The 144,179-nt window shown below is 40.2% G+C and overlaps 1 protein-coding gene across 1 annotated transcript; it reads right to left on the bottom strand.

The window, feature by feature from the left end:
• Positions 1-48,727: 48,727 nt before the first annotated feature.
• On the bottom strand, positions 48,728-102,086 carry PXDC1 (PX domain containing 1). Its single transcript, XM_020973807.2, has 5 exons — positions 100,791-102,086; positions 70,957-71,048; positions 69,649-69,766; positions 55,366-55,477; positions 48,728-50,146 (listed from the first exon to the last, which is right to left on the bottom strand). The coding sequence occupies exons 1-5, from the start codon at positions 101,044-101,046 to the stop codon at positions 50,029-50,031; spliced, it is 696 nt and encodes a 231-aa protein (XP_020829466.1). The 5' UTR covers positions 101,047-102,086; the 3' UTR covers positions 48,728-50,028.
• Between the last annotated feature and the right edge of the window lie 42,093 nt (positions 102,087-144,179).

Genomic DNA, 144,179 nt, shown 5'->3' with positions numbered 1-144,179 from the left:
AATGAGTAAAATCCATTTTTAAATATTTTATTGATTTTTTTCACTTTGTTGTCATTTCCCTATGCCACTACTCCCCCAAATAGAACATTCCTTCAGAATGAAGAGGGGACGCAGTGGACAAAGTACTAGGCTTTGAGGCAGGAAGACTCATCTTCCCAAGTTCAAATCCAGCCTTAGACACTTAGTAGCTGTGTGACCCTGGGCAAACCACTTAACTGTTTCCCTCAGTTTCCTCATTTGTAAAATGAGCTGAAGAAGGAAGTGTCAAACCACTCCAATATCTTTTCTGAGAAAACCTCAAATAGGGTCACAAAGAGTCAAGCACACTGAACAACTGCTCTTAATGGAGTACAGATAAGTAAAACAAAATGATACTTTGCCATAAAATGCATATCACATTCCACAGCTGTAGTCCACAACCTATCTATGAAAGAAGAAAGGCATGTTTTGACAATTGTCCACTGAAGTCTGGATAAGTCTTTGCATTGATCTGAGTTCTGGTACCTTTTCACAATGATCAAAATCTTATTAGCAAAATACTTAAAGAACTGTTTCCTTCACTGGGGAAGTCAGGATATAGTTCTCCTAAAATCATCAAATCCTGTGGACATAGTCATCTGTAAGAACATTGGGACTGTTTCCCTTGCAGGAGGCTACTTCCGAATAGCCTCTGCTTTCATTTTGAGAAGACCTTACATCTTTTATATTCAGTGATAGATAACCACTGACATTTCTAATGCCTAAATATTTTACAGAAGCAATAGGGACAAGAACTGAGATCTAGTGGAAAGAGTATTGGATCAGAAGTCAGAGGAACTGTTTTGGAATCCTGCCTTTGCCACTTATCAGATCTATAACTTTCAGCAATTCACTTAAACCCTCTTGACCTCAGTTTCCTCATTTGTAAAATGAAGAAATTGGATTTGATGATCTTTGCATTCCTTTCCAATACTCAATCTGCAATCCAACTGGTATCTGGGCAGAGGATAAGAATGATCAAGGACAAGAAATGAAAGAAATGTAGTTGGTGATTAATCGTGATGCACAGAGAGCCAAGTCTTAAATTTCAAATGAGGAACTCAAAGACAATAGAGAGGTGCTCACTAGCTGGAATGGCTCTGAGAGCCTATCAAGCTGACAGTAATACACAGAAATCGGGGGTAAGAAATTATTTTTTAAGAAAGTCACATAAAACAATTAAATCCTAGAATGCTTAAAATTGAAAGGGACTATTTAGCATGATCTAACCCACTTTCTTGCTTTTCAGGAAAGGAAACTGAGACCCAGGGAGATCTTTTGGACAAGCAGTAACTTGCCCAAGGTCACAAAAATCGTAAGTAGCAGGTAGAGTGCTTGAATACCAGTCTTCTCAGTCAGAGGTCTCTGTCAGTGATAGGACAAGGACACAAAAGTACTAGATACTAAGTCCATGCCCTTGTTCTGAGGAAGAGCTGAGGTCCTGGGTCCAGAGTTTCTGATGTTTCACCTAAAGATTGGGTCTACTGGATGTGTGAGTTTAACGTCAATTGCAAACTATTTTTATCTTCTTTATTGCTTTGCCTGTTCACTGGAGGAGTGACTCTATATGCTAATCAAACTGAAGTGTGCATTTCTTAGAACTCCTGGAGTTGGAGTGGCCTGTGTCCTATGGAGTGCATTATGTACTTCCTGGAAACTGATTAGATCTGGGAGAGGCTATGGGTAAACAAACATATGGTGTTTTATTGTCTATTTTACTGGTTTTGTTGACCCTATGCCAAGAGTAAAGCACTATATACAACTAAACATGTTTTGTTTCTTCCTGTGGGGATATGATTTCTATACGCCAAGGCCATGTAACTGGGGGCTCAGGGAATTACAAATTCTGGGAAGAAATGGAGATTTGTAATAGGAAAGTGGCCTTAAGGTGATTATTATTGGGATGCACGCTAATACCCATATGCTAGGGATATAAAGTTGTCTGCTCTCTGCTTACAGTGTCTACATGGCACTGCCTAGCACTTCTGGTAACTGGTGAAGCTTTATAACTTCCAGAGTGAGCATGGGATTTGCCCAACTATGATTCTTCCTATTGAATAGGATCAGGTTAGTGGCTAGTAGCACCACCTAGTGGTTAAATGAATCATCAAACGCAATTTGTCTTTGTATCCCCATCACCTGACACAATGCTTTTTGTACATAGTTGACACTTAACGAATGGTTACTGAATTGAATTGAACCTCAACTTTGAACTAGAAGAGTGGATGAAAGAGAACGAACTGAAATTTCTCTGGAATCAAAACAATTTCTTAAGTGTCTTTTTTTCCCCTTTAGTGTGATTTTTACATATTTTTCACTCTGCATTTATGGCAGATGAACAAGTTGATTTTGGGGACTTTTAAAAAAAATTATTGAGGCACTACCAAAAGAGCGCTTTTACATCTGCTTTGATATAATAAAGTCTCATTCTGCCTAAATTACTGCAGCTGCCAGGAATGACCATTATCTTCAGGTGCTTCAAAGCAGAGCAACTATACCTCTCTAGGACTTATCTCTGCCTCATTACAGAGAAATGCTTCAGGAACATTAACACTAAATGATCCCTTGAGCTAGTCATGCACTATTTAAGAAAGAATATAAATTCCACCTTATGGGAGATTGAGTCCCTGTAGGGAAGAGAAGAGAGGACAGATGTAGGAAAACTCCCTCACCCATCTCTTTGGCCACTGCAGGAATGACTAGAATATCTGCAATTCTATGGAGAATGATTATAGGCATCAGAACTAGTCAAATGCTTGTGTCTGTGCCATTGGGGTAGTTGAAAGCCACTCACAGGATCTTGTGAGTGTATCAGTGCAGAAGGCTAATCAGTGGTTGTATTGCGTGCAGATTTATGCTATGTGTTTTACCATGAGAACAAAGTATCAGTAGGACACTTTGGGGTTGAGGTAAGTGTATGTTTTTGTGTGAGAACAAAGAACGCAGAAGCTGAGAGCCCTCATTGCTGAGAGGGATGATTGAGGGATGAAAGTGATTTCAGAGTCTGGGGGCCCCAAGCTGCTGGTCTTGACATAAGTTCTTTCCGCTGAATGGTCATCATGGTAGGGGATGCAGGGGCCAGAATGTGCATAACAGAGGCATGTGTGGCATGCTTGCTATTATCCTCCATACAAAAATATGACCAACTGAGGAAGTGGGAAGATAGGCTTTTTGTCTCATGTAACTTATGAGCATACTTGAGCTATTTCCAAAGGAGAGGGCAAAGGGTAGAAAAGGAGACTGGATGACCTAACAATGCTCAGTCTCCTCTACCTTTCCCATTCATGTGGTGACAGTGAATATTTAGCATGATGATCCCAGGGCATGGAAAATTGCTGGCGTGATATTAATCATCAAGGGAAGATGAAGTATATGCCTAGTATTAAGAATGTATTAAGTGTGTGTATATATAATATATCTATGCATATATATATACATATATATAATATATCTATGCATATATATATATATATACATGTATAATTATATTTTAATTCTTTATAGGTTAGTAATCATAAATAGTATAAATATTTTTTTTAATCTAAGTCATCCAATTAATCAGCACACACTCATTCTCTGGTCATTCCTGATAAGTGAAAAGTTACTGTATTTCAAATTTGACAGTAAGAATATATCATGCTGTTTTAGAAACAGCGTGATGTGGGGGCCAAGGAAACCTGGAATGAAGTCCCACAACTGACACATACTGGCTGTGCTACTTTGGACAAATCACTTAACCTCTAAGTGCCCTAGACAGCTCTCTCAAGAGTATTAGTTACCAAAGAAATTCCAATAAACATTAGTGCAGAAAGTTTTCTCATCTAAGAGTTCACTATGCCAAAGAAATCACAAATACTTTATCCTTACACTATTAAAAATATCACTATGGTCTTAAAATATTATGGCTTACTACTAAGCAATATTATACATGCAGTGGCCATATATTTCTTACACCCCAATTTGTTTATGTATTTGGAATGGATCGGTTTGACCACTCGGCCAGTTCCTGGTTACCATGGCAACTGCTCAGTGGTAAATTTCATGCAAGTACAAGTGCCACAAAAGGAAACAACATTTAAGGAGACTTAGAACAAGGAATATAAAGACCATCTTCACTTCACAAAAAAATGGACTCGTCATTGTTTCATAATTATGCTAAGGAGGCAAATGGCTTCAAATAGCAGCTTAAAAGTAAAATATATAAGTCAAACCAATACTGAGAAAATCATGTTTCATTTTATGCCTAGGTGAAAGTGCTCTCATTTATCTGGTCTTGTTAGCTGCAGAATTTTCTTACTCTGTCCAAATTATAAAGAATCCTGAATTTTATGAGAAGCAGATTAGGTGGCTCAGGTATAGAGAATCAGTCAGTGAGAAGGTAACTTGAGTTTGGTCCCATGCTTCCTTATTGATTTGTGGCTTTGGGCAGGTCAGTTGACCTCTCTGTCACATCTAAGGGGAGATAAAACTTCACAGCAAGTCTTTTACGAGCAAGACGTTGGGCTTTAATGGACTGGAAGTTTTCAATAGGAATCAAGAAAGCGACACAGCAGCCAAAGAAACTAATGTACTCAACCTTCATCAATAGTTCAAAGCAAAAGTGTACTCTGCCCTGGTCAGCCCACACCTGACTATTGCTTTCATGTTGCTGCCTGGGATCAGTTCCTGAAGGGATGCAGATAAACAGGAACATGTTCAGAGTAGAGTGATCAGGATAGTGAAGGCACTTGGAACTATATTCTATAATGATCATTTGAAAAAAACTGCAGGTCTCTATTTGACAAATGGTGAAAAGATATGAAGGGAGAATTATTAGAGGAAAAAAAGAAAAAGGATGAGGAGTGCTTCGCTTGGAGAATATAATAATAACAATAGACAGTAACAGCTAACATTTACATAAAACTATCCAAAAAACCAGAAAAGGCTGCTTCTGTTGGTATTTAATTTCTTGTCACTGGAAGTGTTCAAGCATAGACTGTGCCACCACCTGTCAGGGATGTTATAGATGGAATTTAATCATTCATTAGACAGAGAACCTGCCTCTTAGGTTCCTTCCAGTTCTAAGGTTCTGCTAGGCCTGGTGTAAAACATTCTTATAATCCTAGCTACCAGAGAGGCTGAAGTTGGTGGATCACTTGAGTTTAGGAGTTTTTAGCTATAGTGGGGCCATAGTTTATTACGTGTCCAAAATAAGTCCAGCATCAATATTTTGAGCTCCCAGAAGGAGAAATTACTCCAGTTGCCTAAGGATGGGGTGAAAAGGCCCAGGATGGAAATAGAAGAGGTTAAAACTTCTATCAGGAGTTGGGTCCACCAGTAAGTGTCTGCTACACTTCCAATCCAGGTGAGATAGGGAGACCTAAACAAACAAAACAAAATAAAAAACAAACAAAAATGCTAAGATTTCCTGAGTCAAAAAAATTATTATCGGAATATCGTAGAAAGGGTCTTTGCCTCTTCCTTGTTATAACAATGTTACCTATAGTAGAAACTGCCACAGGTAACATATATAGGACTCTCTTATTGGGAAGGAAGGCGGGATAAGAGAAGACGGAAGAGATGGGAAGAAGAGAGGAAGGGGATGGATCTTTGTTCCATTTTTCTTCCACATAGTCAAGACATGGTCTAAGGACCAGAAACACACACACACACACACACACACACACACACACACACACACACACACACACAGAATACCTCAGGGACACAGACACCACAACTCCCTTGATGCCATTCCCAAAGGGAGAACAACTAGAGAGAATAAACAGGAGATATACACAGAAGGTTGAACTCCCAAGATTTCTGACTGCTGGGTCTACGCTCCCAACTCATACCTGAAAATTCTGTCTGCATCCTCTCATGTTCATCTTCACACACAAACAAACTCCTAGAAAAGGGCATGGCCAATTCTCCAGCCCTGTTTTCATGTCCATTTCCCTTAAATATCCTGATGATGGCAGTCCTATGAAGAAGCAGACAGGCAGTCAGCCAAACTAACAGCTTTTATCAGTAGCCAAGACTCAGTGAAAGCCTTTTCTAGCAGCCTCCTGTTAAGGATGCCTCATCTGGTCTCTCTACAGCATGCTGGTAAGTGTTTAACAACTACCTCTCCAGGAAAAAGAATCATATAATTTTATGTACACACACATGCACACACACACACACACACACACACACACACATATACACACATACATACACATATATATGCATATACCTATACCCATAACACACTTTTAAGTTTTATTTGCATTGTTAGCATTTTCTCCATCACTTTCTTAAGTCTTGACAATTAACAAAACAGTAACTCGAACCTTGGTTTGTAGTATTTGATGATTTCCAAGGTGTACACACTTACACTGAAAATTTAACAATTGAGCTCTCCCATTCATATTGACTGTGGCACACCCCTGTCTCTCTTCCATCTCTGAGCCCCATTATACTTCTCATTTGCCACTAAACAGACATTCCAGAAGTCTATGAATATTTTTGCTTACTCTCTCCTCTCCTTGGAGCTGCTCTGAATATTAAATAAATCTTTTCAGATCCTCAAGTGAAACATGTTATGCCAGTAGAGGACATTATTATATCAAAACAGAGCTGAAAATGGTCTTTCTGTGTCCATCCATTTCATATTAGAAAGAACAGAATGAATCAATACGCTCCATGTAAAACCAATTCATTTGGAAACATTCTCATCATGTATGAAAGATCTAAGAACACAGAAGAAGGTTCCTCAAATTCTTGAATTTAGGAAATTTTCTCTAAAGTCTCCCAAAAGGACCTTCTGCAGCTATTTAAAACCATTCCTCACTCTTTGGAAATTATTTTCCTGGACTTAGCCAGGGTCACCTCTCAAGGTTCTCTTCAGTTCTGGGATTCCACAAACTAACGTGCTCCTTCTAGATTCCACATCAGTGTGAAGGTATAATTCCAAGCCAAAAATACAAAAATCCAAGATTACACCAAAAGATGTTTAGAATGACAATTGGCTTCAGACATTTTGAAACACAAATTGCCTCTTCTCTGCCTTTTTTATGCCTCATTACAAATCTACAATTTAGAAATAGTAGTACTAAGGTGAAGACTTTCTCCAGATATGTGCTATTGAAGACAGAAAATGTCCAGGCCCATCTGGTGTTGCCAAAGTGTCTTTTATTCCAATTGGCCTGATAATCTGATTTATCTAAAGCCAGGCCTAAGATGTGCTATATACTCTTTCAACTCTAGGGCTTCTTGCACAAGTTTAATTGTATTCCATTGCTTCTGTAGGGGTAAAAGCTATTCTGAAGCCCGTAGGGTTTGTTTCTCCTTTTCTTATTGGGAAGGAAGGTGGGATAAGAAAAGACAGAAGAGATGAGAAGAGAGGAAGGGATGGATATTTGTTCCATTTTTCTTTCATGTAGTCAAGACATGCTCTAAAACCATGATTCTCTAACAAGCCTATGGAGAGACCATTTCATACCTGTTTTCAAAATCTTGTTGTGACTTTAAAAACATATTTTAAAGATTAAATTCTGATACAGCTTAGTTTTGTAACTCCAAACTGGTAAAGAAAGCAGGTGTATATGAGTGCAGAGGTAGCCTTCTGATCTTGCTGGTGACAGTTGCTATGGAAACAATTGAATGCAAAATTAATTTGTACATTGCTCACCTAAGTTATCGATTGGGAGGAAGAGAGAAGCTTAGGGCAATCTACCACCAAAAAAAAAATCTTTAAAGGAAAGTTGGAAAGGTGTTCGTCTCGATAAAAACTTTTTGGTTCAACTCAGTCAAGAAGCATTCATTCAGCACCTAGGGTATGCAAGGTATCATGTCCTAGGACAAATCTCCCTGGGGACTGGAAAACAAAGCAGCAAGGTCAGTCTCTGTCCTTAAGAATAGGTGAAGAGATCAGCCAAAAATACTAGATAATCAGAGAAGGGAGAAAACGCTAATTTTGAGGATCTGGAAACTTCAAGAGCAAGTGGCCTCTGAAGCTGGGGAGAACTGTGATATAAGATAACACGGGAGGTTTGGGTGAATAACTGTTTTTCTTTAGGGTCCCACAGGAATGAGAAAGACAGTTTCTACCTCAAATTAGGGAAAGCAAGTGTTGCCCGCATACCACTGGCTAGGGGGAAAGTCTGAAAATTCTATGTTTCTGTTACTCTCTCTCTTGATAAAAAATCTATTGCAAATAAAAGCTATTGGGACTGTGGCATTCACTGAAGTTGCTGAAAGTCGGGAATCTGGGAAATGTAATTATGGAAAACCAATGTTAGGGTAGGAAGGATTGATTGCATTTAAGACGAGTCAGTAAGGTACTTAATTGTGGCTAAATGGTTTTTTAAAATTTCTTTAGCTCTTACTTTTAATTACATATCATCTTTTGAAATCATAGTTTCATACTATTATTAATCAATAAGTAATTATTAAACACTTACTAGGTTCCAGGCCCTGTGATAAATGTAGGCCATATGAAGACAAGAGTGAAACAATTCTTCATCCAGTCCCTTGATCCCTCAATTCTCTCCCAGGCTGTCCCATTTGCATTAACCATTCTTTACTCTTTTCCCCATCTTAATCACTTGATGAATCAATTCAACTCTAAGCTAGTTTCCTCTTTTGAATCCCTAGCTCATTTATCATATCACCAATTACACACAGTCAAGCCTTAGTTTTGGATCACTCCCACTATTTGCCACCTTCACCCCTACACATATGCTCCAGAACAAAGATGGAGAAAATCATGTAACCGTTCTGAATAGATCCACTAGAAGTTTATGTTTACAACCTCAACTGAGTCCTTGCTGTTGCTAAGCAATCTTACTATCCTTTATCAACTAAATCAATTCATCAGTTTATCAACTAATCCCTTATCAACTCACTATTGTACTCTCCATGGAGGTTCTTCCAAACCTTTCCATTCCTACTCAAACCTCCCATGGCTCCTCCTCTTCCCACTCTCTGAGATGGGAACTTTGCCTAATACTGTACAAAAATTGAAGTCATTTATCATGAGCTCCCTCTTTCTCCCCTCTTCCTTATCTCTTATCACTCAGATAACGTCTGCCACTATCTCCTTCTTTTTCTCTGTCTCATATGATGAAATGGCTTTACTCCTTACCAAGGCTAACCCCATTTGTTTAAGTGATCTCATTCCATCCTGTCTCCTCCAACAGATTGTCTCCTGTGTTATTCCCACTCTATCACTTATTTTCTATCTTTTCCTATCTATCTATACCTTCCCTTCTGCCTACAAATATGCCCATGTCCCCATTCTCAAAAAACCCTCATTTGATCCTTCTACCCTGTCATAGTCCCATGTCTCTTTTGCCCTTTGTAGCTAAACTCAAGAAAGCCATCTACAATAGCAGCTTCTACATTCTCTCCTCTCACTCTTTTCTTTACCTCTTACAATCTGGCTCCCAACCTTATTATTCCACTCACACTGCTCTCTCCTAAGTTACCAATGATCTCCTAACTGACCAGTCCAATGTCCTTTTCTCAACTCTCATCATTCTTAAACTCTGCAATCTTTTAGGCTGCTGATCACCCTCTTCTCCTTGATACTCTATGTTTTTGGGATAGCATTTTCTCCTGGTTCTCCTTCCACCTATCTGACCAATCTCCTTTCCTGGATCTTCATCCAGATTTTTAACCATTGGTGTTCCACAGGGTTTGTCCTGTTTTCTCTTCTCTTCTTTCTCTATACTACTTCACTTGATGATTTCATCAGCTCCCATGGATTTAATTACCATCTCTATGCTGATGATTCTCAAATTTACTTATCTTGCCCTAAACTCTCTTCTGACTTCCAGTCTCACACATCCAACTGTCTTTCAGGCATATCAAACTGAATGTCCAGTAGATATCTTAAATACAACCTGTCCAAAACATAACTCTTTATCTTTCTCCCTAAACCCTCTCATTCCTACCTTGCCTATTACTATAGAGGGCCTCCTCTTTACCACCCTCCCAGTCCCTTAGGTTCACAACCTTGGTATCATCCTCCACTCCTCCCTCTCACTACCTTTTCCAATCAATTGCCAAGGCCTGTCAATTTCACCTTTGCAACATCTTCCAAAGGTACCTCCTTCTCTCCTCTGAGATTGCCACTACTCTGCTAGGGGGCTCTCAGCACCTCACACCTGGACTGCTGCAAGCCTGCTGGTGGATCTGCCTGCCTCAAGTTTCTTTCCATTCCAATCCATCCTCCATTCAGCCACCAAAGTGATCTTCCTAAAGCTCAAGTCCAACCATGTCACCACCCTTCTCAATAAACTCTAGTGGCTTTCTATTGCCTCCAAGATCAAATACAAAATCCAAACCCCTTCATAACTTAGCCCCCTCTTATCTTTCCAGTTTTCTTATACCTTATACCTTACTTGCCACCAGGTTCTTTTGGATCCCATGACACTGGCTCTCTTGATGTTCCATAAACAAGACATTCCATCTCTTGGCTCTGGGCATTTTCTTTGGCTATCCTCCATGCCTAGGATTCTCTCCCTCCTCATCTCCACCTATTGCTCTCCCTGGCTTCTTTTAAGTCCCAACTAAAATCCATCTTCTACTGTGGGAGGCTTAAGGACGTGTCAAAACTCCAGCAGAAAGAAATCCAAATACAATACAACATAGATAAGGTTATTTGTGGTGTTCTAAGTCAATATGCAGCCTCCTCAGATCCTTTTCAATTTGAGTTCAACATCATTCTTCTACAAGAAGCCTTTCCCATCCTCTCTTAATTCTAGTGCCTTCCCTCTCCTAATTATTTCCTATTTATCCTGTATTTAGTTTATTTGTACTTATTTGTTCAATTGTTGTCTCCCTCAGTAGATTGTGGACTTTTTAAGGGAAGGGACTGTCTCTTGCCTCTTTTTGTATCCCCAGTGCTTAGCACAGTGCCTAGCAAATAGTAGGTGCTCAATAAATGCTTACTGGTTACTGACATGTATAGATATATACAAAAGATGTTTATACATTGACATGCATAGATATAGTCAATATATACAAAATTGAAACAACATAACCTTAGAGGAGAAGTCACAAACAGTTGGGGGTAGAGGACAAGGAAAGGTCTCCTGCAGAAGATAGTTCTTGGGCTCAGTCTGGAAGGAAACCAAGGATACCAAAAGCAGAGAGTGAAGAACAAAAACATTATGGACATGATGGATGGGAGAAGCAAGTATGAGAATCAGCAAGTAAGCCAGTAAGACTAGATCCTAGAGGGGGTGAAGGTAATAGCATGCAAAAAGACTAGAAAGGTAGGAAGTAGTCAGGTGGTAAATGTCAAATAGAGGTAATAGAGAACCACTGGACTTTATTGAATCAAAGAATGATATAGTCAGACCCACCTTTTAGGAAAATCAATTTGGGAGATGCTGGAATGGTATTGCAATGATCTAGGCAAGAGGTGATAAGAACCTGAACTAGGATAATGACTGTGTGAGTAGAGAAGATGGCAGATATGAGAGATATTATGGAGGTAGAGAGGATTTGGCTACTGATTGAAAGTGAGCGTTTGAGGATGACAGTAACATGGTAAACCTTAGTAACTGGAAGGATGGTGGTGTCCTCTTTAATATTAGGAAAGTCTAGAAGAGGGGTTGGTTTGGGGGAAAGATAATGAGTTTTGTTTTGGATGTGCTGAGTTTTGAGATGCATTTGCTGTATCCAATTTGAAATGTTTAGTAAGTAGTTCATCACGTTATAGGGAAGCTCAGGAGAGAGATTAGGGCTGAATATATGGCATAGAAGTTATCTTCACAGAGACAATCATTGAACTTACGGGAGCTGATGAGATCTGCTGGAAATGTGGAAAGAAAAGAAAGGGGGTCCAGGATAAAGTCTTTGGGCACAACCATGGTGGGCATAATATGGATGAGGATCCAGCAAAGGAGAGTGAGAAAGAACTGTCAGAGAGGTGAGAGGAGAACCAGGAGAGAACTGGATCACAGAAACCCAAAGGGGAGAGAGAGTATCCAGAAACAAAGGGAAATCAAAAATGTCAAATGCTGTGGTGAGGTCAAGAAGGATGGCAGTTGAGGACAAGACCATTAGATTGGATGGTTAAGAGATTATTGAATGATGTGACTGGAAACCAGAATGCTGAGGGTTATAAGGGAGTGAGAGGAGTAGGTAACATTCTCAAGGAGTTTGTCTGAGAAAATCAAGTATCATAGAAACTTAGAGGTCATCAAGTCCAACCCCCTAATTTTACAGATGAAGAAATTAAGGCACAAAGAGGCTAAGTAACTTGCCTATGGTCACATAGCTAGTAAGCATCAAAGGTAAGACTTGAGATCAAGTCTTCCTGACTCTAAGCTCAGCACTCTATCCATTGCGCCATGGGCTGTCTAGATAGTTTGCTTTTATGAGGATTATTTTAAGGAGGTTGGGGGAGAGACCTGGGCATGTTCATAGCCAGGAAGGAATGAACTTATATATTGAGAAAGATTAAAGATTAGTGGGGTGAAATTGGGAAAAGATAGTAGGACTAATCTACTAGAGAAGATAAAATGGTATGAGATCAAGGGTACAAGTAGAGGGTTTGGCTGCTGTTGAAAGAGCCAACTCTTCATCAGATATTGGAGTAAAGGAAGGAATAGAGAGGTAGGGGATGAAATCAAATGGTTTTGAGATGAGAGAGATAGTAGAAGAAGAAACTCAGAGCAAAAGGCCTCTATTTTTAAAAATGAAGTATGAGACCAGGTCCTTAGCTGAGAGGGTGAGGGAAGGATAATGTGGGAGGCTTAAGGAAAAAGAGAGTGCTTAGCTAATTTTAAGAGTTCTATTTTTATTTGGGGGAGCCATAACTGAGTGATGAAGTATGCCACTCTCTCTCAGCTAGCCATACGGAGGGGAAGCCTAGAACTTAGAAGTATGAGGCCATAAGCAAAGTAAAATTATATACCAGCTAATATCCTAAGAGGGGTCAAAATTAGTAGCTTTCTAGATGGTTGGTCTTACAAAGTCAAAACTATAAAATGACAGTAGAAGACAGATCAAAACACAACAGTTAGAGTCAGTAAGTACTTAGCCAAAGTATGAAAAATGCCCCATTTTTATAATCAACTTTTGTTTAATTACATTTATTGTTGGAGGTGATGACGGTAATATAGATAATACAAAATAGTTCAAAATTCATTAGTGTGAATATGTCAGATATGGGGGAGCATCACCTAGAGCTTTCTGAGCAGAGGACACCTTTTCTTTATCCAAAGGCTCCTGGAAATTAACTCTCCAGCCTCCCTGATTTCCTGTTTTTCCTGTACAAAAGAATGTATGCCTAGGAAAACCTCCTGCCTATCCCTTGTGGGCAAGTTATTTCAACTCTCTGTACCACAGGCAAACTCTTCAAAACTATAAGTTTCATATCAGTTGCCCATCTGCCCTTGCAAGGGTATTGGAGGATATTTTCACATAAGAATCCTTGACCCAATGAAGACATAGAATCACAGATTCCAGAGTTAGAAGGGACCTTAGAGGTCATCTAGTTCAAATCCTTTATTTTTACAGATGAGGAACTGAGTCCCAGACAGGTAAAATAACTTGCCAACAGCAAATGGCAGAGCTGGGATTTTGAATGGGGGTCCTCTTATTCTAAAAGTCAGCATTCTTCCCCTGCAACATAATTCTTCTCTAAATCACAGGTCTTACCCCAATCCTTCCCTGCCTCCTTCCCCAGAAAAATCCCTCAGAAACTACACAAAGATCTTTGTAATCTCTTAACATGCTATATAAATGTAAATTGTTATTCTGACAAATATCCATCTTCCCAGGAGATTTGGGAAGAATGAGAGGCATTCGGTCAGTTATTCAAGCAACCAATGTTTATGCAATGCCTGCTGGGTTCGAGGTACTGCTGGGGGTACCCAGACAGATTAGATGGCTTCATAGCTAGGTCCCCTCCAGCTCTAATATTTTGTGAGTCTTTGACTCTATGATGCCTAGAGTGATATCTACACAACCAAAGCCAAGAGGATATTTGAGAAGATTACCTGAATAATTTCATCCCACCTTCTTCCCTTCAGGGGGGACTTGAATCCCAGTTATAAAAGAAAAAATATATTTTTGAAGTCCTGAATTATCTAGAGCTGAAGTTGTTAAACTGAGATCTGTGAATAAATTCCAGGGGGTCCATGAATTTGAATGGGGAAAAAAAGTCAAATCTTTATTTTTCACAAACCTCTAACTGAAATGAATATTCCCTTCAATTATGAATATAGGCAACAAACATCATTTCGAGAAGAGGTCCACAGGCTTCAACAGACTGCCAAAAGGGCCCCTTACAAACATATAAAAAGGTTAAAAACCTTTGGTTTAGATGTTCTATCTATCCAGTGTGAATTTTCTTGCTAAATGTTTGCCACCTCCTGGGTAGACATCATAAAGAGGGAAAGGGGCTGTAGATACCACTAAGATGCCTGAGTCACTCAGCTGCCATAACATTTACCCTACTGCAGGCCTTTGGAAAACAACCTCATTGTATATCTGTGTGCTCTTTTCCTTCCAAGTTTCCTGCTTATAGCTTAACCTGGTGGCTTGGATTCGCTAAATCCTGTCTGGGGTGACAGAAAAGTAAAATGATTTTCTGGGTTAGGTCAACCAGCCCAAGCAAACCTCAGTCTTCCGTATGTACTCCTGGAGTACCCATTCTCCAGCATTTATGTTGCTTTATTCTTCTTACATCTGTTTACATTTATTAGAGTCCAATCCTTTTCTTTTTCACTAAATATCTAATAGCCCACAGCTCTCATCTTTATCATTTCCCAGACTGTTAAACATGAGGGAGCCAAATCTTATTACACATTCTATTTCTGTACCCTTTCCCCTTCAAAGGAAAGATGAGTTCACACTCTTTAAATGTAATTGTTGAGTCATCACCCAGCCCCTCAAACCCTCACCCTCTCTGACTGGATTGGGTTGAAGTTGCAATGGTGCATTTATTGAGGCAATGAACTGACCCTCAGGGGATTTCAGCAATCTTTCCATAAACCATTTGAAGGGTTATTGAGATAATATCCATAAAGTCCTTTAAAAAGATTTTTAATGAGTATTTACAACCTCCACAATCTGATCCCAACTTACTTTTCCAGACTTTTTTCCCAAAACCCCCTTTCAGGGGCAGCTAGATGGCACAGTGGATAGAGCACCGGCCCTGAAGTCAGGAGGACCTGAGTTCAAATCCGTTCTCAGAGCAAAACACTTGACAGTTACTAGCTGTGTGACCCTGGGCAAGTCACTTAACCCCAATTGCCTAAAAACAAAACAAAAACAAAACAGAACCCCCTTTCAAACATGCATCCCTATGCTCTGGGCAAATAGGTCTCTTTATTTAGTGACAATAATAGCTAGCATTTATATAGCACAGCAGGTGCTATATAGTACCTAGCACATAGTAGATGTGCCATCCAGACACTCTGCCTAAATAAATCCACTCATTTAATAGTAATAATAGCTAACATTTATATAGCACTTTCTATATGCCAGGCACCATGCTAAGTGCTTTACAAATTTCTCATTTGATCCTCACAACAACCCTAAGAGGTAGGTGCTATTATTATCCCCATTTTACTTTTTAGGAAATGGAGGCTGAGTGACTGTCCAGGGTCACACAGCTAGTAAGTGTCTGAAGCCAGATTTAAACTCAAGTTTTCCTTGCCCCAGAGCCAGAGCTCTACCCACTGAGCCACCTAGTTGCCATTCATCCCTGAAGATTTCTTTGCTCAGGCTATTCTCCATGGGAATGCTGCCTTACCTCCCAGTTCAAATTCCATCAGTCTACAAAGCCTCCCAACCATCTCAGGCTACAGAGTTCTCCACCTCTCTCTCTCTCTCTCTCTCTCTCTCACACACACACACACACACACACACACTTTCTCTCTCTCTCTTTTCAGTTCCTATTGTACTAATCATTTGCCTCTTAGCATAGACCAACTTGTTTTGATAACTAGCCTTTCAAGGCTCTAAATCTTGTTTCTAACTGTATTGCTGCTTTTGAGGGGATAAGGGTATGTCTTATATTTCATTATATCCACTGTAATGCTTTGCACATGGAAACACCAGAGTCATAACTAGGATGAGAACTATTGAGGATGGAGAAGGAATTTGCTCAAGGTAGTAAGTAGCAAAGCTGGGATTTTAATCCAAACCCTCTGAGTAGAAATCTAGCACTTTTCCCACATTGCCTTATTTTATAGATGCAGAGTAATAACTGGCAGAGCTCAAGAAGTCCCCAAGCCTTTGAAGGAGTCTCTTACATGGAAGAGGGATTAGATTTGCTATGACAGGTCCCAAAGAGCAATGGAAGGACAGTTCAGAGAAGCAGTTTCTCCATTTGTGGTAAAGAAAATCTTCCTAATAATGAGTGCTATCCCAAAGTGGGTGGTCTGGGGAGGTAGTAGACCCCTCTCACTAAGTGTCTTCAAGAAAAAGATGGATGATTAATTGGGGAATGGTTGGACTAATTGTGATGGAATACTATTGTGCTATAAGAAATGATGAGCAGGATGATTTCGGAAAAACCTGTAAAGACTTACATGAACTGATGCAGAGTGAAATGAGCAGAACCAGGAGAACATTGTACATAGTAACAGCAATATGGTACAATGATCAACTGTGAATGACAGCTATTCTCAGCAATACAGTGATCCAAGACAATTCCAAAGAACTTAAAATAAAATACGCTATCTACCTCCAGAGAAAAAACTGATAGAGGGCAGCTAGGTGGCGCAGTGGATAGAGCACCAGCCCTGGATTCAGGAGGACCTGAGTTCAAATCTGGACTCAGAGACATAACACTAACTAGCTGTGTGACCCTGAGCAAGTCACTTAATCCCATTGCCTAGCCAAAAAAAAAAAGAAAAAAAAGAAAAAACTCATAGAGTCTGAATGTAGATCAAAGCCGATTTCTAAAAAAAAACCACTTCCTTTATTTTTCTTTTTTTTCCCTTTGGTCTGTGTTTTCTTTTGCAATGTGACCAATATGGAAATATGTTTTGCAAGATTACACATGAACAATCTATATCTAATTACTTGCCATCTTGGGGGGAGGGAGAGGTGGGAGAGAGAGAGAATTTGGAAATGAAAATTTTAAAACACAAAGATTTAAAATTATTTTTACATGTAATTTGAAATATATATATGCATATATATATATATTTTATATATACATATACTTATACATACATATTTCACACAAAAAAGAAATGACTACTGTTGTAGAAGCTCCAATGAGATATTTATAGAGTTTAGCAAAGAGCCTGGCATATAGTAGGTGTTAGGTAAATGCTTCCCTTTCCTTCCCTTATCAATAGATATAACCCACATTTTAAAAAAGCTCTTAGTGGAGGGATCCTCTATAATTTTTTTAGAGTTTGAGAACCACTGATGTAGAGGAATTCTTGTTCAGGTATGGATTGAACTAGATAGTCTCTGAGGTCCCTTCTAAGTCTGATATTCTTTGTGAACATCAACACCACAATGAGGAATCAGAGTATGATTTTAGTTTAAGAAAGCAGAACAGGGACTTCTAAAGGCAGAGAAATAGACCAAACCAGTGGTGGTGGTGGGAAAGCTGGGGGTGGGGGCTTGGGGTGGGGAGGCTGCCTTTAGGTGTCTCTGGTTGTGAAGAATAAAAAAGGAATTAACCCTCTCTACTCCTCCTTTCTGCAGAAGGAATATCACTGTGCAAATTTCCCAGTCTCTTCTGATAACGCTGACATGGAATGAAGTAAGTCCCTTTTGTAAAGGGACTTTTGTGAAGTAAGCCCCTCTGTAATTTGCACAAAGATGCAGAGCTTTCAGTCCAAGGATGCTATACCAAGGGACGTGAGGTTGAGCCTCTGAGCAAAAGGCAGCAGACAGGAAAAGCCTACACCATTTAAGTATCTGTATCCTGCACCCCTGAAATAGCAAACCAGACCCTCAAATCACCAATTCGTTTTCCTGTCTTTTGTTTTTGTTTTGTTTGCTTTTTTATTTTTTAAGATTCTGGGAGAAATTCAACATGGTATCTCTTTTAAGTCATGTTGGTGAGAAGAGACAGACAGACAGACAAACAGAGAGAAACAGAGAAACAGAGACAGAGAGACAGAAAGAGAGACAGAGAAGATGGCGGGGAGGTGGAGCCAAGATGGTGGAGTGAAAGCAGTGACTTACTTGAGCTCTCCCCCAAACCCCTCCAAATACTCATAAAAAATGGCTCTACACAAATTCTGAAGCAGCAGAACCCACAAAAAGACAGAGTGAAATATATTTCCAGCCCGAGACAACCTGGACAGTTGATCAGAAAGGTATATCGCGCCGGGTTGGGAGTGCAGCGCAGCGCCACGTGGGCACACAGGCCACAGCGAACCTGGAGCAGGCCTCAGAGGACTGCTATGGAGGTTTCCAGACTCCTCAATCTACAAATGCCAAAGACAACTTAGAAGGTCAATGTGAAAAGTCTGTTTCTGCAGTGCTGAGGCAGGAAGGTGGGGTCTCAGCTCCATTCCCCAAGAGGGTGGCTTTTGTGGGGGGGCAGCTGCTTCCCAAGCTTCCGCCCATAGACTGAGGGGGAATCCAGTGGCTGATCAGAGAGGGATTGCAGGGATCTCTTCACCAGTGCTGAGGCAGGAATCTCTTGCTTTGCCCGTGTGTGAATCTGGGTCACAGTTCTGGGTGGCAGTGCTGGGGTGAGGAGGAACACTGGCGTGGTGGAGCTTGTAGTGCCTGTGGAGAGGAACCCCTCCTCACAGTTACAGGACAGAAAGGAATACTTGTGGTCACAGGCCAGGAAAGGAGTAAACACCTCGCCCCTTATCATACCACCTTGCAAGAACTGAAAATTTACAGGTCCCTACAAGTATCTCTGAAAACAGCTATACAAACCCCTGAAGCTTGGGACAGTACACTCTCCACATTGGAAGCAGACTCTTACCTTAACAAAGAGTTTAAAACTCAAGTAATTGGCTGGGATCATGAGCAAGCAGTGCAAAAAGAGTCAGACTATATTATCTTACTTTGGTGAAAAGAAGATCAAAATATACAACCAGAAGAAGACAACACAGTCAAAGCTCCTACATCCAAAGCCTCCAAGAAAAATATGAATCAGTCCCAGGCCTTGGAAGAGCTCAAAAGGGATTTGAGAAGCAAGTAAGGGAAGTAGAGGAAAAACTGGGAAGAGAAATGAGAGTGATGCAAGAAAATCATCAAAAACAAGTCAACAGCTTGCTAAAGGAGACCCAAAAAAATACTGAAGAAAATAACACCTTAAAAAATAGCCTAACCCAAATGGCAAAAGAGGTCCAAAAAGCCAATGAGGAGAAAAATGCCCTAAAAAGAAAAATTGGCCAAATGGAAAAGGAAGTCCAAAAGCTTACTGAAGAAAATACTTCCTTAAAAATTAGAATAGAGCAATTGGAAGACAGTGACTTTATGAGAAATCAAGACACTGTAAAACAAATCCAAAAGAATGAAAATTAGAAAACAATGTGAAATATCTCATTGGAAAAACAACTGACCTGGAAAATAGATCCAGGAGAGAGAATTTAAAATTATTGGACTATCTGAAAGCCATGATCAAAAAAAGAGCCTAGACATCATCTTTCAAGAAATTATCAAGGAAAACTGCCCTGATATAGAAACCAGAGGGCAAAATGGAAATTGAAAGAATCCACAGATCTCCTCCTGAAAGAGATCCCCAAAGGAAAACTCCTAGGAATATTGTAGCCAAATTCCAGAGTTCCCAGGTCAAGGAGAAAATATTACAAGCTGCCAGAAGCAGCCAGAAGGAAACAATTCAAGTATTATGGAAACAAATCAGGATAACACAAGATTTAGCAGCTTCTACATTAAAGGACTGCAGGGCATGGAATATAATATTCTGGAGGGCAAAGGAGATAGGATTACAACCAAGAATCACCTACCCAGCAAAACTGAGTATAATCCTTCAGGGGAAAAAATGGTCATTCAGTGAAATAGAGGACTTTCAAGCATTCTTGATGAAAAGACCAGAGCTGAATAGAAAATTTAACTTTCAAATACAGGACTCAAGTGGAACATGAAGAGGTAAACAGGAAAGAGAAATCATAAGAGACTTATTAAGATTGAACTGTTTACATTCCTGCATGGAAAGATGATATTTATAACTCATGAGACCTTTGTCAGTATTAGGGTAGTTGGAGGAAAAAATTATATGTATGTATAATAGATAGATAGATAGATAGAGGGCACAGGGTTAGTTGAAGATTAAGGGGTCATATCTGGAGAATAAAATTAAGGGATGAGAGATTATACTCGGAGAAGAAGAAAGGGACAGGTAGAATGGGGTAAATTATCTCACAAAAAAAACAGAAAGAAAAGTCTCTTACAGTGGAGGGGAAATGGGGAAGGTGAGAGGGAATGAGTGAATCTTATTCTCATAGGATTTGGCTTAAGGAGGGAATAACATCACATTCAATTGGGTATGGAAATCTGTCTTACCCTAGGAAAATAGGGGGAGAAGGGGACAAGAGAGCAGGGGAGATAGAGAGGAGGGCAGATTGGGAAAGGGGTAATCAGAAGTAAATACTTCTGAGGAGGGACAGGGTCAAAAGAAAGAATAGAATAAATGGGAGGGCAGGATAGGATTAAGGGAAATAGAGTTAGTTTTTCACAACATGTCTACTATGGAAGTGTTTTGCATAACTGCACATGTACAACCTATATTGAGTTGCTTGCCTTTTCAATGAGGGTGGGTGGGGAGGGAGGAAGAGAGAAAATTTGAAAGTTTTAAAAACATATGTTTAAAAAAAATGTTTTCACATGCTACTGGGAAATAAGAAATACAGGAAATGGGGTACAGAAGTCTATCCTGCCCTACAGGAAAATAGAAGGGGAAGGGATAAGAGAAGGGGGAGAGATAGAAGAGAAGAGTAGGGGAAGGGATATTCAGAATGCATGCCATCTTGGGGTGGGGGTAAGGGTGAGATGGGGTGAAAAATTTGGAACTCAAAAATTTGTGGAAGTGAATGTTGAAAACTAAAAATAAATAAATTTATATTTAAAAAAATCTCCAAAAAAAAAAAGAGAGACAGAGACAGAGACAGAGACAGAGAGACAGAAACAGAGACAGAAAGATAGAATCACAGAGAGAGGAATAGATAGAGACAAAGAAAGAAAGGCAGAGAGACAGAGACAGCAACAGAGAAGCAGAGAGACAGAGACAGAGAAAGACAGAAAAACAGTTAAGATGGAAATGAAGTGAGAGCTATTTCTTTAAACCAGCATATTTTCCTACAACTCTTCAGAGTTAAGATTTCTAGTGCTGACAGCTTACAAGAATAAATGGTATGATAACAACCAGCTCTGTGTGGAAAGAAGGTAAGTTTAGATGGAAATAAATGACTTAATGAAAGATAGTTAAATACCAGGGCCATATTACTTTCACCAAAGCTTTCAGGTTTTGGATCTTTTCCATTTCCAGTGTTTTTCAGTCTCCTTTTAACCCAACTTCATTGTTATGTAGACTGAAACCATATGGCCATTCCTCATTAAGTGTCACTGATTCGGGCCACAAGGAGAAACAAGAATGAAAATGATATGGATTGGTTAAATGCCTCCACTTCTCCGGAAATGGAAATGTGGAGTCTAAACATCCTGTAGAAGCTGATTATCCCGTCTTGCTGTTTTGATTTCCATTTACAGCTATCTCTTCCACATTGCAACTTTCCCCATCTTGGTTTTAATATATCTCAGGTCAGCATACTAAATTAAATAGGAATTTTGGGGGAGTTTTGTGGAAGCCACAGATGACATACAAAGGTCAACAGATGACATAGAACCTATGACCAAATACTTAACCCAAATTTTACAATAGGTACTGTAAACATCCCATAAAAGAAAAAGGAAAAATTCAGAGTTCTCTGTAGGAAGATGGATTTTCCAGATCACAGGTACGCCACATCCTTGACCCCCAAATGTAAAAGGGATAACTAATGCATTTTAGTGCTTCGAGGATCCATGACTTCATTGGCATACTAATAATAATAGTTAACATTTATATAGCACTTACTATATGTGTATGTCAAGCACTCTACAATTATTACTTCCTTTGATCCTCACAACTCTGGGAGGTAGGTGATATTAATCCCATTTTACAGATGAGGAAACTGAGGCAGGTAGCAGTTAAGTGACTTTTCCAGGGTTCTACAGTTAGTGTCTGAGGCTGAGTTTGAACTCAAGTCTTCCTGACTGAAAGCTTGGTATGCCCTGTGTCACTTAGCTGGATGGGTACTTCTTCATGTGCAGACCATAACCCCTCTCTTAACTTGGGGTTCACAGACACCTGAAGGATCCACGTATGGATTTCAAAGGGTCCACGAATTGGCTTTTTTTTTAAAAAATAGCTCTTAACATACTGACCTGAAGCCTAACACATCTTCTCTCTTTATGGCATTTCCCAGATCCACACAGGAATATGCCCAATGATCCATGACACTTTTGGGCCAAAGAGAATAGGAGCAATATTTTAAGCTAGACTTCACTGTTCTGCTTAGTTTGGTGGCTGAATGAAAAAAGTAAATGCAAACAGCCTTTTTGGTAGTGTTCACATTGAGCTGTAACTGTGCCAGAGACTTTCATATTTTTTAATTAAGTTTTCTTTTCTTTTCACAAAGATCCGCCTTCTCTCCCTCCTACCTCCTCATTGAAAAAGCTGTTTCATATTTGTTAATGAACTCCATTAACCACAAACAATTCACATGGATGAAGCAAACATAAAATCTTGGCAGAACAACAACGGATTGGAGGCCAAAATAAGGTGGCCCCAGAAAGCCAAACCAAGGGTGGTGGAAAATAGCAAGATGTCCGTTCTCCATTGTGTATTTTCAGAGCTGACAAGCAAACACACTAGCACGAAGCCTCAGGACACTGGAGACAAGTGCAGATCATTACCAAATGAACAACCTGTGCCAATGTACAAACTAAATCATTAAGGGAACAGCGGCTCTGAGGCAGAGGACCAAGCCTTGTTCACATAAGTCTACATTCCGCACCCTTTCTCCCATGCCACTTTATCATCTTAAATAATTAATTCAATTCACATAAATAATTAAGTCCCAATTATAGTCTAGTAATCCTACAGTTGGCTAACACTTTTGCCTTCATCTGATGGAAGAAAAAATTATTTTACACAGTACAACAGGATAACCAGAAGGGTAATATTGGGGCATTTCAAAATCACCAGAAGCAAGATGTAGCAACAGGCTACCTGTTAACTTCTCCATTAAGGAAATAAAAAGAATTTCAAATTCTAACCATCTCACAAACCAGTGCTTCTGAAACTGTTTGTTCTTGGGGAGATGTAAAAGATCACAGAGATTTATTCTCATTTTTCATATGCTTCCCAGACCATAGCTGCCTACATGGCCTGCCTATGAATACAGTTATGGGGTGTGTGAGTCACTGGGCAAATGGGAGTTTCAGAATCAAATGTTTTAAAAACAACTCTATAGAACTTCACTTTTATCTGAAATGATCAAAAATGAGTTGGATACACACACACACACACACACACACAGGCTGGTGTAGAAATTCAAACAGAGAAACAATTGGGAATGGTAGTGATGGAATGAGGGAGAAGATACTGAGAAGGGAATGGTCTCAAGAAAATCAGACTTTCTGATCATAAAGGGGGAATTAAAAGAAAATAAAAAAGCAAAGCAACCCCCCCCAAAAAAAACCCTTAGACTCTAATTGGGTGCTTATGAGTTGAGAAACGGTTATGGTATATGAATATGTAATTGTGGTTTTGACCCCATCCTTACAAATGTAATGGAATAATATTGGCCTGTAAGAAATGGCTAAAGAGATGATTTCAGTGAATCCTAGGTAGTATGAAATAATAGAGGATGAATTGAACAGAACCAGGGGAACAATTTATACAAGAACCACGTTTTAAAGAAAAACAACTGTGAAAGACAAGAATTCTGATTGATGCAGTGACCAACTAGAATGAAATATGTCACGCACCTCTTGACAGGTGATAGACTCAAGATGCAGAAAAAGACATACATTTTTGGACATGGACACTGCATGGATTTTATGTTTCTTGCCTCTGTTTATTTGTTACAATGAGATTTTTTTTGTTTGTGTCAGTTTTATTTTTTATTAATGGGGAGAGAAGGGGAGATAAAAATAGTGTTGCCAGAAAGGGGACTTTGAATCATTTTTAAACATTCACAAAAAAGAAGGAAATTCAAAAGGAAGCCCAGGCAAGTTTATAGTTTCAGAGTAGCCCAGATATTTATTATATGATTTTTTGTTTAAAGCAAGTAGCATGAAATGGAGAGTCACAGTTCCACGTACAATCCTCTGTGTTCTGCTGTAAATATGGAAATGTTCTTTTCTTGGTATTTAATTTTAGAATAAAAATACAGTTAATCTAAAAAAAAATAATGTTGACGGTGGTAGAGGTTTGCATTTCTGTAGTACTTTATGGGTTTTAACATGTTTTTGTTATAACATCCCTTTGAGGTATAAGCATTAGGAGATGAGAGAACAGAGGTTTGGAGAACTGATTTGTTGTTGTTCAGTCATTTGTCAGTTGTGGCCGACTCTTCGTGAGGCCATTTGGGATTTTCTTGGCCAAGATACTAGAGTGGTTTGCCATTTACTTCTCCAGATCATTTTACACACATTTTACATGAGGAAACTGAGGCAATCAGGGTTAAGTAACTTGCCCACAGTCACACACCTAGTAAGTATCTGAGGCCAGATTTGAACTCAGGAAGATGAGTTTTGCTGACTCCAGATCTGGCACTCCATCCACTGCACCACCTACCTGCCCTGAACCAATAAGCTATATAGTCACTTTGCTTCTAAGTGAGAGAGGAGAGCTTAGACACAATCAGTTACAGTTATCCCTTTCACATCCTGAGGGTTAGGGGCATGGCACTCCCTGCGATCTGGAAAATTTGTGTAAATTTTTTTGGCCCTCCCCTCATACCACAGAAAAAATCTAAATTTTTTACTTTTTCTTTTATGGGGTGTATATGGTACCTCGTAAAATTTGTTCTTTAATTTAAATTTATTGTAAAATTTTGGAACTGTTTCTATGTTGTCTGCTGGCCTTTGTGTGGCTTCTGTGGCTTCTGCAAAATTCTACCCACATTCTCATTTACAGTAATTTCTTATGCCGACCCAAGATATATCAAAACTGTGATGGGGGAAGTCTCAAAGGTGGTGGAACCTTCCAACCTTTTGGACAGAAGGCATAACTGGACTTTCTTCTGAATATTCTCTCTGCTCCAGATTTTCCTGGCTGCTCTTTCCTGGTTCTCTGCCTACCTATCTGATTATTCTTTCTCAGTCTCCTTTGCTGGATCTTCCTCCAGGTCACACTTACTAATTGTGGGTATCCTTCAAAAATCCTTCCTGGGCCCTCTTTTGTTTCCCTATACTTGGTGATCTTGTTAGCTCCCAGCTATCATCTCTATGTAGATGATTCTCAGATCTATTTAACCAGCCCTAACCTTTCTCCTGACCTTCATTCTCACATAACCAAATGCCTATTGGACATTTCAAACCGGATATGCCTTTGACATCTCAAACTCAACATGACCAAAACAGAAATGTTTCCCTCTAAACTTTCCCTTTTTCTAAACTTCTCAGACCGATACGTTTAGCCCTAGTCTCTCTCTAGAGCTCCAGTCCCATATCACCCAATTGCCTTTTATACATCTTGAACTGGGTCTAGTGTAGGGTTTCAAATTCAACATGTCCAAAATAGAGCTCCTTGTCTTTCTCACCAAACATACCCTCTTTCTAACTTTCCTGTTATTGTTGAGGGCACCAGTATCTATGCCCCCAGGCTCACAACATTGATTGACTTTTCACTCTTAACCCACATAGGCAATCAGTTGTAAATGTCTGTCATTTCTACCTTCACAACATCAGTCTTATACATATACCCTCTCCTCATTACCTGCCACCTGCACTATTACATTAGCTTCTTAGTTAGTTGCAAGTATCATCCCACTCTGATCCAACCTCTTACCAAAACAGAGGAAGCTAGGCAGCAAAGTAAATAGAGCTCTGGGCCTGGAGTCAGGAATACTTGAGTTCAAATCTAACCTCACACTATCTATTATGACCCTTGGCAAATCATTTAACAGATACCCACCTCAGTTTCCTCAAGTATAAAATAAGGATAACAAGAACATCTACCTCCTATAGTTTGTTGCGAGGATCAAATGATAAAATATTTTTAAATTGTTTGACACATAGTAGGTGCTCTCTAAATGATCATTCCCTTCTGTTCCCATAGTGATCTTCCTAAAATACAAGTCTGACCATGTCACATCTCTAGGTGATAAATGCCAGTAGATTCTATTACCTCCAGAATCAAATACAAAATCCTCTCTTTGGCTTTTAAAGCCATTCTTAACTTAGTCCCTTCCTACCTTTTCAGTCTTCTTGTACCCTACTCCCCTCTACTTATTCCACTATCCAGTGACATTGTCTTTCTGGTTATTCCTCACCCCATCTCTCTAGAAGTCTGAGCTGTTTCATGGATTATCTCAAGCATCTAGAATATTCTCTCTCCTCAGCTTTGCCTCCTAGCTTCCCTGGCTTCCTGCAAGACAGATCAAATCTCTCCTTCTGCGATAGACCTTTCCCATACCCTTCCACTGCTAACATCTTCCCTTTGAGGGACTTCCCATTTGCACTGTATATATCTTGGTTGTTCCTAGCTGTGTAGATAATGTCTCCCCTTTTAGACTGTAAGGGAAAATAAGGACAGCCCTTACAAGGCCACGATGTTTTTGACTGCATATTCCCAGTACTTAGCATAGTGCCTGGCATGCAGTAAGCGCTTAATAAGTGCTTGTTGATTAACTTTCCTTATTGGAAAGAACAGGGATGATAATAGCATCTACTTCACAGGGATGTTGTAAGAATCAAATGAGATGATGTACATAAAGCATTTTACAAACCTTAAAAATGTCATATAAGTGTAAGGTATCATCATATTTTCTAAACAAATTAGTTGTCTTTAATAATGTTTTATGACTCTCTCAGTCATTAAGTTATCTCAATCCCTCTTGAAATCATTTAATTTCTAGCTTCCGCCACCTCAAGGTAACAGGTTCTTTAGGTTTATTACTCAATATGAGAAGTCCTAAAATTACCTTGTTTCAGTGACTGACACTCTGGAATGTGGAGAACAAATCTATGCTCATGCTATCCAGATTCTACATGGCTTTGTAGGATTTCATCCTATACTTCCATAGTGTATTGGAAAGAATAAGAGCTTACCTTTTAAGGTATTTAAAGGCCTGTGTGAAGTATATATTATAAATATTGTTATCACTGGGCAGCTAGGTAGCATAGTGGTTGGACCACTGGGCCTGGAGGTCAGGAAGCCCTGAGTTCAAATAAAGCCTCGGATACTTGCTGTGAGACCCTGAATAAGTCACTTAATCTCCACCTCAGTTTCCTCAACTGTAAAATGGGGATAATAATAATACCTACCTCCCAGGGCTGTTTATAAGGATCAAATGAGATACTTATAAAGCCCTTAGCACAAGGCCTAGAACATAGTAGGCATTAATAGACACTAATTCCTTCTCTCCTCTTTTATAGATGAGGTCAGAAGATCATGGATCCAGACCTGGAAGTGACCCCAGAAGCCATCTAGTCCAACACCTTTATTTTATGTATGAGGAAACCGAGGCAACTGTTCAAGATCACATGGGTCCCATGGATTGTAAGTATGAGCTTACATGTTCTTACTCCAGAGAATGCTATGCTCTTTCCACTGCACCACAGTAGTTGCCTCAACTCTCCCCCTTAACCTTTATAGTGTGTGTACCCTGGCAGGCTCAGAATTGATTCCTAGCTTTGGAGCTGCTCTTGTGAATTTGATTCACAAGATTCCCCTATACCCTACGCAGCTAGGTGGTACAGTGGATAGAATGCCCAGCCTGGATTCAGGAAGACTTATCTTCCTGAGTTCAAATCCAGCCTCAGCTGCTTACTAGTTATATGACCCTGGGCAAGTCTCTTAACCCTGTAGGCCACAGTTTCCTCAACTTTAAAATGAGCTGGAGAAGGAAATGACAAACCACTCCAGTATCTCAGTCATGAAAACCCCAAATAGGGTCATGAAGAGTTGGACACATCTGAAAAACAACTGAATAACCACAAAAGGCAGAAAAGGGATAGCATAGCTGGGAGGAAAGTGAGTTTACATTTGAAAATGTGTACTACTGTACTGTCCTAGAGGAAATGTTATAGAAGCTATTATGAGCAATTACTATTTTCAGGTTGAAGATGTCTGCTCTCATTTATCCTATTCCCCCTTCAGAAGTCAATAAATTCTTCAATGTTCTGCTCAACTCTTCCCACAAAAGCTCAGCCTGGAGGCTTCCCCTCCTTCAGAAAATGGCACTTGTGGTTGGTTTTGTTCTTTTTTTAAAAGTCCACTCCTCTGACCCCCAGCCCACAGCATTTTGTTCTACTTGGGCAACTTGGGTAAATATGGGTGTCTTTCTTAAAGAGACACCATTCTATCTCATCATCAGCTCATATCCTGCCTATTCCACCCTTTCCTGCAGCCAATGTCTGTCAGTACTTCAGTTCTCAAAATGTGGCTTGGGGTCGTTGTTGGGTGGGTTGCAAGTGGTCTGCAGCAGAGCTCTTGTAACATCCATTCATCACATGTCCAAGACTATGCCCTTGTTTCTGACATAAATGAATCATTTATATTTTGATTTTTTCCCTCACTGTTCCAGCCATAGTCTTCCTGTTAACTGTGATAGGCTTTGACAGAGACATGCTGGAAGGGAGGGATAAGTAGCCTGGGGGGTTCATAGCATGGGATCTGCCACCCTAGCATATGTTGAGAGCCACTTGGAGGAACTTTGGATGGGCTGAGAAATTTTCCCTGAATGAACTTCCGTTTTCAGGACCAAAACAGTATGAGAGTTGGCAAAGCGTAGCGGAAAGAACGGTGGACCTGGATGGAATCCAAGGAGTTGGGTTATCATGAGCAAGTAACGTAATCTTTCAATGTCTTAGTTTCTTTTTATTCTATAAAATAAGGAGAATAACACTTACCTATCTAACAAAGTGGCTGTGGAAAAAAATGCTTTGTAAACCTGAAAGCACTACATAAAATGTATGTTATTATTAAGAGCTCCAAAAAGGAACTCCCAGGACACTGATCAACACTCTAATTCATGGCCCATTGATCTAACATAGAGAACCATGGCTTTAGTTCTGGAAGGAACCCGAGGGTTCATAGTAAGGGCTGGCATTTATAAAGAGCTTTAAAATTTACAAAGCACTTTACAAGCATTATTTCATTTGATCCTCACAACAACCCTGGGCAGGAAGTGCTATTATTATCCCCATTTTATAGATGAGAAAACTGAGGAAGACAGATATGAAATGACTTGCTCAGGTCACATAGCTAGTAAAGGTCCAAGGCTGGTTCTGAATTCAGATTTTCCTGACCCTAAGTCCAGCACTCTATTCCCTGCCTCATCTAAGTTACCTCATTCTAGTCCAATGAATTTTTTGGATCTTTCCTTGGATTTAGCAGTCCATGAATAGATTTCTATGGTCTGTGAACTTAGAAGGGGAAAAAAATTACATCTTTATTTCAATATAGTTTGCTTTGTGAGCCAATGAATTTTATTTTAAATGCATTGTTCATAGGCTTCACCACACTGCCAGAGGGACCAAAGGCACAAAAACAGTTAAGAACCATTGAGTTAGTCTAACCCCCTTATTCTACCAATGGGGAATTGGCGTGGAACTTGCCCAACCAGGGTCACTCAGGTAGTCAAAGATAGATCTATGATTCAAAACAAGATCTAACTCACGTGGAGCATTCTTTCAATATACCATGCTATGCTTCTCCTAGGACAGACCAGTTAGAACCATGGGAAAATGACAAAAACAATGCACATACTACAATTCCTTTTTCTTGTTTTCTTTCTGGTGAATTTGGATGGATTAACCTCAGTACCGTTCCTCATCTAGGGAGCATTCAAAGGCATGATAGACCAGTTCAAAACCTGGATAGTGCTCTGAGAGAGGAGGGGTAAGTGGAGGGAGAACTGAGTGCTTTGGAAAGGTGCATTGACCCTTCCATGCCACAATTATTGTGCTACAGTAGTAAGTGAATATTGTACCTGTTACCTTAAAACAAAAGTTCTCAAATCTTTTTTTTTTTGTGGTAAAGCCCCCTTAGCAGTCTGGTGAAACCTCTGTCCCCTTCTCAAAATGTCTTCAAATGCATAAAATACATTTTTAAAAAGAAAACCAATTATATTGAAATATAGTTATTAAAATATTTTTAAATTAAGTTCATGGACCCCAGATTAAGAACTGTTGCAGAGCTTAAGGAGTTAATATTTTACAGAATGACCAGTTTATTCCCTGGATATAAATTTAATTGGGAGAGGATTCTGGATTGGAAGAAAGTGGTCTGTCAGTATCTCGACCCTGTCAAAGAACAGCCAGCAAGATACCTTCAGAATAGATATGAACAGTAACAAATGTTTTGTTGCCCATTTCTAGCTAAAATCTGATTTGTACTTAAAGTCTAAAGTTGCAAAATGTTGATGGCAAAGTCCCCCATAGAAATAATGGAGAATACAGCAAAGTTAGCAACCTGCCTGAGACTAAGGGTTAAAATCCAAAGGCTGCCTCTCTCCTTAGGAAAGTACAGCATATTAAAGGCATTTTTATTTCTCCCCTCTTCCTGTCTTACTCCATGGTGACTCTTCCCCCAGGAGGAACTGAGTACCAGGAGGCAGAGGCAGCCTGAGGAGAATTAGACTATTCTAGACTAGATTTTGAACCATAAGAAGAAACTGGAGAGTGAATTAGAGATGACAGGAACCTTGGGAGCCAGTGACCATGCTGAACTGAATTAGAGTTAATGATGGCTAAGGAGGGGGATTCTGATATTATCTGACATGTACCCTAGCCTTGAGAAGAGCTGCTTTCAAAGAGCTGAAAGAAAGGATAATGAGGTTCCCTTGGTGTAAGATTCTAAAAGAAAAATTGGCACAAAAGGGATGAGGACAAAATTCTGAAGGCACAGCGGTAAATGATTTCAGTAAGAATGAAATGAGGGAGTGTCTGAAGAGCCTAAGACGGCAAATCTGGAATCTCATTGATAACCTCATTGATGTTGGGACATTTAGTGCCACCAGCCCCACTCCGGGGTGTTCTCCCCCAAAAGCAGGAGCCAGGGGATGGGCTCAGCTGCCCAGAATCCAAATAACTGATCTTAGAGTTTTCATCATTGCTTGTATGATGTTATGCAAGAGACTGACAACCAGACCATAAATCCTCCCCACCACCATGCTCACAGCCCCATGTGCCATGATAAACAACATACAAAGGGAGGAGTCCTATGACAAGCACCATGATGGTAAGCACTGTTGGTTGCACGGTCTAGTGAATTCATTCTCTTCTCTCACAATGAAAGGCATTTTTGTTGCTCAATCGTTTCAGTCATGCCCAGCTCTTTGTGACCCCTTTTGGGGTTTTCTTAGCAAAGATACTGGAGTGGTTTGCCATTTCCTTCTCCAGCTCATTTTACAGATGAGGAAGCTGAGGCAAACAGGGTTAAGCGACTTGCCCAAGGTCATATAACTAGTGAGTGTCTGAGGCTAGATTTGACCTCGGGAACATGAGTCTTCCTGACTGTCCACTGCACCACCTAAGGTATGATAGCTGCTTCCTAACTGAAGGGTTACCATAAGGGATGTCTGAACGTGTGAGACACACATACTATGGACATCATGAAGCCCACTCCTCCTTCTCTGGTCTCACTGAGTGCTAAGCACAGAGGGTTCACAGACTGTGGGAACAGAGCTGTATGAGCTGTCGAAGACAGGTCGCAGCCATGACAGTCTTGTAGCAAAATCAGCCCATGTTAATCAACATCTCCATCCCTGCAACTCTACCTTTGCTGGTGCCTGGTAATGCCAGACATTTTCAAAAGATACTGAGATTAAGCAACAATGTGAAGCAGCATTTAAGACACAGTCTCCCACTTTGATGGCAGAAGCAACATTGGATTTGTCAATGCTCTGCCCCAGTCAGGAGACATGGGATTAAAGACTGTCTCTGCCACCAACTAACTAGGTGACTTTGGGCATTTCATTTAACTTCCCAAGGCCCCAGTTTCCTTTTCTGTCAAATGAGGAGACTGGGTTAGATGATCACTCAGGCACTTCCAGCTCTACCTCTATGAACCTTTCATAACTGTTTCCCCCATTAGAATGAAACCCCCTTGGGGTCAGGGATCATTTTATTTTTTTCTTTGTAAACTCAGCACCTAACAAGTGTCTAGCACCTAATAAGCCATCTAATAGATGCTTGCTGATTAATTAGTTGATGGTGGTTCAGGTAGTGGAAGCTTTTGCAATAAGAAAATTAGGTGGAGCTTCTATTGAACAAATAGTTCCTTCAGAGAGCAGAGAAGCTGCTCCTGAGAAGTATTTTAAAGACAGGCTCTCAGCAGCGTTTGGGTCCCCAAACAGAAAAGTGATTTAGGGACCACAGTGGTAGTTCTAAAATAAAATGCCAGTCACTAGTTTCCTAACTTCATGAATTTTAACAGTGACAAGCAATAGTAGGTTGAAGAGAAGCAATGTTCAAGGAAACATTTAGTTAAGGATTGAATGGGGAGTTAAAAAATTGATTAGAGGGCCATTTGGTTTCTTAAGATCTGGCAGGAGTAATCCATTTTATCATTGAGTCCCGTGATAGGCTTGGGTGAGAGGAGGGAGTAGCCTTTGGTTTAAGAGGTGGGCCAGCTCAAAATGGCCAGTTAGTGCAGAGAAAAGGTAACTGGGGCAGGAAAGTGCTAAGGAAGTGGAGGAGAGGGAGGGATCACCAGAGCAATGATTAGTCTTTGTTTACACTGTGGTGCCTCCAAGCCTCTGGTCTGAACAGTGTAGACCTCCCAGCTCAGACTTTCCCAGCATAGCTTTAGGTAATTAAGCTAACTCCTAGTGAGGCAGATATCGTTTGTGGGGAGAGTCATGGATTTAAGAAACAGGGCACACATAAATTCCAATATTTTGATGGCAGAGTTTTCCAAGAACAGCAAGTTCTAGGCTTAGAAGTTCACCTTTTCCTGGAGTCTATAGTTTCTCTCCAGCTGTGTCTTGAAGGCATAGCAGATTCTCAGCAAATACTAACCTTGGTAAAGTGAGAGTAAAAATAAGCATAGAACAGGGAAACTTAGCAGACAATAGAGTGTTTGGCCTCCGTAAGTATTCACTTTATTTGACTATGCTTATTTTATTTCCTTCCTTTATCTCAGTTAATTGTGTGTGTTGGGCAGGGGAAGGACAGCCAGCAATACTGATGCCCTCTAAAAAAAAAAAAGAGCCTTTGGAACATTTTTACATAGAATGTTTACATAGAACAAAGAACATTTTTACATAGAATGTTTACATAGAACAAAGAACATTTTTACATAGAATGTTTACATAGAAGCACAGACAAGCAGGACAGTTTTTTTTAGCATATTGTGAAGAATTTATTGTATGCTTTTTTAAAAAAAGCTATTTAGTCATTTGCAGTCATGTCCAACTCTTTGTGACCTCATTTGGGGTTTTCTTGGCAAAGATACTGGAGTTACTTGCCATTTCCTTCTATACCTCATTTTACAGATAAGGAAACTAAGGCAAACAAGGTTAAGAGACTTGCCCAGCAAGTCAGAACCCAACTCCCCGCTCCTGAAAAAAAACCAACTGTCTCCCATTAGCAGGAATAAAGTCAATCATGCAAAGTATGTAATATGTCAGCATGGAGACTGTTGATTGCTCTGTGTATGCAATGGTGTATGGGGCAGTATGCGGTTGTAAGCAGTAAAATGACTTTTAACCTTTTTTGAAGCCTTCTCCAGAACCTACCAGTGAATGAGACTCCTTCAAAACAATATGTATCAGAAGGCCATGTGTAATGCAGAACATTATTTTGCCATTTAGGTAGTAGGGCCCTTTAAGCCATGGAAAACAAAAGTTGGTGCTTAATCTTGCCCCAGACCTCTTTCCTCCTAAATCTAAACAATAGTGAAATATACTCTTGCATAGCTCAGCATAGCCTGTACCTCCAACGCAAATTGTAATATAATTGCTTTAGATAATTACGTTTATACCAGAGACCAGGACACCTGGTCTGGTTTGTGTGATCTCTGACCTGTAATGATGGGGTGCTTGGGTGCTTGTGCTTATAGTGGTGCCCCAATTTCTCCCTAATCTCAGAAACACTGTCTCTGATAACCACTCCTCAGCCCAAGGACACTGTGCCTAGCAGTTATTCATGCATAGGCCTCAGCATGACCCTTATCTCTCTCCCTGGTACAGCTACACAGAGCTGGGCTGCTCAGGCCCCAGCCCTCAGATCATGTCTCTGGAAGCCTCCCAATTCCTTAGTAAGTTCCTGTGTTGTGAGAAAGCTTTCCCTTGTTGCAGAGCATTCTTTCATCAAGACAGAGGAAGAGAGGTGTCCTTGGCCAGCCCAAGGACTCTTCCTCCTGCCAGACTCCAAAGATCCATCCCCCTCCCTGTCCGGTATACTCCCTGTACTTTCCCATCCATAGCCTCCAAAGACACCTGCACCTTTGGATTACCTCATCAGCGTTCCTGGCATTTCTTTCCCATGCTCTTTTCCATATAAACCCTAGCTGGAACCCTGATCGGGGCTGCTTGATTTGGATGTGTATATTTGCCATTTCCTTCTACACCTCATTTTACAGATAAGGAAACTAAGGCAAACAAGGTTAAGAGACTTGCCCAGCAAGTCAGAACCCAACTCCCAGCTCCTGAAAAAAAAATTGTCTCCCATTAGCAGGAATAAAGTCAATCATGCATCCGGGTGCTAATAAATCCACATTTTAAATTATGTCTGGGTCTCGCTAGCTAATTTCTTGGTACAACACATGCATGCTGAAAAGTTCTTTCATAAAATATCTCATTCTTTTTGGGCCAGATGGCACATGGCATCACACAGCTAATAAGTGTCTGAGGCTGGATTTGAGCTGAGGTCTTTCTGACTCCAGGCCTGGCACTCTCTCCACTGCACCACCTAGCTGCCCTTTAAGCAAGTGATACAAAATAGAGGTTCACCATTTCATAGATAATTCTGTTTTTGTGTTTTGTTATATGTATGGAATTTTTTTTAATTATGAGTTTGTATAGAATTTTAATTTTCTTTTTTTTTCTTCTTTTTTTTTTTAAAGTAACAGACCAACAGAACACAAAGGTTATATGGTAGCAATCAGCAGATCAGATTAGGCTAGACCATGCATACCTCTTGGTGTGTTGGTTTTTCTGGCTTTTAAATGACATATGTTCAAAACTGTTACCATCTGTCAGTAGCTGAACCTGATTTCTAAGCTAGGCCTACCACAGACCCCCAAGGTTTATTCAGTCTTTCATGTTTTGTGCCTTAATTCCCCTGAATTCTCATGCAACAATGGAACTAACTTGACCCCCTTGCAGGCAGAGTGGAGTGCTAAGAATGAAGAATAGGAGGTTTGGCAGCTCTGAGGTACCACATCACACCTATCAGATTGGCCAACATGACAAAACAGGAAAATGATAAATGTTGGAGATGTGGGAAAATTGGAACACTAATGCATTGTTGGTGGAATTGTGAAATGATTCAACCATTTTGGAGAACAATTTGGAAGTATGCCCAAAGGGCTATAAAAATGTGCATACTCTTTGACCCAGCAATAGCACTTCTAGGGCTATATCCCAAAGAGATCATACAAAGGGGAAAAGGACCAACATGTACAAAAATATTCATAGCAGCTTTTTGTGATGGCAAAGAATTGGAAATTGAGAGGGTGCCCATCAACTGGGGGATGGCTGAGCAAGTTGTGGTATATGAATGTAATAGAATACTATTGTGCTATAAGAAATGATAAACAGGCTGACTTCAGAAAAACTTGGAAAGACTTGTATGGTCTGATGCTGAGTGAAGTGAGCAGAACCAAGAGAACATTATATACAATAACAGCCACATTGTGTGATGACTAATATTGATAAACTCAACCCTTCCCTGCAATACAAGGATCTAAGACATCTCCAGAGGCCTTGTGATGGAAAATGTTATCCACATCCAAAGAAAGAACTATGGAAGTTGAATTGCTATTTTTTTCTCTTCTGTGAAGTTTTGTTTCCTCTTTCTGATGGTTCCTCCTATTGGTTTTAATTTTTACTTACATCACTAATGTGAAAATATGTTTAATAAGAATGCAAATGTATAGTTTATATCAGATTGTGCACCATCTTGGGGTGGGTGGTGGGGAAGAAGGGGGAGAAAAATTTTAAACTCAAAAACGTATGGAAGTGATTATTGATAAATCAAAATAAATTAATAAAATTTAAAAAAAAAGTAGGAGGTTTGGGATTGCCAGCAAAAAGAGCAATGGGAAAAGCTAAGACTCAGAAACCCCCACACAGAAGGACTTCAATTGATGGACTCTGTGGCCCTTTCCCTGGTTAGGGAATTTCATCAAAGACACCCAGAGAGGTATCCAATGTTTTCTCCTGGAGCAAGGCAAGAAAATGACCATAGGAAGGAGACACTGTTAGCACTATGGCTTGGAATAACAACAAAATTTGGAGCATCAGGCTAGGTCAACCACAAGCAAGAAAGAATATGAATTCTGAGCTCTATTATGCCACCAGTGAATGCTCCTGGTCTTAATGAACCACAAGTTCACTTTCTGGAGGCACTCATCTTCCCCCAAATATCCCAACTGGTGGTGCACGCAGCTCAGACTTTGTGCTCTGTTCTTGCCACATGGACAAACGTGTAGTGTGGTGACTTAAGAGAAAGAATGGAGTATGCTGGCAGAGTCTACTAAAGAGAGAGCAGACCGGAAACATGAAAGCTGTGCTGGTAGCCATAAAACACTGAAAAAGCAAGGGAAAAGTTCATGTCTAGGAACGTACTGGATGCTATCATGGAGTCTTGTGACAGATTCACTTCCTTGCAGAGATCAGCTCAGACTCAAGTAAGACTCTAGGGTTTGGAAAGGTATGGCTATAGTGCTAAAATCCTTGACAAAGGGATTTCTCTGTTTCTCCCATCCCACTAATCCTTAGGAAGATTTCCAGGCACTGACAGTGAGATTTGCCTCTTACCATTTGACAGAAAGATGGTGCAAAATGAACATGCATTAGCAGACATGAGGCCTTCCATGTTTTAGTCAACTAGAAGCGATATCTCTTACCTTGAATCTCTTAGGTCATGCCCACTCCTAGAGGATCTCCTAGAGCCGTAGAGGCCTAGTCTTTATGGGGATGATATGGATGCAAAGGTTTGATCAGGACATGAAGGGGTAGTTGACTGGTTTTATGAATGATGGAGACCATCTGGAAAGGTCAACTTTTGTTTCCAGAGAGATGATGACTTGCATGACATGAATGGCATAAAAGAACATCAAGGTCACATATGACTGGGAGAAGTGGGCCAGTTACATTGCAAGAGTGAGAGAGAGCAGATGGACAACTCGAGGGCTGTATGGGTAGCCATGAAATATTGAAAGAACCACAGAAAAAGCCTTCAGTTCAATGGACAGCTATGATTTTGAGAAACACATGTACAAAAGTATATAAAATGAGAAACCATGGATAGGATACAACCTGCACCCACAGAGGGAATGCTCAGTTTAAGAAGATCATGGCTCCATAAAATTTTTCAGTAGCTCACCTGACTTATAAGCTAAAATATCAAAAACCCCATCTTGGCACAGGTCAATGGAAAAGTGAGTGCCAGAGTTTGAGGAACAAAATAGCCCAAGCCAAGAAGGCATTCATATGCCCTCCAAAAATTTCAGGGTATTCAAAAGTCAGTTGACAAACCTTGAGTGATGTGCTTCCTTTTTTTTTTTTTTAATCTTAAAAGTTGTTCCCAGTTCCACGAAGTTGCATTCTCAAGTTGGAATTAGCCATCTGTACTTACAAGAGTGTGTCTCTCAGAGTTTGGTTGGTTCACCTTGGAGGACTACTTTGATCCCAAAGAGATCAAAGAAAGAAGGCAAGGATGCATGTGTGCAAAAATATTTGTAGCAGCTCATTTTGTGGTGACAAGGTACTGGCAACTAAAGGGGTGTCCATCAACTGGGGGATGGCCGAACAAGTTATGATATATGAATGTGATGGAATACTATTGTTTTGTAAGAAATGATGAAGGGGGTGGTTTTAGAGAAGCCTAGGAAGACATTCAAAAATTGATCCATAGAGGGTAGCTAGGTGGCACAGTGGATAGAGCTCTGGCCTCAGAGTCAGGAGGACTTGAGTTCACATCTGGCCTCAGACACTTGACACTTACTAGCTGTGTGACCTTGGGCAAGTCACTTAACCCCATTGTCTCACCAAAAAGCAAAAAAAAGAAAAAATTAATGCAAAGTGAAGTGAGAAGAACTGAGAACAATTTATCACAACATCGTTAAAGATAACTCTGAAAGGCTTAGGAACTCTAATGAACAACATGACCAGCCCTAATTCCAGAGGACTCGTGATGAAAGATATTACCCACCTCCTGATGGAGAGGTGGCTCAGAATTCAGACTGAGACATTTGTGGGGAAAGGGAAGACATGGACAATTTTGGCATTTGTTTTTCTTAACGATAAATGTTTGTAAAAAGAGTTTTATTTCTCTTGCTTTCTCTATGAGGGGAGGTCAGAGGGAGAGTGGAATCTTCATGAAAAGAGAAGAAAATATAATTTTTCAAAAGTGCTGAATTAAATTAAATTGAATTGAATTATTGAATTAAATGATACTGACAAAGGCAATGCTACGGGGTATACTTGTAGTAAGTGAAAACATACTTTGCTCTTCAAATTTTCTTCGCTTGAATTCAAAACTCAATACCACTGACAAATTTAATACTTACGTTGTCACCTCCTCTTTCCCCAATGACATTCAAACAAAAGCCAACATTCAAACAAGGCCTTTGTTTTCTTAATTGGAAAAACTGCCTTAGGATTTAGGGAAAAAAAGGCAAGACTAGCCTAAGCAAAAACTGTGAAAATAGCCAAGGTTTGTCTTTGCCACTCTCTTATTTCCCCTTTCTTCTCCTGCCCATTTACCCCAGAGTCAGGTAACAGTCCCCTAACTTCAGTCAATTTACACTTTGCACAAAGGGGATCTGGAAAAAATCCATTCAGGAGGAAGGTGTTTATGCCTTCATGTGTCATTTGCATTTTGAAATGAATCTCTAAAGGTAGAATTTCAGGCATAGGACACCTGGGTGGAGAAAATATTTTCAGACTAGCAGCCTCCTGAATCAGCTTTAGGCCACAGAAATGGACAACAGAAGTAATTTATTCCATGAAAAAGTGGCCCTGATGGGGAAGTATGGGAAAATAACCGCAGGATTTGGAATTAGAGGACTAATCTACTTCCAAATTCCCAGCTCTGCTGCAGAATCTTTGTGATTCTACTTATTTTTAAAGTAGAATCTTTGTGACCATAGGCAAGTCACTGGGCCTCAGTTTCCTCATTTGTAAAATGCAACAAGGGAGTGAACTAAATAGCCTCTGAGAACTGTTTTGGCTCTACGTCTATGGCCAATTCTGAAATTGTTTCTATGGCATATATTCTCAAGATAATCATGTCATTTAATTCATACAAATCCTTACTCCAGATTTAAATCTTGGATTACAGAATTATTAAAACTGGAAGAGACTTATGGACTTTTCTATTCCAACCCTTCACTTTAAGGATGAGGAAACCGAAGTTCAGAGAGAGGAAATATATTATCCAATGTCACACAGCTATTAAGTGGCAGACCTGGGACCTAATCCAGGAGTCTGATTCTCGCCTTTCATCTGAGGAGGATATAATAAATAATAACTAGCATTTATGTAGCACTTTAAGATTTACAAAAAAAAAACACATTCATGTTGTTCCATTTAGTCTTCACAGACTCCTTTGATATTATTTTCCCCATTTTACACATGGAGAAACTGAAACCAAGAAAGATTAAGTGATTTGCCCAGGATCACATAATTAAAGTGTCTGGCTCAGGATTTGAACTTGGGCTTTCTTGACTCTAACTCCAACATTCTACCCACTGCACTCTCTAGCTGCCTCTCTGGTATAGGGCAAAGTAGAAAACTGTATTGTCAAGTCCTTCCCTGGACTTTCTACAATGTCCAGAAAAGCAGTTTTGCAACAAAGAAGCTCTAAGCTACTCCATCAACAATGCTGTCCCTACATTGCCCCCTGCTGTTCTGCTCTAGGGCTCCTTTTCTGAGTGAGGGTGAGTGTCAGAAAGAAATAGGGCTAGGTACAGGCAAGCTAGACATCATCTAGATTAAGACGCTCAGCAGGGTAGAGAGAGACATTTCTTGATACAGTTTATAAATGTACATAATTCTGGAAAATTTACCCCTCCACTTCTATAGGCATTTATTTTGTGATGTCACGTTGCTTGTATTTCAGTGAGGATTCAAAGTCTCTGCTGAACTATATATATACACAAGGGACAAAATTTTTAAGCTAGCCTGAGGTAAAAATGCTCACCATACCTTGTACCAGCTTCAGTAGTGATACAGGGCCAGTATATGTCAGACCAACCCTCATCCCACCTGGATGGGGAAGAAATGGGAAGAACTGGTTCTCAAGGTCTGTTCACCCCAGAGAGCTGAGACTTGGGATAAGCACCAAAGGTCAAAGCACACCCATCATAGCTGTTATTCGAGAAACCTAAATTTAAAGAGACATGTGTACAGACATGAGATTTAAAATGAACCAGGAGACAATACTCCTGAGTATAATCACTGGTGTGTGGTTTTAAAGATGATTAAATCATCTAGCTTTTCATTTAAGCATGTTTCAGGAAGCGTTGATTTCAAAGTCCACGATTTCCATTTTAATTTAAACTCAGCTGAGTTATTGAAGAAAATAAAACTCATCCTGCTAAAAGGAGAGTTATCTCGAGTAGGCTATGAGGTTGCCTAGTCAGACAGTTCTCCTTCAACTAAGAGAACACAATATGTGCAAGATGTTTGATAGTAAAATAATAATAATAATAATAAAATAAAAATAAAAACAAAAAACAAGAAATTCTCCCAAAACAGAGCAAAAAAAAATTCATTTCTTTGAGAGCGAAAAAGACTGGGAATCTTGCTCCACGAAGAACAAATCTACATCTTGTACATACACAGCTCTCCTATCATCAATTCTATGTCTTCTCAGCAAACAGATGCTCCCTGGGAAGGAAGTGAATGCTACAAGTCACATAACAACACCAAGTCTAGGGCCTGGTTAAAACTAGCTGTGCCTTATTAAAGCAGCTAGAAAATGTTGAGAACCCATCAATAGACATAAGTGTTGGAAGGGTCCTTAGAGGTCCATTTTATAGATAGGGAAGTGAGTCTCAGAGAACTTACCTAAGGTCACACAGCTAATAAGTAGCAAAGACAGGACCTTCCAAATCCAGTCCTCTTCCCACAGCTCCACACCATTTCTCTTATGATCCTCAGTCCTCCTTCTAAAACCGTTCTTTCACTTGAAGAACTAAACACTTCATGTGCATAGTAAAAGGCTAACTTGAAGCTGTCACACTTATGCTGTAGTTGGGGAAACAAAGTTAACTACTTTTCATTTACTCTCTGAGTTGGAGATGAGTCATGGGTGAGGTTGACCTTATAGAAAAATCGGATAGACCCAGTGATTTGGCTTCATCTCATTCAGCTGTACATATAATGAAATGTTCCTGATGTTGTAGACAGGGGTATCTTGGTACAATTTTGGGGCATAGGAGATACTGTTATCCCTTCCATCTCATGATTTTTCCCATTGTGGTTTCAATATATTGTAGATTGGTGTAAGAAAGTAAATGGGAACTTGGGGGAGTTTTGCAGAAGCTGCAGACAATAGACAAAGGCCAACAGATGACAGAAAAAGTTTAGAAACTTAGAAATGCATAAAATATATGTATAGTATTGTATAATATCAACATATTTTATTTTTAATACCATAAATATACCCAAATTTGACAAAAAGGTATTGTAAACACCCCATAAAAGAAAAAGAAAAAAATTCAGACTTCTCTAATACAAAGGAAAGGCCAAAAAATTTTAGGTGGATTTTCCAAATTGCAGGGGAATCGTTCCCTTGACCCCCTTCATGTGGAAGGGACAACTGTAATGTTCAACCCGAGCAACCCTAGAGTATACCAAGAAGGGGTCAGGAATAGGGCTCAGCAAAGGAGAGAGACAAGAGACCACTGGGTAAGAGAACCCAGAGTGTGATGTCTCTAAAAGTCACAAGAGGTATGAATAACCAAAGAGAAGGAGTGGTCAGTTGGGTCAAATGTTGAAGAAAGTCAAAGAGGACGTGGAATGAAAAAAGAAAGTCATTGTTTTCAGTGATTAGGAAGTCACTGGTGACTTTAGAAAGAGCACTTTCAATAGAGTAGTAGGCATGAAAACCAGATGATAAGGGGCAGAGAGAGTGGATGATGCAGTATTTCATTTAAATAGCTATCATTTCTGTGCTGATTATTCCCAAATGCAATATTTTCTCAACTACCCTGGCTTCCAAGGTAGATTCCTTTATTTGTTATCATTTCATTTTCTAAATTATCTTTCACCACTCCCCCATGAAGTTTCTAGGACTCTCTCCTTTGTCGCTGTTTAGTCATTTCAGTTGTGTCCAACACTTCGTGACCCTATTTGAAGTTCTCTTGGCAAAGATTTTGGGGTGATTTGCCATTTCCTTCTCCAGCTCATTTTATAGATGAAGAAACTGAGGCAAATAGGTTTAAGTGACTTGCTCAGGGTCACACAGCTAGTAAGTGTCTGAGGCCAGATTTGAACTCAGGAAGATGTTTTCCTGACTCCAGGCCCAGTGCTTCATGCATTATAGCACCACCCAGCTGCCCCTTACTGTCTCCTTACTGTCCCTGAAACCTTTGTCCACTCTTACCTCCAACATGTCTTTGTACATGTCCTTCTCCAGGTTTGGAACGCTCTTCCTCTTCCTCTTCCCCATCAAACTCTTTAGGCCCAGACCCAGGGCAATCTCCTACTTTTCATACTACTTATGGCAATCATTACTTCACTTCATTATTAAGCATCAACTACATGCAATGCATTGTGCTAGGCATTAGGAGTGATAGAAAGATAAATAAGAAAGTATCTCTACCTCAAAGAGCTTAAAAGCCACTAAAGGACTACCCTGCATATACATGTAAGTATGCATGTATACATAATATAAACACAATCACATATATATGCATGCATGCATGCGTATACATATATGTGTATTTATAGCAGCTAGGCAGCACAATAGACAGAGTGCTGAGTCTGGAGTTAGGAAGACTCATCTTCCTGAGTTCAAATATGGCCTCAGAAACTTGCTAGCTGTGTGACTCTGGACAAGTCACTTAACCTTGTTTGCCTCAGTTTCCTCATCTGTAAAATGAGCTGGAGAAGGAAATGGCAAACCACTCCAGTGTCTTTGCCAAGAAAAGCCCAAATGGAGTCACAAAAAAATTGGATACAACTGAAACGAATGAACAACAACAAAGATGTATATGTGTGTTTATGTACAAACAAATATACACACATATATAAATACACACATGTGGGAATGATTTAAATGTCTAATGCAGAAGTATAAAGTACTACAAGGTCAGAATAACAGAAATCACTTTCTCCCCAGGAGATCAGGAAATCTTCACACAGGAAGTATCCCTTGGGAATTCAGAATGATGCATACTACAAAACCTAGTGCTTATTTATCTAAGTTCTTCCATGATTTTTTAGTTTATAGGCTCAGATATAGGGCTAGATGCCACCTCGTCTGATCCCTTCATTTTACAGCTGAAGCAACCAAAGCCCAGAGAGGTTAAGAGATTTGCCTAGGGTCATGCAGTCAATAAGGTGTCTGACAGAGGGTTCAAATCAAGCTCTTTCTGCTACCAAGTCAAAGTGCTGTAGCTACATCCACAGTATTATTGCATCTTACTACTGCAAGAGGCAGTAAGGTGGTAAAGCCTCCAAATTCAAACTAGCCTCAGATACTTACTAGTTGTATGACCTCGGGCTAGTCACTTAACCTCTGCCTCAGTTTCCTCAACCATAAAATGAGGATAATTACAAAACTTATATCCTAGGGTTGTTGTGAAGATCAAACAAAATAACATTTGTAAAGTGCTTAACACAGTGCCAGGCAGATAGTTTTAACAAGTACTTATTCCCTAACACAACTACTATTTGTAAAATCCTGGATTACAGTAGCACTGTCTTGTACCTCTCTTATATCCCTCACAGCACCTGGCACACGAGTGAGCACAGTACAAGTCTTCTTGCCTTCATATTTGTTAGGTAATCAATAAATGGCAGCAAAGGTCCTTCAGGGACAGCACTGTACCAGGCATCATTGACATTTGGGGCACCCCCAAACAGAGGTCCCTATGCACCCTTGGCTCAGCCCTTCCTAGGAGAGGAGAGCATTTGATCATCATTAATTCATCTGACGATTTCGCTCATAACATTCTACTAATTGAAAAAACCAAACATATCCAAAGAGGAGAGCTTCTAAAAAAGATTATCAGGCTGACCTTGTTAAGTAAGTGTTATTCATCCATACTTAAGGATGCTCAAGCAATACAGACCAGATGGAGGCTGGTAGCCTTATCACACTGTTTATTGGACAATGCAAGATGCTAAGACAGTATCTTTTTTGAGAAGTTTATTGTCCTTATCTAGGTGCAAGCTTTAGTCATTGGGAGAGCTTGGGACTGGAGAAATGGTACTTGATTTCCTTTTTAATGCCCACAGGAGATAAAAGTCTTACATATTGAATGACCTACTAAACCAGCCACAATAGATTAAAGGAATCCAATCAATATGGATGGAATAGAATTCTGAGGAACAGGTTGGCATAGCGAAGTAACCCAACCTAGGACAGAAAAAGCAGCCAAGATTTATAGTCATTGGCAGATGTATCAGTTTGTTTTGCTTAACTGGTTTTTGTTGTTGTTGTTGTTACAAGGGACAAGTCATGGGTGTGGGGAGTATCACTGGAGAGTGATGATGATGTAAAAAACCACAAAGCATCAATAAAAACATTTTAAAAAAAGATTTATAGTCAAAATTTGCTACCAAAAATAGGCTTAAGGTACCCTCTAAAACAAAGACATAATAAATAAGGTTCTACATTATGGATCTGGAATGAGAAAATGGAGATCACATCACAGCTTAGTAGATAATGTTCAGTCGTTTTTCAGTCATGTCCAACTCTTAGTGAACTCTTTTGTGCTTTTGATCATAGTTTTCCCTTCTATGTCACAGGGGCTAGGATTGCACTGGCCCCACAATCTGGAAAATCCATGGAAAATTTTTTGGCCCTCCCTTTGTACCAGAGAAGAAATCTAAATTTTTTTCTTTTTCTTTTATGAGATGTTAACGGTACCATGTTGTAAAATTTGGGTTAGTATTTGGTCGTAGGTTCTGTGCCATCTGCTGTCCTTTGCATGTCATCTGCAGCTTCCACAAAATTCCCCAAAAATTTCCATGTAATTTCTCATGCTGACTGACGATATATTGAAACAGCTATGGGGAAAGTCGCAATGTGGAAGGGATAACAGAGCTCTATGCTATTCAACACAGTTGCTGAAAAAGTAGGTGCTTAATAAATGCTTGTTTTTTGAAAACTACATGAGTGTACACAAATTGAACACATTTTCAAAGTTGTGTGCTTAACAGTGTCTATCACCCCAATAAAATTTAAATATATTTATAAATTATATATATTATGTGTTAAAATATATAATTTATATCATAAAATAATTATGTAATTAATTGAAATGTAATTCTATAAATAAATTATAACTAATATGAATTATAAATTTATGTTTATAAATATGATTTGAAATATAAATCATAAAAGCAGCTTTCACCTCACTGATTAACCTCAAAGAGAATAGTGGGACCAGAAGGGGGACATTTAGCTAAGGGACTAGTGGTTATCACTGTGATATGTAGGAATCAGAGAAGCTGCCCTAGTTTATAACTCACATATGTAATCTATTATAGGAAACTAAAAAAAAGATAAATAAGCAACAATTACTTAATTCACAAAAGGATTCTTTGTCTAACAAAAGTAAAGGTTCTTTTGAATCAGAGGTGTCAAGCACTGCCCCAACCAGATTAAAAATGTAATTGAGAAATATTTAACAAAATAAATAAAAAATACAATAAAGCATATGTAATGTTAATATGTGGTTTTCTAAGTCAATATATGGCAAAGCAGGGAACCTTATGTATGATTTAGGGGCCCTATTTGTATTAGAGTTTGACACTACTGCTTTAAACAGTGAGTTCCTCTAAGTGCATTTAAAATCATGTAGCTTGCCAAAATCCCATTTATGAATAACTTTTCAGAGATACATCTACTGTGTAAAGTGTATCTACTGAGGTACAACTGTCTATTCATCATCTAGTCTTCAGGACATGGCTGTCCTCTTCTAGACTACAAGATCATGTCAAACCTAGAACTCATACCATTTACATCTCTGCCCCTGGGTGAAAAACAGAATCTCCATTTCAGGTGGGCTCCCAGATCAGCCATCTCTTCGTTTCCCACCAGTTCCATGCCCCTGATTCTGCACCAGGTACCCTTGCCAAGACTTCTTCCCCTTTCCCTCCCCCTTTTATAGTTTGTATTTATGTGAGTACCAATGAGAGCAGGACTGCCTTTTGCCTTTCTTTTTATATCCCCAGGGCTTAGCACAGTACCTAGAACATAGAGGGGCCTAAAAATATTTGCTGATTGATTAATCACAACTCTGGTCAATCTAAGACCATCCTTGCCCTCAGAGAATGTCAGCGGAGAGGTGGTTGACTACAGGTAGGGAACAGAAGCATTGTTGTCAAGCCTGGCTAATTTGTTCATTTGTTTGCTTACCTATAGTTCTTTTGGTATAAAAGAAGTTTCTAGAGAGAAGGGGGAAAAGGTCAATGGGAAAGGAGTGAAATTTCAAAAAGGGGTCCTGAAATTATTTGTCTCTGATGAAAGGTACAACTTCAGAGAAACCCAGGAAAACTTGTAAGAATTGATAGAGTAAAGAAAACAAAACTAGAACAATTTATACAATGATGTAAAATCAAACAATTTTGAAAGACTTAAGAACTCTGATCAACTCCACAAGCCAACATGACTCTAGAGGGACCAATGATGAAGCCTGCTACCCACCTTTTAACAGATAGGTCAAGTCAGGTAATGGACTCAGGATGAAGAATGAGACATATGTTTTAGGAATTTGTTTTTGCTTATTATGCATATTTGTTACAAGGGTTTGGTTTTGTCCTTTTTTTCCCCTAATGCAGTGGGGTGAAAAGTGGGAGGGGGAAAAGTTTTTGTTTGAAAAGAAAATTTTCAAATATCTTAAAAAACAAAAACAGCAAAAAAAAACCTACTTGGCAAGCAAAGAAGAAAATCCTAAGATTGCCTAAAGAGTTGAAAAATGTTCCCTTTGGACACTTGATAATGAGAATAGGGCATGAAAATTGATTGTGATTCCTTATGTTTCATAAAGGATCCTTTTTTTTTTAAAGCAGTATTCCTTTATTGCCAACAATTGCTGTTTCCTTCAGGGCAAGGGATATGTGTTGCATGTGGGAGGGAAATAAAATTTGGTGGCATCACATTGGCAGTGCCAGGTGAGGGAGGATACAGGTTTCTTTGAGGTACTATGTGAGCATGCATTTGTAGATGATACTGAGGGGTAGGGGGTGGGATGAGGGGGAGGTAGTTCTTTCCCTACCTTGGGCTTGGACTGAATCATCCCCTATCTAGGGAAGTAGCAGCCAGGCTTGTACCTGGAATCTCAGAAGCTCTTGCCTCCTGGCTTCACCAAGAAGTTGGTGGGAATCTCAGCACAGAAGGAGTGGGGAGAGAGGTGACAATCACTTAGAGGGTTGTTAGGGTGAACCAATGCTTCGCCAATGAGATGGGCTCTCTCATCCTAGTCTTTAATGAGGAAGGGCCTTGCTAAGATGGAGAGGACCCCAGTATGGAAGAGAAATCCAGGACAGAAGGGTATAGGGAGGAAGTCCTACCACAAGAGGGCAGGGTCATGGGATGACACGGGCAAAGGCTATTGGCAATTTTTTCCAGGGGTTCTCCACTACTAGCTAATCAAATAACCTCAATGAGATCCTTTTCATAGGGAAACCCCCCTCCTTTCTCTGTCTTAGAAAACATCAGCTGACCATTGATCTTGATCCAGAAGGTTCCAGGGCTCTTGAGATAGAATGCCAGGGTATTTTTTCTTTCAGAATTCTGGCCAACTCCAAGTAGGTGGTCAACAGGCTGGTCATCTCTGGACTGAAATGGTAAGCCAAAAACTTTTCCATACACGTAGCCTGAGTTCTCTTCTCTCAGAGAACAATAGGGACCAACCATCTCTCTCCAGAATCTGAAATAGGGAAGGGGGGAAGAGGGAGGGGAAGCCAAACTCCAAATTCCATTATGTTTATTGGTTTTGTAAGGTCTACACATCACACCTGAGGGGCATGAAGGTCTGAGAACATGTACATTTCCTACAACACAGAGAAAGAAGGATGCCCAACTGGGATCCGAAGGTGTAGACCCCTCTTCACTTTGGCCACTGATTCTCTCATGAATAAACACATAAAGGGGGAGAAAAAAGAAGCATCTTGAAACACAGCCATCTTAAATAGACTTAAGGAGAGTAATATATTTTATTTCATTAAAATAGATTTTAAAACAGACTATGTAAAAGAATTAGGATTCTCAATAATTTACTATTATTTACATTAGCAAATGTTTGTGGTTAGTAGACACTTAGCAATGGAAAGTTTGTTGGGAGAATGTAAGGCAAAGCACCAAGGGGTGCTCCCAGGCTAAGGAAACCACCACTGGAGAGGTAACCAACTCACAAATAGCTTTCTTCCTGTTTCCCATCCTTTCAGATTAAGCATGGTAATTATTTCATTAAATACTTGACGAACAGCAAGTGAGGTCAAACCTCTGACTGCTGGGTGGTAATAAAGACACTCATTACTCCTACATTGAAGAGCTGTTAGCCCAGAACAGATTCTTTTCCTTTTGGCCTGATCTCCCAAAGCCTATCATTAAATCAGTCTGAGCTTATCAAGGGAGAAGCCTGATCCTCAAAGGTCTCCCCTTGTGCTGCAGATGATATTACCCATTGGTGATTATCCTCTAGTTAAAACAATGAGAGCAAGTTTTAGTAGAGCCCACTTGTCCAGATGTGAGCCGAAAACAACAACCACAATACGCATCCTGGTTCCCAGGGAAATCCTGTAGCTACTCATGGCCTGGCTGGCTGACTCACTTTCCCTTCCTGTCTTCAGAACTTGGCAATGGTTCACAATCTCATTCCAAGTATTTTCTAAAGTTGACATGTGAGTCACAGGTATGTGTTGGGGTAGAGGAGAGCAGGGTCAGGAAGGGGATGCCCAGGGCACTTTAAAGAAAGAGGAGAAAGTGGGACACTCCTCTTCAGGAAACAATAGAGTATAGACCTGTCAGAGCTAAATGGAGTTGCTGCCCCTATAGAATGTCTCCCCTGTAGGCACTGGGTGGTTATCCATTGCACCAGGTGTGATGTGTGGGCTTCCCAGGAAATGAAAAAACAGGCTGGTTTTACTGAAAGGAAAAGGAATTTCCATAAGGATGCTTTGACTACAGTCAGTCATATAGGTGGTCCTGAGGCTTCCATGGCTGCTGCAAACTTTGCCATATACCCTTCCCTGATACCAGAATCCACCTGGATGTGAGTTCTCTTCCCCTGTTTCCACTGTATTCCAAAAACTTGTACCTTAGGAAGCGCCTGGAGACCCACTGACAATCTGAGTCATAGAACTGATTTCATTGCAGGCATCATCTCATATCTGGGGTTAGATGACCACCTTTTGGTTTAAGTGGTTGAGGGCTATGGAACAGCAGCATAAGTCAGTAATAAAAGGCCAGAAGGTGGATGAACGGTCTACTGGAAGGTCAGTCCAAAATGTCCGTCTCAAAAGGGACCAGGTGATAGTAAGACAGGTTGGTGACATAGGCTGCTGGGTCTTCACTGTCTTCCAGCTCTGAGGTAAACTCACTACCATTCTCAAACCTGAAACAAAAAACAAAACAAAAAACAACATGAGGGTGAGAACCTATTCATAGGTACCCATGTAACAAGAAGGAAAGGGAGAGGTACAAAGTCAAATGGACAAAATTCAAGGAACTCTATGGAAAGGCACTCATAAGTGATACCTGTTACTTCATTTAGGATCCCTGGACAATAGCCCTTTCAAGAAAATGTGTTCCAGGAAAACAGTTCTAGTCAGTGCCCACATTTATAAAAAGCAACAAGAGCTACTCAAATGTACACCTTGGTGAAATATATCCTTCTAGCCTTAGTAACAGCTCTTAATGCCTCATGACACCAATTCCCCTTCCAACCTAAAAATTGCCTTCTAAAGCCAGAAATAACTAGGAGTATAGTTTTAGATCTGGAAGAGTCTTTGGAGGTCATCCATTTTAACTATCTCATTTTTCATACTTGTAAATAAACTTTGGCCCAGATAGGATATATGGCTTACCCAAAGTCACAGAGGTGGTAAATGCTGAGACCAGGATTTGAACTTAAATTTTCTGCCTCCACATAAAGTATTGTTTCCACCATACTACACTGATCTACAAGCAATCCAGATCTAAAATCTACAACTAATTCCAAGCCTTTTTTTTTTTTAAAAGCTGGCCTGGAGAATAAGTGAAGGTAACAGGTATCAGATATAAGAAGTAGTCCCCATTTCAGACACACTGAAAGAGAGAATTAGGGATCTGATGCTTTACTCCTCCACAAAAATTGCAGTGTCCAAATCTCTTCTTTTGAGTAGACCCTTGATCAAAATTCGAGTAGGTGGGACAAAAGCAATTTATTAGAAGAAGAACGGTGACTATAGCTTTTAAAATGTTTTGAAAGGAAGAAGCAAGACTAAAGAAAATACACTACGGAAGAGAGGAATAACTGGAAATGCCTGGTGAGCTTCATTAGACTTATTGGCAGATGAGATTTGAAAACAGGGCTCACGGATCATGTTGCACAGCAGTAGAAAAGACCCAGCTTCCAACTGATCCGATTGCCACCATAACTCTACAGAAACTCTAGTTTAGGTGGAAAAGATGTATGCCACCATTTCTTGCGCAAACCAGCCTCATAGAGCAGTGGCTCCCAACCTGTGGTCAGAGAGGCCCTAGGAGGGGCAGAGAATTATTGCAAAGGGCCCACAAATCCATATGCAGCCCCAGTGGTCACCTCATATTTTATACAGCTCCAACAAGACAAGAAGCATGGCTCAGTACGGTAACTAAGCAAGCATACCTTCTGTGGACTGAATAGACAATGCCTTATGCATGTATGTTACTATTTTACATGTATACATTTGTTATGATTAATAAAATACTAATTCATTCAAAAGCATGATTGAATTTATAGGTACTTTTTGTCATAAGAAGACTCAGACACTTACCTTAGGCAAGTCACTTAATCTCTGTCCACCTCAGTTTCCTTATTTGTAAAATGGGATACTAAGAATAGCCCCTACCTCCAGAGGTTGTAGTCAGAATAAAATGAGATAATATTTGCAAAGCATTTTCCAAACCTCAAAAGCACTTTCTAAGTGCTAGGGTATTATCATTTGGTGAGGAAAAATTAAATAAACAAAAACCCAGCTTGCTTTTGCCTTTACGAAAACATGCTATGTTCACAGTGGCTTGGAACAAACCTATGAACTTGAAAATGACACGGAGAAAGCATCTGCCAAGGTGCAAAATCTCCTGCTGAATATTTTCCTATTCATGTGCTGCACCTCCCTCATTCCACAGGATGAATTAATCCTGTCTAGGAGTGATAGAGAAGGAAGGAAGGAAGGAAACCCTGGGAAAGTAAGTCAGCATGCTGAGGTCATGGCTTTTACTGCTGAATTCACATGACCTCTGACAGTCATGTCAAATACCTCTGCTCTTGAAACCTGTTTGAGGAGGCGAGAATGACCTACTCAGTTTTTGTCCTGAGGTTCAGGGTTTGGAGTCTCTTTCAGCCAACTGTGGCAAAGAGAAGGACAATCGGTGCTGCTTTTCTGTTTTTTCACAGGCTCATATGCAGACACAGCAGATACAGTACCTTTCCAACAGAACACAATCATTTCATGTTGGGTTATTGTTAGTTAAAGTCTCAGGCACCCACTGTCTTTATGCTGTGACACCACAGAAACAACACCATCAGAAATAAGCTCGATCTCATGTCCTCGCAATGTGCCTACTATCATCTGATTCATGGGCACAAGGCCGGGTGGTTAAACCTTAGTGGAGTTGAGGACAAACTTTAATGTAGAGAGACAGCCTGAGGGGCAAAACCTCCAATAAATCAAAACATCATCTCTCTCCATCCCCACTCTTCACCTCTGACTGGCAACTTGTCTGAAATTAATAAACAGACTCGTTCCCCAAGGTCAGAAAAGCAGTTCTTCCCTGGATTCCATATATCAGAGAAATGCTTCTGCTGAAAGGGCAGGCAGGAGTTTATGGACAATATTCCTTTTAAATGCTCACTTGAATTACTAATACTCAGACTCGGGGGGGGGGGGGGACCATTCAGAAAAGAGTCATAAAGGCTGGCTTTCTACTTCACTCTCCCCAAGAGGTCTTCTGTACTTTTTTAAATAAAAATTTTATTGGTATATTTTGTTTTTCACATAGCTTAAATTTCCCTCTGAATCTCTCATGCTCTCCTCCCTTCCCAAAGAACCATCCCAGATATCAAAGACTTTTTAAAATTAAAAATAAAGAGAAAAAATTAGCAAAATTATCAATATATTGAAAAATTCTGACAACATATGCAGCATTTGACACCTATTCCCATCCCCAAACACACACATACCTCTGCAAAACAGTGGGGCAAAGTATCTCCTAATCTTTGGGGTCAGACTTATTCTTTATAATTTTGCAACATTCAGTTTCAATTGCTTTGTGCTCAGTGTTCTTTGTCATCATCATTGTGCATATTGTTTAATTGGCTCAGCATACTTGCTTTGTATCGGTTCATGTAAGTCTTTTCATGCTTTTTCAAAATCGTCATTTCTTGTGACAATCATATTCCATCATGTTCATATACCACAATCGAGTTGACCATTCCCTTATCAATAGGCATCTACTTTTGTCTACATAATTCTTTGCCATGATAAAAAAAAATGCTGCTATAAATATCTGGCACATATGGGGTGGCTGTATTTTTAACATCCAGTGTTTCCCTCAAACAAAACAAAGACCAGATCTATCATGTAAAGCCTTTGCCTTCTCTTTCTGTTTCTGCAAGGTTCCTAAGTCCCTGAATTCACACAATCTCTGACAGTCATGTCAAATATCTCTGCTTTCAACTTGTTGAGAAAGAAGCCTAGTAAGTTTAAGGTTTGGGTGGACAGAGTAATTTTGGTGCTCAAATCATTGATGAGAAAGAACCTGTCTGATAACAGTAAGGACCCTCAAGTGTACAGAGAACACTGCAGGGTCAGTGTTCAAATACTATTACAGTTTCTAGGAACCCTTAGTAATTAAGGATAGAAGCAGGTCACCAAGATGGTGAAAGGACTCCAAAACATGCCAGTGGATCAACTGTAGGCTTCCTAGCTTGGAGAAGAGAAGAATTGGTTGGGGTTTAGGAGTGGGAGAAGTGGGAAAAATGCTAGGATATGATCTCTGTCTTCATATGTTGGAAGGGCTTATACTACTTTTTGGTCCCAAAGGAAAGACGAGGACTAATGAGCAGGAGCTTAAGGAAGGCAGATTTTGGCTTAATAGAAGGAAAATTTTCCTAATGATAAGAGCTCTATGCACAAGTGCAAAGGGTTGTCTCAGAGGGTGATGAGTTCCCTGTCCTGAGGGTTTATAAAAGCAAAAACCAAATTACTACTTATTAAGGTTTCATGCTCTAGATAGGAATTGGACCACACAGGCTCTGAGATCCCTCCCAGTGTTAATACTCTGTAAAGTGTCTAAAGAGTTTTGGTCTTCCTCATCCTCCAGTGTAGTGCATGAACTCAAATTTCCTTGTGGACAATGAAAAAGCCATCCTTCAATATTACTGTGCTGTAAGACACAACAAGCAAAGAAACACAGAGAATCAAGAAAAGACTTACCCAAACTGATGCAAAATGAAGCAAGCAGGGCCAGGAAAAAGATAAATGTATTGACTAAAAACAAAATAAAGAACCACCCCCAAAAAAATGAATGATGCAAAATTATAAAGAACAAGCTTATTCCCAAAGAAGAAATATGAGGTATCTCTCAGTTTACACCTTTCCTTTGCAGAGGTGGAATCTATAGACATGAAACATTGTATGTAACACAGATTTTTTTTCAATGTGCTGATTGGTTTTAGTGGCTTTTTTCTTTTACTTTTCTTTAAGATAGAAATCAGGGACAAATCTAGATGATGTAAAAACAAAAGATATCAATAAAAACATATTCCAAAAAAAGAAAAATCCATCCTTATAAGCTTCTTTAGAGCATGAACTATGTATTTTTTTAATTCACCCATTAATTCAACAAACAAAATGAATATTAAACACCTACTATGATCAAACCATGTTTCTAGATGTTGGAGGAGGCACAGAGCTTAGTTAGGAAATAGTTCTTATTTATTATTATTATTACAATCTTGAGATTATAATTTAGTAGGATAAGAAGATGTAAACACAAATAGCTTCATATATATTATTACATGACAACATGAATTAAAGAAGTATGTCACAAAAGGGATATTGTTTGACAACAGGGGATCTTGGAGAAGGGCATAATGATGATAACGACAACGACGATGATAACTAGCATTTTTATGACACTTTAAAGTTTGCAAAGTACTTTATAAATATTATCTCATTTGATCCTCAAAACAACCCTGAAAGGTAAATAATAGTATCCCTCTTTTGCAGATGAGGAAATTAGGGCAGGCAGAGGTTAAGTGACTTGGCCAGGGTCACACAACTTATGAGTATGAGTCTAGATTTGAACTCAGGTCTCCCTGACTCTAGGCTCAGCACTCTAACCATTGCACCACTGTGGGTAGGGTTTTAAATGATGGGTAGGGATTTAGCAGAAGGGAGAGAGCATTCCAGGCCCATGGAAGAGCACACACTGCTCTGCTGTTACTTATTTTTTTTTATCTATCCCTAGCACTATGATGCCCATGTCTGAGACCTCATAAATATTTGTTGAACTGAATCACCGTAAAGTTAATCAAGGATTACACTGCTTTTTCTATACAACCAAAATTCAAAACAAAATACTTACAAATGTTCCGTTGAATCCACATCCAAGTGATTGTCTTTTCCGTTTGGTATACTGTGGTCAATAACTATTGTCTCAGTATTTGCTAAACAAAATCCATTGGACCTCATGATTTCTGAAAAGAACGACAACAGGGTTAATGACACAGAATTCAATGCAGGATTTTTGCCTCATGGCTGAAATCAAAGCCAAGGAGATGAATTCAATAAGGAAAAGAGTTGGGGGTGCTGAATTGGTTTACAGCTTGATTCTATTAACTATTAGATTCAGTTTTCTCCTTGAAGCCCAAGAAGGCATTAGCAAGATGTAGATGCCCCTCAACCTGCCAGCTTCCCCTTTCACCTAATCCAAAGGTTTTTAACTTTTGTGTGTGTGTCACAGACCTTGCTTTAAGTCTGGTAAAGCCTATGAATCCCTTCTCAGATAAATGAACAAAACAAAATACATAGGATCACAAAGAAAACCAACTATACTGAAATATAGGCAGTTAGGTGGTACAATATCAGGGCCAGACCTCAAGTCAAGAAGATTCATCTTCTTGTGTTCAAATCTGGCTTCAAGACACTAGCTGTGTAACCCTGGGCAAATCATTTACCTGTTTGCCTCAGTTTCCTCATTTGTAAAATGAGCTGGAGAAGGAAATGGCAAACCACTTAGTATCTCTACCAAGAAAAACCCCAAATGGGGACACAAAGAGTCAAACATGACTGAAAAACAACTGAACACGGTAGTTATAAAAATATTAAAAAAAAAAAAAAGCTCACAGACCCTCCCCTGTAAGATGTATAGTCCTAGTCTCATGATGAGAAAGATCAGAACTTTGTCCCACCATGGAGGGAAGGGTCAGAAGACAGGAAGATTGACATAGGCATACCTCAAAGCATGCATACCATTTGGAAAACCACTGAGAAAAATAGCTACATAGACTATTTTATAGAAGCATTCCCTCCTGAGTTACCCCTGCCTATCCTGCTACCTTCTATGTAAACTGAGAGATACCTCATCCCTCTCATGGAAAAACCATGCTAAAATAACCAGCTCTTCCCACTATCAGGTAAGGACTGAGCTCAAGTGTTAGCAAACAGTGTTGTCTTATTTGCCTCCATGTTTTAGCTTGCAAAAGCAACCCCCTAAAGTTTGGTGTTGTAGTCTTTCTAAAAGAGAGGTGGCTTAGTGTGGTACAATGGAAATCTCAATGGACCTGAATGTCAGAAGACAGTTTTTAACCCTGGCTCTGCTTGCAACTGGCTGTGTTCTCTGAGCTATAGCTTCCTCATGTGCACAATGACAGAACTGGACAATATAATTTCTAGTCTTCTCTGGGCTTAGAATTTTTTTTTCTAATTCTATGTCATCTATCCATCTAAGGGACAAATGTAGCCTCTTGTGTCACGATATACTTTCTCACATCTGGCTCGGCCAAATTTATCTTTTCTAAGAGAAGATATTTTCCATCACTTCCCCTGCAAGGTCACACCACAATCTAACAATAGATCTGATGGACATTAATAGCTCGCTCTCCTCCTTGGTGTTTATACACATGATTCAATTATCTGTAAACCTTGGCATATTCCCTAATCCCTAATTGTCCTCTAGCTGAGGCCACCTGTTTCCTCATAAATAATTTTTTTTCTATTGCCAATCTTAAAAGGAACATTTACGCTACAAAATAACCTCCAAATTCCTGGCATATTCTCAACAACTCTACACTGGTGAACTCTCACTTCCTTGTTCAAGATCGGAAGCATGGCAGCATACAGCTTAAAATAGCCTTTGATATCGTGTTGGCACCCCATGGGGCAAATGAGAACCTAGTTAGCTGTCCATAATCACACTGAGCCTCTAACAGCTCTTACATTTCAAAAGTTTTTTTTTCCTTCTGCCTTTCCAAGATTTGTTTTATTTCCCACTACCTGTCAGCCTGGGTTTTTATAGTCTAAATCAGCTTATGATTTTTTTCTTTTGGTCAAGCAAGAAACTATTAGTTAAGACCTTGCTAGGTGACCTTGCTGTGGTGCTAAATTCTGGGGATACAAAAGAAAGGCAAAAACAGTTCCTGCCCTCAGGGAGTTCACAATCTAACAGGGGAGACAATATGTGAACAACTATGTACATTTATGTGTGTGTACATATATATATGTATATATATATATATGGTACATATATAATATTATTATATATTATATGTAATATACATATATATATACATATACACACATATAGTGTAAATGGAAGGTAATCTCATAAAGAAGGCACTAAAGAAGGGGTAAGGGATGAGAGACAGGAAAAACCTCTTGTAGAAGGTATGACTGGAGCCAAGGCTTGAAGGAAGCCTGGGAAGCTAAGAGGTGGAGGTGAGGAAGGGAAACATTCTAGGTATGGAGGACAACCAAGGCAAGGGTATGGATCCAGGAGATGGGGTGCTGTGTCTGAGGAACGTCAAGAAGGTCAATATCACTAGATCACAGAGTACATGGAGGAGAATGAAGGGTGAGATGACCATAGAGGTAAGAATGGATCAGGTTGCCCAAAGGGCTATAAAACTGTACACCTTTTGATCTAGCAATACAACTACTGCGTCTATATCCAAAGAGATTTTTAAAAAGAGAAAAAACACCTATTTGTACAAAAATATTTATAGTGGCTCTTTTTGTGGCGTCAAAGAATTGGAAATTAAGGGAATGCCCATCAATTGAGGAATAGCTGAACAAGATGTGGTATATGATTATGATGGAATAGTATTGTGATGTAAGAAATGATGAGCAAGCTGATTTTAGAAAAACCTCGAAAGACTTACATGAACTGATGCAAAGTGAAGTGAAAAGAATGAGGAAGACATTGTACACAGTAACAGCAATACGGATACAATAACAGCAATGATGACCAACTGTGAACAATCCAAGACAATTCCAAAGGATTCATGATGAAAAATGCCATCCACATCCAGAGAAAGAACTGATGGAGTCTGAATGCAAATTGAAGCATTCTGTCTTTCACTTTATTTTTTTCATGCTTTTTTTTTTAATGGGAGGGGTGTCCTGTGTCTTCTTTCACAACGTGACTAATATGGAAATATGTTTTGCATGATTGTACATGAATAACCTATATCAAACTGCTTGCTGTTTCAGGGAAGAAAAGGGGAGAGAGGTAGAAAATCTGAAACTCAAAATTTTTTTTAAAAAATGAATGTCAAAAATTGTCTTTACATGTAATTGGGAAAAACAAAATATTATTTTAAAATAAAAAAAGAACTTAAAAAAAAAATGAACCAATTCAGGGGTAGGGAACCTGTGACCTGGAGGCCACATGGGGCCTACTAGGTCCTTGAGTGCAGCCTTTTGACTGAGTCCAAGTTTTACAGAACAAATCCTTTTTATTAAGGGGATTTATTCTGTGAAGTTTGGATTCAAAGGACTGCACTTGAGGACCTAGAGGGCCACATGTGGCCTCAAAGCTTCAGGTTCCTCCCCCTTCACCTTGGACCAAGTTGAAAGGGCTTTAGAGGCAAAACAGAGGGTTTCATAATTGATTCTTTTTATTTAATATATTTTATTACAATTTCTATTTCTATTCTAATTCATAATATATTACTTGTTTATATAATTTGATACATTATAATTTGTTACATGTTATTTTGTATATTTATCATTTTATACTTAAGCTTTTTTATTTAATTCTAGGTTATCTGTGGCCATGTCAAGAGAACAAATGAGATTGTGATCCAGTTTTGATTCAGCAAGCATCCTGTAAGCACCTACTATGTGCCAGGCACTATGCTACACACAGGGGAGACAAGTTCCGGTGATGCCCTCATCTGGATGACACAGGCAGGCCCCTCACTTGATCTCACTGCCCAGGCATTCTCTTTTATGACTGTCTGGTGCAGCTACAGGTCTCGTTTCACAAGTCTCTGGCCAGGAAGCAGCCCTGACACCCTATACTCCCACAAAGCTTACTGCTTCCCCCGTCCCCCTCCTTCTCATCCTTCCCGTTGCCAGAAACAACACGTCCTGTATTTGGAGCTGGAGTTCTTCATGTCATGTGAAAGGGCACAGGAGGTAAACTGAAACTTGAGGGTTTTTTTTTTAATCTCAGGGGTCAATTCTACTTCTAGGTGTAAAAAAGGAACTAGTATGTGGTTCTCCAGGGCCAAACTCCACAGTTTCAAGGTTTCTTGCCCCCTCCCTTGAACCTGGTTCTATGACAATGACTAAATCTTACCCTAATGACTTAGATTCACTTACTGGCCAAAAAAAGATATATGGTCACAGTTAAAAACAACAAACTTCTTTCCCATTTTGATAAACTCATACTCTTCACAACTATCATGCTGTAGATTGACATTTTCTCCCTTTACCAGGAGATTTTTAAAAAATTGACAAATAACTAAGACCATCACTACAAAAATGTTCATGAGTAAATATCCGAAAAGGTTTTTCTTAAAAGGTTTCTAGAAAAATAGAATCCTTCCCACAAATAAATCTAGTTTTGGAAATAAATTTTCTAAATCTTACCTCTAAAAATGAAAATATTATGTGCACAAAAATGACACTAAATAATTCCCAATGCTAGGCTGGAACCTCAAATTAAAACAAAACGACTGCCTAGCTGTGTGACCCTGGGAAAGTCACTCTCTCTCTCTCTCTCTCTCTCTCTCTCTCAGGCTCAGTTTCCTCATCTGTAAAATGAGGAAAATGATAGCACTTCCTCACAGGATTGCTGTAAGAATCAAATGAGATAATACACTAAGCTCTTTGTAAACCTCAAAGTATTCTATCAGTCTTGGTTTTTATTATTGTCACTACCACATAAAGACATGGAAGACTTCACATCTTTCACATTTTTTCAGGGATGTCTACACTAGCCTGACTGAAATGAGAATGAGGCCCAGGCAAAGGATGTGCATGTTCTGGAGCTCATTAAAACAAGTCCTGGAGAAATTGGGCCAGGCTCTGATTCATCTTTTCCTTCTTGTCCTCTTAGTGAAGGTGTCCCCCCAAAGCTATATCCTCAACTTTCTTTTCCCTTGAATGATCAATTTTACGTCAAATGAGTCTCAGCTCTCTCCCTAGTCCACATCTCTGCCCCCAAAATCCCCTTTCATTTTCCACCTTCTATTTGATGTCTCACTTTGCATCACCATTGCCACTTCCAACTCAACACATCCGAAACTGAGCTCATCATTGTCTTTCCTAACCCTACGTTTCTCCCAAACTTCCTTATTTATGCTAAAAACACCACAAGCCTCCCAGTCACGGAGACACAAAACCTCCCATCGTCTTTGATTCTTCCTTTGCTCTGACAATCCAGCTGCCAAATTCTGTTGATTCTGCCTCCACAGTATCTCTTCTGTTCATCCTTTCCATTCCAACCCGATCTCTAACTGAAGCCCTAATACTTCTCACCAGGCCTATTTTAATGGACTTTTAATTGGTCTTCCTGCCTCAAGTCTCTTCCTTCACCCTTCTCATCACTGCCTAAATTATCTTCTCAGTACATCCCTCGGATCCTCTCACCAGGACCAATCTAATGGACTTCTAATTGGGTCTTCCTGCCTGGAGCCTCTCCCTTAACCAATGCATCCTTCCTACTGCTACCTAAATTATCTTCTCAGACAAGCCCTTGGATTACATCAGTCTCCTGCTCTCAAGTCTCCAGGGCTTCCCAACTGTAGACACAATTAAATCAACGTCTGGAAACCTGGAGTTCAGGTCTACAATCAGGTTACTTACTTTTCCAAGCTTATTTCTTACTCTTCTTTCATCTAGTCTCTATCCCAGCCACTCTAACCCATGATCTCATCCTCTCCCACTCTGGCTGGCCTAGGAACATGCTCCCTCTATCCCCGCTTTTGAAATTGTTCTTTCCTGATATCCCCAGGTGAAAGAGTTCTCTTCCCTCCTCAGATTTCTCAGAACATTTCATTTAGGCCTCCCTTTTGCACCTCTTGCATTCTGTCCTGAGGCATGCATGTCTCTATGCACGTGTTGGCCCCATAATTAGATTGTAAATGCTTCTGGAGCCCAGATGGAGACATTTTTCATTTTTGTATTCTCAGCATAGGGCTTTACATATAACAGTCACTTAATAAATGTTAGCTAAACTGAACTAAATTAAGCTGACCCTATTCTCATGACCAACCCTGGGCACAGAGTCAGACAACCTGTCTTCATGTGCTGGTTCTTTGACATTTGTTGTGTGATTCTAAGCAGATCCTTAACATCTTTGAGACTCAGTTGTCTCATCTGCAAAATGGAGATACTTGGACTACCTCCTTCAGAGGGTTGTTGTGAGGAAAGTGCTTTGTAAATCACAAATGTGAAACCTTATAGCAAATAAGATTTTAGGTTCTATCATCTAGGTTCATTGGATCATAGAGCAAATATACTCGTGCCCTTCTTGTAAAGATATGGGAGAATGGCCCCTCCAGGCCACCTAGGTTTGTTCAATGCCAGTATTTTTATTTCTTGAGTTAAACTATTTTTTTAAATACATTTTTATCAATGACTTTGTCTCTACAGTCATTTCCCACACCCTTCAAAGTATATCCTCCTTTGTGACAAAGACAAATAATAAAGCAAAAACACCCAATATATATTTAATCGTGCAAACAACATTCTGTCCCTGTGGTCCTTCACCTCTTTGCCAGGAAGACGGATCTTCATTGATTCATATGTTTCATTAACAGTTCTTCAAGACCTTCTCTGGTTTTTCAGTCACTCAGATTCATCTTTTAGTTTAAAATATGGTTGATTTATTAAGACTAAAATCAGCCCAATCAAGTTGTTTGGCTAAACTGAGCAGTCATCTCAATCAAAACATTTCCTCTCAAAAACATAATCTGAAGAGAAAAAGTACACACAAGCTTTTTTAAAATAGGTAGTTGTGTTTTTCTTAATACAGAAAAAGGGTAGAACTGTTTAGATGTATTTGGATTTTCAAGCTATAGACACTTATACATTTTTATTTTCTCACAAAAAAAGTCTTGCTTTATCATCTACCTTTCCAGATTTACGTCATATTGCTGCCCTCTACCACATTCCAGGCAAACTGGATTACTTGCTAATCCCTAAACATGGAACTCTATCTCTGTGGCTTTTTGGAGGTGCCAGTCACCTCCACCTCAGTGCACTTGCCCCTTCCTACAGGAAGCCTTTCTGGAACTAGCCAGGTGTAAGCTCTCTTTCTTTTCTCAAATTATCTTGCATTTACTTGTCTATTAAGTGTTGTAAACCCTTCCCCTCCTCCCCCCCATGTAAGGTCCCTGAGGGCCAAGATGATTTTTTCTGCTTTTGTCATTGTGTATTCAGAAGTTTGTGAAATGAGTTGAAGCTACTTGTGCTTGAAATCAGCTTTTCCAGATTCTCATTTTACTGCCCCCAGTCTCACATATGTACTTCAGTTTGGAATTACTCTTCCAGTATAAACCAGGAGATAAAACTCTAAAGAAGTATCTTTTTATTCATGGTTAATATATAGCATAAAAAGAATATGATAATTATCTGCTTAATTTAACCGAGGTATATATGAACATTCAGGAGAAAAAAAAAACTTCCTGTGGATTCTGAATGATCAGCTTTTGCAGTCTACACTGATCAAATTAGCCAGTTAATGATTATCTTCATTTCCCTTTGAGTTTACACACAATGCTAGCAACTGGGGGGCAGTTGGTGGTACAGTACATACAGCACCCGCCCTGAAGTGAGGAGGGCCTGAGTTCAAATCTAGCCTCAGACCAAACACTCAACACTTCCTAGCTGTGTGACCCTGGGCAAGTCATTTAATCCCAATTGCCTTAAATAAATAAATGCTAGCAACTGGGCACTCTCCCAATCATTGTAGGATCATATATCTAGAAATATGAGGGACCTACATGAAGTCCATCCCCTTCATTTACAGATGAGGAACCAGAGGCAGAGGGAGATAAGTGACTTTATCAAAGTCACACAGATTTGTCAATGGTGGAATTTGAACCCAGGCCCTCTGCCTCCATGACATTCCACTCTTACATAATAGGTTTTCTTTTCTCAGATTCGATGAACATTTATTTTAGTAAGGAGTCACTACATGCAAACATGTTAGGACATCAGCCTGGGACACTATAGCATTTATTCCATTTGTCCTTGATATTGTCCTAAATTGCGGTCATAACATTTTATAACAATTCTTCCATTGTGAGCTATTTTTCACAGGTTAACACTTAGCACCACCTAGTGGACCTACTGATCACTCACAAAAGCCTAACCTTCAGAACCAGATAACTACACTCATTCAGCTTAGGAGAAAATTCCTTGTACAGAAACCAGCTATGCTAATCACAGGAGGCTGACAGACTGATGACAGTTCTGGTCAAAGTAAGCCTGGCTGCTGAACACAGAAATGCCACACAATGTGCAACCCTCCCTGTATATTTCTCTCAATTCAGTAAAATTAACCAAACTGCAGGTGTTATATAAATGACTGTTTCCTCCCCTCCTCTCCTAACAGTTATTATTTACTGAATTAACAGTAGATAAATTTCCTGAGGTCTATAGGTGAATAATATAACCATTTCTGAAGTTCAGAGGCTCATCATAGCCACATATTTGACATAATTTCATAATTACTAATTCTCTTCTACTCCACCCCCCATATTAATCAATATTTTCTATAGTACTTTAAGGTTCACAAAGTGAAATTTATGAGCTGCTTGTTTCCAAAGTCATTTTTATTGCCTGTGCTCACCTCTAGGTCTGGACATTAGTGGAATAAATAACTGAAGAAACCAGGAGGCAGACAACTCAGTGGTATAGTGAATAGTGTTGGACCTGGGTTTAGGAAGAACTGAGTTCAAATCCAGCCTTTGACCCTAGCTGTGTGACCCTAGACACTTAACTTCTGCCTGCCTCAGTTCTGTCAACTGTAAAATGGAGATCATAATAGCACCTGTCTCCCAGGGTTGTTGTGAAGATCAAATTAGATATTTGTAAAGAGCTTTGCAAATCTAGGCATTATATATGTAAGCTATTAGTACTTCTAAGAACCAGATTAGGCAAATAAAGTATGATGGCCAGAAAGTAGAATTTGGCTTCTGAGATTCATCAGATTTCAATTCAATAGATAATTCCTAAGTGCCTATCTGTGCACAAGGCATTTTACTGTGGAGGACATAAAGGCACAGACAAGGCAATACAAGATTAGTCCCTACCCTACAAGAGTTTAAAATTAAGGGAGAAAAAATGAATAAAAATACTTAAATATCAATGAAAGGCAATAAGTCTAAAATGTTACACTACCACTATATGCAATAGGGGTTTAAGTGAAATAATGTATGTAAAATGCCTTACAAAGTATAGTAATTCTGGAATCTGAGGAGCTGAATTCAAATGCTCTCTTTGTCACTTACCATCTTTGGGACTGTAAGTGGACCATAACCTCCCTAAGCCTCAGTTTCCCCAGCTGTAAATTAAAAGGTTGAACTAGATGACCTTCGTCATTTCTTCCAGCCCTAGCTCCATCATCCTACTTATCCCAGGGATCTGGATAAGGATGAGGCCTATTATTTCATTGGCAGGGAATTCCCAGAGGAGGAAAATCCCACTACCAGTACAGTTTGGCATCTACTCTGAGATTTAGAGTCTTAAAGCTGCCCAGAGCACTAACAGGTTACATGACTTGCCCAGAGTCACACAGCCAGTAGGTGTCAGAGGCAGGATTTGAACCCAGGTCTTCCTGGTTCCAACATCATTTCTCTATCCACTCTTTCAGGCTACTTTTCACCTATCCAATATGCTATATAAATGTCAGTTGCCATTATTTTAAAAGGAGAAAAAACCAAGGGGCTACTTGGTTGGAGAAGGCTTGACAAGGGACACAGCCATGGCATGCACCTGTAAGGATAGGTATAACTGACTAACTGGAAAGAAAGAGGGAGGACATTCTGGGCAGTTGGCCCAGTCAGAACAAAGGCAGGAATAAACCTGCACAGAGAGGGGGTTCAAGCTGGAAAACAGAAAGAAATGAGCCTAGAGATATCATACTACTTGCCTTCTCAAGGAGTGGGAGAGAAGAAGAAAATCTGAACTTAAAATTTAAAAAAGAATGTTAAAATTTTTTAATGTAAGTGGGAAATATTTAGCAAAATGAATAAAATATATTTTAAAAAGGAAAAACAAATAAGCCTAAAACAGTAAGAAAGGGCCAGGTAATGAGAGACAACATGTAGGGGCTGGACTACAGTCAGCTTGACGAAGTAAGTCTGACAGAGTTCTCTACCTATTTATTCAAATATTTTATAAGCATATATGTGTTTGTATGGCCAGTCATATCTAGTGGGTCCACCTTTAAATTTCCTTTGAATTCCTTTCAGCTGGATAGCTCTAGATGATACCCTCACTATTCTCTATGACAGTTACCAAGTCTAATTATACATGTTTCTCTAAACAAGGTGTTTGGTCAATCAGCTCCCTCTCTAACTCTGGATTGAAATGGACCTGGATCTAGATCTATATATATTTAGATAATATGGAAAGCATATTCTTCTCCCTTTGACTTACTTACATGTTTTGTATTACTTTCCTCCATCTATTTTTAGAGGTTTTGGGGATGAAGTTATTGAGGAGGAATGAATCCTCATCTAGTTATTTGATTCACCTCCACAAGTCTAAACATAGGGCAGAATTTGGCTCTTTTATCTTCTGGAAGACAATTCCTCTTTAATGGCATACCAGCAGATAGCATATCTAGAGCCTAAAGCCAGCTTTTACTACCCTTGGACTTGTTAGGAGAAAACTGGCCAGTTTAGCTTGTTTGCTACACTCTATCAGAAAGAGAGAGGAAGGAAGGAAGGAAGGAAGGAAGGAAGGAAGGAAGGAAGGAAGGAAGGAAGGAAGGAAGGAAGGAAGGAAGGAAGGAAGGAAGGAAGGAAGGAAGGAAGGAAGGAAGGAAAAAGAGGAAAGGGAAGGGAAGGGAAAGAAAAGGAAGAGAAGGAAAGAATTTGGCAAAGTTATTAAGGTAATACCACAAAAGGGAATCAGTTGAAACCACCCAAATCCAGGTTATTTTACAAATCTACAAATAATTTTCAAAAATTAATTTCATTTTATTTAAAATCATATTTTTGTAAATTAATTATTTTTAATTTACCTGTTATTAATGTGAATTGGTAGTGCAGTATTGTTATCAGTTTGAGGCCTGATTTGAACATTAATTCATAAATAGCCAATTTTATATAATGAAAGATAAAAAATTAAATCATTGTGAGTACAAAGAGAATTGTCTAGTGTTTCTGAAATGACATTTCTTATTGCCTTGGGGGGGTACAATGAAATTATTTCCATCATCTACTTTGTTTGCCTCTTAAAGAAGAGCCCGGGAGCCATGTTTCCATTTAGATGAAATGTCTTTGGTGTAATGTCATTACACTATTGTAGTTCTATTATTCTGGTAGCATTATCAATTCATTGATAACCAATTAGTGAGCAAAGATTGCCCATTTAGAATGCCAAGAGTCAAATTAATGTTCAAAGACTAAGAACTGTGTGATTTGTGGCATCCTTTATATCCTTTTCTCCTACAGTCACTGCAGTCAGATGAGGTATACAAAGGACTGAGAACCATTTTTTATTTTTGTCCTTTGCATGGATGACTGGGGCCCAAAATAGTTGAAGGCCTTCATTCTTGAAGAGGACCATGACGTCAGGAAGGTGATATCTTTATTTGCAAGTGAATTGGACTTAAGTGAAGGAAGGCTATGCAAAGTCATCAGCCTCACTCTCTCCTCCACAGCCATCTGGGTCCAGTGGCAAGACAGAGACCAGGATGACTGGAGATGGCCCCAAATGCAGTGGGAGACCTTGGCCTTTTTAACACTTGAAGTCCAGCCTTCTGGTGAAGAGCCTTTCCATACTTGTCTAGACTAGTCTTCATGCAACAGACACAATTTTATCATCAGGCCCATAGTCAAAAATTTTCCAGCCTGGGAGAAACTGCCAGGTTATGCTTCAATGCCATAGCCTTCAAGAACCCAACATAAGCGCCACACCCCAACAAGGCATTAGAGTAAAACCCAAATTGCAATCTCAAAAGGCTGTGTCCTAGCTCCCCTTTCTTTATAATTTCTCATACTGGTGCCAATACAGGTAAATACTCAATGTTATTTTTCATTGTATAATTTCTTACAAAGAGATACTATATCTCTTTGCAAGAGAAACAGTTATCATTTATCTTAACTCCTTAACACCATTAAGTGAATTGGATTTATGAAAAAAGGAAGCCAAGCCTTCTTGGTGCTAGTACAGGATCTGATCATCTTTGACTGAGAGTCATGGAATAGTGGATGGACTTGGAGACTTTACTATTGCTAGAGCAGCTCAGCACCAATTATATCAGAACTAAGAAATGGTGCATTTAGTAGCCATTAACCAGCATTTAAATGGTAACCTGGTGACTTAAATGATTCCATCCAAGAACAATTCATTCAGTGTCTTGGGGAAGTACATTTGGCAGCCAACTCACCCTGGTGAGAGTGAGAGGTAGTTCGCACAGTGGGAAGTGTGTTGAATTTAGAGACCAAGCACCTTATTTTTAATCCTGAGAATTTACTATCTGTGCATAATTGGGCAAATCATTTCATTTTCTGGGTCTCAGTTTCCTTGTTTGTAAAAATAAAGGTGGGCTGGATGCATTAGTTGACCCCCCAGGCCTCTTCTGGTTCTAACTCTATTCTCCATACAGAATCTAAATAAGGTGGGGAGTGTTTAATGGACAACGTGATCAGCTGGTCACACCTGCCCTCAACACTTTTCAGGCAAAAATGGCCTGTCCCATACTATGAAGCTGCAAGAGATGAACAGAATAAGCTTTTATTAAGCACTTATTAGAAGCAGCCAAGTGACACCACAGTGCATGGAGTGCTGAGCCTAGAGACGGGAAAATTCATCTTCGTGAGTTCAAATCTGGCCTTCTCACACTTACTAGCTGTATGACCCTGGGCAAGTCACTTAACCCTGTTTGCTTCAGTTACCTCATCTGTAAAACAAGCTGGAGAAAGAAATGGTAAACCACTCCAGTATCTTTGCCAAGAAAACCCCAAAAGGAGTCACAAGAAGTGGACATGACTGAAAAACAAAACAAAACAAGCACCTACTATGTGCCACACCTTTTTTTTTTTTTGCCAATATGGTCTCATTTGACTTTTCAGTGTTGGCATCTGAAAAAAATAAATCACTTGCCCAAGTGCTTCAAAACATCCAAAGCTCTTTTGGAAGGGAAACTTTGGCTCCATCTACCTAATGCCCGTGGGCATACAGAAGTGTGCTTGGCCCTCTTTCTGGGCAAAACTACAATCTGATTCTTAAAATTTCTACAGCAAAAAAAAAAAAGGCTGATAGCTAAAGCATGTGCTCTTCATTTTAACCACCAGCAAAGACTTCAATCATTAATCGACTGTGATCCAGATCTTTCCAGAGGTTCTTAAATTTAAGATACCTAATACATGAAAGCAACTCAGTGGAAAAAGCTCTCCACTGTTCTAAATTTCCCAGGTTCTATTCTGGAGTTCATTAGAAAGCAAAGTATTTGAATATATTCACCCTGCCCCTGCAGAAATGCCTTCACTGACTTGCAATTCAGTATTATGCCCTCAGGCTTTTTAAGAGGCTGAATACCAAAAGGATTGGCTTCTCCCAAATCATAACACTATGTATTTTTCCCAGTGCCATTTATCCACCAATCAGTTCAATAACTAAGCTAAAAAGAACTGAATTTCTCTTTGTTTAGTCCTAGGGGGACAAAAAAAATTAGTCTCTATATGCAAATGCTGTCTTTCGTCAGCTAACAAATGATTAAGGCCATGTGACCCAGTGTAAAGCTTTTGGGGCTTCTTTTCTGGGCAACTTAAAGGTGAATTTAGAACAGGGGAGATCTTAAGTAGGCTAGTGGAGTTGTCATTTTGGTAGTATCTACTCTCTGTGCTTCTTTTAAAAGGAACCTATTCGATCCCCAATGTTTCATTTTGCACTATGGTCAATTTTGTAAGCTGCCTCAAATCTTTTAGAAGTACTGAGGGTACAGATAAATCTGAAATCAATCAGCATATGTTGTTTAATAAAGTTTAGACATTGCAGTTCTTTGACATCAGCTGTACCACTCTTTCCAATTATTCCAGTGAATTTTTTTCTCTGGCCTAAGTGGGAGTGGATTGAATGAGTGATCACCCCAAATTCCTTTTTTTCCTCACTAAAATGGTTCACAAACAACAATGTTTTTGAGAGCCAGAGTAACCGACACGAATGTGGTTTTTCTTACCTGATATCTTGACTGGACTCTGAAAACTTGGTTGAATTTTATGTACGTTATCATTCTTTAATACTTGATCTAAAGGGGATCTTTCAAAGAAGGTAAGCACCACTTCTGACCTAGAATACTGGAAAGAAAGACTGATTACTTAGAATTTGGGCTTATTTTAATTTTCTTTAATTTCCCCACAGTTTTTTTTTTAATTTCAGAGCTTCATAGAATCTTGGACAGAAAAAGGACCTTAAGATCAACAGAACGTTAGCTATAAAAGACACCTTAGGGATTATCAAGTTTAACCTTTTAATTTTATAGCCAAGGAAGCCAAAGCCCAGAGAAGCTAATATAGTGTAGAATGGTAGAGATAGGGCCTGGGTTCAAATCCCAGCTCTGACACTTTGTAGCTTTGGTTTTCTCATCTGCAAAATGGAAATAACGATACTTGTACTATGTACCTCGGAAGGTTGTTGTAATTATTATTATTTCTTTTTCTGAGGCAACCAGGTTAAGTAAGTGACTTGTCCAGGGCCAACACAGCTACTAAGTGTCTCTAAGGCTAGATTTGAACTCAGGTTCTCCTTATCCGCTGCACCCCCTAGCAGCCACCTCAAAGGGAAAACTTTGAAAGCTCTCTATGAATGTGAGTCATTACTAGGACACTTGTCCAATGTCACACCTAGTTAGTGGCAGGTAGATGGGCTAGAATTCAGGTCTCCTCCTTAGTAATAAACAAAGACACCTAGACAACAGTGATGCTCTGTGTGCCAAGGTGGTAAATTGGTTTAATTCATCAAGGACCTGAGTTCAAATCCTGGCTCTGCCCCATGCTATCTGTGTGACCTTGGAGAAGTACACTTCATCCAAGTCTCAATTTCCTTCTGGGTCCATGTCCATGATTCTAGGGGGCATAAGGAAGTTATGGATAATTCCAGGAATTAAAAAAAAACCAAGGCTAGCCTTTGATAAGGTTGTCCTTATTCAACTCACTTCAATTGAACTCAATCATCTAGGAATTATCCAAAATGAAGATGCTATCCCACAAAAACTAATTTAACATAAAAGGAACTGACCAACTTCACACTCCTTTGATAGCAGGGAACATTTCACACTGAGAGTTGATCTCACTATTTTTGTTTAGCTTTGTTGTCATTACCCACACAAATATGTGCTAAAATCCCTCTCTTCCTCCCCCCTCCTCCCCTCCTCTTCTCTCCCTCTCCTTTCTCCTCTTCCTTCTCTTTCTTCCTCAGTCCCTACCTCCTATCTCTCACTCCTTCTCCCCCTCCCCATCAACCATAACACAAAGATAATGATACTTACTTTGCATGGCATGCTAATAATAGTTTTTAGAAGTTTCTCCACTTCATTAAGTCTGGCTTCTATATCATGAGCATCCTTTATTGCAATTAGTCCTAGGAATTAAGACAGAAAACCCTGTCAAAATACAAATCCCAGAAACATGGGCTTTTTAAACAAAGACAATAGTTGTCCCACTGAAACTTGTAGCATTGTCCTGAAATGTGCAAAAAGGGTACATCCTAGTGCTTATAATGAACATTTAATTAACCCTAGAAGGGAGTAGTAGCATTCCAGAAACTCTTGGTCTCAACTATTATTATTTCTATTGATGACATAACGAATTGCTTTGAGTAGCTTGGCTACCTTTGGGAAGGAGAGCTATTTGATGATGGGGAAAAGTGAAGCCATAAAATGAGAAAACAGGACTCACTGGAAAACACCTTGATGTTGGGAAAGATTAAAGGCAAAAGGAGAGGATGAGATGGATAGATAGTGTCATGGAAACAACAGACATGAACTTGGAGAGACTTTGAGAGGTAGTAGGAGGATAGAAGGGCCTGGGATGCTATGGACCACAGGGTTATGAAGAGTCAGATAAGACTGAATGACTGAACAAAAACAACAGAAGTGAAGCAGGAGTGTGGTTAATAGCTGAAAGCAGAAGAAAATCTTCCCTATTTCTGAGAAGTCTGGATTAGGATCCATAGAGCAAGGGCAAGAAGGACCCAGAACCACAAGGCTCAACTCTGGAATATCACTAACTGTGCTTTAGCATCCCTCAGCTGAAGTGAGTTGTGGGGGAAGATGGGAAGAACAGGCCTCCAATCTAATGCACCCACAGAACTTTCTTCCTAATTATGTAGCTACAGCAGCCTGTCACTAGAGGGCCTCAGTAACCTTCATCAAGCCATAGAGCCCGTTGGAAAAGTGCTTACTACTTACATTAGTCATTTATTTAAATGCTGGGTTTAGAGGGGGAAATGATTAGCTCTTTGCTCTAAGAAAACCAAACTGGATATGAGTCATAAGTCTTTCCAAGAATCGCATGAACTATTCCATTGCGGCCGTGACCAGAAATTCTAAAATTCCTATGTAAGTAGAGTTACGCTGAGCTCAACTCAGATATTCATGAGTATCTGAAAATTCTAGCAATGTATCTGTGTTGAGTAACTCTACTCAAATAATCATGACTACAGACACTGGACCTGTGACTTCACTGGTATCATAGGGAACCCCCAGTGAGTAACTCCCTTGCACAAAGCTGGTCTCCACAATTTATGAGCATCATCTCTCAATTTAGGCTCTTAAGGGAGCTGCCCAGCACAGAGGTGACTGTCAAACAAGGGGCAGCGATGTGAAGACAGGCCCACAATGCTTCTACTGCTGAAACAGATTAAAATGGAGGTGGAAATACTTAACAAAGCAAATAAAAATACAATAAAATATAGATAATGTTAATATGTGGTTTTCTAAGTCCAATATGTGGCCCAGGGGGATCCTTATCTATGGTTGGTACAGGGGTAGGCAACCTATGGCCTTCTAGGTCTTTGGGTGCAGACTTTTGACTGAGCCCAAGTTTTACAGAACAAATCCTTTTATTGAGGGGATTTGTTCTGTGAAGTTTGGATTCAGTCAAAGGGCCGAACTTGGGGACCTGGAGGGCAACATGTGACCTCAAGACCGAAGATTCCCCATCTCTGGTGGTAGCTCTCACTTCCATTAGAGTTTGACATCACTATTCTATAGTTTCTAAAAGTCAATTATCTAGAATTGGGGGGGGGGGGACTGCCAAGTATACTGGAAACTTCCCCATAACTCATTTAACCCAGGAACTATTGTCTGTATTGTCTATGGGCTAGCCCCAGAAACTATATAACTATTGTTGCTGTTAAGTCATATTTCAGTTGCATCTGGCTCTTCATGATCCCATTTGGGGTTTTCTTGACAAAGATTCTGGAATGCTTGTCATTTCTTTCTCTAGCTCATTTTACAGATGAGGAAACTGAGGCCAATAGGGTTAAGTGACTTGACTAGGGTCACACAGCTAGTAAATGTCTGAAGCTAGATCTGAACTCAGAAAGATGAGTCTTCCTGACTCCAGACCTGGCACTCCACTGTGCCATTTAGCAAGAACTAAAAGGGATCACTGTTATTGTTGTTCAGACCTGTCCGACTCTACATGACCCCATGGACTTGGTCCTTGGGATTTTCTTGGCAAAGCTACTAGAATGGTTTGTCATTTTCTTCTGCAGCATGTCTCCATTTTACAGATAAGGAACTGAGGCAAATAGGAGCTAAGTGATTTGCCTAGTAGGGTCACAGGGCTAGTATGTGTCTGAGGTTGCATCTGAACTCAGGACTTCCGGACTCCAGGCCCTGCATTCTATCCACTGTACCACCTAGCTGCTAGAATGATAGCAGCCATTGATTTAGGATAGGTTAGAAAGTTCAAACATCACTAAAACACTGGGACTACAGGCATGGATAGAATTGCAATAGCCTCACAGTGTTTGGGGTGCATCGAAAGGAGAGGTCTAATTTTGTGGGGCTCAGTGCTTCTGTGGAAAGACTGTTAATTGGTATGAGGGAGGTGAGGAGAAAAAACGCTGGATAGAAGGTCCACAAACTTTTTCTTTGAGGATTTAAAATATAAATTTGGGCTGCTGGCTGGAAAAATTGCTTATTAATCCAGTATATTTTCCCTTCCCCTACTAAATTCTTATAGTACCTATTATCTGTACCCTTCCTTTGGTGTATACATACACACATTCACACTTTACACATATGTGTATACATGTATGTTCATATACAAACACATATATGCTAAGGAAACACTCTGGAAGGACAAATTTATTTGAACACTTAAGCATCTGATAAATAGATCTAACAAAGCAAAAGCAGCAGATTAAATTGGTCTAACACGAAATGTGTATTTATCACCACCTTTACCTGCTTATGCCCTCATCTGCTTATTCAAAGGTTTTAGGAGCCTAAGGTGTGGCACTGGGCAGTGACTCAAGCAGGTAGCAGGAGGGGGAGTAGGTAGGAGGAGGGGGATGGTAGGTAGCCTTGGAAGGTGTTATTTAAAAGTACAGAAGCCCTTGACAATACAAGCAGCCCATAAAGCAACTGTGTCATAATTAGGTAAAGTAAAACAAGCATTCCTCCCTACCAAATCCTCCTTCCTCTCTGTCTCCCCGCCCCCCACACACTTAACCCTCTCATGCTGTCTTAAATAAGAGGAGGGAAATACCAAGAAGGCAAACAGATGTATCAGATTCAAGAGAGCCCCTCCTGCTCTCCAAAGGATCCCCACTAGTCTTGAGCACTCTCCTCTAATATTTAGAATCTCTAGCAACTGCTTTTCAAAAGAATCATTCCAACTCTGAGGCCAGCTTCATACAATCCTTTTGAAGACCTCTCTCTGCTTAACACAGAAAAAAATAGCACAGATTCATGCTTTCCTGGACAGATTTTTTGACTTGGGGAGAGAGACAGACCTGTGAACTTCTTCCTTCCACTAATGGCAAATTGATAACTTGTAGACTTAGAGAGTAAGTAGACTGGGACACTGAGAGATTAATTAAAGTTGCCCAGGGTCAGAGAAAGCCTTTATGTTTTAGATGTGAGGCTTTAATCCAGGTCATTCTCAATCCCTTATATTACAATGCCTTTTTGGCCATCCAAATAATGCCTCCTAACCCCCCAAAAATGTTTCTAAATCCAAAGAAGGCAAACAAAACCACGGTATTTAAAATTTAATTAGTTGGTAAAGTTGTGAATTGGGCCAACCAATCTGAAAAGCAAATAAAGTGACTATGTGACTAAAATGTCCATACTCTTTGACCAAGTTCCCACTGCCAGGCATTTTTTGTTCTTTGCTATAAGGGATAACTCTAGGATCAGGGGTATATTGGGATATACAAGTGATGTGGGGGAAGGAAATAAACATTTATCAAATGCCTACTGTGTGCCAGGCACTATGCCAAGCACTTTACATTGTCTCATTTGTAAAACAGGTTACCAATAAAAATGTATTTGCAAAATATTGAATGGATGCTTATTATATAGCTGGAATAGTAGTTTCATACAGGCCAAATATAGTTTCTACCTCATAGGACTATTGAGTAAAACTCTCACAACTTTATTTTTGTGTGTTCTGTGCACAGAATCAATGTGCACAGCATGTCTCTGCCAGTTTTCATGAAATATTAGCAGTGAACATCCAAGATCATCTAGTCCAATCTCTGTCTTACAGAGGGAAGGTAACAATCATTTCTGTAGAGCTACTATGTGCCAGGCACTGTGCTAAGAGCTTTATACATATTAACTCACTTGATCCTCACAACAACCCTGGGACAGGGGGTGCTGTTATTGTCCTCATTTTCAGATGAAGAAAGGGAGCCAGATGGCAGCTGAGTGACTTGCCCAGGAACACACAGCTAGTAAATGTCTGAGGCCATATTTGAACTCACATCTTCTTGACTACAGGCCCAGTGCTCTGAAGATTTTTGCCACCTAGCTGCCTATAATGAGGAATGAGGATAAGGAAACTGCAGCTCAGACAGGGGGCAGAGACCAGCCTACATCAACACAGCAAGTAGCAGAGTCTTGATTCAGCCTCTGATTTCAATCCCACTGACTGTTCTTTCCACACCACAGTGTCTCTGTAATGTTCACAGGGTACTATGATTTTTTTTCTTCATAAGTTTAGTTTTTTCTGACATCAGTATTTTATTTTTTCCAATGACTAATTCCCTCCTCCTTCTCCTCCCCACCCCCCAAGACAGAAAGCAATCTGATAAAGATTATACATGTATAATCGGTAATATGATTTTTTTTTCTCTAGGCAATGGGGTTAAGTGACTTGCCCAGGGTCACACAAGTAGTAAGTGTCAAGTGTCTGGTTTGAGATCAGATTTGAACTCAGGTCCTCCTGACTCCAGGGCTGGTGCTCTATCCACTGTGCCACCTAGTGCCCCTCATTTTTCTTTTCTTAAAAACTGAAATATTCAGTTGGCTCCTACATTTCTGACACATCTCCTAGATTCAAAATAAATCTGTCCAGTCCTGAACTACCTATTGAAGACCTGGAAAAGACAGCTCTCACCACCAAAGTCCTTGGCAAAGGTCACATGCTTCAATGTAAGAAATGGATATGGTTTTTATCAATGGAGATGTCATTTTAGAAGATGCATTACCAGTCTCTGCTTTGCCAGTGTACCCTAAGGACCACAGGGACTTTATATCTGTTTTGCTGCTGAAACTTCTCATATGCTGTCTTCTTGTATGAGGACGTGTGCTCCATGGAGCAAGGACTGTCTTGCTTTTCTATTTGACTCTCCAGAGCTTAGCAGAGTGAACTTAGTAAGCACTTAATAGATACTTTTTTTTTCCATTAAGGTCTCTTCCTTAACTATCATTCAGCAGCAGGATGCTCTACCTCCCACCCACACACACACAATTTTATCAGGAAAGATGAGAAAAGAAATGCTATTCCTTTGGACAAGTGCATTGTGGGGATTGTATCGTTTTCTCTAAACAGGTCAGGCCCCAAAACAAAATCATGATTGATCAATCAATCAACATTTATTTAATGCCTACTATGTGCCTGGCACTGTGCTAAGCATGGTAAGTAGAGAAGATCTTCTTTTTTGCTACTCTCCTCCATCCCCACCCCCATGCTTCACATCCCAAAATTAATCCTGTATTCAGTTTCCCACCTTTTCTCTTAACACTCCCCCACATGTATAAACCAAACTGAACATACTTAGACTCTCCCATGCCAGCCTTTGCTCATGCTGTCCCCTTTACCCATCGCATCTTCCCTCCTCTCCTTTGCCTGCTGAATCCCTATCCTGACTTTAAAGCCCAATTCAAGTGTTTCTGTTTCTATTAAACCTCCTCTCCCCAATCCCTAACCCCTCCACTAACTTCACAACTCTGTACTTTCTCTAACGTCTTCCCATATACACCACTAGGTGGTAGTGGGTTCCTTCTCACTGATGTCTTTCAACAGGGACAGAACATCCCAGAGCTAAAATTAATTATTTCTACACCTGGAAAAAGTAGCAGCCTTAGGAGAAGGGGAATGGGTTCACCAGGGGTGAGGCCACTATGGGAAGGAAGATAGCCTTGTTATGACTCTGGAATGATCATTTATTTATCATGTATTTAAGGAAGAAATTCTTTGGGAAGGCATTGGTCCCTATGCTCCTGTGATTGACTCCAACACCCTCACCTCCCAGATTAGGCCAGAGGGGATAGAATGATCCATCCTAGGACAGAGAGCTGACAAATGTCAGAGCTAGGCCTGCCTCCAAGCCTAGTGCTGTTTCCTCCTTTCCCACAATGTCTCCTTTATAGTACTGGCTGTCTTTGTATGTGTACATGTCTTGTCTAACTGAGAACAGGCACCTGTGGTATCCTTCTGGGCATCATTAGCCCCTGCCAATGACAGTGTCCTGCCAGCCATTTACTCCTGGTAAATATTTGTCAATTGCTTCAGATCACAGGGAATCAGTCTGAGAGTAAACCAGCATTTAATCCACTGAGTCACTGAGAGCCATTCTTGTGGTTGATAACAAAAACTGATGGGGGTCTTAATATACTTCATGATTAGCAAGTGTTGAATCTCATCACCATCTCATATAATCTTCAGGACAACCACACAAGCCAAGAAGGCACTGCAATTACTATTTCATCCCCATTCAACAGATGAGGAAACGAAAGGTCAGGGTGTCTTGTCCAAAATCAGACAGTCAAATATCAAAGCTGGGAGTTTAATCTAGGTTGTCTGCTGACAAGTCCAGTGCTCTATTAACTAAAGGCACACTTTTCACTTCCTGATTATTGTGTCTTCCTCCTTGTGTCAGGGTCAGTCAGTTGGCTAGCATTTATTAAATGCATACTATATGCCAGGCTCTGTGCTTCATACTGGGGATTCAAAAAAGAAAAAGAAAAAAAAGGTCCCTGACCTCAAGGAGTTTACATTCTAATGGAAGAGACAGCATGCAAACAACTAGGTACAAACAGGCTATAAACAGCACAAATTGGGGGTAGTCTCAGAAGGAAGCCATGAGATTAAGAAGGACTGGGAGGGATCTTTAGTAGACAGTAAGACTTTAGCAGAGATTTGAAGGAAGCCAGGGAAGCCAGGAAATAGAGATGAAGAGGGATAACGTTACAGGCACAGGGAGAGCCAGTGAAAATGCCCAGAGTAGAGAGACTGCTGGATTGCAGCTGCATGACGAGAATAAAGTATAAGAAAATGGAAAAGGGAGGAGGAGGATGCCAGATTATAAAAAGCTTTGGAATCCAAACAGAGATTTTATATTTGATCCTTAAGGTAACAGAGAGCTGTGATAACTTCTTGAATAGGAGGATGATACAGTCAGACCTGCATTTTAGGGAGACCAATTCGATAGCCGAGTGAAGAAATGAATGGAGTGGGGAGAGATTTAAGACAGGGAGACAGCCAGGTGGCTAACTGCTATGTGTATTGTGTGTGTGGAAATGTCCAGAATTTGAATCTATTTCTCCATTTCAATGTTTCTGTGTTTGCTGAATGGAAGCCAAGAGACTCTCAACAAAGACTGAACAAACTTCAATGGAGCATGATGCACTGGAAAAGTTCTGGATTCAGAGGGCCTGGGTTCAAAGCCTGCCTCTGGCACAACCTGCTTGACACTGGGTAAGTAAGTCATTGTATCTCTCAGTTTCTCATCTGTAAAATGAAGGGATTGGCTTTAATATATGATCCTGTGGACAGAAGAATGCTTTATAGACAGTCATTCATTCAATGTGAATTGGTAAGAGGCCACTATGTTCAAGCCACTGGGCATACTTCCTATGTTCTTCACCATATTCTAAGAAAAAAAAGGAAGGGAAAGGGGGATGAGGCTTGACAGGAGAAGAGAGAAGATGTTAAATCTCCGGCACTGAAAATAAAGAAAGGGCAGATAATTATTTCTAATAAAACTGTGCTCCAGTTGGACTATTATCTATTAATTCCCTGAAAGTGCTCTCAAGCTATTGGTGAAAAAAAAATTAGATTTGGAGTCAGAGGACATGACTTGAAAACCCAGCTTCCCTCCATACTGCCTGGGTAATAGGGGAGAAGTCATTTAGATCTTTGTTTCTTCATATGTAAAATGAGGAGGGGAAAGGGGGTTAGACTAGATGATCTTTGAGGCCCCTTCCAGCAATAATAATAATGTTATTATCATTATAAGCCTATATACATAGTGTTTTAAGTTTTGCAAAGTGCTTTACATTATCTTATTATATCCTCACCACAATCCTGGGAGATAGGTGCTATTGTTATCCCCATTTTAAGTCGAGGAAACTGAGGCAGAGGTTACATGATTTGCCCAGCATCACACAGCTAGTAAGTGACTGAGGTCACATTTGAGCTCAGGACTTTCTGATTTCAAACTCAGAACTCTAGGCACGGATGACTTGTGCAGCAAACTCAGCCTCACTCTCTGGGTTGGGCTTTCCATAGTGCTGATATCTAAGAAGCTGTATCCTACTGAAAGGAAATGCAAAGCTAAGGGCTCCAGATGTGAATTTCCATTTCTCAGCAGAATTCTAGTTATTTTTGAGTTTACTTTAAAAAGTGTCTAGCCTAAGACAAGAAAGTTAAGGTATAGAGACCTGCCCATGTTTCATCTAATTCAACAAATATCAATTTTGCTACTAATGGCATTATTTTTGGCATTCAAACAGATCTCCTAATTTCCACACTGCCTCCCTTAGGTGGAAAAATAACATTGTAGTTGTGTATGTGTGTCCTGGGAAATGGAACTTGGGCACTATTTAATCAATTATTGCTCATCTCTTTTGACCCAGGCACTACACTTGAAACTACATCCCAAAGTACTTAGTTAAAAGCAGTAAGAAAAGAATTATATAGGTACCTACTATGTGTCAGGCAGAGTGCTAAGCCCTGGGGATACAAAAATGAGGCAAAAAACAATCCCTGCCCTCAAGGAGCTCACAATTTAACAGAGGGTTTTTTCCTAATACTAAACCATGTCCTAATACAAACTATCTTTCTAATGCTATTATGTCATTTACCTATTAAAATACTCCTTCCTTTTAAAGCTACATATCTAAGGCTGGATTTTTCCCAAATACTTCAACTAAAACAGAAAACAACAACAGAGTGAATGCAGAAGCAAATATGATTATTCAGCTATTTTGCAAGCCAGACATTAAAGAGATTTGCAAAAATATGTAAAATAATGCCACTTCTCTCAATAATTTTTTTTGTTTTGGAAAGTATAATTATTTTTCATTTATAAAATGGTATTTGTGTTAACATATAATGGATTAATTATTTTAATAAGTATATTTAAATGTATTTTTTTCATTTTTAATATGATATCAATAAATATAACCTACATAAAATAAAGTGGTACTCAATATCTGTTAGGATTGCAGAACACTAGCTTAGAGAATAGGACTCACAAAATTTGGCCTGAAGCTCTGGAGGTTGAGCAGAAGGGGGCCCTAAAGTTCCGTGTGAGCACTGAAGCTCGCTTCTATCAGAAGGCAAAGATCTCGCTTGGAAAGAAGTCCAGCAGGCTCATTAAAGAATTGCTCTCAGGGAACTGATACAGAAAATAGTGCATGCCCTGGCAATTTCCCTAATTTCTGCTAAAATACAATCACTTAGCATCTATTTGACTTTCAATTTTACATCACATGCACCGGTGGCACAAAGGGCTGTATTCAGCTTTGCTCCAAGCATCTGGAAGTTGGAAATAGAAACTTGGCGATAATACCCTCTTCACAGCAGGTTGCCAATTCCACACTCATATGGGGAATGCATTGCCGTGAGCAGCAGTGAGTGCTCTTCTCTCTTAAACTGGCTCCCTCCCTGAAATCGACTAGCAAGGAATCTGTTTCACAATTAATTTCCGGTTAACTTTCTTTATGCACATGAAAATGCTTGATTTATTTCTGTGTACCAAAATAGATCACTTTAGGAAAACACAGGAATCACTAAAGATGAGTTATCATTTTCTAAAATTTCAGAATTGAAAAAGATCCTGCAGATTTAGAGCTAGAAGGGACCCTAGAGTCCACTTCCCTCATTTGAGGATACCCAGTTTCACTGCTTGTGGGCTGCAATCCCTCCATGACTTCATGAGCTGCGTTGGCTGGGAAAGCAAACAAACAAACAAAAACTTGTCCCTTGGTTATGCTGTTGTTCAGTTGTTTTTCAGTTGTGTCCAACTCTCTGTGACCCCATTTGGGGTTTTCTTGGCAAAAATACTGGAGTAGTTTCCTTCTCCAGCTCGTTTTACAGATGAGGGAACCGAGGCAAACAAAGTTAAGTGACTTGCCCAGAATCACACAGCTAGTAAGTATCGGAGGCCACATTTGAACTCAGGAAGATGATATTCTTGACTTCAGGCCCAGCACTCTATCCAAAGAGCCACCTAGCTTTCCTTTGCACCTCTACTCACTTTGGTTATGAGCCTCTCTGAAATAAACCACATTGGATGATCCACAATCCTGGATTATAAACATCCCTACCTGAAGGCTTACTGGTTTCAAAGGCTGGCCAGAACTTGTACTTGGGAGGGAATAAAGCCTTTGAAAATCCAGGGTGTCACTTCTAATCAATGTTGAGGCATCTGAACAGGGCTTTAGAAGAGGTTTGAGGCATAAATAAAGTAGATGATTACCTCCACCTTCCTCATTCAGAAACCTAACTGTAATTTGTGTGTCTTAGTCCTAACATAGAAAATACAACTAAATGATGACATCGTTAGTGAATCTCTAAAGAAGACAATTATTTTGGGCAGCTAGGTGGCGTAGTGGATAGAGCACTGGCCCTGGATTCAGGAGGACGTGAGTTCAAATCCAGCCTCAGACACATAACACTTAGTAGCTGTGTGACCCCGGGCAAGTCACTTAACCCCATTGCCTAGCCAAAAAAAAAAAAAGGAAGACAACTATTTTCCAAGAGCTAGCCAGCAATAGCTGAGATGTCAAACACATGACCTGCATGTGGCCCACAACATTCCAAAACCAAATTAAAAAGTAATTGGGAAATATTTGACAAAATAAATAAAAATGCAATGTTCCATCGTGTCTGACTCTTCATGACCCCATTTGGGGTTTTTCTTGGCAAAGATATTGAAGTGGTTTGCCATTTCCTTCCAGCTCATTTTACAAATGAGGAAATTGAAGCAAACAGGGTTAAGTAACTTGCCAGGGTCACACAGGCAGTAAGTATCTGAGGCCAGATTTGAACTCAGGAAGATGAATCTTCCTGACTCTAGGCCCTGGTGCTCTATCCATCACACCACCTAACTGCCAAAAAAAAAAACCGCACTAGAATACAATTAATATTACATTTTATAACAAAATCAATATGTGGCCCTGAGGGACCCTGATGTAGGAATTAGTGGCACCCTGACTCAAATATTTGGATTTAACATCACTGAGCTATAGTCAGGAAGAACTCCTGTCTCTCTGCACATTCTGGCTATTGGATTCTGAATAAGTCACTTAATCTTTCAATGTCAGAGTCAACCCTCTAAAATTATAAGTTATATGTTCATCAGCAGTGGCAGATTAAGTTTTCTTATAAGGTCTGATAAATAAAAATTAACCAGTCACATTTTCTTCACTGCTGCTCCATGTTGTTGCACTGGCTGTTCATCTCCAGAATACAAAGAAAGCAAAAAAAACCAGTCTCTGCCCTCAAGGGGCTTACATTCTAATGGGGGAAAACATACAAACGACTGTGGACATACAAGATATAAATGGCACAAACTGGAGATGGCCTCAGAGTGAAGGCACTCTTTAGTTAGGGAGAGGCCTCTTTTGCAGGTGAGATTTTAGCTGAGACTTGAAGGAAGCCAGGGAAGCCAGGAGACAGCACTCAGGGCATGGGGGACAGCTTAGCCTGCTGTCTAATTTTTGCTACTACCTATCTCAGCCTTGAATTTTCTATTACAAATATATTTTTTGGTCACAGAAGGGTGAAGGGAAGGGAACAATAAAAATAACAGCTAAAATTTATATAGCACTTACTATATGCCAGGCACTATATTAAGCATTTCATAATTATTATCTCATCTGATCTTCACAACAATCCTGAGAGGTATGTACCATTATCATCCCCATTTTATAAGTGAGGAAACCGAAGCAAACAAGGATTAAGTGATTTGTCCAGGGTCACACAGATATTAAATGTCAGAGGCTGGATTTGAACTCAGGTTTTCCTGACTCCAGGACCAGCACTCCATCCACGACATCATCTAGCTGCATTTCTTGTTGTTCGGCCATTTCAGTTGTGTCCAACCCTTTGTGACCCTGTTTTGGGGTTTTCTTGGTAAATATACTGAAGTCATTTGTCATTTCCTTCTCTAACTCATTTTACTGATGAGGAGACTGAAGCAAACAGGGTTAATGACTTGCCTAGAGGCATATAGCTAATAAGAGTATCTGAGGCCACATTTGAACTCAGAAAGATGAGTCTTTCTGACTCCAGGCCCAGTACTCTGTTCACTGCATCACCCAGCTACCCATTAATTAAGCATCTATTATATGCCAGGTACTGTACTAAGTGCTCTACAAATATCATTTCATTTGGTCCTCACAACAAACTTGGGAGGTAGGTACTATTATTATCCCCATTTTACAGTTGAGGAAAATAAGGCAAACAATATAAGTGACTTGCCCAGGGTCACAGAGCTAATAAGTGTCTGAGGCAGGATTTCAACTCAGGTCTTACTGACTCCAGGACCAGTGCTCTATTCATTGTCCCACCCACTTTGAACATAGGAGGTATTTAATAAATGTTTGTTGACTTGGCTTGACTTAACAGGAAGAAAGAAGAGATCATAATTTGTGACGTATAGAAGGCACTGGGTTTATAACCCAGGCAGATTAGTAATAGCAGTAAAAGACTCATATGTACAAAAATCTCCAAAGAAGCATTATGTGTCACAAGAAAAAGTTGGAAGTGAACTTTGTGCCCAACATTGGGGAACTGCTGAAGCAAATGTTGTTTGTTGTTGAGTTGTGTCCAGCTCTTTGTGACCCATTTAGGGTTTTCTTGGCAAAGATACTGGAGTGGTTTGTCATTTCCTTCTCCAGCTCATTTTACAGATGAGGAAACTGAGGCAAACAAGGTGAAGTGACTTGTCCAGGGTCACACAGCTAGTTAAGTGTCTGAGATTTGAACTCAGGAAGATAAATCTTCCTGGTCCCAAGCCCAGTGTGTTATCTGTGCACCACCTTCATGCCCTTCCAAATGTGATATCTGAATGCAATGGAATATGACTGAATGTAAGTAATGATGACTATGAAAACCCAGAGCAACATAGGTAGACAGGCACAAGGTGATGCGGTGCAGAGAAAGGAGGTCCAAAAGAACAATATATGTAATGATTATGATAATTTAATTTAAATAAAACTCAGGTCAAATATAATGGATAACTCTAGTATTAAACTATTGAACAGCCTTCCATTCCATTCATAATCAGTAAACTACAGAAATAGAAAGAGTCATGGATGATCAGTCCCAATCATTCTTTTAGGTGGTTTGACTTCACTGATTTCTGTTATTTTATGGTTGAGTGGAAGAGGAGGGGTGATTTCTTTGGGTGCAATGGTCGTGGCCTGCGATTAATGTGCAAATATATCCTGTTTTAAATTCTCGCAATCACTGCCTAATTTGCCTGTTTATGAATCCAGGATACACCTACTTGTATTGTTTGGGTTTTAGGAAGTTGGGAACAAGCAGTCTGACAGCTTGGAAACCAATGCACTCAAACAAAACTGATCTTAGCTCTGGAGTGCCTGGGTAACAGATCCCCACACAGCTAGCTCACTTTGCTTTGTTTCTGTGTTAGTTACAGTCAAACTTCCCACTGAAGGCCTGAGCTAACTCCCCAGGAAAAACTGGCTGTAGGCCTTGCCAGGGAGGCTGAATCCACACTGGCACAATTAGGTAATCTTTCACAGGGGTGGAAAAAGAATTGGGAACACTCCCAAATACTAGTTCTGTTGCTTAGTAAGATTTGTGAAGAAGCACAAGTGTGGCTTACTGGGTGGGAGTTTGGTCTTGGAGGCATGGAGTCAAGTCTGGACCAGCATGCTAGGCACTGTGCTGAGCTTTAGGAAGACCTGGGTCCAAGACCTACCACTGACACATATTAATAGCTACCATCTATATGGACAGCTAGGTGGCACAGTGGATAGAGGGCTGGGCCTGGAGTCTTCTTGGGTTCAAATCTGGCCTCAGACACTTATTAGCAGCGTGACCATGGGCAAGTCACTTAACCCTATTTGTTTCTTCATCTATAAAATGATCTGGAGAAGGAAATGGCAAACCACTCCAGTATCTTTGCCAAGAAAACCCCAAATGTGGTCATGAAGACTCAGATATGACTGAACAACAACAACAACAACAAAATCTATATAAAGCTCTAAGGTTTGCAAAGCTCTACAGAGATATTATCTCATTTTACTTCCATTTTATAGGTGAGGAAACTGAGGCTTTTTTAAAAGAGGTTAAGTGACTCACCCTGACCTGGGTCATGCAGCTAGTAAGTATCCAAAGTAAGATTCAAACTCCAGTCTTCTGGTTCCAAGTTCAGCTCTCTATTCCCTATTCCATATCTTAACAATGTGACTCTGGGCAAGCCATTAACCCTCCAAATGCCTACATCTAAACTTATAATTTGCAGAGCCGGTGCTGGCCTGAGTTGGTAGAGGGAAGTGACTCAGCTTTAGTTCCCTATATTAATGAATGCATAATATATGTTTGTGTATGTGTGTATGTATATATGTATGTATATGTATATATATGTATGTATATGCATATACACATATACTGTATTACCATATTATATTATATATCGCATGTATGTGCATGTATGTATATTTATACACGTATATATTACTTAGCATAGTATTACTTATTCAGAAGGTGTCACAGTAGATAGAGTGCCAGGCCTGGAGTCAGGAAGACTCATCTTCCTGAGTTCAAATCTAGCTATATGACTCTGGGCAAGTCATTTAACCTTGTTTCCCTCAGTTTCCTCATCTGTAAAATGAGCTGGAGAAGGAAATAACAAACAACTCTAGTATCTCTGCCAAGAAAACCCCAAATAGGGTCATGCTGAGTCAGACACAATTGAACAACAACAATATATACTATACTAATTCAGTTAATAATGACCCTTGCCAAATAGTAATCATACTCACTCACCCCATTTTTGAAGTTTTTTGTTTTGCTGGGTTTTGTTTTGTCATTTCTAAAGAATTTAAGTTGAGGGTCACTCGGAGGGCAACAGAGGCACATGATAGACTTGAGCAGGCTGCAACATATTACACATGAAGAACTTAACAGAAATGGAATGAAGAACCATGAGATTTAGAGATGGCAGGTGTCTCAGAAGCCATCTCCTCCAATGAGACCCAGAGAAGTTAGTAATTAGTGGCCGAGTCAATACTCAAGTGAAGGCTTCCTGACTCTAAGTCTAACTCTCTTTCTAATGCCTCAACATCATTGGAAAAAAAATGATTAAGAAAAAAAGGTAAGTAATTCTGCAGCAAGAATGAGGGGTGGGTGCTGGGTGGCACACCATTGGAATCCATACAATGTCAAGTGATTTAGAAGATGGTTCCTCAGAAATAATTGAGAGAAAAGACATTAGCAATAAGAGGTTTTGGGAAATGCTTCCTGTAGAAGATAAGATTTTAGTTTGGACTTAAAGGAAGCTAGGGAAGGCAGTAGGCAGAGATGAGGAGGGAAAGCATTCCATGATTGAGGGATAGGCAGAGAAAATTCCCAGACTTGAGAGATGGAATGTCTTGTTCATGGAATAGCCAGAAGGCCAGTGTCACTGGATTAAAAAGTAAGGTATAAGAAGACAGAAAGGTAGGAAAGGGGCTAGGTTGTGAAATGCTTTGAATGTCAAACAGATGATTTTATACTTGATCCTAGAGAGGACAGGGAGCCACTGGAGTTTATTGAGTGGGAAGTGGGTGTGTGTGTGTGTGTGTGTGTGTGTGTGTGTGTGTGTGTGTGAGTGACATGGTCAAGCCTGTGCTTTACGATAATCACTTTAGTGACTGAATGGAGTGGGGAGAGACTTGAGTCAGACAGACCCAACAGCACGTTATAACAATAATCCAGGTGTGAGGTGATGAGGGCTTGTACTGTGGTGATGGCAGTGTCAGAGGAGAAAAGGGGTCATATTCAAGAGATTCAAGAACCTAAAGATGATTTCACCTCTCTGCCCTAAGAGAATTAGACTGAATTATAATGAAAGAACCAAATGTGTAATCCCATGCTAGACTTGAAGATGGAAGATCTAGATTCATTAGATCTGAAGAGTCTTGCTGGTGAGTGCCTCTAATTCAAAGTGGCTTTCCCTATTTTCAATTTCTTGTAGAACTCATTATTCTGACATCCAACATTTGCCCTATAGTATAGTGTCTAGGAAGGAGTACTGCTCACGTTGTCTCATGCAGGAAAGACTGAAATATGTTGAAGGACCCTCTTCATGAGTTCAAATCCAGCCTCTGACACCTACTAGCTGTGTGACCCTGGGCAAGTCCCTTAATCCCAATTGCCTCAGTTTCCTCATCTGTAAAATGAGCTGGAGAAGGAAATGGCAAACCACTCAAGTATGTCTGTCAAAAAAAAAAGCCAACCCAAAATGTGGTCATGAAGAGTCAGATACAACTAAAACAACTCAACAACAACAAAAGGATTTGGAGATACATGTGCTCTGGTTTAAACAGACAGCTAAAAATCTTCTTAAATTATCACCTTCTTCTTGCTCCATACTGCCAGCAGCCTATTTCTCTAGTGGCAGGAATCTCTCAAACTACGCCTACCAGCTCTGATTCAGATAATAGGTGTCTATTCCCACAAGTGTCTAAGAATCACTTTAGAAAAGGAAGGTCTGTTCCTTATTGTTTTATTTATTCAAGTCCTCCCTGAGGTTAGACAGTCATAGATCTAGAGCTCTTAAGGACCTTAGAAGCCAGAGTCCAACCCTCTCATTCTACAGATGAGTAAAGTGAAGCTCCATCAATTGGGAAATGGCTGAACAAGTTGTGGTATATGAATGTAATGGAATCCTATTGCGCTATAAGAAATGATAAGCAGGCGGACTTCAGATAAACCTGGAAAGACTTACATGAACTGATGCTGAGTGAAGTGAGCAGAACCAAGAGAACACTGTACACAGTAACAGCAACATTGTGCTATGACCAACTTTGATAGACTTAGCTCTTCTTAGCAATACAATGATACAAGACAATTCCAAAAGCCTCATGATGGAAAATGCTGTCCACATCCAGAGAAAGAACTACGGAGTCTGAATGCAGATTGAAGCATACTATTTTCTTTTTTTTTCTTGTAGTTTTTCCCTTTTGTTTTGATTCTCCTTTCACAACATGACTAATGTGGCAATATGTTTAAATATGATTGTACATGTATAGCCTATTTTATTGCTTGCCATCTTGGAGAAGGAGGAGGGGAAGGGAGAAGGAGAGGGAGAAAAAAATTTGGAACTCAAAATCTTATAGAAGTGAATGTTGTGACTAATAAGAAAATGTGTTTAATATGATCATATATGTATAACCTATATCATATTGCATACCATCGTAGGGAAGGGGGAGTGAAGGGGGAGGGATCTGAAACTCAAAATCTTATAAAAGCACATGTTGAAAGCTAAAAATAAATATTTTTAAAAAGCAGAATTTTTAAAGGAATTTTCATATTACAAATACTTTTTTTCAATTCTTTGATCAGTATTTCAGCAAACTCTAAGATTATAAAATGCAGAACAGTTGCTGATTTACATTGACACAGGGAGTTTTCTCACCAGGAGTTCCATGCATCAATTAAATAACAAGTCCAGAGCACAACAACAACAACAACAAAAAAGATAAAACAAAGAAATGATGAAAGAGATAGAATTTGTCTACGTGCAAAAGGATTCAATCCCTCTAAGTTTTCATCTCTAAATAGGGTTTTGCTTCCAGAGTGAAAAGTAGTACATGTATCATTTTTCCATATATTTTCTTTTATCCTAGGAGAGGTAAGGGTCAGCTATGTTTAAGGAAACATTAGAATTATTATATAGGGGTAATCGATTGATGAACAATTATTTCTTAAACATGTCATGATTGAAATTAAAATAAACTGAGGCACAAAAAAGTGAATGTTGAAGACTGTCTTCACATGTAATTGGAAAAAAATAAAATGCTATTAACCAGAAATAAACAAAAAGAGAGAAAAGGGAGGCTCTAAGTGTCCACGGTCACACAGCTAGTAAATGTTAGAGGTTGGATTTGAACCCAGGTCTTCCTGACTTAACACCCTTAACTGCCCTACTATTCTGTCTCTAATTCTAGGATGGATTTATTTAGGAAGAACTCTTTCTGTCCTTACTGCAAGAAGACTTTTTACTGCTCTGATGACAGAATCCTAAGGTCTTAGGCTAGGGTTAGGGAACTTACAGCCTCCACCCTTGTCTTAGGCTGATGCCCTGAATCTAGGGAACACATCAATAATACATAATGAGAGCTTAGCATATTTAAAACTAACCTGTAGGGTAGGGGGGGAAAAGCACATTAAGACACTTTGGTATCTTAATGCAAATTAATCCAATTATTTTGGAAAACAATTTTGAAAGTATATAAGAAAAAGCTCATATGCTGAACTATGAAAATCTGCTAAGCATATATCTCAAGGAGGTCAGAAACAGAAAATTCCAATACATAACAGAAACATTCCCAGCACCTCTTTCTGTAGTAGCAAAGAACTGGAAACAAAAGGGGGGGGGCTAGAACATAGACTAGCAGAACAAACAGTATACAAATATAATGAATATCATGGTACATTAGGAAATAATGAATTTAAGGAATTCAGAGAAACATGAGAAGATCTGTACGAAATGATGCCCAGAATATTGAGTGGAATATATACGAAGATTATAGCATGAATGAAATGAAAAGATCACTGAAAGGAAACAGCTATTAAAAACCAGTAAGGGTCAGAAGAACATACAGATAACGAAGCTTTTCTTTGGCCTCTCTCCTTTAGTTATAAGGAAGAGATTGGTGATTGGGGGTATGGGAACAATATCAGCAATATATCCAGAAATAACTATTGTACCCCCCCAAAAAAATTTCAAAACCACTTATTTTGCTTAAAGGAAACCCTAAACTGGAGTAGAAATGGGTAGCCCAAATCAGAATAATTGATATGGAAGCTCTGTCAGTGACCATCTATTTGAAAGGAGGAGGAAGAAACATGAAAGGATGGGAGGGAAGTTGTCTATTCTAGAGAAAATTATAACAGGCACATGATTCATTTGCTTGGAAGTGACATTTCCGCTCAATCTGAACTGACATTGTGATTAATGCAGCCTCCAGTACAAAAAAGAATGGATGGAGGGAAGAGTCTCTGACTTTTTTTGGTTTGTTTCACAGACCAGCAATATTATTGATGAAAGGGCTTGGCTAAAAGGAACTAGTAATTGGGGGAGGGGGAGACTGCCATCTTTTCAGGGGCACCAATTCGGAAATGAAAAAGGGGGTTGGTTTCTGGTAGGAAGTCAAAGATAAATACAAAGACAAATAAAAACTGTGATTTCTGTTAGATAACTGAGCAGAATGACTGATAATGAAGAGCTGTGCTCATTCCCAGATGCTCCGGCAAGCTCCCATTAATGAACTGTTGACATTGTCAACAAGGAGAAGAGGCACAATGGAAGCAGTGTATTTATTGGTGTCTTTCCAGCACAGGGACAGCTGCAGCTCCCACAGAATGTCCTCAACAAAACCAGCTCCCTTCTGGCTTTATGAGGAGAACACAGGCATGTCGATTATTGATGACAGCATGCAAGCCCAGAGACTGTAACCTACCGTCTGCCTCTCCCCACGCTCTCGAGCAATTTTTATATGCACTTCACCAAGCTCCAAGATGAAATCCACTGAGAAGTTAGGAAATCGCTGAAGTTTTATTTGTTTTAATTGCTACCATAGTTTAAAATCTACCTGTGCTGCCACAATTCGCTTTCTACTTAGCTATCAAAGTGATCCTCCAAAAGTTCAAGTCTGACCATGTCACATTCCTATTCAATAAATTCTAGAGGCTCCCGATCACCTCCAGGAACAAATACAAAAGCCTGTTTGGCTCTTAAAGTTCTTCAAAACTTGGTCCCTTTCCTACTTATCCAGTCTTCGTACACCTTACTTCGTTGCCAGGTACTCTGTTCCAGTGATACTGGCTTCTTTACTGTTCTTCCCACAAGACAGTCCATCTCCCATGCCTGGAATGCTCTTCCTCCTCGTCTCTATCTCCTGGCTTCTCTTTACTTCCTTCAAGTCTTACCTTCTGTGAGAAGTCTTTCCCTATTCCCCTCAATGTCAATGCCTTCCTTCTGAGAGTATCTCTAATTTATCCTATTCACATCTTATTTGTAAAGTGGTTTGCACATTGTCTTCCCCCTGAGATTGTGACCTCCTTGAGGGCAGGAACTGTTTTATACCTTTGTATCCGCAGCACTTAGCAAAATCCCAGAACACAGGAGGTACTTAATAAACGTTTGTTGATTTGACTTCGACTTCTATCTGCACACAAAATCATAGTCAAACAAAAATCACTTATGTGGATGTGTGTTAAATAAGAGAGCCTACAGGCAGAAACAAAAGAAATTGATAGCTCTCACTTTAATCCTAGTTACAGTCAAAGCCCAATCACCAACAATGGTGATGATGCTAGATGGCATTTATGAGACCCTTTAAGGAATGTAGAGAACTTTATAAACAACATATCTGATCCTCATGACAGCTCTCTGAAGTAAGCACTAGTATTATCTCTGTTTTATGGAAGTATGACTACCTGTCTTGTCCTGAACTCTTCAGAGCAGCCTTATACAAATTTCTAATACACTCCTTCTTGGGCTATGGAATTTATCTGAAATTAAAATTTATATTTTGCTCCAATAGGTGGCCTGGAATGTCTAATAGGCCAGCTTTAGTTGATCACAAATTCAGGAATGTGCTTCAGGAGCTCAAAAAAGAAAAATTCACTACTTATTAAATGTCTACTACGTGAAAGCTCTCTGCTAGGCTTAGGGGCTACAAAGATGGGGAGGATGGGAAGTCATTGCCCTGCCCACAAGGAGTTTACAACTAATGTGGAATCTAACTGGAACATAAATAAGATACAAGGGAGTATGTGAAGAGAAATTTAAGCAAAGTGCTCTACAAGGAATTGAGGGAAAGGACAAATTACTTTTAGCTGAAGAGAGCAAAGGAGAAATAAGAAATAAATTTAATATAGGGGGGCAGCTAGATGGCAAACTGGATAAAGCTCCAGCCTTGGAGTCAGGAGGACCTTAGTTCAAATCCAGCCTCAGACATTTGACACTTATTAGCTGTGTCACCCTGGGCAAGTCACTTAACCCCAATTGCCTCACCAAAAAGCAAAACAAAATAAAACAAAAAACAATATAGGGGGAAGGCAGCACAGCAAAGATATGAGGAAAATGACAAGAGAAAGATCAAGTGGAAGAGAAAAGAGGACAGAGAAAATGGGAAGAAAGGAGAGCAGCAGTTATACCGGGGACAATGGTTCAGACTAGGTTACTTCTCAGGAGATGACCATGTTGATTCTGGAAAGGTAACCCTGGACAAAAGAAGGCATCAAACTATAAATAGCAATACTGTCCCTATGTCACCTGGGTAAAAAGTGTTAGAGTTGCTAGTTCAGCCACAAGCGAAGAACTTTTATGAAATAAGTAAAAGATTCAACAACAGCTAGAAAAACCATAAAATCAGTAGGTAACCAGAGCAAGCCCTTAGAAGAACTATTGGTAGGCTGCTATTAAAAGCGAAAATTGAATTTGGGTTCCCAAGTGTTTACGATCCAAGGAACAGAAGATAGAGTGACTTGGAGTCAAGAAAATCAGAGTTCAAATCCCAACTCTAGACACATACTAACTGTGTGACTGATCCTGGGTGAGTGAACCTGTCTACCTCAGTTTCCTCACTTGTAAAATGGAGATAATAACAGCACCTACTTCACAAGGTTATCTGAGGATCAAAAATATAGGCAGCAGATTTACAAATATATGCAGTAATTTATGTAAAACATCTTGCAAAATTTAAAGCGCTATGCAAATGTTGGCTATGGGTTAAGAATTATATATCCTAAGAGCTAGGGGCAGGATTGGAGGGGAAGAGATGGGCAGAAGGCAGCATCGTTATGCTCCAGGACGTCCTGTGAATATCAGAAAAGACGCTGCTCTGAGAGGTACTCTGGTATAATGGAAAGCACTGACTCTGGAATAAGGTGAGGCCTGGATTAAAATCCCATCTCTGGCACATATTAACTATAAGTCCATAGGCACCAAAGGGACTGGTCATTTAACTTTGTTGAGTCTCAGTTTTCCTCATCTGTAAAATGGGACTGATAATGGCTCTACCAGGGATACTGTGAAAAATCAAATGAGACAATCTATGTAACAATGTTTGTAAATCTTAAAGCACTTTATTATTGTCAATTCTTACTGTAAACTGATAGAGGCTGAGTAAAGAACAGTTTTGATAATTCATCTGGACTATATTTGGGCAGCTACAAAGAGCAGTTAAATATGACTCTGTCCCTTTTTCAGCTCTTTGCTCTGAGAGGAAGCAAACTACCATGGCTAAGAATCTGCTGTCTTGGCCAAGATTTTTTTTTTCTCTTCAGTGAGAAAGCAACAAAAAACATTCCATCTCTTCCACACACTCCCTTTTCCCTCATTAGCATAAATGAGATGCAGTCCCCATTACCAGAAAACTAAAAACAATTCCACAACTTTGGACCTACCTGATCTGCTTTATAATCCATCCTTTCTGGCTCTATTGCTCCTTATCTCTCTCCTAAACTCCAGTCCTCAATTTCCAACTGTCTGCTTGACATCTCCACCTGAATGTCCCTTAAGCACCTCAAAGATATGTCCTAAAGAGAACTTATCTTTCCTCCCTAAATCTGTCCTTTCCTATTTCTATCAGCGACACCACCATTCTTCCAGTCTTCCACCATCTGTAACCTGGGAGTCATTCTCAAGTCTTCATTCACTCACTCCTACTATCCCATCACCTGTCAATTCTGCCTCCTCAATATCTCACAACCTCCCCTTCTCTCTACTCATATCACAACCACACTAATTCAAGTCCTTTCCATCACTCACATGGACTACTACAATAGCTTGCTAATCAATCCCTCTATAACCAACGCCCCCCCCCATCATCCTCCAATTCATCCTTCACATAACTGCCATATTGCTATTCCTAAAGCACCAGTGTAACTCTTCTGCTGAAGTTTCTGGGGCACTCTCCTTATCATAAAGATAAAATATGAACTCCTATTTGGTATTCAAAGCCTTTCATAATCTGGCTCCAATCTATGCAACCCAGGCTGATCACACAATATTTCCTATCCTTGTGAATTCTATGCTCCAGTCAAACTGGCCTCTTTGCTCCCCTTACATGGCATTCTATCTTCCAACTCTATGCCTTTACCGTAGCAATTCTGCATGCCTTACTATGGTCTCCTTCATGCCCTTCAAGGCTTAGCACAAATTCTATTTCTTTCAAGAGATTTTTCTTAATTACTCTAGTTGTTGATACTACCCATCTATCTATGTGTGCATATTCATAGACACATGCACTTACCTATCTGTGAACATGTTGTATTCCCCTAAGCAAATGTAAGACTACTGAGGGAAGGACTATCTCATCTTTATATTTGTATCCCCAGTTCATGGCACAGATAATAAATTCTTGATTGACTGATGGCCTAGCCTACACTTGCAACCTCACTGTTGGGGAACACTTGGTATGGAAACAAATGCAAAATCTGTGAGGTACTCTCAGGGAATTGCCTCAGGCACCAATAGGTCAAGTAATTTGCCCACTGTCCTATAACTAGTTGGGGAGGAGGGAACTGAATTTCCTGACTACAAGGTAGGGCCTCAGGTCATACTCTAAATTCAGAATAGGGATTTCACTGATTTTGGTGGTAGGTTCTATCAGGTCCTATCAAGTGATAAATAGTATAATTACATATACCTATAATACTTATATATACCTATATGATACCTACCTAATACCTGTAAAAACTTCTAATCTATCCCTATATAATATATACCTATAACATATACCTATAACTTATAACAGCTACTATTTATATACATTTTAAGGTTTACAAAGTGCCTTCTCTAAATATAATTAATGTAGGAAAATATAGTACAACACAATGTAATATACTATAGTTTAACACAATCATTTTATCTTATAATATGATATAATCTCATTTGATCCTCACAACAACCCTGTGAAGTAGAAGTTATTATCAGCCCTATTTTACAGATAAGAAAACTGGAGCTGAAGGAAACTAAGTGACTTGTCCACATTCTCATAGCCACATAGGTAGTAAGTGCCTAGGATAGGACTCAAACTTCTGTCTTTTTTACTCCAAAGCTAGCACACTGTCTACTACACTATCTATCTGTCATGAAAATTGTGAATTGTTACACTGACTTACCAAAAGAAGAACAATATGTGACCTATGAACAGGGAGTGGGGAAGGCAATGTACATGGAGAGCGATGAAATTAAGAACAAGGCTAGCCTATTTAATTCAATTAAACCGTAATCAAAGTGTCAATCCATCAAGTAATGACAAGGATGATTGAGGAGAAACATAGAAAAAGCTGTTTTATAAGAGAGGACCAAAATGATCTCTGAGGAGAGAATATTCTAATATTTTATCAAAGTGAAGCCCTGGACCAGGGGAAAGTTACCATAGAGTCAAATTGTCAAAGTTTCCTAGCTTAGATAACAGAGATGAGTTAGGAGGGACAACTAGAATGACAGAATAAGACACCAAACCAAAAAAGGGAGAAAAAGAGAACAATACCAAAAACTCAGAAAGAGACCATGAGGTCAAAGAGTCTAGTCACATGGTTTTTCCCAAGTGGTAATAGTTTTTGTAGTAATTGCACCCCCAAAGAGCATGGGTTCCTAAGTCCTCTGTCAATGCCTACATCTATGGCCACCCTGGGCCCTGTGAATTTTTATGTGGCTTTATACTCTGTTCCAGACATCATGGCATATCATGGCAGCCAAAAATAACTCCACAGAGTGTAGACAATGGGACAGACAGCATTCTCTTCCAGTTCCCGTGTAAACATTCTCTCCCATGCTCAGCTCCAGTACTGTAGGGGACTGAATTAGACTCTACACCCTTTAATTATATGTAAATTTTAAAATGTGTAGAAGGGCCAAGGTGATCACACTGCTCTGAGGGTGTTCAATCACACATCTCTAGGAGCTTACAGCTTGCTGCCAATTTCATTTCTGAAACCAACCAGCATTTTTTCTCTTAGAAGATTTTTCATTATACTAGAGGGCAAATATAAACACAGTACAGAAATTATTTCAATAAATTTAAGCCAGTGGAGCCTTATGAAAAACAGTACTGAAAATAAATATGTATTTTCATTACAACACATACATCTTTTGTGTGTTACAGTTTGGATAGACAATCAATGTTGCACAGAACAAAGAGCCCTGAATCAGGAACCTTAACTGCCAATAACTAACTAGTTTTGTTAGCACATAGCTTTCCCTAGGCCTCAGTTTCCTCATTTGTAAAACTGGGGGCCAAACTAGTTACTATCAGAAGTTCCCTCAAGTCAAGTCTATATCTAGACCTTGTTAAGTGAAGATTAAGTTATATAAAAAGGAAATGAAATCTTTCTTTTCAGATACACAATTTTTATTCTCTTTCCCCTTTGCCTTGTTTGTAGCTTTGAGGTGACCCTGGGCTGTCTGGCAGAGCACAGCTGAGGTGGGTCCTACCACGCTTGAAAAGCTGCCCAACAATAGACTGAATGTATATATGTTGGTTAGCTAAGGATCAGCCTAGGTAAGGCTAGGAAAGGCCCACCACCCACCAGATTGTCTGTTGAGTCTCTGCTGTAGCAGGGTACCTGTGCTGATGAGATGAAAGTTCTTGAAGCCCTGGATCAGAGAAAGAAAAAATCTTTTCCCTATATTTTGACTTATTCCTCACTAATTTACAGGATTAAAATAGAGGAAAACATCTTTCCCTCTTTCTTTTTTTTGGGGGGGGCCAATCGAGGCCAAATGACTCGCCCAGGATCATGCAGCTAGTGAGACCAAATTTGAACTCAGGTCCTCCTGACATCCACTGTGCCACCTAGCTGCCCCTTCTCTTTATTTTACAATAAGGATCACAATTCTTTTGGGGGCCTGGCATGAAGACTTACTGATCAGTTGACAAGTATTTATTAAGCACCTAATAATAACAGTAATAATGATAACAGCAAGCACACATATAGAGAGACTTTATAAACATATAGATTATAAAGATAATATATTTATTATCTCACATGATCTATATGTTGAGCAGTGTATTGGGAGTCAGAGATACACGAAGAAATAAGGAAGTGTCTGCCCTCAAAGAGATTATTACCAGGTTCCTTTTCTTTAATAGTCTTCATGGAAAGAACTGACTGTGGACATAACATAGGCAAACACAGGCAGCAGCATCTGCCAGGCCAGACACTTCCTGAAGGCAGCAAGGTCAAGGGCATATGAATGACAAATCTGACATCCTTACTACTATATCTCTTCTGTTCCAAAAAAAAGGTGCCTAGGTAGATGGTGCAGTGGATAGAGTGCTGGGCCTGGAGTCTGGAAGACTCCAACTCTATGGTCATGGGCTAGTTACTTGGTGTCAATTTCCTCAGCTATAAAATGGGGAGAATAGCAACTACCTCTTCTCAAGGGCTGTTGTGAAGATTAAAGGAAATAATCTTTACAAAGCACCTAGCACATAGTAGGAACTGTATAAATGCTACTTATTATTATTGTAAACCAAGGTTAATGAGGCAACACAACTTGCCAGCCCAACTGTGGCAGTTAAGGGTGATCATATTTATCTTTCAGTGATGGTTTTTGTTCACCGTCCTCCTAAGCTCAAAATCAGAAGTAGGCTCAAAAGTTTCATTCTCTTGGAAGTCTTCATAACAGTGATCTGCTATCATCTGATTTTTCCTTCATCTGAAATTTCCTCACTTTGATATTAATTTATCAAGTTAAAAAAGGAAATATACCCAAAAACGAAGTCCAAGAAAAATTATCAAGATGTAACCCAAAACTGTCCCCAGAACTTTCATAAATAGAGCAGATTAGAGTACCAAGCTTAGGCCATCAAGGCAACTGAAGCTTGCTGGGGTGATCGGGAAGTCCCTCCCAAACGATTTCATTTGTCAGGATGTGTCTATATAAAGCCAGAGTAAATCTCTGAACTAAAACTAAGAATAATAATAATAGCTTTTATATAGCTCCAGGTACTTTACAAATACTACCTCCTTCGATCCTCACAACAGCCCTGGTATGTAGGTACTACTATTCTCCCCATTTTACAGATGAGGAAACTAAGGCAAACAGCCCTTAGGTGACTTGCGCAAGGTGGAACAGCTAGTAAGTGTCTGCCTTGCTCTATCTGCCACACCACCTGGCTGCCTCAATTATCTGGATAACTTAAACCAACCAACCAAACAAAACCACTACATATTAGGAAAGGAAAATTAAGAGTTTGTCCCAAGAGACTGATTTTCTGCATCAAATTCACTTTGCCTGAGTCCTTCAAGTTAAATATTATTCAGAACATTGTTTTAAGATCAAAATTTCATAGTATTTGTAAAGTGCTTAGCACGGTGCCTGACACATAGTAGGTGCTATGTAAATGCTATCTGCTATAGTGTTCTCTCTTGAAGGGAGAGCAAGAGAAGATTGGGGGTGCCCTCCCCCACTTCACTGATTCTCGCAGGCGATAAGGCTCTCATTCCCTTGGCTACAAAAAGTTATGCCCTCTGGCTCTCCTTGGGTTGGTTTCTGTATCTGCTTCATTGCTTTCTCTCTTTTCTTTCTTCTTTCCTTTAACATCCCTTCTTCATTCCCTCCTTGCCTTCTTTCTAGTCTCCCTTCCCTCTTTCCTGTCTTCCCTTCCTTCCATTCAAGCCTTCTCCTCCCCACCCTCTCTCTTCGTTTTTCTCAGCTTCCCTCCTCCTGTTCCTCTTCCATATTTCCTCCATTCTTTTCCTTCTTCCTGTCTCTCTCTTCTCTCTCCTGCCCTTTTTCTCCACCCTCCTTTCCTTCCTTCTCTTCTACCTAGTCTCTCCTGACCCTAAAGGGCAGTGTGGGAAGGGGCACAGACTAGGTGGTTAGGAAGAAAAATAACTATTTTTCTAAGGACAAGAACTCTTCCCGGGGAGCCAGGATCAGCAGCCACGGGTCCAAGAGAAGGAGGTGGCAGTAGTTAATAAAATCCACATGTTTTGACAAGGAGCTGGGGCCAGGACATATGCTACTACACAACACTGAGAAGAAAGTCGAAGTCAACCCTCCTCCCTCTACTCCCCACAGGGCTGAATTACTAAAGGACAGCGTGGCATCTTGCATCACGAGTTTTGTCATCGATTGATCAAAAGAAGCCAAAGTCCGATGCCAATGAACCAAGCTTCTCTGGGATCATTCCAGTAACGCAGCAGGAGAACAGATGACAGATTCCTACAGATAACCACAGTATTTTTCTTGTCCTTATTATCTCCTACTCGGAGTCTGCAGAACCGAAGAAAACAGCTCCGGGCCACCTCACCTCCGTCCTGGCCAGTAGTCAATACGCTGTTTCTGAAACAATGTACTCGTTTTCAGCCAAGACCCCCTTCTTCTTCCTCCCTGCTCCCTAACAGGGCTGCATGGGGGGGGGGAGGGGGAGGAATGGAGGGACAGAGTAAATAAAATCATTGTTTCAAAGGACAGGAATCGATGCTTGCTCCACCATGACAGCTCTGTCAGCAAACAATTATTAAGCACCTACTATGGGTTGAACTTTATGCTTTATTGTATGTGCTTAATAAATGTTAGAATTGGTGGGTTCTTGTCTTTGGGGATAAGAATAGGTGCAAATGTCTTGCATTCCCCTCACTACCTTAAAATAAACAAATCTCCAACCTGTGTCACGAAGTGATCAACAAATAAGAACCATTACCTAATCGTCATGCTCTGTTTCGTGGGGAAATCTCAACTTTTCCTTATCATTTAAACCGTTAACTTTCTTCTCCCAGGACTTTCCTTAGTCCCCTTTCCTGACTCTGACCTTAATCTGTGAGACCTTAGGCAAGTCACAACCTCTAGGCCTCAGTTTCCTTATTTGTAAAATTAAGTGATTGGACTTCATGGCTTCTGAGGACCCTTCCAGCTCTACATCCCCTAGTATAATAAGTCTATACTAAGGAAATGGGCGGTGACGACAACGTATGGCCAAGTTCACTTCCAAGTTCCAACAAATTAATAGCAGGTATCCTTCATTTCTTTCTTGCCCCCCCCCCTCCATCTGCATTAGGCCAGCCCCAGTGGATGTAGCGGAACGTGAACCGGGCGTTTTCTATTTTTTTTCTTTTCTTGGCCCCTTAGCAAGGGAGGAAGAGACGCAATATTTACTTCATTAACTTCCTCACCTTTCCTCTTCCCCTTCTGACCCCTTACTTCAGGCTACAGCCAGTCAATAAATATTTATTAAGCGCCTTCAGTGTTCCAGGCATTTCATAACATTTTCCAAAACGATCTCTCAAGCGCTTCACTTAATAAACACTCCTTCCAAGTCGCTTTTCCCTCTTCCCTTCTCTCTCCTCCCAAGTATGCCAAGTGGACAAGCCCCAAACGGGGATACGAGGGCAGAAAAGGGGAGAAAGGGAGGTGTCTCCAACCAACCTTGCAGGAGCGGGGATCGTGACAGCTCCGGTCGGTCCTCTGGGAAGGAGTCTCGGAGCCTCTGGTAGAGGCGTCCCAGGTCCGAGTAGCTTCGGTGCAAGTACAATACGTTGCGGTCAGACCACTCAGTGCGGATCTCGAAGAACTCCTCCTCGTCGCCCCGTCGGTTGATAATCAGTCTCCTGATGCCATTCACCCAGCAGCCCCTCACGAACATATTCACCAGAGACGTGCCCTCAAATACCGCAGATGCCATGCCCGCGGAGGCCGCACATGCCCCGGACGCGGGAGGGCGCCCCGTCTAGCCGCGCCCCGGGAGCAGGAGAAACAGAAGGGGACGAGGAGTGGGCTTGCTTGAGGGCGCTAAGCCGCGGTCTGGGTCCCGGGCTTGGGCTCCCAGGCTCCTAGGCTCCCAACAGGCGAAACAGCGTTTGCTTCCTTCTGCGCTCTCTCAAAGACGCTGGCTTTTAAGGAAACTTTTCATCACGGGTTGCTGTTGTCTACGTCTGCGTTGCCGGGTGTGAGGGCAGCCCTTCCCCCTCTTCTCTGCCTGGCCCCCCCCCGGCCCTAGAGGAAGTGGCTTTTGGGAGGCTAGACAGCCTGCAAGACTCTGCAAACTGCCCGCCCGCTCTCTTTTGGCCTCGGGGAAAGTCAGCTGCGGGGTGCAAGGGTCACCTTTGGCCCCAGACTCGCCTCTGCAGTTGACGCCCACTCGCCCTGTTCTTCCAAATACCGAAGTAGCACGATATCCTGGGTGCCAGGATTCCCCCCGGCCCCCGCCTCCGCTTAAGTAGAGGAGTTTCCCGAGGGTAAATCCCTGGGCTCTGGGAAGTAGCAGTTGCCACCGTGGCTTCCGCCCCTTCGCCCCGCGACTCCCAGGGAGGGATCGCCCCGCCGTCCCACCCCTGAACTCTCGGAGAGGCGAGCTGGAGCAACTGAACAAGTCCAGCCGAGCTCCTCTCTCCCCCGACTGCGTGGTGGGTGGGAGAAGCCTGTGCAAAGCCCGAGTCCCCTTGTCTGCCTCGACTCCGCGGGAAGTGCCAAACTGGGGGTGAAACGAGAACACACTCCTCCTTTTCCTTTTCCTCCTCCTCCTCTGGGCTAGTGGGCTGATGCTGCTACCGCCCTCCTAGCTGATGCACACACTGGTTAAGCTACAGCCTTCCCCTAAGACCGCGTTCCTCCCGCGCCTGTCTGGTGCCTTCTCCTCCCGGTCCCGTCCCTCCTCACCGAGATGGTGATTGGGCCACCAAGCAAGGAAGAAGAGCCGCAGGACCGAGACACCCCTACCCCACCCCCCTGCATAGACTGCTTCTCTTTTTCTTTTTGAAATCTCGGAAGTAACCGGGCTTTGGTGGGAGGCGCGCCTGCCACCCGCCTGACTTCCCAAGATATTGCAAATCTTCCTTTTTTCCTTTCTACCCTCCTTAGACCTCCGCCCCTAGGAGGGGGCTCCGGGCTCTGCCCATTCCCTTGGCTCCCGCTGGCGCAGACTGTGCGTCGTATGGGGGTGGAGTAAGGGTGGGCGGGAGCCTCGGTAGGGAGGGGAAATATATAATTTTGGTTTTTTTCCCCCTTTGGGAAAAAAAAAAACTCTGCTGCCTTGAGTGCCAGGAATTCCTCCCGGTCCTCCGGGGGAGGAGGAGTTTGGAACATATTGCAAACGCTGCAGGATTTGTTTTGTACTCCTTTGCTTCTCTTCTAATCTACAAGTTAAAACACCAAAAGCACAGCACCAAGCCCGAGCCTTAAACTGATAAAGTAGAGCGTGAAGGAAATAAGACCCGGAGGAAAAGTAATGCCAGGTAGGGTCACACGAGCCCAGCGCCCGGGACAGTGAAGATGAGAAGCGCCAAGGAAGCGAGCAACCTGTCACCCCTCCTGACCTGCGGAGGTGAATGGGCTGCGTGTTGTCCCTTCCCCGGGAGTTGGTAATGATGCCTCCAAGAGTCTCTGGCTTCTGTTTGTGGCACATTCCGATCATGCTTTAATTCCACGGAGAAAGCCACCGGGAGTGGCCGGCTGGGCTGCAATAACCCAAATGATAACAATAACTGGGGCACGTGGGTGTGACCGAGGTAGTTTTTGCATCAGAGACAAAGCTTTCTAGCAGAACAGAATTAGGATTCAGTAAGTCCAAACAAACAAGTTTCTTGGCAAATCCAGATAAGACCTTTTCAAGGGTTATTACAGAAGGATAAATTGGGGGAGAGGGAAAAATAAATTGCTAAGCCTATTTTTTGAAAGCTCTCTGCAATCTGGCACCAAGTTATCTTCCATCCTTCTTCACACACTGCAATTGACTGCCAAACTGACCTGCGAGTGTCCCCAAAGTAAGCAGTAAAACTGCCTCCCAGTAGCACTAGCCTTCCCTCTGGCCAGGCATCTGCTCCCTTACCATCTCCTCACTTTTCACAGTCCTCCCAGGCTCCACTCAAGTACCACTTCTCAATGAAGCTTACCCTGATCTGGCAGGGGCCTAATGGCTCTTCCTCAAATGACTTTCCTTCCTTCCTTCCTTCCTTCCTTCCTTCCTTCCTTCCTTCCTTCCTTCCTTCCTTCCTTCCTTCCTTCCTTCCTTCCTTCCTTTCTTCTTTCTTTTCATTCTCTTCCTTCTTCCTTTCTTCCTTCATTCCTTTCTTTCTCCTTCATTTCTCTTCCTTCCCTCCTTCCTTCCTTTCTTCTTTCTTTTCATTCATTCACTTATCTATTTGTTTATCTATCTGTCTGTTTCTGTGCACATATTCCCTAGCAGCCAAAAGTTCCTTGGAGGCAGGGAACTGTGTTTTTGTCTTTGTGTTCTCAGGGCCTACTTAATAAAAGTTTGATTTGAAAATCAATTTTTTTATCTTTAAGTAAATGGGGGGGGAATGTATTTTCCCAAGTGAGTTGACTAGGAATTGTGGGATTCAGTTCAATTCAATAAGCAGTTATTAAGGGCCTAATATGTGTCAAAGACTGAATTAGATTCAGGGGAAACAAGGACAAAAATGAAATGATTCCTGCTCTCAAGGAGCTTCTAACAACCTGCCTGGGAAAACAACCTGCTCACAGAAAAGGGCCTTGAGGTATACTGAGTATATGGGCTATGATAGCAATAATAGCTATTTGGCCCAGTAAATAGATTCTTAGGTCTGGAATCAAGACAACCTAAGTTCAAATCCGGCCTTACACACTTATTAGTTGTGCAAACCTGGGCAAGTCACTTAAATGCCATTTATTTCAGTTTCCTTGTCTGTAAAGTGCCTGACATATGTTAGTTGTTGTTGTTCAGTCATTTCAGACTCTTTGTGACTCCATTTGGGGTTTTCTTGGCAAAGATACTGAAATGGTTTGCCATTTCCTTCTCCACCCCATTTTACAGATGAGAAAACTGACAAACAGGGTTAAGCGACTTGCCCAGGGTCACATAGCTAGTATCTAAGGTTCCATTTAAACTCAGGTCTTCCTCACTCCAAGCCTAGTGCTCTGTCCACCTCAAACCTAGCTGCCCTCAAATATAATAAACACTATGTAAATGTTTGGCTATTTTATTTATAAAAAATATATAGTTCTTTAAGGTTTAGAAAGTGTTGCAAACACTATTTCCTTCTCATAACAACTCTGGGAGGTAGGTGCTATTATTATCCCACTTTAGAGTTGAGGAAACTGAGGTAAAGATTAAATGATTTGCCCAGGCTCACATAACTAGTAAGTGAATTTGAACTCTGGTTTTCCTGACTCCAGTTCCAGCACACTCTAGTCCTGTTACTTTTTTTTTTTCCACTAAGAGGACATTCTCTGCCTCATTTCTTACCTAGCCTTAATCACTGAATGGGCTTTGCCTCAGTCAAACTGAGACTGTTAAAGACCTTAAATTAAAAAGGCCAAAGACTCCCACTGCAACCAGGGCCATCTCCAGTTGTCCTGATCTGTATCTTGCCGCTGGACCCTGATGGCTCTGCAGGAGAAAGTGAGACCAGTGACTTTGCACAGCCCTCCCTCATTTAAATCCAATTCACTTGCATGTCATGGCATCACTTCCCTAATGCCATGGTCCTTTTCAAGAATGAAAAACAACAACAATGATGTGGTTGATGAACCTGAAACAGAGACTGGAAAGGAAAAACCAATTGGGTAAAAAGAGAATCAGGAGACAAGTAATCACGACAAAAATTGTCCAAACTAAAAACTTACACAGCTGTGAGTCACAGGAGCTTGTATTCATTCCTTCTTTCTTACTTCTCCCCCCTCCCCCAAAGCTCCTTCATGAAAGTAATGGGAAGATAATTCCAAGTGATTACTTCATAATTTGGCAATTGGTTCCAGAAACACCACGGTACCCATTTAACACACTTTACAGCATGGTGCTTTAGGGAAATGTGGGCAGAAGGAAGAAGAGATGGCAAGAATTAACCATTCATAGTAACAAAAATGGATAATGGATATCACAAAAGCACTGAAATACAGATGGCATGAGGGAGTTCTGAAGTTTGACTCCATATAAATACACAACCTAGCCTCTTTCAGTCAGTCAGTCAGTCAATATGTGCCAGGCACTGTGCTAAGTGTTAGGGATACAAAAAGGGGCAAAAGACTGTTCCTGCCTGGGGCAGCTAGATGGCTTGGTGGATAGAGCTTTGGCTTAGGAGTCAGGAGGACCTGAGTTCATATCCAGTCTCAGACACTTGACACTGTGTGACCCTGAGCAAGTCACTTAACCCCCATTGCCTCACCCCCCCCAAAAAAAAGCATTAAAAGAGCTTACAATCTAATGAGAGAGATAGCAAGCAACAAATCTGTACAAACAAGATACACACATATATTTGATATAAGAAAATCCTTCCTTTTTTATTTCCCACCTCTCTTATTTACTGAGTATTTGAGGGAGGGGTCAGATCTTTAACTGGCAGCATGCCCTAAATGCCCTTTAAAAGGAAGTCATAAGACTGTAGACTTTAGAATCAAGAAAAGTATTTAGAGATCTGCTAGTGCAAACCCCTAATTTTATAGCTAAGGTGAAACAATTTTTCCAAGTCACACAATCTATACTAACAATTACTTGGAGAAATAATGACATTTATCTCTTCATTGACAGGGGAGTTTTCTTCTCTTTTGTAGCTTCTTCTTGTGGGATTAATCTGTAATGAGCGTTTGATAAATGTAGATGGATCAATGAAGCTCCTGATATGGTTTAAGTTGACAAATATTCGTTACACAAGAAGCAGCAAGCTAGATACTTAATATGAAAAATAAAAAGTGAAGTAATTCCTGGCTCCAAATAGTTTACCTTTTAACCTGTACAAATGAATGAATTAAAGGACATTGGAGCCAAAGTGTGGGTCCACTGGCGGAGGGTGGGATGGGGGATGAGAAAAGGCTTCTTGGTGGGATAGCACACGAACTGACTTGAAGAAAGCATAAAAGGGCAGCTAGGTGGCACAGATTATAGATCACTGGGCTTGAAATCTGGAACACTCATTTTTATGAGTTCAAATCTAGCCTTGGACATTTACTAGCTATGTGACCCTGGGCAAGTCATTTAACCCTGTTTGCCTCAGTTTCCTCACCCGTAAAATGAGCTGGTGAAGGAAATGGCAAACCATTCCAGTATCTTTGTCAAGAAAACCTCAAAAGGGGTCAGCAAGAGTCAGACACAACTGAAATGACAAGGAAGAGAACACTGCCTTTTTAAGCTGTCACATTCTGATTCTTTTGTACCAAAGCTTGTCATTCTGCTTTCAAACATGAACAAGACAAGACCTATCATTTCCCCCCACCCCCACCCCACCAAATCCACTCCCTTTTCCTCCAATCTTCTCTGTTTTTACTGAAGGCACCTGGTCACTCAGGTTTGCAAACTAAGAGCCACTTTGTGTGACTTCACTTTCTTAAATGTCATTTAAAATTTCTTCATGTACCATTTCAGGGATTGAAGTGTTAAAAGTGTAGTTGCCATGGCTCCATTGTCACTGAAGATGAAGACAGATCATTTTAGAAACATTGACATTTGTTTTACCTGAAGTCTGTAGTAGTCAACCTGATATGCTTCTGGGGGTTCTGGGAAGTGGGAAGGGCAGTAAACCTTTGTTTGGGACTTTGACAATCCTTGTGAAAGATTGAAGATGTCTCCTGGACTTTTTAGCCCAATCATACTTCCACCCATTATAGATTTAGAGCTGGAAGGGACCTTGGAGTTCTCAACCAGAGAAATGGTGTCATGTGGCCAGGCTCACACAGCAAGTAAGTGTTTGAGGTGCAATTTAAACCAAGGTCCTCCTGACTCCAAGTCTACTACTACACTGTGTTGCTGTTGTTGCTGAGTTGGTTCAGCTGTATCCAGCTGTACATGACCTCATTTGGGGTTTTCTTGGCAAAGATGCTGGAGTGGTTTGCCATTTCCTTCTCTAGCTCGTTTTCAAAGTAAACTAAGTGGTTTTCTGAGTTCTTTGGGCCTCCTTACTGTAGCAACTATTTTCTATTGGTGAAATTTCTGCAAAACCATGATAATCAGGTTCAACAGCACAGTTCCTAGCACATTTTAAATGACAAAATAAATAAAATAATAAATGCTTACTAAATGGTTTTTCATTCATTCAATATCTTTACCTTTTTCCATATGTGACTTTGTGGGGTCAACATCTTGTATGAATAGGAGAGATTCAAGCTGTCACCTTAATAGTCCCCTGTTCACTCACATGGTCAGTGGTTCCCATCGCTTTTCAGAATTTTCATTTGAGATCATGCACAATCTGGCTCCAGGCTAATTTCAGCCTTATTTCATATGTCTCCTTAATGCATTCCTGATTACAGGTAGGTCTAGCTAATTCAGCAAACTGAACACTCTAATCTGCTGCTTCCAAGCTTGAAGTATATTCCTTACTTCAGTATCCTTATCCTTCCAAAGCTGAAATACCTCCTCTTTGGTGAAGCCTTCCTTATAGTTGTTGGGAGGGTGGGGGTATGGAAGTGGAGAGGAAACAAGTATTTGTTAAGTACCTACGAGTACTTGACCAGCAGCTAGGTGTCCCAGTAGATGGAAACGCCAGCTTAGAGTCAGGAAGACTCATCTTCCTGAGTTCAAATGTGGCCCCAGATGCTTACTGGCAGTGTGACCCTCAGCAAGTCACTTCACCCTGTTTGTCTCAGTTTCATTCATTTGTAAAATGAGCTGGAGAAGGAAATGGCAAACCACTCCAGTATTTTTGCCAAAAGCCCCGAATGGGGTCTAGAAAACCTAGACACAACTAGACTGAACAACAATAATAACAAATTGCTTAAGGCTATTATCTCATTTTAATAACAAAGTACTTAAGGCAATCTCTCATTTGATCTCTTAGTGCTCTCAGACTCCTCCAGTTAACCCAAATTTGCCTATCTGTATCCCTCTCAGAGTTGGAATCTCCCAGGAAAAGGTGAGCTGCTTGAGGGCAGGCACAGAATCAATTTGATCTTCCTAGTGCCTTGGCCTAGCTGGAGTCTAGCTGGTGCTCAATGCATGCTTGTTGACTGAATTGAAATCACATTCCTTTTCTTCCACGCCACACACCTCCTTTCTGGCACTGCCCAACTGGGAACATTTCTGTGGTAGTAAAAAAGCTAAAGCTATAGAGTTTTATGGACCCCATTTTCCTGGGAAATGACACTAAGCATCCTTTTCTGTGTAGGTCATTTTGAGAGTAACCAGGTCATTTATTATCCTATTCTTCTGTATAGCTTTGTTAGATCTTTTCTACTGGCCAAGCTTCCTCTTCTGTGAAAGAGAATGAAGACCCACATATAAGAAGAAATTAAGCACTTTCAAATTAGCCACAAGGCTGAAATATATCTGTATCAAATGTTAGGAGATAAAAGAAACTCTGAATTAAAAATTAGGAGGCCTGGATATTATTCGTGGCTCCACAACTCACTAGCTGTTTTCTCTCAGACAAATCTTTTATGCTCTCTGTGCCTCAATTTTTCTTTCTGTAAAATAGGCTTAAAAAAACCTAGTGCTATTGGTAGGATAAATCATGTTAGAGATTGTATAGTAAGTCACTAAGAAGGGAGGTATGTTATATAAAGGATTATTACCCCCAAACTGTATGGGTTTGGGATAGGGATTTGAGGACAGCTATATTCATGTAGTAAAATTAGGTTTACTAATCAAATGCCCAAGGCCACATAATAGAAAGTAAAAACAAAGAGAACAAAAAAAAGCAGAGAACAAAGGGGAGCTCTCTCAGTCACATGGTTATCATTCAAGCCCTGGTTTAGAATTTCAAAGGTGTACCTGAGGAGGCTTCTCACTTGGAGGTAATAGCTTTTGAAACCTAACCCATCCTGTAAATGAACAAGTAAAGAGCCCAGAAAGCCAGGGCCTCTATGTGGTTTGGTTTTGTTTGGAGGGAAGATCCAATATAAATAATTTCGTACCCACCTCCCCCAACTGCCACACCAGCTGAGGATAAAGGAAAAGAGAATTATTAGTAGTCACTCACCCCACAGCCATGTTTCCTCTTGGTCAAAGTTTCCCACATCTGATTCCATAGAAGTGGATCAGTATTGGGAGGTGGGTGTCGTTGTAGATTTTCCAACTCTTCACTGAGGGGAGAGGCACAGGCTTTTTCATATCTTGATGATATTTCTCAGTAGTAAGTGTTGTATGGGCTCAGTTACCAAAGGGCAACTTTTGCTGTTCAGTCTTTTCAGTCATGTCCCACTCTCTGTGACCCCATTTGGGGTTTTCTTGGCCAAGATACTGGAGTGGTTTGCCATTTCCTTCTCCAGCTCATTTTACATATGATACAATTGATACAGATACATTGATACAATCAAAAGTCCAGTCCTTATTCCTATAGTTAATGGAATGTACTCATGGAAGGGGTAGCTAGGTGGTATAGCGCCAGGCCTGGAGTCAGGAAGACTCATCTACCAGAGCTCAAAGCTGGTCTCGGGCACTTACTAGCCATGTGCCCCTGGGCAAGTCACTTCACCCTGTTTGCCTTAGTTTCCTCATCTGTAAAATGAGCTGGAGAGGGAAATGGCAAACCACTCTAGTATCTCCGCTAAGAAAACCCCCAAAATTGGGTCATGAAGTGTCTGACATGATTGAACAACAGCAATGTCCTTCATAGGAAATCAGTCTTGAACTCAGAAGCCCTCATTCTGAGTCTATGTTCTGAGACGGACTAGCTACGCTATTGGAGCCAATCATTTGCCATTTAACTTTCCTGAGCCTCAGTTTCTTATCAGGTGGGGATACTAACACCATTACAATCTGCTTCACCTATTTGTGGTGAGAAGAGCTCCTTGCCAATATTCAAGTACAGTACAAATGTGTGCTTTTATTATTACTTTTATTCTTCTTGTTCTAGGTCAAGGGACAACCTTTGTGTCAGTAAAGGGCAACAAGTGGGCTTATTTGTCATGCTGGGAGACTATACCTATGAGAAGTATAGTCAGGGAAACGATGAAAGAAAAATAAAGGGGGTGAAAGGTTATAAAAAAGATGCAAAAGAGGAAAGAGTAGAGTAGAGCATGATATAGTGTGGTAGTATGTAGTCTTGAAGAATGTATAGCAGGTAATATTATACAATACCAAAAATGACGTAGTTTAGGGTAGGATGACATGTCACAGCATGGCATGATATAGAATATAGTGTATAATGTAGTAGAGGATTTTTGTTGTTATTCAGTCATGTCTGACTTGATGGCCCCATTTTAAGGTTTTCTTGGCAAAGATACTGGAGTAGTTTGCCATGTCTTTTTCCAGCTCATTTTACAGATGAGGAAACTGAGGCAAACAAAGTTAAGTGACTTTCCCAGGGTTACATAGCTAATAAGTGTCTGAAGGCAGATTTAAATTCAGGAAGATGAGTCTTTCTGACTACAGGTCCAGCACTGTATCCACTAACCCACCTAGATGTCCCTAGGATTTGCATAAATACATACAAAGGAAAATAAAGATTAGAGAAAGTTACAATGTGATTTTTTTTCCCCATCCAGTTTTACAGATATCTTGAGGGTTCATGGACCCTAGATTAAACATCCAACTCTCTGCTCTCCTGCAGCCCACAACATTCCCAAGTGCCTCCCCAACCAGAATACATAATTGGAAAATATTCAACAAAATAAATAAAAATGCAACGAAACATAGATAACATTACATTTTAACGCTAAGTCAATATGCTGCTCTCAGGGCTCCTCGTGTGTAGATTAGTGGCCTCTGTTTCTATTCAAGCTTGATACCACTGGCCTACAGGATATAGAGTTGACTTACTGACTCAGAAACAGCAATACCTGGATTCTGAACTTAACAAACACCAAGTAAAACTGAGGTTTCCATATGCGTAATAGAGAAGTTGAAGAGGATTGTGTGTTGAATGGCAAATCGCTCTTAAGTAAAACTTGTTTTTCTTTTTAATTCAACCTGTGGCTTTCTACACATACTACTTCTCTGTTGTTTCTGGTTAATTGTTCTCTTTTCCACATTAAAAAAAAAAGCCCCAATGACCATTCTTCCTTTTTTCTTTTCTTCCTATTCTTCTGTCTTTGTTGTCTTCTTTCTTTCCTTCTTTCTTTTTTCTTCTTTCTCTCTCTTGCCTTCTTTTTCTCTTTCCTTCTTTTTTCTTCTTTCTTTCTTTCTTTCTTTCTTTCTTTCTTTCTTTCTTTCTTTCTTTCTTTTCTTTCTTTCTTTCCTTCTTCCTTCCTTTCTTTCCTTTATCCTATTCTACTTTATTCAACTCTATCCCTACTTGGAAAAAAAAAGAGAGAGAGAAGACTTTGTAGCAAATATGCATAGTTAATCAAAACAAATTCCCACATTGACTGTGTTTTAGAGTTCCAGGGATGAGAATGTGCCTCTGGAGCTAGAGAGGCAGTAAAGTACAGAGCCAGAATAGAAAGGAGTAGAAACCTTGACTTGGACTGCTCTGCCATTACCTAGACTCCTTCAGCACCATGGTGAAGGTCTATCTGAAGTGGGGCAACTCCCAAGTTGGTTTCCTTTCCAAGGGGCAGTAGTATGTGACTACATGCCTGCCTGGGGTAAAGATGGAGACTCACCAGAACATCAGGGTTAGACTGGAAATTGTTCATGGGCTACTGTGTCTCTTTCGCACTTTTGTATTTTCTGTGCAGTAAAATGCAGGTGGCCCCAGAGTCAATATTGGGAGTTAGGAAGCTTTTCCCCACAGCTGTAGAGACATAGAGCACAAGCTAAAGTATATTCTAAAGTTCAGAGTAAGCTCTGAATGGGAGATGAACCTAAGAAATGTGATTTGTAGGGCCTGCCTCCAATACTCTAATTGAGAATTTGGGGTTCTAGGCCACAAGTTATAGTTTGCTTTTTAAAATAAGTTTTTATTGATACTTTTTGTTTCTTATATCACCATAGTATCCCATGTATTCCTCCCAAAGAATAGTCTTGCATTATTTGGATATCCTTTCCTTTGTAGTTAATGGTCTTTCTCTTGATGGTTTGCAGAACTCATTGAGTTTCATCGATACAGGAAATGCCGGGTAAGGAAAGTCTACTAATGCAGACCATCAACTTTTCTATAATTTATAGTGCTAGAGAGTTTCCTGGGTACCTTGAGAAGAGAAATTATTTGTCCAGGGTCAAACGGTCAGTGTGAATCAGAGATAGGCCTTGAACCCTCATTCCAAGGCCAATTCTCCATCCGTTATGCCCCACTGCCTCTCCTGATATCCCATTAATAAAATAATCATCAACATTCTTACATTGATATAGTTCTTTACACTTTGTAAAGTGTTTTTCTCAAAACAGCCCTGTAACATAGCTAGTACAAAAACTGTTATACTCATTTTACAGCTGGGTAGCTGAGCATCAGAGAAGTCAAATGACTTGCCCATAGTCATTTGGACAGTGGCTGTATGTGTAGTAAAAAGGGGACTTGGGACGCAGGTCTTTTAAGCCCAATGCATGTTTCACAGCCTCTTAAATTTTCTCCTTATCCTACCTCATCATTAATTTCACCTTGCAGAAAGTAACATACAAACAAAACCAAGAAACTACATCATTTCTCAGTTTATCTACTGAATAGCTTCGTGTTGTGATTCCTTAGCTGGCAGAAGGAGTACCCACATGGATGAAATGATAGGTACTTGAAGTAATGAAATAATTGTGTATGTTCCTACTCACATCTTGGAAGTACCTTTTACCCTCGGAGCCCCTTCTTCTAATTGGAAGGTGGAGGGCTCCTTCCAGAACCTCTGTTTAAGGTTCCCAGGCCAGCTATCTCTTCATTTCTCTCCAGACTATATAGCCCTATACTTCTCCATCATTTCTCCAGGGGGGCCCCTTTCTCCAAACTCTCTTTCCAGCTTCCTAAATTTTAATTTGTTATCTTCCCCTTGGAATATAAAATCATTGAGGGCTGAGACTGGTTTTCCTATTGCTTGCATCTGTATTGTGCTTAGCACAGTGCTTGGGCACACAGTAAGTGATCAGCAATTGCTTGTTGACTGATTACTACATGTCCCTGAGGACAATGTCTTATACACTATATTCTCTCAGTGTTACCTAGCATAGCGCATCATACATAGTAGGCCTCAGTCGATGTTCGATGAATGAATTAGAAGAATGGATAAATAAACAAATGCATGGGATACTTAATACTGTTGTACACCTTTCAATTGATGGCAAGTTGGAAGACTTGAACAATTTCTTATGTTTTCAAGTATTTGCAGGTAATTTTCTTTCATCTCCCTATCTTGCGTAACTGATCTGATCACAGATTTACATGAAAGAATTAGAAAGCTTTGTATTAAGTGAGCAAGATGGTGGACACGAATGGGGTTTGAGTCCTGGTTATCTTACTTTGTTAAAAAAAAATGTGTTTTAACTGGATTCCAAAAATGAAATTATATGTTTAAATAGCTAATGGGTTTTTTTTTTAGGCAATTGGGGTTAAGTGACTTGCCCAGGGTCATGGAGCTAGTAAGTATCAAGTGTTTGGTCTGAGGCTGGATTTGAACTCAGGTCCTCCTGACTTTAGGGCCAGTGCTCTATCCATTGTGCCACCTAGCTGCCCCAATAGCTAACAGTTTTTAAGAAATTAAATTGGTAGCTTCCTTTGTAGAACAAATAATTACCTCCCTTTCTAATATATCTACTTTTGAATCTGAATTTTCTATATCAAATTTGCTGAAAACATGGTATAACTAAATGGGAGGAAACATCATAAAGTAGAAAAAGACCTTGTTCAGAGTCAGAGGGCCTGCATTCAAATCTTACCTAAAATCCTTGCTATATGGAGGACTATGGGCAAGTCACTTAGGCCCTCATCTGTAAATGAGTTTTCTCATCTGTAAATGGACCCTACTTGGCCTTTGAGGTCTCATCCAGCTGGGAATCTAGGATCCCATAAGTTCATAAAAACTTTTCTTGCTTTCTCCCCTTTTCTTTCCCTCTGACTAGCTTGAAAATGCTTTCTGCCTAGCAGAAGCTAGAATTACTCCAGTTGGTTCCAATTACTCACAATTTGTGAGATGTGCGGACAGGACGTACACCTCGCTTTGCTCTCCGGTTGTGTGGGCCTAACCTACAGGGCTCAAATCTGCCCAAACATCATATGTTTGTTCATCCAAAAGAAAAAAGCCCAGGGCAATGCACCAGGTAAGTGTCAGCATATATAGAGATGGCTTTTCTAGCATTGTAAACACCTTTGCCTTCAGTTTCAGGAGGAATTATTCTGACAGCTATCCTGAAGGGGAACAGAAATTGGACTCTGGAAAATTGGAAAATGCTTTCTGCCTGGGCCTCAAAAGGACTGGTGTACCAGAACTTGGCAGGAAGAACACCTCATTTGGAATCCTGAAAAGATCAGAGAGACAGCATGGATTTCAAATAATCTCCAATTTGGGCTACGACTTGAAGAGAAATTGAAGGGTTGTAGAGAGGGTAGACTCATCTTTTTTTTTTTCAACTAAGGGAAGATTGCCAGCCACCTTGGGCCTTGACAGTAGAGTAGAGGGAAGAGATTCGACATACTTTATTTATGCTTATATATGTTTCAGAGAAAGACTATATCTTTCTGTTTTTCCTCCAGAATTCCTTACTTTCTTGAGTCCAGGCAACAGTAGCTGCTGCCCATTCCCCGGATTAGGCTAGAAATCTGGCTCAGAAACTAAGGAAAACAGGCTGTCTGACAGGTTTTTTTTTCCTTTTGTTAATAACTTGTTTTAAATTTCAGTGGCCTGAGATAGCTTTTGTATATGATATCCATATTTGGTTTAGGAGTTAAAACCTCTCCCTTTGTTCAACGTCCTTCCAAGGACAGCACAGGCTGAGAGGGAGCCATGGTAGTTGAGTGCATTTAGGCTCCATTTAAAACCACATCACAAGATTCTTCTTTTTTACCATCACTCCCTGTGAAATGGAAGGTCTGCTGGGGAGATTATGGGTATGCTTTAGACAGCACAGACATCCATGACATACATATATTTTATACTGGAAGCCTCATGCCAAGTAGTTAAATTCTGGTTGACAATGAAGGGTTTTCTAGACCTCAGAGGCCCTTGAGTAGTGCTATGGATAAAATATAAACAGCATCTTATCCTTGGGATAATTTTTGCCTTTATGCCTTCTTTTTATTTTGTTTTTTGTTTTTGTTTTTGTTGTTTTGATCAGGCAATGGGGTTAGGTGACTTGCCCAGGGTCACACAGCTAGTAAGAGTCATGTGTCTGAGGCCAGATTTGAACTCAGGTCCTCCTTAATCCAGTGCAGGGGCTCTGTCCACTGTGCCACCTAGCTGCCCCTATGCCTTCTTTAAAGGTGATTTTTGTTTTTTTCTCGCAAAATTACTTGAAATAAAAATAGCCTTCTCACAAGTTATTCTAACAATTTTGACTCCTGCCATAAAAAAGTGATTTCCTCTAGTCTAGAGAGTATGGCTTCACACGGTGCATTTTAAAAAATGGCTTGGTTTCTCTATCAGTGTTTGACATTATTATAAAGTAAAATTAGCTGAAATGGCAAACAGTAATGAGGTAAGAGGAATTACCATCTCCCTGGAAATATCTTTATCTGAACCATAGAGGAATATACAGGGAAACAGCCTTGAGTGTGTGGCTTAGGTTCAGGGCTCTTCAAATTATTCATGATGTGACATCCCAGAGAAAGAAAAATGGAAGAAACTTGACAAAATGACATAGCACATTCAAAATTGTGTACACTATAATCCAAGAAGCATATGCATTTGGTACGCTCCTTCCTCATCTTTTCCACCCCTGCTATACGAGGTTTATTATACAGTTTTCCAGATAGACTTTTCCTCCACATTAGTTATTAGCTGTGAGGAATATTCAGTGTCTTTTCAAGAAAAAGGGATTGACAAGAACCTTTGTATCAAAGGAAGAACTTAACAGAGTTCTTTTTGTTCTGAGAAAAAAAGGCAGGGGGGAGGGCAAAGCTTTTGTAGTTCCAGTACATGGTGGTCTCCCAACTTCTCCAATGTGACAACAAAACCCTAGGAAGATGACTAGGATGCTTTTTTTATGCCAGTTTCTATGACAACATTCATCCCAAGAAAGTGAAGTCTCTGAATGCCACTGTTAGTTTCAAGGTTATTTTTAGGGAGTTGGCATATTTTGATTTTTTTTTAATTTGAAGATTATAATCCAGGTGGCTGAACCTTTATTTTATTTTCCCCACTAAGCCCTTTTATTTCTTCAGTCCCTCTGTAGTGTGCAAATCCATTTTGTAACGCTCAGCCATCTACTTCTTATCTTTGTCCATGCAAAAGCTTTTCCTATCTTCTCAAAGAGGGCAGAGTAAATAAAAACAAGACTAGTTATAGGCTAAGAATTCTTACATACCTTTGTCTTTATCAAGAACAAGCAATTACTTTGGACATTCAAGAATGAATAAGTCATCACTGTTTACAATTGCCTTTGTCAATTTAGACTCATTGGCCTAATGGGAATGAATGCTATCCCTGAACACTGGTCCTCTACAGAGAGAAATATAAGACTCTGGAAGCCTATTATTTTTGCTGTCTACATATTGATTTTTGAATTCTGGCTGTTTTTTTTTAAATAGAAGAAAAATTTAGTAACACATATGTAATAGCCTTTGCTATTTATGTCTCTGTTTCTGCAAGTGCCCTATTGCTGAGTTTTTTACATCTTACTAACTCTACTGCTACATACTCAGGTGATCACAAGCTGCGTGCTAAGATAAATCTATGGGATAATTTTAAATAGCATGATGTTTTCTAAACATGATGAGATTTAGGAATGTGTGCCAGTAGAGACAACTGGTGATGGAGTGGATAGATCACTGAGACTAGAGCCAGGAAGACCTCATTTCAAATCTGGCCTCAGATATTTAGTAACAGTGTTATTGTGGGCAAGCCACTTAATCTCTGTTTGCCTCAATTTCTTCAACTGTACAAACCTTAAATCTTATTCCTGTACAAAAAATAAACAATGATGTGTCAAATTCCCAACTTAGGTATTTCTGCTGAAATATATTAATGAAATGCAAAAAAAAATTTTTTTTAAGCTGCAACTACAAAAGAATATTGTGTCTGAAAAAAAGAGATATGACAGCACAGTCAACTCTGGCAATGGACTTTGAGGAATCATGTCTAACCACAAGGGATATAGGTGAAAATAATAATTCCATCCTTTCTCCCTCACTTTCCCCTGTTGCTACAACTGTATTTGCTTCTGTCTGTTAAGCAGAGGTGATGGGAAGGGGGATGTTTGCATTTCTTTGGCCTTCCTGGGGCAACAATTTATGTTAAAAGCCTAGCCAGAGACTTAGGAAAGAAGTTTTCTCCTCAGGTAGCAATCAGGAACCTGTAATTCCTTTTTCTTTAAGGAAAGGGGAGGCCTGTATTAAATACCTTTCCAATTTTCACCTTTTTCCTGAAAACTATGTATAAAATATATTTACATAAAAAAGGCTTGTAAGGAATTCCTCTTTCGAAAAGGGGCAAATAGGTTTATTCCTAACACCAGCTCGGTAATGGGTAAAGGTGACATTTGAATATGTATTTTATTCTGTATAAAGCCTGAATGTTGAGCCTCTAATCTTGTCAGCCCATTCCACATTCTTTAGTATGGGAAAAACTAGGTGGTCTAGTAGCTAGATCTCTGGGCTTAGAGTCAGAAAGAACTGAGTGAAAATCTGGCCTCAGATACTTACTAATTGTGTAACTCTGGGCAAGTCACCTAACCTCAGTTTCCTCATCTGTAAAATGGGGATAATAATAGCAACTACCTCACAGGATTGTTTTGAGGAACAAATGAATAATAATTGTAAAACACTCAGCACAGTGACTGAAACATAGTAAGTACTATACCAGGGGTGGGAAACCTGCGGCCTGGAGGCTGCAGGTTCCCCACCCCTGTGCTATACAAATGTTAGCTATTATTATTAACCTCACCATCTCCTTTCATTGATTCATTCTATAGTCTTCATATCTGGGCCTCCAATATGGAAGGCAGGCTAATAATTATGTCTGCATTACTGTCTGATATTTAAAGAGTGCTTTGCCACAAGTATTAAATAAAAATCAAAATGTATGTGCAGTGGGCGTGTATCAATTAGCATTATACCGACCCTTTCCCTCCCTGCCATGGATGAATAAGTGTGTTCTCAGAAAGCCTCCCCCAAGAGCCTCTGGGTCGGTGATCATGCAGGAAGCAAGCAGCTGGGAAAGCCCCACAAGAGAGATGGGGCACCTGCGAAGCAGATGGAAAGCTGGGCTGAGAAAGAGCCCAGGAGGGAGGCCAGGTGTGTATTAGAGGAAGAGAGTTTCTGTTGGTCAATGTCATTCTGGGAGACTGTGACCCACAGAGGGGGAGCCTCCCTCACCAGCATAGGTGAAGGAGAGGTTTATATAACAGGGTCACAAATATATTTTCTTCCTTAAAAAAAAGTATTTTTTTCAAGGAATAAGCATGTGTTTTCACTCCTTCCTACCTCTTCCTACCTCTTCCCGGTGGACCCTCTCCCCAACTTGAAAAAAGAGAAAGAAGCACTCTTGTAAAAAATATGCATAGTTAAACAAAGCAAATTCCTGCATTGATCATGTCTAAAAATGTGCAATTCTACTTTCAGTGCAGGGAATTCCCTGTTTGATGCTGGGAGTTTGCAGGAACTGTGAGCATAATATCTGGGGAGGAAATGGAGCTCACCGGTAGGGACTTTCCCAAGTGCTTTGCGAAAGATCTAGTACATAGCTTTCTCTGGCTGTCCCTTTCTCTATCTCTCTGTCTCTGTCTCTGTCTCTGTCTGTCTGTCTCTTTCTGTGTCTGTGCCTGTCTCTCTGTGTGTGTGTGTGTGTATATGTGTGTATGTGTGTTTTTCCCTGTCTTAAATAAACCTGTTCTACATTTAATGCCTTTGTTAACTGGGTTCAGATCTCATCTCCAATGCTTGTGTGGAACTTGAGGGACCTTTGAGATAGACACAAGCCAAATGCTAATGTTCCCAGTGGAGATACAAGCCATAGATATTAGTATTAAAGAGAAATCCCTGAGCCTCAAGGCATTTCTTTGGGTCAGGATCTGATACACAGGTTGTATATATTTTCCAAAACATTTTTAAAAGACTAATAATATAAAGGCTTCTTTTCTGAATAATACTCATCTTCTTTCATAGGCCTTGATAGATATTCATAATGAAATACTATTTACCAGGAATCTAAAAGCTGATATTATAATTGAATGTTTCCATGAATCCATGCACTCACTGGGATGAGCTTGCCCTGCAGTGACACAGGTTACAACTTCTTGTTTCGTCCTCATTCTGTTTGGTTCCTGACTATGTCCTTTTGTAAACCTTGCATAGAGAATCCACTGATTCCTCTGGTTCTTTTAATATTCCATGGACACCAGTGCAGCGCTTAGAGCTGTGCATTGATCATTCCTCAGTCTTGCTACATGATTGAACCATTGACTTTTCCAGTTATATGTGTCTTTGATGATGTCACTTATTCCACTTCTCATGTGCAAGACAGCCTGTTTAGACTTACCACAAATCTTTTAACTACCCTTTTGATCTCTTAAGTGGCAAAGTGGATAGAGCTCTGGGCCTGGAATCAGGAAGACCTGAGTTCAAATTTGACCTCAGATACTTTCTAGCTGTATGACCCTGGGCAAGTCACTTAACCTCTGATCTCTGTTTGTCTCAGTTTCCCCATCTGTAAAATGGGAATAATAATATCACCTACCTTCTAGGGTTGTTGTGAGGATCAAATGAGATAATAATTGTAAAGCATTTAACACAGTGAGTTTTAAATAGATAGATATAGATATATATACATATATGTATATATGTTAGTTATTATCACCTGCAATTTGGCTTGTGTAGCTAACAATACTTAGTATTTATATAGTGGTTTACAAATGCTATCTAATTTGATCCTCATAACACCCTTATAAACATATGAAAAAAGACCAGAAAAAAGTTAACTGTGGCTTGTGTCAACATCTGTTGCAAAAAAATGAGGAGGCAGAGAAATTTGATGAAAAATTTTAAAAGACTCTAAATTAAACCAACACATATTTAATGCATTGGGAAAGGTTAAAAAAAAGTTGGAAAATGTGGTTTAAGAATAAAAAACTAGAGAGACATAAGGTGTATGGGACTGAGCAGAAGCCTCACATCTATGCATCAAGCATATTGTTTTGGAGAAGAGAATTGGGAGAGATTACACATGGCAAATACTAAATTCAATTCAATTCAATAAACATTTATTAAGTGCCTACTATGTGCCAGGCACTGTGCTAAGTGCTAGGAATGCAAAAAGAGGCAAAGACAGTCCTTGCCTTCAAGGAGCTTACAATCTGAATGAGGGAGGCTATATGCAAACAAATATGTACAAACAAGCTCTATACAGGATAAATAGGAAATAATTAACAGGGGGAAAGCGCTTTGTCTCAACCTATCTTTGCCACCTTATTGGACAAAAAAAGAGAACCGATTATAAGTCACAAAACAATTGGCAACGATGTACCATCTATTTACAAATCAGTTCAGATCAAAATCAATGACAAATTAGAAGGAACAATAAAAATGGAAGGAAGGTCCACATTTGAGGCAACTGCAACCTGCCTCATTTAAAAAACTTGTTTTAGCAGAAAAATGGGGAAATGGTGAAACAACATGCATCAAGACAGAGAAGTGGTGAAAAAGGTCTTGTCAGAGAAATGTATGACTGGGAAAGGAGGCTGGAGAAAAAATGAGCAATGGCAGACAGCTGGGCTCTCTGTTTGAATCCAGGCAATATAAAGAGATTTAAGGTACAGGTAAGCCTCCCCTACCACTCCCCCAGAACCCTGAGTGTATCTTTTGTGGAAGGTTTATGGGTGGAGATAGAGAAGATGAGAAGGCAAGATGAGAAGGCAAGACAGGTTGCCATGCAATCTTGATTATTAAGATGACATGGTATAGTAAAAGGATCATTGGATTTGGAGTAAGAGGACCTGTATTCAAATTCTATCTCTTCTACTTACTAATTCTGGGAAGTTTGGCTAGTCACATACCTTTCTGGACCCCAGTGTCTTCATCTGTAAAATGTCAGGGTCCCCTCACTGAGTCCTAGGGCCATCACCAGTTGTTCTGACCTATGTCTTGCCACTGGACTCCAATGACTCTGGAGGAGAGAGTGAGACTGATGACTTCTCTCAACCCTGTCTCACTTAAATCCAATTCACTTGCAAGTCAAGACATCACCCTGCTGTCATTGGTCCTCTTCAAGAATGGAGGATAAACAACAAGAAGAAGTTAGGGTTGAATTAGATGACCTCTAAGGCAGTAGTGTCAAACTCCAAAAGAAACAGGGGGCACAAGCTCAGAGAGGGGGAATGACTTGCCCACAGTAAAACAAACTAGTGAATTTCAGAGCTAGATGTTGAACTTGCCTCTTCATTCCATGTTCAGTACTCTTGAAACTGCCTCCTTGAGAACAATTACAAAATGGAAGAAAATGTCAATGTGAGGATCACATTGCTTCATGGAGTGTACCATACTGGAGAGAAGAAGGAAAGAAGGAATGAAGCAGAGAGGGAGGGAGGAAGGAAGGAAGAAAGAAAAGGAGGGAGAGAGGGAAGGAAGGATGGAGGGAAGGAAAATAAGTATTTTTCATAATTATAGGCATTCATCATGACTCCCCCTCCCCCTTCTACCTATCTGGTCATGAGCTACAGTTTAACTCCCTCTATCACATGGTGAAGTGTTTTAACATCGGACCTGGAGACAGAAAGATTATTGTCAGCAAGGCTCACCATTCATTGAGACCATCCAACCACCAGCCAAAATGCCATTCTGGTGGGCAGAGAGCTCAGAACAAGGGAGGTCATAGTCCTGTTGTATCCTCTGCTCAGACTGTGCCTGAAGAACTTAAATAAGTCCACATGAGGACAACCACAATGGTCAGGGAACCAGTCAATGTGTTGAAGATTTGTTGAAGAAATGAAGAATGTTTAGCTTAGATGGGTGACATTAATGTGGGAATAAGGGCATGACAGGGGCTTTCAAATGTTTAGATCTTTTTACAATTCATGTTTTTATATTTTTTTGTAGTTTACTTTGTTTTTACATTACCATTATTATTGATATTTCATCCCCCTCCTCCTCTGCCCATCCTTTATAAGAATATTTTTTCAAAGGAAAAAAAAGCAGTTCAGCATACCTAACCAAGACATTAGCAGAGTCTGACAGCATATGCGGCCACACCCAGTCCTCCCCTTCTGCAGTGAATGGAGGGAGGTTCATTTTCTCATCTCTTTTTTTAGAAACAGGCTACCTTCAAATATTTGAAGAGAATGTTATAAAGAAAAAGGATTAGATTTGGTCTGTTTGATCCATGAAGGTGGAACTAGATATAATGGGTGGAAGATTCAGAGAGGCAGGTTTTAGTTCAAACACAAGTATAAACTTCCTAATAATTAGAACTGTCCCAAAGTGAAATAGGCTGTCTCTGGACATAGTGAACTCCCCACCTACCCATTTACCCTCAATGTGTGTTTACTATCTCTACAAAAACACAGAATCATCACTTCTCATTGATGTTAAGAAGATTCCTACTCAGGTAGAGAGGTTGGACTCCATGAACTTTGAAATCTCTTCTATCTTCAAGGTTCTATGACTCTCTTAGCTTGTGGTTCAGTGATCTCAAAATTTTAAAGAAAAAAAAAGTAGGTCCCCTTCACAAAAAAGTTGGGGACCTTTGTTCTATGTGACAGATCCTTCCCATTGAGATAGCTTCATATAGTCACTAAGACATTTAAAAGAACTCTGACTAATTCTGCAATTCCAAATAACAAAGAAAGACCATTTCAAAAATTGTCCAGGCCTCTCATCTCCTCTCCCTGCTCCATCATCTTCCTGGAGAAACTGACTCCTTCTGTAACCCAGGAAACAAGCTTCACTTCTCTAGGCACTCAGATTCTTCATCTTTAGAATGTAGGGACCAAAACTTCACTCCCAATAAGAAATAGAAGAATCCATGTCCTCCTTTCTTTGCAGAAGTGGGGTACCATGGAGGTGGAATGTAGTATGTGTTGTCAGATTTGATTAATGTGTTGGTGGGTTTTGTAGAACTGCTTTTAAAATTTTTTAATTCATTCTTTTTTGTTCTTTGCTATGAGGGATGGCTCTTGGATTGGAGACATATCAATCACTGGGGCAGGTATAGATTTCAAAATTAAGGTGGTATAGAAACAAACATGTTTCTATTTACATGCATATATAACATATAACATGTTACACATACATTTTTTGTTGTTTTTCAGTCATGTCTGCCTCTTCATGACCCCATTTGGGATTCTCTTGGCAAAGAGACTAGTTTGCCATTTCCTTCTCCAGCTCATTTTACAGATGAGGAAACTGAGACAAATAGGGCTAAGTCACTTGCCCAGGGCCACATAGCTATAAGTGTCAGGCTGGGTTTGAACTCACAAAGAGAAGTCTTCTTGACTCCAGGCCTGGTACTCTATCCAAACTGCACCATTTAGCTGCCCTAAATTATATATACAAGTATCTTATTCTATTAATTATATATTATATTATATGTACACATACAAATATAATATATACACATATGCATTATGTATAATACATTTTGTAGACATAAATTTAAAATTATATGTGCATATAAAAGTAGAGATATTTTATATAATATATGCATATATTAATATTTAGGGGCATCTCGGTGGCACAGTAAATAGAGCACTGGGCCTGGAATCAACAAGATCTGAGTTCAAATTTGATTTCATTTAACCCTGTTTGCCTCATTTTCCTCATCTGTAAAATGAGCTGGAGAAGGACATAGCAAAATACTCTAATATCTTTGCTAAGAAAACTCCAAATAGGGTCATGAAGAGTCAGACATAACTGAATAACAACATTAATTGTTTCATATATATATATAAATATATATATACACACACATATAAAACACTTTATCACGTATTATATATAATTTTGTGATATTAATATATATTTTTATATGATGCGATTTCATATCTAATTTATATAATACAATAAATGCATGTAAATATAGGTGTTTGTAAATAGGATATACTGTATAATAATCATATATAACTTATGTAATATATAACAGATATACACATATATTAATGAGGGGACTGTATGTCCCTTTAATAAGAGGCAACTTTATTCCTTTTTTTTAAGCTACAGACCCAGACAGGAAGGGGTTCTGGAAGGGGAGACACATTACATTCATTTGAGGTTTAATTGCCAACCCCCAATTTCCCCAGCTGTGTTCATTAACAGTGTGGGACTGAGGAGAAGGAAGGGGGAGGGGAACAGAAAGCTTTACATGGCCTCTTCCCCCAGCAGTCAACTGCCTCTATCACTCATATATTGGATTAAGTTTGAGTGGGAGACTTTTCATGATAAGAAGCCATAAAGAGAACATAATGAGTTTCACCCCAAGCCATGGGTCCCTGAGAACACCTGCAAGCAGCGTGGACCAAGGCCTTCCCTGAACAGTCCAGCATTGTCAGCTCTCTACTGGTACATATGCAAATGATGGCTGCGGGGCCCTGAGTTTAGGCCAGGCTGAATTGTGCCTATGACAAGGTCTTCTCTTTTGGTGAATTGCTGCCCAGATTAAAGAACTTGGCAGTTGGAATTTTTTTTCATGTGCCTGTACGGTGGTCAGTCTGAATGGGCCTTGGATGGCCTGACAGAATTTTCTTAATGGAATTCTGCCTCTTGCTGGGAGGGTGCTTCTACTCCAGAGGGCACCGAAGGGATTCAGCCAGGATCTTTCTCCCCAGGTCTTTTCTCCTCAAAATAAGCAGATCAGTAAGTGACTATCTCCAGCAAAGAAGGCACTACTGGTTTTCAGGATCCCACCCGAGAGCTCTCCTGAATTGGGAAGCCAGTCAGAAAGCTTTTTTTGGGAGTGTGCTTTGTTTTTCCATTGCTGGAGTGTATCTCATGCAGCAGCTTCCCATTCTTGCCAGGAGAATTAAGCCTCAATCTGCACAGATCTGCAGCTACACGCATGGCTAAGAGCTGGGTGCACTCTGGCCAAAGTCGAAGCACATCCCAGCTGAGGGAGCACATTTCGAATGAAAACATGCAAGCCCTTTATTTTTAAACCAGAGAATGGCACAGATTTCAGTCAACCCAGCTTTTCCTATACTCAATTAGCTTTCATTCTCACCCTCTTATTCCTGCATAGACCCTGCAGCCACCCTTAGATGCATGGCCACAGCCACTTCCTTGGTATTTTTCTCCAACCCTGATATGTGCCTTTGTCATTAAAGTTCATCAGGAGAGTTTTCAGCCTGGTCTCTCAAAGCCTCTCTTTTTTCTCCTGTTTTGTCTGCTGCTCCTTCTATTAAATAGACTGGGAGTTGGTCACGTAGACATTGGCAGGATGTTTTTGCTTGTTTTATTTCCCCACAATCAGGCAGGGGGCACTGTAAGGACAAAAGGCATCCACAGACCCAGACCCCAGATTTGGGAAAATTGATCCTAAACCCAAGAATCCTTCTGCAGCCTGCAGCAGTGACCCCTGAGCTGTGTGTATAGTCCTCTCCCCATCCCCATAGCAATGGATGCAAAAAGCTGACCCCTGGCCCCTTCTTCTCTCTCCCATTTAAAAATTAGCCCCAAAGTCAATATTGCAGCATCTGACAAATTGCTGTGACTCATGTCATAACTAATCCCACAGCCCGTCTTCCAGATGCCCTCTAATGTTGGCTGTTGGGAGCCCTGCATGTCAAAACCAGCCCCAGCCGCTCACGGTGTCTGCACAGGGTAATTGTAGAGGGAACCCATGTCTGCCCCTATGGTAGAGCTTAAGTGAAAAACCTACCCGAATTCTGTCTTGCCTGGAACATATGCATTAATTATAATTATAGGGATTCATTGTGGACACCACCACCTTCCCTCCCCTCCTTCTACTTGTCTGGTCATTAGCTATAGTTTAACTCCCTCTGTCACATGGGGAAGGGTTTTAACATTGGACTCTGAGGCAGAAAGATCTGGGCTCATATGCTACCTCCAGTTATTGGAACTCAGTGACTATTTCTTAAGTGCCTGCTATACACCAGACACTGGGCTTGTGGGCTGCAGATACAGAGAAAAAAGACAAAATAGTCCCTGTCAGGAGCCTTAAATAATACAAAAACAAATAAAAAGCAATCCACCAGGAATTTATAATCCACAAAACAAATGAAAAAGGGATTTCCAGGAGAGGGAGTAGCACTAACAACTATATCTTGTAGCTAGGTGGTGCAGTGGATAGAGCACAGGGCCTAGAGTCAGAAAGATCTGAGTTCAAATCCCACATTACATACTTATTAGCTGTGTGATCCTGGGCAAGTCACTTAATCTCTGTTTCCTCGTCTGTAAAATTTGGATAATAATAGCACCTACCTCATAGAGTTATTGTAAGGATAATATAAGAAAATAATTGTAAAGCTCTTAGCACAGTGCCTAACACACAGTACGTACTATATACGTGATTTATATTATTGGAGATGGCACTTGAGTTGAAACTTGAAGAAAGGGACAGGTAGGTGGCACAGTGAATAGAACACCAGCCTTGGAGTCAGGAGGACTTGAGTTCAAATACAGCCACAGATATTTAATAGCTGTGTGACCCTGGGCAAGTCACTTAACCCCATTACCTTAAAAAAAAGAAAAGAAAACAAAGAAAGATAGAGGTTCCAAGAGTTGGAAGCTAGCCTGGACAACATTCCAAGTGTGAGGAACAGACTAGGCAAAAACACAGAGGCAATGTATATGTGGAACTTTATAACCTTGGCCAAATCACTTGACCTCTGTGAACCTCAGTTTCCCCATTACAACACACTTTCAGGTTTAATCTTCATTATTAACATTTGTTGCCATGACTTTCTTAAATCTAGACAACCAACATAACAGATCTCTCCTAGATTTGTAGCATTTGTTGATTTCCAAGATGTAAATGCTCACCCTGAAAATTTAACCATCGGATCTCTTGTGGCAGTTGGAGCCAGTTACAGCACACACCTGGGTCCAACATCACCCTGTCCATCTGGGCAGCTCAAAAGAGGGATAGAGAGTATATAGGAAAAGCTGAATGTGGAAATTGTGAGAACTGAGTGAACCACATTGACTCCATGTTGTGACTCAGTTCTGGAGCTAGCTCAATTCCTTTTCAATTCAATTATGGGTCTAATATAATTTGTCTTGTGAGAAAACTTTATTCAATTATGGGAATTGTGAGAAAACTTAATTGCATTGTTTGAACCTAGCCCTGCATGACAGGAAAGCTGGACAATCCTTCCCTGTTGCTTAGAGACTTAACTAAGGACCTAGGTTATGCTGATGGAAAACCCAGTCAGACCCAAAGACTGATGCAAGGAGTTTTCTCACAATTATACATCTCAAACAACCCATATGTATTATCTGAAAACTGACCCTGTACTGATCAATCAGTTACTGTTTCCTTGTTCCTTTGATTGAATACAGGTACTTGGAGGGAATAGGACACCTCTTTTTCTGATTTTAGGGAATTGCACCTATTTGCTCTCCCCCTCCCAACTCAGAAAGCCCCTAATATTACCTCCAATTGAAAATCAGATTACCTAATTATACATCTTATTTTGTATCCTGATCATTCTTGTCTTTTAATGTATAAAAATCTGTCTACCCCTGTGTTCAGGGGCCAGTGCCAAGATGAGGAGACCTGGTCCCGATTTGTTATGCAATTGGCATGTGTTACTTAATAAATCGATATGCTCAGAACCTTGCAGTTATTTCAGATTTCACCATTACACGAGGTTCTGCCCAGTCAGCTTCTCACCTCTGATGGTAGGATGGCACCTTCTAAAGAGGTTGCATGGGAGATGGACATTTCTACCACGGAAAGTTCTAGGCATAGAAGACTCTAGAAAAGGGAGAGGGGGTAGAAAAAAAAGAGAAGAGGGGTATGACTAGATCTGAGACAATCAGTATCGAGAAAAGGTAGGTGCCTCCTCTCCCCCCTGCCATTTTTCATACTACCGTAATTTCTGATAATTACTTTCTTTTTTCATTTTTGCTTCTACGTGCAACTAACAAAGTAAACTGCTTTCAACTGCACTCTCTGCTCCTCCCAGCACTTTCTCAAAGACTCCAGGTCATAGTAACACAGACTGAGAGATTCATTGACTATTCCCTTTAGAAGTCCAGGTTCTCTCTTCTGGTATACTGCAGGTCAATAGTGATTCTAAGAAGAAATGCTACCTCAGAGAGCAAAACAAGCCCTGGAAACTAAGGGCGTACCTGTCAATCAGGGAGAAGATCAACAAATTATGGTGGTATATGAATGTAATGGAGTATCACTGTGCAGTAAGAAACAAGGAAAAAGTATAATTCGAAGAGACATGGAAGGATGTGTGTGAACGGATGCTGAGTGAAATGAGTAGAACCAGGAGAACATTCTATATTACTATATGGCATATAATATATGATGTGTCTCATATATATTATATTATTAACATTAATATTGTTTTTAAAGGGAGCCATTTTGAAAGACTTAATTCTGATCAATTAAATGGTCAGCCATGATTTCTTCCTTCCTTCCTTTCTTTTTTTGAGGCAATTGGGATTAAGTGACTTGCCCGGGGTCAGCGACTTTGAGGTCAAATTTGAACTCAGGTTCTCCTGACTTCAGAGCTGGTGCTCTATCCTAGCTGCCCCTATCATTCATCATTTCTGAGGACTGAAGAATGCTGACCACCTCCTGATAAAGAGATGATGGGACTAGTATGCAGAATAAAAAATTAGTTTTTGGACGTGATTAATATGAGAAATAAATAAATTCATTTTGCTTGACTGTGCTTCTATGATGCAGAAGTTCTGCATTTCTTTTTTTCTTCTTTGTGGGCTAGGTGAAGTGGAAGAGAGGGGAAATGAATATTTAATAATTAGGGAAACAATTTTTTAAGGAAAAAATAAAGAGAAGGAATAATATTCCCTTAGAGGACTAAAGGAAGCCCCAGAGGAAAACGTAAGGCCAAACATAGGCAAATGTGCTACTAGGCTTCATCTGCTAGAACCAAAATCCTTAAGTAAGGATTCCTATAGTACATTATAGGATCATGGGAGCAGAGACTGAGCTACAGGGGACCTTGGAGGCCACTGAGTCCAGCCCAGTTTCTTTATTTTATGATTAGGAACTGAGAACCAGAGAGGGTAAGTTACTTGCCCAAGATTACATAAGCAGTAAGTAGTAACATATTCCCCAAATATATTCCACTTTATCTTTTTTCCGTAAGATATATCAACCACCCCCATTTGACTTTCTTTCAGGAAGCATTACCACCTACAGAAATACTGCCAATGGATACCTCTTGATCATTTAATTTTGCAGTTTCTCTTGAACCTGGCAATCTCCTCGCCAGTCTGCAAATTGCACAGCTCCCCAGCTGGTCCTAAGATTTGACCTAAGAAATCCCCAAACAGCTCAGCAGACTGCTAAAAAAAATTGTTCCTCATTTAATTGGCCCAACTCAGCATTTTGTCCATCATGTGGTAGACTAGGCCACTGGCCATATTTGTGAACACTAGAAAAGGTCATTTTTTTTTTTACACATCTCAAAAGCTTCCAAATTCAGCCTTACCTCAGCACAAAAACAGAACAGCAAATACTGAGGGTAGGTGCTTAATTATCCTTTACCTCCGGAGTTTTCTGTTAGCTGTTTTCCCTCAGCCCTAAAAGATAACCATTTTGGATGAGTGGAAAATAAACTTGACTGGGAAAACTGTTTCCCAGCAAAGGTAGGGAGCAGCAGTGTGTTACAATGGAAAGAATGTTTGATCTGGAGGCAGGTAAGACCTGGGTTTGAATCCTGCCCTTGATATGGGCTAGCATGGACAAGTCGCTTCATAATAATTCACAATCACATAGGACTTTATGACTTGCAAAGCCTTTTCCTCACACAAGGGTCAAGTGACTTGCCCATGCTCACATGGCCCCTGAGTCTGATTCTCAGTTTCCTTATCTGTAAAAAGGGTGTAGCAATACCTCTAACAGCTACCTCTTGCAGGTGTTGTGAGGATCAAATGGGGTGCTATAGGTAGAGAACTTTATTAGCCTTTAAAGCAAATGCCAGCTATTATGAAGAAAGGACTATGTACTTCACCTTTATTCCTACTTCTTGTTGAATCGTGATGACTCTTTGTGACCCTGTAGACCACAGCACACGAGTACTTTCCATGGGGTTTTCTTGGTAAAGATACTCATACTCTCTTTGTATCCTCATTGCTTAGCACAAGTGCCTAGAAAATAGCACTTGCTTTGGAAATGTTTATTGACTGATTTACTTCTCTCTGAGATTCTTTTGTTTCCCTAAAGGCTCAGCTCATGAGTCCCTTCCTACATCAGACTTTTCCAGAGTTTGTGCTCTGCCCCCACGTACTTTGTATGGGCTTATCTGAGTAAATAGTGGATTGCTTTCTTCCCATTCAAAACAAAGGTCCTTGAAGGTAGTTTTTAGACACACATACACACACATTTACATATACACACATATATGTATTTATGTGTATATGTGTATATATTGTGTATATGTATGTAATGTGTATATATATACACACATGCACACATATGTATGTATGTATTTGTAGACGTGTATGTATTGTCAGAACATTAGGAGACACCCTGTTTTCCAGAGCTGAGGCCCAGCAAGGAAGCTGTGCCCTGAGCTTGGTGTAACAACAATCTTTTGTGCTCACCCTTTGGAACTGATGGTCCCTGAGCTCAGGCAAACACCAATAGGCCCAGACATGAAACCCTGCTATGAATGGACTTTTTGTCACTAGGCAACTTTGCCTCACTGTTGCTGTTGTGCCTCACGGCTGTTGCCACACTACATTGTTTGACTCTTTGTGCAGACCACAAGTATCTAAATCAAAGTTAAGCCACACTAAAGTGGGTCCCCTCACTAAAGACAGGACTGGCACAGTGTCCTTGCTTGCAAGCCATTTCCTTCACTTTGAAATTAAACTTCTGTTTGATTCCTGACTCTCCTGTCTCTAGTCTGCTCTGTTTAGCTCTGGCCACGCCTAGGTTAGAGGCCAGTTCCATCCAGCTGACAATATGCATATGTAATATACACACATGTGTATGTATGCACATATATATGCATATATGCATGTGTATACACACACACACCAAGTGGCTAGCACAGTGCCTTGTACATAATAGGATGTTAATAAATTCTTGTTAAACTTAATTTCCTGGAACGACCTCCTTCATCTTTTGTTTTGTCTTAATTTCTTCCCATCCTTTAAAACCTAACTGGAATGCCCAGTTTCTGGAGGTTATCCAGAAAGACCAACTAATTCCTCCTTGGAAAAATCTTCCCCCTCAGACTTCACATAGAACTTTCTTTTATAACTCAAATTAACATGTAAATTTTATGTATTATATTTGTACTCTGATTATAAGTTTCTTGAAGACCATGTCTTAACTAACTTCCGATCTACTCCACCACATATAGAGAACACTGATTACTCACTAGTAGTAGGGTATGTGGTTTAAGTTAGTTTTTCTAATGGTAGTGAGAAATTTTCACAGATCTGGCCATATTTTTTCATCTGTTTCACCTTAAACCAGCTTGTGGGATAATGGCAGATAGGGATTAAGAGATTACATATATATGTATACATAAGAGGTACTAGCCCTCCATTTTTCTGCCTGGTCAACTTTGTCTCAGGGCTCACTCAACGTTGAGTAGATAACCACAGAAGAGTGCAAAGGTCACTGGCTCACAATGGGATCAAATGCTGAGTGTGTCCTCATTAGCCCTGTGTTCTACCCAGCTGGGTTAATTGACCAACACATAGGACTTATCCTAGAATTTAAACATTTCTTATACAGTACATCTTTCACTGGGATGTCTGTTCCTTCCTCCACAGGGTATAACATCTGGACCCAATGAAAGCAGAAAATCAGAAAGTTATTCTTCTACTTTATCCCCAGATCCTTTAGACTTCCTTCTTGAAATGTATTCATCCCTGGTTCAGAGTGAGGAGTGTTTGCTAGCTGGTTGCTTGTGAGTGCTGGCCCATATAGAGACCTTAAAAGACTCTGGAAGTGGTTGGAAGAAGTATGCTACAGGAGCATTAATGGCATGTCCTAGTAAGCCTTGGGTGGGTGCACTGTTACCCCCCCATCCCACTATTCCTGCCACCTAACTGTGGCCTTCTGTTGAAACTTCTGCCTCTCATCTCCTGTGCTATTCATATCATTTGCAGCCCTAGATCTCTAATTTCTAATAAACTGGGAATAACAACTGATGCTGCACCATTGGGGTTCCCCCCACACATCTTATTGCTGAGACACATGCTGTCAGGTTTTTTATTTTCCTGGAGATTTCAAAACTCGATTCCATCTGGTATTCAACCTCTTTATGTTTATTCTTCCTTTAAATGTGCTCTGTGACGAAATCAGAGCTTAGGTTTTCTGAGCATGTGGTTATTTCTGGCTTCCCATTTATATATCATTCCTGTGATTTATGAGATCTAAGTGTTTCCATATTCTACAGAAACCTAACCCACCGTCTGTCATCATGGAGCTCTTCCTGGCACCAAGAACTCAGCCAGTGTGGATGCCCAGGGTACAGTTGTAATGGCTGAGGAAGTGGGCTATGAAGTGAATTCTATTTGGGAGACTGGAAATTTCCTTTGGACAACATTCATTATAATTCTTCCAGTATTTGCGTGTTAAGGCACATTAGACTCAAAGTACAGAGTCTCACGGAACAGCTGAGCAAAGAGTTCTTCTTCCTTTCAAAGCCATCTTGGAAAGTGTATTAGCCCCAGGATCAGAAAAACTACGTTCTAATCTCAGGTTTGGTATTCCTTCCTTCAGAAGAGGGAGAAGGCTCACTGCATCTTCGATGCTTTCATTCACGCCATATCCTCCGCCAGTAGAATGGAAACTTAAGCATGATGTGATACAACAGAAAGAACTTTGGTTCCTGAGTCAAAAGACATGAGTTCAAATTCTGTCTTCTATCTGCATCCCCTGGGCCTCAGTTTCCTCATTTGTAAAATGAGACAGTTGGACTAGATGGTCTCTGAAATTCTTTCCAGCTGTAGGCCTTTCATTGTTGTTTGGTTGTTTCTGTCGTGTCTGACTCTTCTTGACACCACCTGGGGTTTTCTTGGCAAAGATACTGGAGTAGGTTGCTTGTTCTCCTCCAGCTCATTTTACAGATGAGGAAAGTGAGGCAAACAGGGGGAAGTGACTTGCCCAGGGTCACACAGCTAATAAGTGTCTGAGGCCAGATTTGAACTCATGAAGATGAGTCTTCTCAATTCCAACTGCTGTGCTGTATCCACTGCGCCACTTGCTGTAGGTCTATGTTCTTATGAATGAATGATGATGTCTGAATGAATGATCTTATGATCCTAAGTCACTTAATCCCTTTGAGTCTCAGTGTGTAGATCTGTAAAATGGGGTTAGCAATGCCCTCACTCTGGATTGTTATGGGAAAGTTCCTCCACAAACTTCAAAGTTTACTAATAATGTACAAGGTTTTCTATGTTGAAGCTCTAGCTCTGTAAGTCTGGATAACAATCACACGTTCAATGATCCTGAAATCCATTCCATAGGCAGCTCAGCAGTTTTAATTATTTATGCATGTGGCTTGTATATAAGGTATATCAGTGTGGGTAGCTCTATCATTTAGAAACACTTGGCATGCTTCTTTCCATCATATAATGTGTGATTTAGTACTACCCCAACGTCCAAAGCAGAAGCCAATTTTTGAGCCTCAAAATAGGGTAAACTGCTTTGGAAGATGGGGATTTGGCCATCGCTGGAGAAATTCAAGCAGAGTCTGTATAAGCACTGTTTGAAGATTCTGTGGAGGGGTTTCCTCTTCACGTATGGCCTCTGAGGCCTCTTCTGATTTTGAAATTCTGTGATCTTCTAATTTATTATCTGTCTGTAGAGTTCCAAAGGGTAGAAATTATAGGGAAGTAAATTTTGGTTCAGTAAAGCATGCATAAAGGAGACTTTTAGGAGTTTTCCTAAAACTACTCAATGATAGAGAGTAGAAGCTCATTTAAACAACCTGAGAACAGAGTATTAACAACCTTTAATAATATATAACCTTGGGCATTGGGTGAAGATGACTGCCTAAGGATTAGCCACACCTTTGATGATCTTTCTTTCTTTAATTTTTTTGGGGGAAGAGGAGGTAATGGGGTTAAGTGACTTGCCCAGGATCGCACAGCTAGTAAGTATCTAAGGCTGGATTTGATCTCAGGTCCTCCTGACTTTAGGGCCCATGCTCTATCCACTATGTCACCAAGCTGCCATCCTTAAAAAAAAAAAAGCAAGAGAGTAGTTTTGAGGAAGAGTTTGTTCTCCACCTTTTTTTTTTCTCTTTCACCATTGGAGATTTCAGCAAGGAAGGTGCAGATTTATCTCTCATCTCCTCCCCTCCTCTCCCCAGTCCACCCTTATCAATGGCATCTTCCTGCAGAAGCACATAAACAAAGAGCAGCTACCAAGTTAGGCTGAGCTAGGGAGAGGAGTCCAATGCCTAGAGCTGAGACCCTAAAGGCTCAGCTCATGGGCCCCTTCCTAGATCAGATTTTTCCTGAGATTCCTGCTATTCCTAAGGTATGGGTTCCAGTTCTTTCTGAAAATCTACAGCAATACCCTAAGCCAGGAAGTCAATTGATCACAAAGCTGGAAATGGTAGATGCCAAGGGCTAGAGACCGTAGCCAAGCCAAGGGCTCCACAGGGCCCAGTAGAATAACTATTTCCGAAAAGACACAACATATTTCAAGGGACAATGTGAGGACATTATGAGATGACATGCAGGGTAGGGGGTGGGGAGAGGGATGGTGTCCCCAGAGATATAAGTGGCCTTGGAATATGTATTTACTATGTGTGCCTACTCTTCCCAGAAATGCTGGGTGTATTTGTGGGAGAGTGTTTCCCCAATCCATAGGGGAAGTATTTTATTTCTGCTTTTGCCACCAGACTATTTCTTTTTATGCTATCTTGAACTGAACAAATATTAAGTAAAATGAGCATCTCTATGTACAAAGTAGAGCTGGAAAGGAGGATTGTATATGAAACTGCAAATCTATACCATGCAGAACTTTTCCTTTGAAATATATAATAAATTTGACATATAACTTTCAAGGTTGCTCTGCTTGTTTGTGTTTCTTCCTGGCCTTCCTATTGTTCTCTCCTGTGCATTTAAAAATGCTTCAATGACCTTCTTTTTAAAAAATTTTCTTTTTTTTTTTGCAAAAAAAAAAAAATCACTGTCCTCTCACATAAAAAAAGGAAAAACAAACCTTTGTACCAGACAAGCATCATTAAGAAAAAAAAAATCCCCACATTGCCTGTGTCTGAAATGTATGTTTCTTTCTTCACCTTGAATGCATCTCTTCTCTAGAAGATAATAGTAGCTAACGTTTATATATTGTTTACTATACACCAGGCACCAGGCTAAGGGCTTTACAAATGCTGTCTCAGCTGATCCTCACAACTCTGTAAAGTAGGCACTACTATTATTGCCATTATACAGATGAGGAAACTGAGGCTGACAGAGTCAAGTGACCTAGTTAGGGTCATACAGGTTGTGTCTGAGGCTGAATTTGAACTCAGGTCTTCTTGAATCCAGGCTAGGCACTCTATCTACTGACAGCTATCTACATATTTATCTTACCTAGTCTGAGTGCTATCTACCTACTCTATCTACTTACCTGCCCCAGTGGGTAGCATGTTTCATTGATGGTCCTCCGGAATAGCAGTTTTGTTAGTCAGAGTTCTTAAGTCGTTCAATGTCGTTTATCTTTGTAATCTTACTGTGTAAATTGTTCTCTTGGATCTTTTTATATCATTATGAATTCATGTAAGTCTTCCCAAGTTTCTCTGAAATTGTCCCTTTTGTCATGTCTTACAATCTTAAATCATTCAATTATGTCCATCTACCATGATTTGTTCAGCCACTCCCTAATTGATGAGTACCTCTTTAGTTTCCATTTCTTTGCTACAACAAATAGCACTGTTAGAAATGCTTTTGTGCACATGGAATTCCTCTCCCCCCCTTTTCTATCTATTTGGGATACCTACATCCTTAGTAAAAGTATCGCTGGCTCAAAGGGTATGCACAACTTACTGACATTTTCTTACCATGTCATTTCAATAAAAAAAAAACCCTCTGTTTTGAGCTAATTGTGTCCTATGATTAACTAAAGAAAAAATATATTCACTAATGGGGACTCATTACCTATAATTTTAGGAATACAAACTCACAGGTTGGAATAAACCTGGAATGATCATTTCCTAAGGAATGCAGCCTGATATTGTGAATTTTGGGGGTATCCCAAAGGGGCATTACAATAAAGAAAAAATTTTTAATCTGCCTCAATGTGAGAGTGAGTTCCTATCACTAGAAGTCTTCAAACAGAGGCTAAAAGATCAGTTGTTAGGAATGTTATAGAATGTATAGAATATAAGTTCCTTGAGGACTATTTCATTTATATCTTTGCATCTCCCATGCTTAGTACAGTGCCTAATACATAGAAGTCATTTAATAAATGTATATTGATAAATTGATTGATTGATGATCTGGAGAATTTTCCTACAGAGGTTGAGAGGTCAGAGTAAATCACCTCTAAACTCTCTTCCAACCCTAAGATGTTACAAATTCTGTATCTTTGTGGTTTGGTGACTCCAGAAAAATTTGGTCGACTGGACCCCGTGAAAAGATCAGGACAAAACTGCATTAAAAAGATTACAGGAAGTGCCTTCACCTTCTCTCCCTTCCTGCCTAATTTTGAAGCTGACTTGAGCATTTTGTTTAAAGCCTTCCTAGTGCAATTTTTTGGTTGTTTAAAACACTCTGAGCAGAAGGGAATGTCTCAGTAAAAGAACATGTGTTGATTTCTCCTCTTCTGACAATTTTCTTGCTATTGTCTGAAGCCGTAAAATATGTCTCCCATTTAGTCTTTATTGGCTGCTGTATTTCAAGGATAGTTTTAATATTTTCTTGCTTTATGATGAATGGAGTGGACTAGTAGGTGACTTCTTGCCTCGGGATGTTAAGACTCCATCCCTGCTCAGTAGCGTTTGACATGCCTGAGATGTCCTACACACACCAGTGCATGGCGAGTTCTGCCCTGTTCTTCATTTATGTTTACAAGCACTAGCTTCCTTTTATGGTCCCCCTTAGGGTCCTCACATTGTGTAAGTTGGAAGATTGAAATGATCCTTCCTGGTGGGTGCTTCTGTTGCCGTTTACAAGAGGGTATTTTTTTCTCTCATTACCATATAAAACGTGTTTCTTTTCTGCTTTCAAATTATATTTTAGCATAAATCTGTTTTCTTGCAGATGTTCCTCTTTCTAGGATTTTCCAAAATGGCAACACCATGTCAATGACAATACTTAGCATAAAGGAGAGATGAATGTTTTTGTCTCTATGAGAGGCAATGTGTCGTAGTGGATACTGGGCCAACACCTGAGTCCAAGTCTTTTCTCTGACCCTGTATGATAATAGTCAAGTCACTTAACTTCTCTCCAGGTAACTAGGTTACTCCAGGTAATTCTTTAAGCTTTTAAGTAGCAGACAAGTTGCTAATCTATATCAGTGGGGAGGGGGTTGTATGTGATTTCTACAATGGTGTTCCCCACACAGATAAAGTCACAGATCCAGACTAACAAGAAAAAAACCAACAACCTGTGCTTCGCTGCCTCTTTCTTTGGCAATATTTGGGCTAATGCCTTATCTCAGTGATCACTGGGCTGCCATAGCTGTGTGCATATGACTAAGGGATAGGAGCAGTATTCATGTCAGAGAAAGATTATTTTACTTCCTGAGATCTTAGATCTGGAATGTGAAGAAGGAGATAGGGAAATGCATCCAATTAAGAAAAACTCTGTATCCCTCTTGGGCTCCTTGGACAGTATTGAGGATTACCATCATATACTGAAAGGGAAATCTTATCTTACATTTCCTGGAGTGAGAAAATCAGAGGCTCAACTAAACGAGAGCCACTGGGGGGAGGGGGAAAGGGGAGGGGGAACAGAGACAGTAGCCACTGGAATAAGAAGTAGGAAGGGAAGGGAATAAGCATTTATTAAGCACCTATTACATTCCAGGCACTGTGCTAAGTACTTTACAATTATTCTCTCATTTGATACTCACAACAACCCCGGGAGGTAGGTACTGTGGTTATACCCATTTTACAGTTGAGGAAACTGAGGCAGACAGAAGTTAAGTGACTTATCAAGGGTCACATAGCTAGTAAGTGTTTGAGGCCAGATTTGACCTTGGGTGTTCCTGACTCTAGCCATCTAGCACCGAACTGTGCCATCTAGCATTGAACACAGTCTGCCTACAGAGCATATAACAGCCCTTAAGGGAGATCACCAGAAACACATTGACCACCCATCCCAACACACTGGACACAAATCCACTCAGAGATTTTGCTGTGAATGGGAAAAGTTCCAGGTCTTCTTCTGAGCAGCTGAAAGAGGAGCTAGTGTGGTCTGGGTTTGCCCGCCAGAGGGAGGAGTTGCTGCCTAGTCATAAGAGGACCCGATAGTTTCGGAGGGGATATCTATGTTGGGTACCTTGATGTTATTTATGTTTATCCCAGTGTTCTGCTCATGTCTAGGATGGAGGCACCTATGTGAGAGATGCTTAGGACCTGCTTCTAGAACAGAGGTTCCCAAACTTATTTGGCCTACTGCTCCCTTTTCAAAAAAGAAATTACCTAGCACCTCTCTGGAAATCTACTTTCTTCAACCTTTTAACTTTTAAAAAAAATTTGTGTCATGTAAAAAACAATAAGATTTTTTTTTAAATGATGCATCTTAAAGTATAATAATTTATTGTAAATTTGTGTTTTTTTCCCTGCATTGAAATTTTGATGAAGCAATATTGTGTCATGTAACCATACGGTATTGTATTATAAACAAGTCATTACACACATATATTCTTGCTGATGCATGACTTCCCAACAATGTGGGACAGGCTCACCTGCCAACACTTGCTTGTTAAGACCTGTTTGAGGATGTGACCACTGATGGGTTATAACTTTCATTTTGTGTGTTTATTTGGAAAATACTGTAATCACTACAACTTAAACTCTGTTACACAACAGATGAAACATGTATAAAGGTTTTTCAAAATTCTCTTATTTTTTTATGCTTCCACTATCCGCTTATTTTTATTCAACACCCCCCAATTGTACCTGAGGCTACTACCGGCCCCCTATAGTTCCAGCACCCCTCAGGGGATGGTATTGCCCACTTTGGGAACCTCTATAAGTGAAAAAGACATTCTGTGCTCCTCTGCCACATGGATAAGAACAACTTCTTTCCCTTGGCTGTGCATCTGGAAGAGTCTGTGTCTTTAAAATTGCCAAATAGGGACAGTCTTTCTTTCTGGTCATGTCCAAGAGATGAAGGCTTCATTTATCCAGTTCCCCTCAACTTCTTTGTAGGCCCTGTAGTCCCGAGAAACAGGCTTAGGGTTTTAGTCTGTTTCTTTCGTCTTCTTTAATCATTGTCGTTCAGTCATTCCAATCATGTCCAACACTTCATGACCTTATTTTTTTTTTGGCAAAGATACTGGAATGGTCTGCCATTTCTTTCTCTAGCTCATTTTACAGATGAGGAAATTGAAGCAAACAGAGGTTAAGTGACTTGTCCAAGGTTACACAGCTAGTAAATGTCTGGGGCCAGATTTGAACTCAGGAAGATGAGTCTTCCATGAGCCACTTAGCTGCCCTTTTGATACACAGTACTTGGTACTTACTAGGTATGAGGAGATGGGGTCACAGCACCTCTCCAACTGCAAGATAAAGAATTAGTTCAACTTAGGGCTAAAAGGGACCTTGGAAGTCATCAATTCCTACCCCTTTATTTCTCAATCAAGGAAACTGATGACCTGAAAAGCTAAGTGATTTGTCCATATTTACCTGAGTAGAAAGCAACAGAACCAGTATTCGAATGTAGGCCCTCTGACTTCCAGTCTCACACTCATTCCACTGGGCTGTGTTCACTCCTCATCCTAGTTGGTAATATAACTAACTAGCTTGCTTTGTTCTTCAGAAAAAAGTGTGGTACTAAAAATGAGAAAAGTTTTGTGCAATTAACCAAGAGAGAGTGATCACTATAATGAGCTTCCTTTCCCAACCACTGGCAAGAGCAGATGGCTTATTACTATGTTTTCCTCAACAGTTCAGTTTTATATTCATTTGTATCATAGTGTTTACCTTCAGCACCTCCAATTTTACAGCAACCAACCCCCCAACTCTACTCTCCTAGAGATTGGAGGAAGGGGTAATGCTGAGCATTTATTAGGAGGCATATATTTGATTTTTTTTTTCAAGCTATATCCTGCTGTTGATGAAATTGGCAAGTTTTCCTCCTCTCTCAATTTTTCCCCCATTGGGTACAATATGGTGACAATTCAAATGCTTCTACCAGCATGTGATGAGCTTCTGACTAAGAGTTACTGGGTTCTAGACTCAACTAATAATCATTTATTAGCAGTGTGGTAGTTCATTTTTTAACCTTAGTTTCATCTTAGCAAAATGGGGGTAATGTCTCTTACCTACTCCACAGAGCTGTTGAGAGGATCTAAGAAGAAAATGTATGTGAAAGTGTTTTGTAGCAAACAAAAGGCTATATTATTACTTAGCATTTATAGAGTACTACCAGCATAAACAGATAATATAAATCTTAATTAAAACATAATGGCAACCCCAAGACCTCAAAAATCAAAGTTAGATGAACTTAGACCTAAACTTCGATAGCCTACAGACTTGCCTGCCCTCTATCCCACCTCCCCAACACACTCCTTTCTAAACCCTACCCCACCCCATTCACTTAGCAGGCACTATGATTTATTTAGTGACAGTTACTGGCATTGCAGAAATAGTGCCCAGGGGAAATACCTTCCATAAATACATTCTGCTTTACATTTCCCCTACCAACGTTGCTTCTTAGTAATGCCATGAATACATTTTAATCTCCCTGATAGACTTTGCGGGAATAACTAGGCCTACCACCTGTTTATGTATTACTTCTATGAAACTACTGCCAGCGGTAACATCGTTTTACCTAAGCTTTCATACAGCCAGTAAATGACTTTAGGAGGAGTCTCCTAGCATAGGGATGGGTTTCAAAAGCAAAGAAAAGTAAGTGGGGTGTAGTTGAGTGGATAAAGTGCTACAGTCAGGGTTGGGAAGGCCCAGCTTCTGTTTCTGCCTCTGACACTTGGATAAGATGTGCCCTTGGGTAAGATGTGCCTTGGATAAGACGATCACCCGTGTGGCCCTGACAAACTCCATTAGTCCCCACAAAATGACTGTGTGGGCTTGTTACCTGGACTATTGAAAGCCACAAGGAGCTTAGGCTCGCTGTGCCTTTTAGTAAAAGCAGCCCCTTCATGGGAATATTGTGTGCAGCATATCAGATGGATCCTGCTCAGGCTAGGACATCACTCTTCTCGTAGTTCATCATTCATTTCATGCCGAAATTATATCAGCCTCACTGCTGATTTTCCTGATTTCAGTGTTTGTGGTGCAGTAGAGTGAGCTTGGAGTCAGGAGTATCCGAGTTGAAATCCAGCCTCACTTTTTTTTAAGCTGTGTGGCCCTGGACAAGTCAGCTAACCTCCATCTGCCTCCAAGTCCGTAACTGTAAAAGGACCTACTTCCCAGGGTTGTTGTGAGGATCAAATGAGATAATGTTTATAAAGCAATTAGCCAGTGCCTGGCACATAGTAGGTGCTTAATAAATGCTTTTTCTCCTTCCTTTCTCTCCTTCCCTATGCTACAGAATGCTGACAGAATAAATTTCCAGGACCTTCACTTGAATCATTTAACCTCAAGAACGTACAATCTTACAATTACTGGTTTAAGTTGCTAACTCCATTCTCCTCTTGTCTAGCTTTAAAGGCCTTCCCACAAGCTGCTCTTACCAGGAAGAAGCCAGTATAGTATGATGGAAAGAACACTGGCTCTAGAGTCAGAGAACCAGGGTTCAAATCCTACCTCTGATACCCAACACCTATGTGACTTTAGGCCTTTGTGGGCCTCAGTTTCTTCATCTGTTAAATGAAGGGCTTGATTAGATGACATCTGAGGTTCCTTTCAGTTCTAAATCTGTGATCCTAATTATATATTTTCCAGTGTTCCTCAATAGAGATCCTCAGCTATTGTGAGGTCAAGTCTCCTCAATGACTGGCAGAACATCCCTTATACAAAACTAATCCCATCTCTGTATCTTTGCCCACATTGTACTCATGTCTGTTATTCCATTAACAAGCATTTATTAAGCACTCACTGTATGCCAGTCATTGCACTAACCTCTGGGAACACAAATGCAAATGAAAAGACAGTCCCTGCCCTCAAGGAACTTACATTCTAAAAGGAAAAATAATTAAGGAATGTTAAGGGGATGTTAAGGCTGATTTTGTCTTTTTGAGTTGCCATATTTTCCAGAAACACTGGACCCGGAATACGCAGGAGGCCCTGAATGCATCAAGGATGAAGCACACGCCCCCCATCCCTGAGCTGACATAATATGTTGTTTGCACCCCAAGCTGGACTCCCTTTGTGTCCTTGGGAATCAAGACAGGTGCCAGTCAGTCTGTACTAGACTGGGAAATTGCTTGTGCAGCTGGGACCCTTGTAGATAAGCAGACCATCCTATCTTTATGGTCTAGCATTTCCCAAGGGGAAAAAAATAATACTGCTTTTGCCATCACCTTGCCCCTCCCCTTTGGGAGGAATTTTATCTTTTTCCCACCTTTACTGCACTTTTCTCTCCCCCATGCCATGTCCCTTTAGGTGGAGATTTGTGTTTCTTCCTCCTTCCTTTGTCCTACTACTACAAATTGTATACAAACTTCTATACAGATTGTAAGCTCTTTGGGTTCCACACCCATGCATGCTCATTCTCTTCTAATAAACCTAGTTTTCGCTTAAGTTCCATGAAGTTGTGATTGCCTGTTGCTAGAAGGCAACGCATATTAGGAAGCTGAAAAGGGGAGAAGGATAAGGAGGGGGAAGATACTCAGCAGGAGTCAGGATTGCAGCCTGGGTGCCATTCATAAATGGTTATGGGAAGAGCCATTCTGAAGGAGGATCCACAGGACTGCAGGGTACTTTTATGGTACAAATCCCAGGGCTGAAGAACTCTTCCAGGATGAAAAAAAAAGTTTGGAAGTTCTTTCTCTTTTAAAAAAAAAATGGTTTATGAATCCTACTCACCTTTCAAAGCTCAGTGTAAAGCTCACCTTTTACCAAGAAAATTTCCACAATTATTCTAGGCTATAGCTCCCAGCCACCAATAAATACTTATTGAAGGACTAATAGATAATCAAAATCAAAAGTAGAATTTGGCTCACTACTTTCTCTGTTCTTTCCATCAGGGCAATGATTCCCATTTTGTGTTTGTTTCATTGAATCCCAGGGAACCACAGAATTTCACTAAGTAGTTTTGGGAAGAAAAAAATGGAAAGTGAAGTCATTTCATAAGTTATCCCAATTCTCTTTCACTTTTTTAGGTGAACTACCTCATTTGGTACCATTAAGCATATCTAGTTGTAGGGTCTGTATTTTTCTCTGTAATTTCTTTAGAAAGTCTAATTGGTATGTTTTTTTTTAATGTCATAATGATTTCCTAGTATTCCCCTTTCCCCATAGAACACTCGTCGTGATACTAAAAAAAAAAAACAAAAGTAAACAAAATCTATCAACAGAATGGCTGGCCTGACAAACAGCACATATAACATGCCCTCCCACCTGCCTTTTTTCTTTTTTTGGGGATGCAGTTGAGGTTAAGTGACTTGCCCAGGGTCACACATCTTATGAATGTCAAGTGTCTGAGGCCAGATTTGAACTCAGGTCCTCCTGACTTCTGACTAGGGTCAGTGCTC

This window comes from Phascolarctos cinereus, unplaced genomic scaffold (assembly GCF_003287225.1).
Source record: "Phascolarctos cinereus isolate Bilbo 61053 unplaced genomic scaffold, phaCin_HiC Scaffold_4;HRSCAF=312, whole genome shotgun sequence".
Lineage (NCBI taxonomy): Eukaryota > Metazoa > Chordata > Mammalia > Diprotodontia > Phascolarctidae > Phascolarctos > Phascolarctos cinereus.
The sequence above is the reverse complement of the archived record's forward strand: the minus strand, read 5'-3'. Positions and strand labels throughout refer to the sequence as shown.

Excerpts from the sequence above, each read along its gene's own strand:
- PXDC1 (XM_020973807.2), bottom strand. The coding sequence starts at position 101,046 with ATGGCATCTGCGGTATTTGAGGGCACGTCTCTGGTGAATATGTTCGTG. Across the intron at positions 69,767-70,956 it reads TTATTAGCATGCCATGCAAA|TATTCTAGGTCAGAAGTGGT; the intron begins GTAAGTATCATT and ends CTTTCTTTCCAG. Across the intron at positions 55,478-69,648 it reads GAGTCCAGTCAAGATATCAG|AAATCATGAGGTCCAATGGA; the intron begins GTAAGAAAAACC and ends CGTTCTTTTCAG.